Source organism: Myotis yumanensis, unplaced genomic scaffold (genome assembly GCF_028538775.1).
Source record: "Myotis yumanensis isolate MYYU_CA2020_CCGP unplaced genomic scaffold, mMyoYum1.0.hap1 SCAF_10, whole genome shotgun sequence".
NCBI lineage: Eukaryota > Metazoa > Chordata > Mammalia > Chiroptera > Vespertilionidae > Myotis > Myotis yumanensis.
In genome coordinates, this window is record NW_027223761.1 from 12,017,441 (window position 1) to 12,161,619 (window position 144,179).

Consider the following 144,179-nt stretch of genomic DNA (forward strand, 5'->3'; position numbering starts at 1 on the left):
GCTTTCAGCAGGCTGTGGCCACGGAGCTGGAGCCAGCTCTCAGCTCCAGTGACAGCAACAATGTTTCAATTATAGAAGGTAAATAAATCCTAGAATAAAAATGGAAAAAGTAAAAAAGGAGAGGCTGGGAGTTTCAGTTGCCAGCCAGCCTGAAAATGGCCCTCAGCCCCTCACCCAGACTGACCAAGCAGCCCAGTGGGAACCCCACCCTAAAGGGGATGTGGCCAGCCTGAAAACAGCCATCAGCCCCTCACCCAGGCTGGCCAGACACCCTAGTGGGACCCCCACCCTGATCCGGGACACCCTTCAAGGCAAACCAGCTGGCCCCCACTCGTGCACCAGGCCTCTATCCTATATAGTAAAAAGGTAATGTACAAACTGATCCTAACAGCAGAAAGACTGGGAATGTCTGGTCACTATGACACACACTGACCACCAGGGGGCAGACGCTCAATGCAGGAGCTGCCCTCTGGTGGTCAGTGAGCTCCCACATGGGGGAGCTCTGCTCAGCCACAAGCAAGGCTGATGGCTGCCAGTACAGTGGTGGTGGTGGGAGCCTCTCCTGCCTCCTCAGCAGTGCTAAGGATGTCTGACTGCAGTTTAGGTCTGCTCCCCGCTGGCAAATGGACATCCCCCGAGGGCTGCCAGGCTGCCAAAGGGATGTCTGACTGCCAGCTTAGGCCCAATCCCTCGGGGGGCAGGCCTAAGCCAGCAGGTAGTCATCCCCCAAGGGGTCCCAGACCGCGAGAGGGCACAGGCCGGGCTGAGGAGACCCCCGCACCTCCAGTGCACAAATTTTTGTGCACCGGGCCTCTAGTAAATATTATAAAACATGAAAACTACATTCTGATGTCACCCATTACCTTTGGTTCCCACTCTCTTAGCCCCCATCATCCTACCTACCCGTTCTTCCCCTCTTCTAACGAATTCCAACTTCTTCAGACCTTGGATCAAACTATTTTTCAGGACTGTTTCCAGTCCTCATGCCTAGCACTGTTCCACACGCCCTTGTTATATACTCACATAGCACTTTGTATTATTTCTTTATGAATTTTATTACAACTTATATAAAGGACACTCATTTGTGGAATTTTCCTTATTTTTTTTCTCCCTCACTATACAATAGCTGCATGAAAGTAGAGACCACATCCCCTCCCCTCACCCCTTTGTTCTGTTAACTCAGTCTTCACTGCCTAGCCCACCTCAGGCCCATAGTCATAACTCAATAAATATTTGTTGAATGGTCAGTTTTCTGTGGACCTGAACAATGGTATCTTTAGTATTGCTCTGAAATGTAGGGACTCACAAAATGATTTTCACAATGAGACGAGCATGCTGTCTAAAAATTCAGGTAAGATTTAAGCCGAACAGTTCTGGCTGTTCCTCCATAGCATTTAAACTGATTTGATCTGAGTTCCTTTCTAAGTAATGGGAAATATTCAGGCCTATCTAAATGGGAAGGGGCCATCTATCTAAATGCTGTTACATCCAGGGCAATCTCCATGCATCAGGTTTTATTTATCCTGTTTCAGATACGGCTCTTCTCGGGAGGAAACATAAAGCTTATGCATCATCCTAGTTCCTTTTTTATCCAGCTTTCCTCTATTCGGTTTTTATCTACATTTCATATATTTGCTAATATCTGCCAGCTTCTCTTTTCACTGTCAGTTACTCAGCAACATAATCTTTATTGCATTTTAATAAGCTTAATACCATCCATACCTAAACTTCAAGACCTGCTCATAAATTACAGGATTTGTGCCCTTGACATACTTGTATTAATACCATTTTTTCCATCCTGGTTTCTCCATCTGTCTCCATCACCTGTCCTTTCCATATTTTGTCCCTCTATCTTGTCTGCCAGCTGGTGTTTTACTAATGTTTTTCAGCCTTTTCTGTCCCTCAGAATAATCTATATATCTCTTCTTTGCTAGTAAATTGTCCAGCAATGGATTTCTAAATAGCTGAAATTCAGTTGTGGGCATTTTAACTTAAGACCCGAGAGTTAAACTTAGCAATAGGACCATATACCCTTAAAATGTCCTTGGGTACCTTCACAGATACACTGGAACTTCTTAGGCAAGGGTTTCCTTCATTGTTCCAACTTCAGAGGTGAATTTTTTAAAAATAATTTTTATTAGCTATTATAGGAATCTACTTTCTAAAACTACACATAAACAGTGTTTATTTGGAGCCTGTATTTTTGTTACCTCCCTCTCTCTATCTCTCTCTTTTCCTTAAAGACCTGTAAGTTTTCTGCACTAACATATAGTGATCCAAGTAGCATACTATTACTTTCAGAATAGGCTTATGTTTTACATATTCAAGGGAAGAATGAATAGACCCATTCAAATAAATCCTGTCCCCTCTAGGACTAAAGATATCTAATGTTTAAGAATGTTGTGAGGAAATAAATACATTTTCACTCTTAAGAAAAACATCCATTATCACACTTTCTCACCAGATTCTGAATTTGGAATAAGACTGTAAGGTAGGGAAACAAAGATAAAATATGATGCAAATGTAAGCACACAACAATTAAATGGAGCCTGTACCAAATGGATCTAATAATCAGGAAATGTCAAAGATCCAAAGTTTACCACTTCTGTGGGAACTAGACTAAAGTAGAAATTCATGAGAAGTCATAATTGAATTGTGGGTGTCAAGAAAGTTGGTCATTGTGCCTTTAAAACGGGGATAAAAGTTGACCTGTGTTGAGGGAATAGAAGTCACTGAAGGCTTTGGAGGAACAGATAACTTCAACAAAGTCAAAGGCATTGTAAATGTCCTCTCTTCTCTTGCTCTTCCTCCTACCCCTTCTATCTCTCCCCTCCTTCCTCCACTTCTCCTCCTCCTCCTCTTTCCTCTCTCTCCCAATCCCCGTTATTTATACTGAAGATAAGAATTTTGCCAAGTCCCATCTAGTTTTAACTTATGGCAAATATACTTTTCAAAAACCTTTAACCCCAAAGTTTAAGCTGAACATTAGTCTCAAAGAAATCTTCATACCAATAGGGTGGACTTCCTTTGGGTTGAAGGTAATGTTGTGTTACATTTAAAAATACCTATCAGTCAAATGATGTTTTTATAATTTACTAAAATGGCTTAGCATTCTAATGTCACAGGTTTCTCTTGTCTGTTCCTTTTGATATCTGCAGTGTCAGTTGAAAAGGAAGCCAGCTGTGGCAATTAGCCTCATTGCTCTTGAGTGATATCTCAGTTAATAACCTTATATTCTACTTAATATTTAAAGGAATAATTTTTTTTCAGCAATCAATATGTGATTTTTTTATAATCATACTAGAGGCCCGGTACATGGATTCATGCACATTGAAAGGAAATTAATTAGAAGAAATATTTTAGAGGCCGAGGAGGGACCATGGGAGGGCTCCAGGGAGTATCTGGCCTGTCTTACCCAGTCCCGATCAGCTGGACCCCAGCAGCAAGTTAACCTACCAATCGGAGTATCTTCCCCCTGGTGGTCACTGTGCATCATAGCAACCAGTAAAACGGTCAAACGGTTGGATACTTAGCAAATTACGCATATATATTCTGTTATTAAACTGTATCAGATAATATTTTTTCTGAAAAATATATCTTTGTTTTTTCCAATATTTCATGTTAGAAAGACTAAAACACATATTTTAATCTCATTTTCTCAGTAATTACAGTGGATTAAATATTTATTCATTATATTTTTTTTCCATAGGGGCTAAAATAGTAGCTCTGTGGGCAAATGGGCAAGTCTAGAAATAGCCACAGCCCACAAATAACACAGGTTTCTGGTAACGTGGGGTATCCTGAAACTTCAAGCAGCAGAAATTCTGGCTGGAAGACTGTCAGAGAGAAGGAAGGGAATATTCTAGCAGCAGGGTAAAGACAGGGCTTGAAGACATTTTTGATGATGCTGGCATAAAATAACAAAAGCTAAAATGAATAGATTTGAAACAAACTGTATTATATCAAATAATTTAATTTGGTATATAATAAAAATATTTCATATACATATGTATGAAAGAGTAAATGTCTATTTTTAAAAAGTACATACCGAAAACCAATTCTAGATAGAGGTAAATGATAAAAATAAATTCTTTGAAATGTAGATTCTTAGAGCAATTATGAAATCTCTAGAGGAAACTAACCTTGATTTAAAACAAAATTATTTTTTCAAAAACCTTTGACATACGTATGTCAAAAAAGCAGAAACTATTATTAATTAAAGAGAAAAAAAGGTATAATATGAGAACATTTATCAAAAATCATATACTAAATGCAGGCATTTATAATTTCTTGCATATAAGTTATCAAAGGTAAATAACATTTGATATTGGTGTGATAAATCTTGCATCTCTGTGGGAAGGCAAATTAGTCTAACTACTTGGAAAAACAATTTAGCAGCACCTAACTTAGAGATTCAAGCTATTAAATTCTTTACATCAACACTAATCTAATAAAATAGTCCAGATCTAGAAAAAAATCTTTATATTCAGGTTGTGTTTTGAAAGGTAATTTATAATGTTAAAAAAGGAAGCTCCATACTTATCCAATCCTTGGAGAATAGTTAATTATGTTATAATACAGAAGCATACTTCTACATAATTGATCTAAAAATCATTACTTTTATTTTTTTATTCTTTATTGTTGAAAGTATTATATATATCTCCTTTTTCCCCCCATTGACCTCTCCCCGGCCACTCCCATCCCCCAGCACATGCCCTCATGCCCCTAGTGTCTGTGTCCATTGCTTATGCTTATATGCATGCATACAAGTCCTTTGGTTGATCTCTAACCTCCCTCCCCTGCCTTCCCTCTGAAGTCTGATGGTCTGTTCGATGTTTCTCTGTCTCTGGGTCTACTTTTGTTTGTCAGTTTATGTTGTTCATTATATTCTACAAATGAGTGAGATCATGTGATATTTATCTTTCTCTGTTTGGCTTATTCCACTCAGCGTAATGCTCTCCAGGTCCATCCATGATGTTGCAAATGGTAAAAGTTCTTTCTTTTTTTACAGCGGCATAGTATTCCACTGTGTAGATAACCATTGTTTTTTAATCCACTCATCTACTGATGGGTACTTAGGCTGTTTCCAAATCTTAGCTATGGTGAATTGTCCTGCTATGAACATAGGGGAGCATATATCCTTTCTGAGTGGTGTTTCTGATTTCTTGGGGTATATTCCTAGAAGTGGGATTACTGGGTCAAATGGTAATTCCATTTTTAATTTTTTGAGAAAACTCCATACTGTTTTTCATAAAAAAAATCATTACTTTTAAAGATTTGACATGCTTTATTGTTTTAAAAATGAAGGACTTTTAATTTTATATAATGTATGACAAAGGAAAAACTCTAGAATTGTACCAGAATATTAACACTGGTTATTCCTGGGATTTGAAACCATATATATATTTTTCTTTTTTACTGTGCTTTCCAGTCATAATATTGGTATGACTAAATTTAATTTTTTTTTTAATTCTAAAGTTCTTAATTTTTAGGTAACACTTCTGGTCAGCATTTATTCTTGTGTTTATTCTCAGGAACACCTTTGCACTCTGTGAGCGTAGTATGTTATTTTATATTGAGGAGTCTGCCATAAACATCTTAGAGAGCCCACCAACAATATCTTGTTATCTAATGGCTGTATTTTCAAAGTTTATAATTTTGGCACATAATTATAGCTTATGCCATAAGGATGGGGCACATACAATATGCTACTCCTTCTGCTAAAATTTTTGTGTAAATGATAATTTATCTTTTTCATTACAATCAAGGTTAAAAAACACTGGCATTCATTTCCTGAATCCCTGCCAATAGAAACTATTTTACATGTGCTTCTGACTAATGTTCCTGTCACTTAGATTTAGATAATTTTCTTTAAAAAGGAAGTGAGCATTCTAGAACTTAATTAGGGAACTACTTAATTATAAAACATGAATTAATACACCTAATGTTGCTGTCTTATTCAGAGCATACTTCTATTTGTTCTCTCTTTTCATTATTATTATTGCTTTTTCTTTCTTTTATGACTTTTACTTTAGCATATTGTCATTATAGGGGAGAGTGAAAAAGAAACCCACGGTATACCCAATAGCAGTAAAATGATTCTCTCTGTCTATGTGTCAAAATCAAGTGAATATTTGGAGTTACAGCTTTACTCACCACATTTAAACATTCCCAAAAGTTTCCTATAAACTAAGTTATGAAAACCACAAAGGGAAAAGAAGCTGTTTCCTAAGGTTTAAGATTATAGAGAGTGATGGAAAAGTTATTGAAGGACCCAGAAATTAAACTCAAATCAGTGAAAGACCAGGAGAATTAAATGATATGTTTTTTATAGAAGATGCATGTAATAATTATTTAGTGAAAAGGACCTTGGTGTATATAGCTGATGGGTTATTAAAATAAAATATTTTTTTATCTAAATTGAATTGTAAGTTTTTTGGGATTTTTTAGACCATTTAAAAATAAGATCAACTTAAACCTTAGAAAAGAAAATTTAAAATTATGAAAAATATTTTTATATTTTTAATAGCAAAAGGTTGTAATTTTACAAATAAAATAGCAAAGATGAACAGCTCTAGGAATACAATGTGGTGTAAATTTCTAAGATGACTTCCCACCTCCTCCCTCCCATAAATAAGACAACTGATACGTGCTTTAGATTGCTCACTTTTATGCCCATACAAATAACTTTCCAGCTATAAGTTGTACCACAAGCAATAATTTTATAGACCAGAGAAGAGGTATAAAATGGAATTGAGTTGAAGATTTGATAAATAGCAATTTGACACACAATCAAAATAGCTAGATTCTATTTGAGAAGGTAGGAAAGTGCAAAACCTTAACTATTTATAAATAAAGAGTCCTCAGCAAATATACAGATTCCTTATTTAGCCTGAAAAAGTCATATGATAGGGCCCACAAGAATTTGTAGATAGAGTTCAAGAGTTCAAACTCTACATAATCACTTATCAACAACCGAAGGAAATTAACATTAGAAGAGTCCTCTAAATAAGTTCATAGTTCTAAAATTCAACTATTTGAAGTCTCCAAAGTCAGGGAGAGATGTGACTGACAGTACAAATAATGACATGAGAAGAAAGGCTTTGTGCAATGTGGATGTTGTTAGACTTTGATTTAACTGGGGACACAGACTAACCAAAATATATTTTACTTTATTAGAAACTTTATTGTTATTTACAATAGGTGTGCTACAAAAATGATTGAGACTTTTAATGTAATAATGTAAAATATTTCATTTAATGTTTCTTAAAAGTTACATGTGCATAAGTGAAAGGAATTTAAGGTAAACTGTCTACTTATGATTATTTACTTCTGTTTCTTAGGACTTTCTCTATCTGTTCCCTAGTGAAATATAATAAATACTAGAGGCCCAGTGCACAAAATTTGTGCACTCAGACCAGCCTGCATCCTCTTCAATCCGGGACCCCCTGCGGGATGGGATGTCCGACTGCCTCTCACAATCCAGAACCACTGGCTCCTAACCTCTCACCTGCCTGCCTGCCTGACTGCCACTAATCCCTCTGCCTGCCTGATAGCCCCTAACTACCTCTGCCTGCCTGCCTGATCACCCCTAACTGCTCCCCTGCTGGCCTCTGCCTTGCCCTGCACCCGGGACCCAGGATTCCCTCCTCTGGCCAGCCACAAGCACCCGGGACCTGGGCTTCCCTCTCTTTGGCTGGCTGCAGGTACCCAGGACCCAGGCCAGCTTTGCCTGGGCTGGCTGCAGCCACAAGGGACATTAAGTGGGTGGCTTTGCCTGGGCACAATCACAGGCGCTGGCGCCTGGGACCGCGGGGTGGGCAGCTTGTCCCTCTCCTGGGCCGCAGCTGCAGGCACAGTTGCAGGCACCTGGAACCGTGGGGCAGGCAGCTTGTCCCTCTCCTGGGCCACAGCCCCAGTCTCTGGTGCCCGGGACCATGGTCCGGCTTTGCCCAGGTCCGGCTTTGTCAGGAAGGACGTCCTGATGGTTGTCCAGAAGACATCTGGTCTAATTAGCATATTACCCTTTTATTAGTATAGATACTGAGCCCTCCAAAAGGCCCAGTCAGCCGTAACCGGTTTGGCTCAGTGGATAGAGCGTCAGCCTGCGGACAGAAGGGTCCCAGGTTCGATTCCGGTCAAGGGCATGTATCTTGGTTGCGGGCACATCCCCAGTAGGAGGTGTGCAGGAGGCAGCTGATCGACGTTTCTCTCTCATCGATGTTTCTAACTCTCTCTCTCCCTTCCTCTCTGTAAAAAATCAATAAAAATATATTTTAAAAAAAAGGCCCAGTCAATGAAATTCATGGTAGTATATTGTATCATATAACAATCTTAAGAATGACTATAGTAGTATATATGATTTTCAGTTCCATGGCAAAAAGAAAATGTATTATAATTCTACAATAAGCAACCTAAGAAAACTTGTCATGCATTGCAGAAAATAAAATAGAGAAAATAGTCTGAAGATTGCTTCGGGAAAATCCTTTACATGAATGCAGTCAAATTTTAGTTAATGGTAATATTTTATTACAAATGAGATCATTTATTATTTTCCTAATCTTTATTGGATGGAATATTAAGATAAATTGTTATGTCAAAGAAAGAAGTAAGTTAGGACAAATGGGCTCAAACTAATGTGTGTGTGTGTGTGTGTATCTATAATAATAAAAGCATAATATGCTAATTAGACTGGACAGCCAAACGACCTTCCAGAATAAGTTGGGACTGCGAGGGCTGAGCCACTTGCAAGAATTTCATGCATCAGGCCTCTAATATATAACATATATATATATATGTAATAGTATATGATATGGGAAAACTACAATAGATATATGATATGTGAAAACTTTGACTCCTGAGGCCTTAAGTCATGGAAGGAAAGAGTTCAACTCTAAAGAAAGACAGTGTTAGAGAACTATCAAATGACTACTCTGATCATTTTTATCATTTCAAGCATGCTATATAATTAAGAGTTTTGAAACAGGTACAAAGACTAAGAGACTTTGAGACCCATTACATGAAAGTAATGATAAAGGAGTAGAATCAGAGAAATCCAGAAAGCAGTGCCACATAGTTAAAACTAGCAAAACAAAAACAAAACAAAAAATGTTCTCTTTTTTTAGAGAATTTCACTAAATGAGCATCCAGGTTTTCAGAGAAAAGAAGATATGCAATTTCAGGACTGGTCTTAGAAGGATGAACTAAAAGGCGTAATAGTAGAAAGGAAGTTGTGCTACAGTCAGTCAAAATAATACACAACGATCCAATAACTATATTATGACTGTATAAAAATTATTGTAAATATTTTTTACTTTCCAACTTCTGTCTTCTCTCACTACCTCTTGGGGAACAATAATTCGAATACAGTAGCTGGAAGTGACCCTTGAAGCCATCCTGTCCAAATTACACCTTCCACAGAAAAAGTAACTGGTATGCAGTGATGCTAAAGACTATTCTACCAGGAAATTAGAATTGACAAATATAGGTACTGCCATTTTAGAATAAATAGAAATAGTCATTTGTTTGTATTTTTTATTGTTGTTGTTGTTTTAACTTTAAAATCTAAATATATATAGAACATTTTTTATATAAAATGTCAAATAAAAGTAGTTTCACTTTGGAACTCTGCTTACACAGAGCTTTTTCCCAATGACCTTCACCACTAAAATACTCCAAATTATACCTGAAACAACATGCAGGTGAAAAATATCTAATTTTATTGCTTCAGTAACTCGAAAAATGGACACTGGAATGTCACCAAATTTTCAATGAAAATCCTCATTTAAAAATGAGGAGAAAAATTATGATGAATTTCAAGCCAATACATTTTTGAAGGCTTTAAGTGGCTGCAAATAGGACTTATCAAGAAATGCCTCCTCAGCTCCTGCAATAAAGTGATGGCAGAAAGCCGTAATAAGCACAATCAATTTTTATTAAACAAAAATGAAGAAAACCTGTAAGATTTTTTTTGTCAATCACACCATTGCTGGACTCATCCGTAGACATTTAATCCTTTGAGTTGAAGTGATTTTCTCCAGTTTTAATAATATAGATTTCACTTGAGCTTTTTATGCATGAACAAACAAACAAACAACACTTTTAATAAATAGAACCACTGTGAATTTTTAATATTAACTCATTGGTATATGCTAACAGTTTGACAGGACTTTAATCCTTATTTATAATATACATGCTTTTTTGTTACCTCCCTGAAATAATAGACTAGAATCAGCGGTTCTCAACCTGTGGGTCGCGACCCCTTTGGCGGTCGAACGACCCTTTCATAGGGGTCGCCTAAGACCATCCTGCATATCAGATATTTACATTACGATTCATAACAGTAGCAACATTACAGTTATGAAGTAGCAACGAAAATAATTTTATGGTTGGGTCACAACATGAGGAACTGTATTTAAAGGGCCAGAAGGTTGAGAACCACTGGACTAGATAAGGCTAGAGTTTGAACATTTGAGCCTTAAATAGAATATATTTATTTTTATTTTGTATTTTTACCTTTAAGTATCATTGATATTTGTTCTTATTCTAGTGTCAGTATCATCATCATTTATAGAAGCACTTAAGTCATCTTTTACATATTTGCAAAATATTTTTTAAAAAATGTTTCTATTTGGTGTCCAAGAAGAACATTGACATCAAGCTTCCAAATTGTGGATGTCGAGGGAAACCAGTATAAACAGTTTGTTAATTCAATTTACATCTAACAAACAGCAGTTATTTCAAATGTCAAAAATTGCACCAGATCAGGTTAAACAGTTCGGAAAAACTTTATTCAAAACCATTTCAATAGGGTGTAAGACTGTGCAATGGGGACAACAAATTGAAATCAACTCCTCTGAAATGAAAGACAACAGATTTTTAGATGCTGGAGTAGCTAATGGAAAGTATTAGGAAACTTTAGGAAGGTTGGTAGATGTGATTATTCCCTCTGTTTTCTAATTGGTGCTTATGGACATGGGGTTCCCACTTGCACTCAGAGACTAGGAGACAGAGGCCTTATCTTTCCTCCTGATCATGTTGCAAAGAAGGGATGGCTCCCAAGTCCTTGAGAAAGGCATTCCTGGGCTGCAGAAGACTTTTATCTTTAAAAGGTAGAGAAAGAATTATAGTCACAAGTTTTCTAAAGTAAATGCCTGTAAAATATATTCTTAACCTGAAATAATCAATTACGTGCTTATGATTGTTTTGTGTGTTTTAAATAATATAAAGTCCACTATATAACTTTTATTAACTTTTAAGTTAATAAAACTAGTAGGTTATTGTTGTTTACATTGCATTTTTTCATATATAAATATGAGCTCTAATATTATAAATATTAAATCATTCACATAAGTTTCTGTCAAATTCTTTGTTATTTGAGTTTCTACTAAGACAAGGGGATATATGCAATAGCTATATCTTTTACTTGGCAAAAATTAGAAACAAAAATGAGTTTACGGTTTGAATTTTTTATTTTCAACACATTATTTTGTTTAGAGATCTTTTCTTTTTAATACAAACTTCTTGTATTACTAATAATATAACCCATGTTGTATGAGAATTGACTGACTGGAATCAGGATTCTTGAGGTATATTTTTTAAGACTTGCCACTACTTCTACAAGAAAGTGTTATCGGTGAAAGTGGGGGATCCCCTTCCCCACTGAGTGTTGAGGGTTGGCTCCTGACAATATCTCAAGAAAAAGAATTTTCTGAGACTTGCCTGGGAGGATGAGCAATTTTTATTTTCATGGAGTTACATCCTTGAATTTCCAAAGTCCCATTTGCCCTTAATCCAGTCTTAGAAGATCTGTAGCAGGGGATTCAGTAGAACTAGAGGCAAAGCCAGAGTCCAAAGTCTCTGTTTCATGTTGTTGTTGGGTCCAGCACAACATTGGACTAGTTCCAGTCCATCAGTCCATTGTGTGGAGCCCTCATGGTATGAGCCCCTGCAACAAGAGTCCCAAGAGGGCAAGAGAGTGACTCCTTTGTTTAGGAGATTAAACATCTCCTGTCTTCCCTGCTTACAGTTACCACGCCTACTCTGGCCAATGACCTGTTCCCAGGTGTGACTGACAGACAAGTTCCTTCCCTAATGTCACCCAGACTTTACTGGGCCTGCGTCTAAACTGCAGCTTCCTGGCAAAGCTGCACAAATAAATGCCTATAATATTTGGCCTTCCTTTTGCCCCTTTGCTCCTTTTCAGTTATTTATAACTAGATTAAGTCACAGCACTATCAAAAGTGTGAGCCGTTGGGCAAATAGCTTTAAATTTCTCCCGTTAGGAGTCAATTTTCTCACCTGCGACCTGAGGCTATTGAACTAAGTAGTCTTTGTTTATTGCAGATCTATATTTCTGAGACACTAAGGATTCACCCAAGATACATCAGTTGGGGTGAAAAAAATCAAGATGGATGATTAGATCAGCCTAATCAGAAACAAACTAACATCAGTGGTGTGTTGTTTTCACAGTTGTGACATTGCTGCCACAAGCTGCATCTCCTTTTAACAAAACTGATTTCAAGTTCCTGTAAAGACAGCAGTAGTGGATCTGATTGCCAAAGATATTTCAAGTATAAATCCTGAAAGCTGGTGAACAAATATAGAGAGAACACATGTGAGGAAGTGCAGATGGAAATATCAAACAGAAACAACATGCAGAGGCTGTTTCCTACCAGCCATCAAAAGTGACACTTCCAGGTTCTCATCAAAATATTATGAACATGAGTAGACCTTTTGGCAACGTTTTAATGCCATGCATCTCAAACTAGGGCAGCATCCCCAGAAGGAACATTAAATTACAATGGAGCATCAGCTGGGAACATCAGATTTCAATGATTCTGCAATAAAATTTGGGACTTCTGTACCCTGACAATTAAATCCGTAGTTGCAATGGGTCAAGCTTTCGTTTTTGGGGGGAGCAGGTGAAGGTAGGGGGCAGATACCTATATGTGCTATAAATGATGGCAAATGTGGGTACTTTTATGCCTTTGGGAAACCTATTGGTGGAGCTAATGTCCCATAAAGAAGATAATGTTCCTCAACATGTTTCAGAGGCTCATCTAACTTGTCACTTTATAACCTGTGAATTATTAATTTTTATTATACAAAAGTTGCTGCTCCTCAGAAATCAATTTATTTTCTTGCTTAACTAATGCTTGATTAAATTTTGGCTTACCTAAAGATGGCATCAACTCTAGCCCAATGTGAATTTCTGGATAAAACAAAAATATGTAAATTCTGGAACATACTGAAACATAATTTATTATTTTTGTAGCATTCTTCATTTAACCAATTATGGTGTAATGTGTTTTAAATTATAATTTCAGTTAGAAATATTGAAAATTGAGAAGAAGGGAAGTCAGAAACATAGTAGAATAAGGTTGAAACCTTCCCCTGATCGGCCAGTTGCCTCCGGCAGAGGGAGGCCAGACTGTGGCTTAGGCCCACACCCCACGCCATCAGTAGGACACCCTCTGAGGGCTCCTGGACTGTGAGAGGGGGCAGGCTGATTTGAGGGACCCCCTCCAGTGCATGAATTTTCATGCATCGGACCTTTAGTTTTATATAATAACTAGAGGCCCAGTGCACGAGATCCATGCACTTGGGGGGGGGGGGGTCCCCTCAGCCCGGCTTGCGCCCTCTCATAGTCCAGAGCCCTTGGAGGATGTCTGACTGTCGGCTTAGGGAGCAGGCCTAAGCCGACAGTCAGACACCCCTAGTGCTGTTGTGGAGGCAGTAGAACCTCCACCACCACAACTGTGCTCGCCAGCCATGAGCCCGGCTCAGGGCTTCTGGCTGAGCGGCACTCCCCCTGTGGGAGTGCATTGACCACCAGGGGGCAGCTCCTGCATTGAGCGCCTGCCCCCTGGTCATCAGTATATGTCATAGTGATTGGTCGTTCTGCCGTTCAATTGATTTGCATATTAGCCTTTCATTATATAGGATGGCCCCAAAGTACAAGAGTAGTAATGCTGGCAATTAGGATATGCCACAGAGAAGCCCTCAAGTGCATGTTACATATTGTCAGAAGGTCAATAATAGCCTAATGCTATGTCATAACACCTTTGTCATTCACTTCATTTCATCTCATCATGTAGGAATTTTATCACACATCATCACCAAAAAAAAGGTGAGTATAGCTCAAGGTATTTTGACAGAGAGTGAGAGACCATATTTACATAACCTTTATTATAGTATATTGCTCTAGTTATTCTATTTTATTGTTAGTTATTGTTAATATCTTACTGTGCGTAAATTATAGGTTAAACTTTATCATAGACATGTATGTATAGGAAAATACATAGTATATACAGGGTTTTGTACTTTCCAAGGTTTCAGCTATCCACTGGCTTTCTTGAAACATATCCTCCACACAGATAAGGAGGGACAACTATATATGAAATTCAAAAGATCTTGAAATAACTGAGAATTTTGACAGGCATGGCATTGTCCCTGGGGCTTCACACCATGAAACTGACAATGTGATGATGATATCCACCAGAGATAAATGTGTAGTAAGCCCCTGCAGTCATTCTAACTACCTATAAAAAGGGTATACTGTATACTTATTTTAGATTTGGAGTTTATATTTGAGAAGGCAAATTCTTATTAGTTCTCCTACAGTGACTTTTAAAAATCACACACACACTCACACACACACACACACACACACATTTTAAATAAAAAGTATTAGACCTATTTGCAAGTAAAATGAAAGCTCTTGGCTACAGACAAGGCAAAGAGATTTAAACCAACTTATAAGCATTGATGCTATTTTTAGGCATTTTTTGAATTACTTTTAAAGACAAAACTCAAGTTATGAGAGAAATTTTGGTGAATCTTGCTCCCTTATAAATATGCACAAATATCTTTCAACTCAAAATGAGGCATATGTGATTTTAATAAGCTGCACTCATCACAAAACACTATAACTGGTATTTATAATGTGCATAGTCATTTCATACAATTAATGGAAAGCTTCAATTTAACTTATCCTATATTTAAATGAAAGGGAGACATTTTTATTGATCAGAATGAAGAAATCTATGAAGATACGTTCATTTGATAGTATTTCATAGTAAAATAACTGGTGAAGAATTTTTCAAATAGATATGTGAATATTTTGTTATGTACAATGTTATCTAGAAAAACAAATATAGACATCCTATATAATAAAAACCCAGCAACCAAAACTGCAGAATGACCAGAATGACCAGAGACCAGAACAGCTGCCACCCCTCACCCTGGCTGGCCCTGCCCCACATCGGAGACCCTCACCCCAATCGGGGGAATGGTCAGCCTGCAAACCATCCAGCGGCCCTTGTCCTAGCCATCCCTGCCCCCCAGCGGGGACCCCTATCCCAATCTGGGGCCCCCATCAGGGCAGGCCAGCTGGCCCCCACCTGTGCACCAGGCCTCTATCCTATATAATAAAAGGGTAATATGCAAATTGCCCATAATGGCCAAACGACCAGAAGGATTGCTGACCAGTCACTATGAGGCACACTGACCACTTCTTGGTCCCTTTCCCTGGCTGGCAGGCTCTGATCACCCAATGGCAGACGGGGAACTGGGGGTGGGTGGCGGGGGACGTGGGTGGTTCTAGGCCAAGGCCCCTGCCCAACCAGTTGCCCCACACACTGAGGGCAACCCACGGTGGGGGCAGGGCCGGCAAGCAGGTGGAATAGCCGACCTCTCAGTCCCTCCTCCCGGCCAGCAGGTTGCAATCACCCGATGGCGAAAAGGGAGCTGGGCATGTGTGGTGGGGGGGGAGAGGGGGGGGCAGGGTTGGCTGTGAGCCGCCAGGGAAGATGGCCTTGATTGCAGGCCAGACCTAGGGACCATACCTACACATGAATTTTGTGCACTGGGCCTCTAGTATATTATAACATACGAAGTAGTGAAGTAGTAGCCTGAATCAATGGAATGACATAGCTTGAAGAAATGGTCATTCCGTTGTTCATCATTCCTTTTTATTTTCTCAAAGTTATTTATGTATTTATTTAATTAATTTTTTTTCAATGTGTTCCATGGGTGGAAATGTGGATAAAGTTTTTTTAAAAAATCAGGATTTTATGTATTTTTATTTGAGGCTAATTTGTAATAAAATAGGAAGCTCACCCAGTTAACCAAAAGTACCATGACTGAGATTTGGAGAGCAAGATTCAACTGTTAATTTTCTTAAAAGAAGAAAATCACCACAGTAGGTAAACATCTGAATTGGTTAAATGAACACATACTGACATTAATGGCTTACAGAGTCACTGAGAGATATTTCCTCCCAACTCCATTTGGTCTCAAGCCAAATCAACACTGTGAATTGGTAAAATTGGCACACTTTATGGCAAAGAATATATACTAGTATAGTTGAGAGTTGACTAAGGAGCAAATTAATTTATTCACAGCTCAATATGTGCCAGGTTCAAAAATAGGCACAAGAAATAGAATGATTAAGAAGAAATGATGAATATTACCAAAAAAATAGGATTCTCCTACTTAAAAGGAGAAAAATATATTAAAAGTGACAGTTAGATACTAAAATAGAAAAATACATTTACATTTTCAAGACAATACAATCACTATAATGATAAAAATAGTTATCAACCCAAGCAAAACAGAGCTGATTATTGCAAGCTTCTTCTGCGGAGATGATTCAGTAGAAGCTTCACAGCTCTGTTGAGTGGATTTTGCAAGCTCTGTTGACCTTCACCAGGAGGAAAAAGAGGATACCATTTTTGCATAACTAAGTCAATGAAGGCATGGAACAGCTCATATTTTTAGGCAGTAAAAAAATACTTTTTTTGTGAGCTACTGGCCTCAAGAGTAGAATCCACACACTTTTGGGAATTAAGCATGAAAAACTAGGAATGTAGCCTAGGTATCTCTGACTGCCAAGGCAGAGGAATCCTGAATGTGATGGGGAATGGTTACTGCTGGTAAACAAGGAATGACATACTTAGGTTTTTATTTTAATAAAGATAATTTTGTCAGCATTTACAAGAGCTTAAGAAAGGAGCTTGTTCCAATCACCCAGTTGAATCCCCCCTATTGTACCTCCTTAGCCTTGGAGACTTTAAAATGGGCTTATTTATGGCCATCACCAAGGCAATAGACTGGTATCATAAAACATTAACCTAGAGTCTTTAAAGTAGTTAAACTTTACTCCAACGCTCAGTAACCTAAGAATTCTGGGAGGGAATAGGGGCAGGGGGATTGTGCATCACTTGACTCACATTTTACAAGCCTCTGGTAGCCTGTTTAATATATAAATCACACAGCATCAGCTTGGATGAAGTTAATTACAAAATTGCTTTCAAATATTACTAAGGATAAATACTGGGGATTTGGTTGATAAACACAATGTATATCATAGTCTTCCCTTTATTGTTCTGTTTTATAGTTTTGTGTAGGTGCTAAAGGGATCAATGTATAACACAACCCTACACTCCCAAAGTCTTTTCCATCTGCCAATCCAAATGTTAAATTGTAGAAACAACAATAGACTGGCCCTCTTGGTAGCCAAAATATAACAGTGCTTTTTTGTGTGTGTTTTGTTTTTATTTTAGCAAAACACAAGCTATTACTATATAATAAATACATTAGGCATCTGGTATTCATTATGGAAAAGCAGAGCTCTTAAAAAGAAGTGAGAACAAAAAGAGGGGGCGTTCCATAAACACAATAAAAGACACTGATGTTAGAACATCAGATTTAAGTGCTTCTTTTTGAAAATAAAATCACTGTTTACCCAGAGAGTCCTCAGACCAGGAGAGAGTTGGTGATGGATGCATAGAGGCAAGGTGAGACAAGCAATCCATGTTCAAGTCCTTTGAACACTGAATTGAGCTGTAAAGCTGTAACAAATGCTGAAATACCTTTAAGTGGTAGGCAGTGGGAGTGATTAGAGAAGGCAACCTACCCCCCTGGCCCTTGTGGTCACAGCTGTTCCCTGTTCCTCCTGTTTTAAGGACTGACCTACATATTCCCAGAAGATAGAGGTCTGACTTTGCTCAGTAACCTAAGAATTCTGGGAGGGAATGGGGGCAGGGGGGTTGTGCAGCAAGCTGATGGTTCATATAAAAGCAGCTGTGTGCCAGAATCATTTTGAAACATCAATCAAATTATTGACTTTCAATATTTTGGAAATGACAATATATAATGGGGGAAATCAATGAAAAGGCTTGCATTATAGTTCTAAATCTTGCCTGCTACTTTCTCAATTTATATCTATAAGGAGAGAAATTCTTGTACATTATTATAATTTTCGTAGCATAAAAGCTTAATTAAAGATGTTGATTTTAGGTTAATAATTCATGTATGAATGTATATTTTAGAAATTAAGACAGTCAAAAAATGATAATTATAATTAAAAGATAGAATTTTTATATCTTTAATATAATGTTAAAGCTTCATTAAAAATTAATATATTTGCTAATTATTTCTTACTGAGCAAAGGTAGTTTTCATATGTAACATAAAGGACCCACAAGAAAGCACAAAGAGCCTCTAAAGGCATAATTAAAAATATCTTTCAATACCTCACTGAACTTTGAATTTTCCTCAAATTGGTTTCACAATCCATGAAATCTGAGAAGCATTAATTAATTCATTTATATGCTTCTTCATTCACTCAGTCACTTGCCAAATTCTTGAGTGCTCACCGTGTGCTGTGACCATTACAAAACTGAATAATGATCTTTGATGAAAAGCACATTGACAACTCTGACCAAAAATACAGCTGATAGCAAAAAAACAGAGACAAAAAATTAAAATAAGGATTAAGACACAAAGACTACAACAAACTGAGTATTTAGTGCAAGGACAAGAAAGGTATTCATTCACACATCAATATGCTGCATGAATAAACTGTCATATAAAAACACGTTCAAGTGGTTGTAAACTTTGCATTGACTTAATATTAATGTATAAGGGTGGGAGTAACATTTAATTAGAATGTACTAGGTAGCACAGATAACCTACTTTTACCCCACCCTGTATATAGTCCCGATATATTTTTACAGAAGTTTTATTCTTCCTCTAAATGGTAATTTATTTGATAGCCAAGGTGATGTCTACTTTGCACATCATTGTATTGTTAATGCCTTACATAGTGTACACCCTATGATAGATACTAAATATATAACTATAAATACATGAATTCAATTCAGCAATTAAGATGGCTGAATAAAACAATAGATATATATATGAAATATTTCTGATTTTTAATAACAATATAGAATGATAAAATATTAATAAAGTTAACATTTCTAGAATATTCACTATAATATGTACATCTCTATGTGTACAAATAAATGAGGTATAAAACCAATTAAATATGTATTTACCTGACTGTATGTATGAAATAAGATATACTTTTTAATTTCTCATTCTAATCTAGTTCTTGTATCTCTATTCAGTTATTTTTTAGGCAATTATAATGATGACTACCACTAAAATATTATGCCAGTCTTCAAATTACATAGCTACCTTAAATATTTGAGTCTCATTCTTAAATTTTTAGCTCCAAATTCATGGTTTTCTATTTTTATTGGATCCCCCTTTCCAGACACAAGATCTGGAATATAACCAATCATGGTTACTGATCTTGAGCCCTGACATTTCATACTTTGGTTGCTAAACATGCTTTTATGTCCCTGGAAGAAATAGATTTTGAGTGTGTTCCTTGGCTCATCAGACATGGGCATAAAGTGGTGGGAAGCAGAAGGTGACATGGAGAGACAGCGGGTTTGGCATTCGAAGTGGCAGCATCAGGAGTCTCAGCGGGGGCAGTATTACCAGGCATTTCACAAGCATCGTGTTATCAGTCCAACCTGTTCAGGTCTCACCTGCCTGGGTAGGGCTGGTTCTTGATTAACATCAAGTCAAGTGTTTTGTCCTTGTAAGGTTTTACTTCCTTAAGCCTGAGGTTAAAGATAAGTTTTTATTTTATCTGAATATTTTATCTCCTATTTATAGACAGAGGGTCTCCCTGCCCCCAAATCAATTCTAGTATGCTGAATCTCTTGATGTAACAGTTGACTATTTAAAGGATTAGCTAAACAATAAAATACAGAAAGAAATTATAGATGATCAAATAATTTATACTCGGCATCCATGCCTAAGCATTATACTGAGTTCTTCTTTAATGGGTTATTAACATGCACATGATTTTTTATCTTTCACTGGAATCATGTGGAGCATGTCCCTACATTGTGATCTTGATAGTGGTCGTATAAACAGGCAGAGTAGCTGTTGTGCATTATGCATGAGTAGAAGTCCAGAAATCAGGATGTTAGGTTTGTGCTAATGTCACCTCTGACTATGTGACCTTAGCCAAGTCATTCAAATGATTTGAGCCTCAATTGCTTTGGCAATAATCAATTATAATCCCACTGCCAATGACACAGTTTATCTTTGCTGATGGGAGTTTATAATAAGGCTATGTGCTGAAATGTCATGATACTGAAAACTGTTAATCTATATATATAAAAAGCCAGTGACCAGAATGCTATAACGACCTGCAGGACCAGTCGCTATGACACACTGTGGCCAGTGAACCTGCCTGATCGGGGGTGGGGCCGACTGGCCAACCTCCCGCAGCCCCTCCCCCCAGCCAGCCCTGCCCCCGATTGGCCACCCCCACACCAATCAGGAGAGGCGCCGGCCAGCCAACCAGCCAACCACCCACAGTCCTTTCTTCCTGCCACTGGCCCCCAATTGGCTCCCCAATACCATTTGGGGGTGGGGCCAACCTGCCCACCACCCATAGCTCCTCCCCATGGCCAGCCCCACCCCTGATCAGCCCCCACCAACAGATTGGCCCATGGCCCCTCTTCCCAGCCAGCTCCACCCCCGATTGGCCCTTCCCACTCCAATCAGGGGCAAGGCTGGCGGCTACTGCCCATGGCCCCTCACCTTGGCTGGCCCCGCCCCAATCAACCTCAATGGGGGCCGGGTTGGCCGGACCCCACCCATGCACGAATTTGTGCACTGGGCCTCTAGTAATTTTATAATAGCTTGGATCTTAGAGTTTCAGAACTGCAATGATGAAGCTAGAGAACAAACAAAAAATAATTAAATATCTTATATGGTAAAACCAGAAGTGTAGTATTTCACACACTATCCATATGAGGCTATTCTAATAATGTCAAGGCATATCATATGACTAGATAAATTTATCACCATCCAGTATGGACCACCCCAACTAAAAATGGTTGTGCACCAAGCCACCTCAAAGGCAGTTGGTTAGCTTTTGTTACAATCTGTATAATCAAGCTGCCTCTTAATCACAAATCAATTCTTGCTATAATCAATACTGTCTAGGGTAGTAGCTTCAAATTCACTAATTCACTGGATGAACATGATATGTCATTGTAATTTATTCAGAGAAAAAGTATTTGTGGCAATTTCTTCAGAATAGGATTGACTAGATTTGTAGGTTATTTTGATAAAAATACTAAACTCATGTTTCCATGAGCATATATATATATATATATACACACACACACTAGAAGCTCGGTGCATGAATTTGTGCACGGGTTGGGTCCCTCTGGGTGGCCTGCAGGGATTGGGCCGAAACCCACGTTCCAACGCTGCCTGCAGCTCCTACTTTCCGCTCCCACTCATCCCAGCCCCACTGTGCTTGCTGTGGGCTTGTGCCCAATCATTCCTGATCAGGAGAGGCTGCGCTGCCACAGCAGCACTCACCAGCCATGAGCCCTGCATCTGGCACCCTCTCAAGGGGAGTGGCCTGTGGGATCAGTCTGAAACCTGCTCTCCTACATCCCCTGAGGGGCCCCAGATTACTAGAGGGCACAGGCCAGGCTGATGGACCCCACTGGTGCATGATCTGTCCGGGGAGGGAGTGCAGAAGGGCTCCAGAGCGTGTCTGGCCCATCTCACTTAGTCCCCATTGGCCAGACCCCAGCAGCAAGCTAACCTAGTGGTCAGAGCATCTGCCCCCTAGTGGTCAGTGCATGTCATAGTGACTGGTTGACCAGTTGACTGTCTTCCCCCTGGTGGTCAGTGCACATCATAGCAAGTGGTTGAGCAGCCTTAGTATATCATTAGCATATTACACTTTGATTGGTTGGTTGGTTGTTCTGCCATTCAGTCTATTTGCATATTACCCTTTTATTATATAGGATGGTTTCCCCAAAAAATGTATATACATTTTAAATTTTGAAAATGAAATGTATTTTAATAATCACTGCCCTTATAATTATTTAAAGTGTGTATATACATTTTCATCTTTTGGACACCCTATATATACACATCTATCATGCCCATACACTTATTAATTATAAAATATTAGGTAAATTGAGAGTCATTACTATATCATGATAAACAAAATATTTTTAAATAATTGTATGGATTTTCTAATGTATTATCAGCTGTGAGCAAAGACACCTCATTAAACAGATTAAAATATATTCAATTTTAATTATTATTAAGGTCCCAATTAGCCAGTTTTTAAGTGAAAAAGATTTTATGGAAATTGATTTTATGGAAATCAGTTTACTTGACCAATACAGTCAGTCCTCATTATTTGTGGTTTCTGTATTTGCATATTCATTCACCACTTTGTAAAATGTATTTAGAACACCTAAATCAACAGCTGTGATACTTTCAAGTCATTCACAAACATGCTGAGTGTGAGGAAACTTTCAAGTTGCCCTGTTCATGCGTGTCCAGCTGAGGTCCAGCAAGGCAGTAACCTGCCTTCTTATTTCCACTTCATATCTTTTGCAGTTTCTTTTTTACCACATTTTTTTCACTTTTGTGCCTTTTCTTGGTAATTTATTTAAAGGGGTCCCCAGCACATGCTGAAGTGCTGTCTAGCATTCTTAAGCACAAGAAGGCTCTTGGATGCCTTACAGACAAAATATTTGTCTATCTAAACAGAAAAGGTAGAGTAACAGTACAGTTTAGAAAATAAAAATGTGGTACACTCTATAGGGTACTTACTATGAATGGAAATTGCTGGATTGGAAGTTGCTCTGGGTGAGTCAGTGAGTGAATGGTGCATGAAGGCCAAGGACATGACTGTAGACTTTATAAACACCGTACAATTAGACTAAACTAAATTTATTTTTATAATTTTCTTTCTTTAATAATAAATTAACCTTAGCTTACTGTAACATTTTTACTTTATATATGTTTTTTAATTTTTTGAACTTTCAGACTCTTTCATAATAACACTTAATTGTGAAAAATATATTTTATATTCTTATTCTATAAGCTTTTTGTATTTTTAAATAGATTTATTTATTCATTTTTACTTTTTTGTTACAAATTAAGACACAAACACACACCTTAGCCAAGGCCTACAGAGGGTCAGGATCCATCAATATTACTGCCTTTTACTTCACATCTTCACTAGAAAGTCTTTTGGGACAAAAACATGCATGGAGCTATTATTTCCCATGAACACAATGCCTTCTTCTGGAGAATTCCTCCTGAAGGGCCTACCTGAGTCTCTTCTTGAGATGAGACTCTTTTCAGAAATATGTCCATGGCGGTTTGCTTAGTATATTTCTTTTTCTCATGATAGATTTGCTGGTAGTCACCATAAACATTCATCTCTATAAACTAAAACCTTCCAGTCTTGGGTTACATGTTTTTAAACCTTTTAAGGAGCTTATTAACATCTGCAAAAGCTTCTGCTAAACCCTTAAATGAAAAATTTCTTGAAAGTTCTTCTTTTTCTTCTCCTGCAGGGTCCTTTTCTCTTGCCTCTTCTTCGGTTTTGTGATTCTGTTCCAGGTCCAACAACTCCTCATTAGTCAATTCCTCAAGAATGACCTCTAGGACCTACTCAATGTCATCCTCACCCACACGCAGGTTGGCCATCTCTATCACAGCCTGTTGATTTTTGCAGCCTTTTGCTACAACATTATGAGGGGTATGAGGTTAGGATAGTTTTGATGTCACTAAATAATAGAAACTTTTCAGCTTCATTATAATCTAATGGGACCAACATCAACATCATATAAATGCAGACCATAGTTGGCTGGAACATTGTTATGCAAGGCCATACCAAGATATACATAAAATCAGCATCATATTCAAAGTCATTATCCATATTTCAATGGCTTTTATCCTGCCTGCTCAAATAACCCACAAGTATTTCTGAGAATCCTGGTGGATGTGACACCTGAGCTCACTAACACTCCTGGCTCCCTGGAGTTGCCATGCAGCCTAATTTATTTATGGTTGGTTGGTTCAGCTTTGATCTTCTCTCTCTGTGTACCACTCTATTGAACCTGCTAAACTTCATCGATCACAGTGGATTCTGCTGGTTACTGACGTATCTGACACCAATGCTGGTCTGTCTGGACAATGGCTGACAAATTGGCCAAAACACCTACTACTGTCTGTATTGGATACCATTCCTCTGTTTTCCAGCTACTGCTCTCTCCAGCCAGACACCATCTCATAGGAGCCTTCTATGGGTGTCAAGTTAGGTGGCATTCTGTGATGTTGTGGAAGTAGACTTGCGCTCTGATTTAGTGCGTGCATTCCATGACAAGGTGACATAGAAAGGCTTCTTGAATCCCAGCCGTATAAAGTTTTCAGGAAAAAATAAATTCATAATCCGTTTATGCCTCCTGCCATCTTCCTAGAAGTCTATGGGATATTGATAGTGACTAAAAATGATTATGCAACACCAGACTATACAAAGACATTTTTTTTCAGCCCTGGATTATTATAGCATCTTGTTCCCAGTCCAAAATGTACAGTATTATGGTTAAGATTGTAGACACTCAGCCTTTTTTTTTTTTACTATTTGGACACTGACTTTACAACACAATCGATAAGTGATCTTTAGCAAATTATTCTGTCTCCATGGGCCTCAACCGTAGAGGTCCGTGAGATTAAATAGCCAGCATGTACACATGAACAGCATTTAAATACAACTGACATTATTGAATGCTCAGTGAGTTTTAGTTATTGTTTTTCCTTTAAGATGTGCTCTCACTTCATGCAAATGGACGTGGATTAGATTTGCCCCATCAGTTTCCTAGACATGCCCAAATATTTGTTAACAGTAGGTCTGGAGGTATATGTCTTTGATCTTTCAGTACCTAGGCAATAGCACATATTAAATGTTCAGGAGATTTTTGTTGAATAAATGGTAATAAGTACACATAGACGAAGGCATTAAAATGTACAGAAAGAGTATGTGTCGCTAAAGCATAGCACTTTTAGTAAGAGGGACAGGAGAGCTGTCTCCTGCATAGTGATAAGCAAGGTGCCTTGTTAGTGCTCCATAAACATTTCTTAAGTGAAAAATATTATTCTATGCTGAGTAATTATTCACACCATACATCATTTAATATCTTTTACCTTATTTAACTGTCTGATGCAGTACGTTCTTTTTATCATTTCTATTTTGTAAATAAAGAAACTAAAGCAGAGAAAGTAAATAATCAGTCCAAGATGACACAGTTAAAATGGAGCAGGGTGAGGATTTACATATTGACAATCTCAACATGAGAGCATAGGCTCAATTACATTCTTAACAGAGGAAAAGGTGAATGAATGAATGAATGAATGAGATTTAACAAGGTTGTAATGTTAAGTCTGGCTATTGTGTCAGCTTGTCTGAATTTGAATAGAAATCCCCTTGTTAGTTAAATAATTATGGGTGACTACATAATTATTTTGTGCCTCAGTTTCCTAACTTATCAAAAAAAGATAAACTTGGAAACTTCATATATATATATATATATATATATATATATATATATTAGTTTGTTAGGATTAAATGGGAGAGAAATGTAAACTACTTAACCAGTGCCTAAACAGAATATAGTTCTGCATTTATTATTTTACTTGTTCTGGATTTTATTCTAATTTATACTTCTTATTTTAATGTTTTATTTGCTTAAGGACAAGGTGAAAATATTGTTTTTATGGTTCATATTTATTTTAAATATTACCCATTCAAACTAGTTGTAAAATATTTTATAGATAAAAATATAGGCTCCAGTTCTTTGGAATGTTAACTTATCTAAAAACTTTCATTATAGTTATTTTAGAGAAAGGGGGTTGTACTTAACTCTTATGGACACACATAACAGAAAAAATACAGACATACTGCTCATCTACAGTGTGCTTTTAAAAGAGCTAAAAAAAAAAAAATCAGATTATTCTGAGAAATCTTTGTGTGAGAAAAAGACCTAATCCTAAAATGTCATTTGTTAGGGTCATGACTGTTCCTACCATGGCCATGGCATCCTAAACGAAAGAACACATTTCACAAAAACGGGTTAACATAGAAATAATTATACAGAACCAGATAATATTTATCATCTATTGTTGGAACTTTGGTAATTTTTCTGTACAGTACAGACATGAACAAAGATGCCAACCTGCAACAATTTGTTCAAGATTCTTTCCGGTTTGGAGTAGTGAGGCAATTTTCCCAAGATGCTCTGAACATGACCTGGAAAAATAAGCAGTTCTCCCACAGCATGTAGACCATGGTAATTATGCCTGGGCTGCTCTAGTGAAATTGTACCATAATTAATATATTTTGACAATACAAGTTCACATATACTGATAGGCTTTTGTATAAATGAATGTCCTCATTCAAATGCTAAATTATAATTTGAGACCTCTTTCTTCAAACTGCTAGTCCTTTTTAAGCCTGAATTAAGGGTTCTCATTATACCTAATCATTGAGATCTCCACAATCACAGTATTTTGAAATTTGTATGTAAGTGTATGTTTTCTTAGTACTCTGTTCACATCATTGATTGCCAGTAGTATTCAAATATTTTACTTCTACCTCTCTAAGAGCACCTCAGGGAAGGGAACCTGTATTTTTCTTCTAAGACCTATTCTCTTATTTGGCACATTTGAGGTCAGTATCTATTAAAATGAAAACATTGTCACAATCACTCAATGCCATGGCTTTTCTATTTTGCATACAGTGGTCAGGGAAGATCTCCATGAGTTGAGATTTAAGGAGAGCACTCAATGAAGAGAGGAAGGAAAGGCCATCATGTGAAGAAGAAAGAACAACCCTGTGAAGTAGGAATGACAATTGCAACCTTTGAAACAAGAAATGACTAGATGCATTTTAAAGAATTAGGGAAGATCAGTTTGAAGGAGGTGGAAGAGTAAGCATAGCTGAAGCAGGGAGGAGTTTCGGTTGGAAATTAAATAACATGAGATCTTGTAACCTGAGTCAGGATGTTGGGTTCTGTTCTACATATGCACATCACCAGAGAATTTTGAGTCAGAGAATAACGTGATTTTATCTAAGATTTTAAAAGACAATTCTGATGGCTACGTGGAGACTGGACCAGATTAGAAATACACTAGTAATGTTGACATTGAAGTAGTTCATGCCAGAGATGATGGTGGTTTGGACAAGGGTGATGGTGGTAATGATGAGGACAAGTGGTGTCATTCAGTATATGCTTTGAGTTGATTTTCAAAGGCATATGAATTGGGTTCAGGATGAAACTAAAAATAAAAAAGGGATTGAGAATGACTTCTCAGTTTGAGGCCCCAGATAAAATGTGAATGCTGAGATGAGAAAGCTAGTGTTTGTTCACACTAGAAAGTAGCTATACATTGGACATACGGAGATAATTTTTTTTTAAATGTCAACAGATAACTTAGTTGGAAGGTTCCATAGCAGCACATTAGGCTATTACTTTGCAAATCAACTATGTATAATGAGACTGGATGAAGTCATAAAAGTGGAAGTTACAAATATGTATATATAAAAGAGAGGGCAATGTGTTAGAAAACTGAGAATGGCCACTTCAGAAATCCTATATAATAAAAGGCTACTATGCAAATCGACCAAACATTGGAATGACTGGTCACTATGACACACACTGACCACCAGGGGGCAGACACTCAATGCAGAGGCTGCCCCTCTGGTGGTCAGTGTGCCCTCACAGGGAGAGCACTGATCAGCTAGAAGCAGGACTCACATTTGGTCAGTGCAGCGGCGGTGGCAGGAGCCTCTCCAGACTCCGTGACAGTGCTAAGGATGTCCGACTGCCAGATTAGGCCCTCTGTCCACAGGGAATGGGCCTAAGCCATTAGTTGGACATCCCCCAAGGGCTCCCGGACTGCGAGAGGGTGCAGGCCAGGCTGAGGGACCCCCTGAGTGCACGAATTCTGTGCACCAGTCCTCTAGTCAGAAATAAGAAGAGAGATTTTAACAAAAAAAGATGGGATAGTACTGTGGTCAGCAAACTGCGGCTCGTGAGCCAGAATGCGGCTCTTTGGCTCCTTGAGTGTGGCTGTTCCTAAGCCTTAGGAGTACCCTAATTAAGTTAATAACTACGTACCTACCTATATAGTTTAAGTTTAAAAAATTTGGCTCTCAAAAGAAATTTCAATCATTGTACTGTTGATATTTGTCTGTTGACTGTTGAGTTTGCCGACCATTGGGATAGTAGGAGCAAGGAAAGAGGAGAAAAATACATCAGAGAGATGTATGCAATAAGCCAGTAAAACTGAATTTTAAAAAGGATATTTTTAAATTTATCAAATACTATTGAGAGAGACAATAAAATAAGGACTGAGAATTGATTATTGAATTTGATAAATGGCCATTTTGGTGATCTTGACAATAGTGAGTGATGTTGACAGTATTTATGAACCAGTTCCAAGTATTAGGTGATGAAAGAAATACATAAAATATTACATATTCTCTTTGTAAGTTCTACATAAAGGAAAACATGTAAGTGAAACTATACAGGGCACATGGTATCAATAAAGGTGTTTTATTGTGTTGTATTTTGTTTTCCATATTTGTTTTTTACAAAATTGGGATTGCTGGAAATTGGATTTTCTTGCTGCTCTGCATATGTTAGCATCCTTAGAAATAGCTCATTCGGGACTTTGAGTCAATCTGGTAATTCCTCTCAATATCACAGCCTCTCTAAATGCTACGTATATCCACCAAGAATTATGCTTTCATTCCTGACACCTCAGCGAAGCTATCTTTCATCATTAGAGCCATTATAATCTATATGTAAAAACACTTGATTCAGTAGTTTTCTTATCCTCATTACACATGACATTATCATTATGTTTGCTGACATGTTCACAATACCTAGCTCCTTAATTCCATGGTATCCAAAGTCAAATTGCCTGTGTTCAAATTCTAGTTTTGTTATTACCATTTATGACATCTTTGGCAAGTGTCATATCCTTGTTAAGCCTCATTTTCCCACATGCAAAATAATAAAAATAATACTAAGCATATTGCACTAAACTTGTTTAGAAAATTCCACAAGACAGAAACATTGGCACAATGTAAATTTCAAAAAATGTTTATATAGATATACATATCCTATATAATAAAAGGGTAATGTGCAAATTGGCCCTAACAGCAGGATGACTGGGAATGACTGGTCACTATGACACACACTGACCACCAGGGGGCAGACGCTCAATGTAGGAGATGCCCTTTGGTTGTCAGTGAACTCCCACAGGGGGAGCTCTGCTCAGCCACAAGCCAGGCTGATGGCTGCCAGGACAGCGGTGGTGGTGGGAGCCTCTCCTGCCTCCTCAGCAGCACTAAGGATGTCCAACTGCAGCTTAGGCCTGCTCCCCGCTGGCAAGTGGACATCCCCCAAGGGTTCCTGGGCTGCCAGAGGGATGTCTGTCTGCCGGAGGCAGGTCCATCCTTGTTGCTTGACACAGTCACTGCAGGGAAGAAACATGTGCACAGCATATGTTTCAAGGGGCCTGGCATACTATTCTAATATGTTTGCTTCCCTTCTTAGCTCCATGTGTTCTAACCAAGGCCACCTCCCCAAGAAAGGTTGTTTCCCCAGGTGGGGATTTTTCCCTGGAGTTAGGGATTAACAGGACTAAGGAAGGGAATAAATCAGTAAAACCCCTTAACTAAGTGTCAGGCAGGTAGTTAATCACCTTAACTACGAACAATAACACTTAAGCTACATAATCTTTACTTAGGATAATCTCCTTCAGTTATTTCCTTGTAGCTTAACAGAATAGTAGAGTAGTGACCTTGGAATGGAGATAACAAACCCCCTAACCTTTGGAATAGAATGGTAAGGATTAAAATCAACAGAACTAGATAGAGATGGGATTTTTTGGCAAAGGTCAGATAAGGAACTATGGACATGAAACAAGGAACTGTAGAAGGTCAAGGGAGGACTCAAAACATACCATGATGTAACTATAGAGGCATGCTTATAGGATCAAATAGTATAAATACAGATGTAACAGGAGAATAAAAAGAGAACCTGGCTATGCTGATCAACTGAATGCTGTCTCTGTGTCATTCATTCTTTGCTGACGACTCTGTCCACACCTTTGGTAACCCCTGGACCTGCTGGTGCTGGACCCCAACATCTGTCTGCCAGCTTAGGCCTGATCCCCTGGGGAGCGGGCCTAAGCCAGCAGGTTCTCATCCCCTGAGGGGTTCCAGACTGCGAGAGGGCACAGGCCGTTCTGAGGGACCCGCCCGAGTGCATAAATTTTTGTGCACTGGGCCTCTAAAAAATATATTAATATATGCCTAAGCGACCATCCGACCAGTAGCTTTGACACACAATGACCACCAGGGGGCAGACACTCATCACAGGAGCTGCCGAGCAGTGGTGACTTGGCAGCTTTGGTTCTTGGGTGACACAACTGAACCAGAGAGGAGGGGGTTTGATTCTGGTGTGTGTACCCGAGAACCACCCTCGCGCAATCCAGGACCTCTCAGAGGATGTCAGAGAGCCAGTTTTAGCCTGATCCCCGTAGGCCAGGCTGAGGGACCCCCCGGTGCATGGACTCACTGGTGCACGAATCCGTGCACTGGGCCTCTAGTTATTTTATATTTCCACTTCCTTACATTATTATATAGCCTTAGTTCTCCAGATCCCTGAATAGTGCTTTTTACTTAACAAATGGAGCACTGTCTAAACTGTAATTTTGCCATTTCAAATTTAGAAGTTATGGTTGAAGAGCACAAAATGCGTGGTGTGTATTATACATTTTAGAAAGCATTTATAGAAATTTTTCATTATAACAAAATCAGAAAACAATTTATTCTGGACATTGGTTTAGGATTAGACATATAAAACCCAACCATATTCCTTTTCAGAGCCACTTTTTAGAAAATAGATGTTCTTACCACAAAATAAGCATCTGGTATAGAGGGGATTGAACAGAATTTCAGATGGGAAAGATTTACTGCAGAAATTAGAGAACACCCATAGTGACAATGGCTGCTATCCCGACCCAGCCTCAATCTTTATTCACATAACTCAAGTTGGGAAGAAGGTCTTCTTTCTCCTTATGATGCTAAAAAAGAGTTTGCCACCTGCGTCTCGCCGCATATCTGTAAATAACAGATTGCACCAATTATGTGAGTGTTCTGTTGCTGTGCTTTAAAATAACATGCAGTGGGGAAGATGTATAGGCAAATGCGTCCTTTGGAATTCTAAAGTTGATAAGCAGATAAATATGAATTATTAAACTGAATAGAAGCTCTATAGAAAGGCTTGTAATCAAGCTTTGCTTGTACAAATCAAGAAACCTGTGACTAATTTCAAATAATGTGGTTTGCCTTAAAAAAATGGAACATTTAAAGGTCAACTTTGTAATTGAAATCTCATGCCAAGGAAAGAAAACAGTTACTTCAACCTTTTATTTCATTTAGAATAGACCTCCTGTCGAATACAATAAAGCACAGCATCACCACTATAAGTGAACTGATTCTGAAGAGAGTTTGTGATGATTTGATTATATGTTAGGCAGTAACTGAAGAAAACCTGAAGGTTAGAACTTTAAATTGTAAGATATCCAAATTTAGATCAACACCAGGTTTTTAAAATCTTCATTTTGAATTAACAAACACAAACTTCCAAACAATTGTGCTATTACATTAGTATGATTACCTCCCTTTCTGTTCAACTTTCTCCTAGAAAAAAAAGAAATCAAGACACTTAATGAGGCAGATAGGAAAGGAACTCAAAGCAATCTGAAATCATATAGCTTTGAGCACTATATTAAGGGCATTTATTAAAATAATAACTTTCCCCCTTTCCTGTCAATGCTACAACTTAACTCAATCTATGTATGTGGGATAGATAAAATAATTTTTTGAAGTACCACATTAAAAAATAAATAAAAATCTCTACTGCTATGCAGCTTTTTTTTTTTTTAAATCTCACTCACCACAGCATGCCTCACACCATTCAATATCCACAAAATATGATGCATTTTGCTTTTAAGGTGCATCAGTTTAAATTACTTAGACTAATTTAGTTCTCTGAACATCTCTAAAATCTGGCTGAAGTGAAGTGAAAAATTTAGATGCATTAGGGCCAAGTAGGTGGAAGTACTATTGATTCTGAAACCCAAGGACGCTTTTCTTCTTCCTCTTTGAGAAGAGGTGTGGTTCTAACTGACACATCAGAACCCAAACACCATGTGGATTATCTCATTTTGTTTTCTCTGCTTATGACACGGGGTGCATTCATTCCAGTATTTATCCATAGCCTTATAGTTCTTGATTTCAGAAGTTTGTGATATAAAAGTATGGATTTGTTGTGAATACTGAATTCCTAAATGAGCATTGCATTATTATTGACATAAGAGGTTGAAAAACAATTACCTTCAGATCTGGTACTAGAATTCTTGGAATTCTTGTTTTGGAAATCCAGCTGCCATATAGAAAGAGCCTCAAGACAGAGATTCTAGGAGAATATATACCAGAAGCCAATTCCAGCATGTCAGCAGGGCTGAATCATCTAGAAATGGCTAAGGGCATTTCCCCAAACCTGAAAAGGATGCATTAAATGATTGCTTGCTGCCAGACACCTCAGGGCATTTCAATCTACATGTTATTGCCTCCTACTGGCCAAACACCTGAACAACCATAGGCAAATTTCCCCAATCTGACAATGGATTATGTATACGAAACCCTACCCTTTGATGTGTATATCTCCACCTTGCCTTAGACAAATTGTGTTAATAAAAAGCAAGGTGTCCTGAGACAAGGAGAACTTAGTACCTTTAGCTAAGTCTTCTCTGACTCCCTATAATGCCTTTCAAAATTATGTTTCGTCTCTGGACTCTTAATTTATGCACAGCACTTCTCCGGATTCCTGAACCCTTCTTGATGCTGAATCAAGACCCACCGGTGTTTTATATATATATAAAATATATTAAGCTGTGGTGGTTTATTTTGAAGCAATAGATAATTCAGTGATATGCATTTAAGGCAATAAATTACGACATATTTTGATTATTTCCATATACCTTAGACTTACTGTGCAATTTTATTAAATGTTTCTTATGCAGCTAAAATGAATGCATATTCTATAGGTGTGTTGTATATTTTCTATGCACTGCTAAATTTAATGTAGCAAATGGGGTTGTTCAGATATTTTTTGTTCTTTTTTTTTGTCTGCTCATTCATTCTGTTGCTGAAAGAGGTGTGTTCAAGTTCTGCATTTTGATAATGTATTTGCTCCTTCTGCAAGTTCTTGCTTTACAATTATGATACTGTTATTGTCTGCATACAAATTTATGATTGTTACATTTTTTGTAGTATTTTGACCCCTGCACTAGTATGAAGTATTTATCTTTATCTCTAGAAATAATTCATACCTATGGTCTGTTTTATTCTATGTTTGTATGACTCCACTAAAGTCCTTTTTTAAAAACATCTTGGCATGACAAATATTTTTCTAGACTTTTATTTTAAACACTAGAGGCCCAGTGCATGAAATTTGTGCACAGGTGCGGTCCCTAGGCCTGGCTGGCGATCCAAGATCGAAGTGTCTGGTGTGGAAGGGCAGATCTCAGCTGACTCTGAGCCCTGGGCAGTACCTGGGCTCCTGCTCACACCCACCTTGGCCTGGCACCGCCCGCTCTCTTGCTCCACCATCCCGCCGCAGTCCCATTCTTGTCAGGGCTTATCAGGGCCAGCAGTGCCACCAGTACCACATTGCCAATGCCCGCCATGCTCCGTGCCACCCCCTGGTGGTCAGCGCACATCATAGCGAGTGGTCAAATTCCCGGTCCCTTGGTCAAACGACCTCCTGAGGGGACAATTTGCATATTAAGCTTTTATTATATAGGATTTCTATTTCGTTTGATTTGTTGTTCTTCCATACAGAATATGCTTTATATTGAATATTTGGTCTATTTACATTTGATGTAAAATGATGTATTCAGATTTATATTGACACTTTAATTGTTTTATTTTTCCAAATATTCTCTATTATTTCTTTTTTCTCATTTTTTTTATTAGAGAATCATTATTTTTCCATTTTTAATCTACTAAGTTGTTTATTAACAAATATTTTATTATTTGTTTAATGGTAATCCTAGAATTGTACAACATGCATTCTTTTTTTAAAATATATTTTATTGATTTTTTACAGATAGGAAGGGAGAGGGTTAGAGAGTTAGAAACATCGATGAGAGAGAAACATCGATCAGCTGCCTCCTTCACACCCCCAACTGGGGATGTGCCCGCAACCAAGGTACATGCCCTTGATTGGAATCAAACCTGGGGCCCTTGAGTCCACAGGCCGACGCTTTATCCACTGTGCCAAACCGGTTAGGGCAATATACATTCTTGACTTACTAGGTTCTAATATAAAGATGTACTAGTGTCACTTTTATGACCTTTGACCACATTAATTTTTTACTTCATATTGTCATTGGTGCATTTTTTTCTACATTTATTTTGAGCTCCATAACTCATTACAGTTATTGTTTTATATAGCCAATATTCCTTTAGATTTACCATTTGTTACTATTAGTTACCATTAGATTTGCTGTCATTAATATTACTTGCTCTTCTTTTCTACAATTCGATGAGTTAACCTGCCATAATTATTCTTTTGTCTGAAGAATATTCTTTAGTATCATTGTAGTGTGGGATTGTTGGTGATGAGTTTTATCTCTTCATTTCTGTTGAATAGATAGATATGTATTTATCTTTACCTGTGAATAATGTTTTCACTTAGACTAAACTTCTAGGTAGGTAAGTATTTTATATAAGCTTTTCAAAGATGAATTTTTTCCTTTTTTATTATTACTAATGTTATATTCTGCTGGTGCTCATTTGAATATAATGTATCTATTTTTGTCTGATGTTTTTAAAATATATTTTTTATCTTTTATTTTTAGCTGTTTTATGAAAATGTGTATAGGTCTGATTTCTTTGTATTTATCCTCAATAAAGTTTGTTGGTCGTCTTAAATATGTAGCTTGATGTCTTTCATCAACTTTGGAAAATTCTTAGTTTAGCCATTATCTTTTTTTTAATACTACGTTTTCCATCTTTCCCTCCTCTTCTGACAATTCTTTGACTAAGTCATATATATATTTACAATATCCCATATATCTCTTGCAATTCTCTCTTCCCTTATTTTAATCTGAATAGTTTCTACTATCCTATTCTAGTTCACCAGTCAGATCAATTCTCCAGTGTGCTCCTAAACCCATCCATAATTTCTTCGTTATCCTAAAATTCCAATGTGATGTGTTCTGTATGTAATTTAGTAATCTGGTGAACTTCACCATCTTTTCATTCATTTTCCTTGATATACTGATCACATTATAATAAAGTTCATGTCTGAAAACTTCAGTATCTTGGGCCACCTCAAAACTTGTTTTATTCTTTTTCTTAGACCTTCTCTTAGAACATGCCTGATAATATTTCATTGTGTGTTGGCATTGTGCTATGAAATATAGTAGAGGCTTTGGATGATGTTATCTCTCTCCAGAGAACATTCACTCAGTCCTGTCTCAGGTTTCTAGAGTAGGAGAAGTCACCTTAGTCAATAATCAACTAAGAGGCTATTTTTCATATGCTCAATGTTTGGAAATTGGCATGATCAATTTCACGTTCACCCTTCCCAACTTACCAGAATCCAAACTCCTACTTACTTTCAGCATTGTTACATAAAATATTATATTTCCCCTCTGATTTTCTCTCAAATGTTAGCCAGTTATATAAGTATCTGAGAATGACTTTCTTTAATTTCTAAAAACAATACATCATTTTCTTCTTGTGGAGCACACTATCTGCAATTCTTTTTGTTTTTCTTGAATAGAATTACTTGAAGGAATTAGATAATTTCTTGAATGAGTCCAGGTAAAAAGTCAATTTTTAGTTTATTAAGACATGTATATCTGTGAAGGGATACACTAGTTGGCCAATGGAACAAAATGAGTGTGTCTAACAGACTTGAACACATATGGAATGATGGCATGGCTAGTCACTAGCAAAATAAAGGACCGCTTAACAAAAATGGAAATAATCCCAGAGCTCTACCTGATTTATAAAATTTAGAACAAGAAAAAATAAACAAACAAGAGAGTCACAGCAGTAAATCTTCCTATGGGAGGCAATCAGATGTGACAGGAGTGGTTCCGATAAGTATTTATTTGATTTTTGGAACAGTCTAGCTCTTGGTTTGGTTGGTGGATTCAAAAATTGTCTTTATGCCCTGCTGTCATGACTCAGTGGTTGAGTGTCAACCTATGAACCAGGAGGTCATGGTTTGATTTCTGGTCAGGGCACAGGTTGTAGGCTTGATCCCCAGTGGGGGGTCGTGCAGTAGGCAGCCAATCAATGATTCCCTCTCTGAAATCAATGAAAATATTTTTTTTAAATTATCTTTATGTGAATTGAGGAATAAATTTTAATGTGTCATTCACATTCCAATAACAATAGTGTATTGTTTTAAACCCCACCTGAGGATATGTTTTAATTGATTTTAGAGAAAGAGGAGGGGTGAGAGAGAAACATCCATTGGTTGCTTCCCATACCTGGCCCAACCCTTTTAGCCTGACCAAGGGTGGAACCTGAAACCTAAGTATGTGCCCTGACCAGGAATCGAACCCACAACCTTTTGATGTATGGGACCACTCTTAAACCAAATGAGCCACCAAGTCAGGGCAAGTGTATTTTTAATTTATAATTGTGATTAATCTAATCTATGCAACTCAACTTCAAAACAAAATATAAGAACTGAATGAAAACTGTCACCTAATATTCTAACCCAAACTTCTAATTGCAGCAAGCAGGGCTTTGGGGTTTATTTACTGCAATCCTAAAAATCACATGAGACAGCTAATATATATATATGTTGTAAAATGTATAGTCTTAAAATTAAAAGAAGCCTTGATTAGAAGATCTAGAATATATCTTCAATGACCTCCAGAAGCATATGTCAACACAATTTCCCCTTTATTATTGTACTGGTAGTAAGATGTAGCTTCTGTGAGTAGAGTTCTGCAGCTTCAAATAAAATCTGAGTCAACTTCCTATATAAGGGATGTAGTTTGTGTATAAATCTTTGGGGTTCAAGGTTTAATATGGATAGTCTAGTAATTGAAGAATAAGGCTCTCTCTTCTCATTTCCCACCATAAATAAACAATGCAAAAAAGCTTTGGGAAATGATAGTAGGAGAAAGAAACTTGGATGATTGTCTCATGCTCTCATATTTAAGGATTTGTTTACTATAAAACATTCTCAGCTTTCTATACAGATTTCAGTATTTTTAATTTAGAAAAGGCAAAATGACCAAAACTACTATATATTTAATATTACTTTCAAGTAAAACAATTTTTATAATCAGCCTAGCACTTAGATATCTGAAGTCAGACATAAGTTTATTGAATCTAACAATACTTTTGATCAATATATTGATACTCAGAACCCCAATGTATTTTTTTCAAAATCCCTGCCAACTTTTATAACTTGAGTAAATAAAAGTGGTTCTGTGGAGAAGTAATAAATGTCAGTGCAGGGGCATTATTTACTCCTTATATATCAATACTAAGTTTATGAATTTATAATTTTTTACCAACAAGTCAGAAAATTGGAGGAAAAAAGGGAATCATGTCATTCAGGAGGTAATTCAATGGTACCTACAAACACACATGGACATGTAATCAGTAAAAATATATAATTTCATAAGACAAAATATAGAATTATATGTAGCAGTAAAAGAAAAAAGATTCTTAAATTCAAAATACTTAACTTTATGCTTTATTTTATACAAGGAAATTTTAAATGGAATTTCTTAATATATTTTAGGACTTTTTAATCAGAAATATTGTAAACACTTTCAAAATGTTGGACAGAGAATTGTTTAGAGCTTAAAACTGAACAGTAATTGAATATTTAATTTTTCCATGATCATTGGAAATTGTGCATTTATTCTTGGTTTAGAAACAAATACTTCTAACTGTAAGTGAAATAGTATGCTGAAATGGTAAAAAATCTGTCCTTTAAAAAAACAAATGGTGTTTGTTTTAGGTTTAATGCCAAAGCACTTTATTAGGCTTTCTTTTAATGAAGGGCAAAACCTCTCAGATTTCTGAGGCTTTCATTGTAATTTCTAGAGATTTTTAGGGGATGCCCCACTTTTTTTTTTTAAAGCTTTTTGGAAATTAATCAACTGTAATATTATCTGGCTATCAAAATCATAAAATCAACACATTTATTTACTGATTAACTACAAATAATCCATATAATAAAAGCCTAATATGCAAATCGACCGAACGATGGAATGACCGGTTGCTATGACACAGACTGACCACCAGGGGGAAGATGCTCAATGCAGGAGCTGCCCCAGCCCACAGGCCCCAGGCCAGCCAAGGTCTGTACCAGCAGGGGCCCTCCAATTGCCCCACCGGTCGCCCCGCAGAGGGAGGCAACTGTCAGCGGCAGTGGTGGGGGGCAGGCCGGCAAGCAGGTGGTGCCAGGCTGGCTAAGGCGGGTGCCAGTGAGGGTCCCCTGATCATCCCACCAGTCGCCCCACAGATCGGCCTTGATCCCCAGACAAGCCTAGGGACCCTACCCATGCACGAATTTCATGCACCAGGCCTCTAGTAGTAAAAATAAGAACCACATACAAATTATTTCATAAACTGTTATGATTTATAAGCTCTTCCCTTGCATTTTCATTGAATTCTTTTTTATTCAGATTGAAATAAAGTATAATTTCAACCTCCATCTATATGCATTGGATAGAAAACTCCATGAAGGTAGTAACAGTACCTCAGAGCTTTATACAATGTAGATGCTCATTAAACATTTATAGGATTTAATTAATCAATAGTTTTGTTATAATCTAACCTAAAGAAACAAATGATACAATCACCTGGACACAAAAGCATTCCAAATTCCATTGTGAACTAATCCCAAATGATTCTCATCCACACAGATTAATAGAGCACTCTGGAATTCTCAGAGGAAAGGTTTTCTCAGTTTGCACATTTATGTACTTGTCCTTTAAAAGTTCTCCTACATAAGGTCTTAGGTTACTGATTATGGATTTGGCAAGTGAGCTACTACATTTTTGCAAAGTATTATTGAATTCATATGCAAAAACTGTAGACTGAATATTATCTTACCCATATTACTATTTTTATGTATAAAATAAGGAAAAATACATTTATTGAGCCCTTAGTATTGCTATGCAGAGTATTACATGGTTACATAATTAACTAATTTACTGTAAATAAGATGGTATTTTGATTAATAAAATACATGTTCTTTTAACTGTGTTATTTCACAGAGCTTTGGGATGTTTATTTTTTCTTCAGATGAATACTGAAATAATATAAATAGTACTAAATATGCATGATAATAAAAGGAATTCACATATTCAAAATATTGAAAAGTAATAAGACTTTCCCATTGGCTACTATAAATGTGAGGTACAGTACTCTTCCTTTGAAAGAAATTCATTTTCTAAAGCCTAAATCACTATGTGGCAGTTTCTTAGCCCCCCAAAACACCTGGTTAAATGGCATAAAATAAATGAAACAATCACCAAGAAGAAAAACTTTAGTTAGTCGGCACCTCCTAGAACAGACTAGCTTAGCTTTTTTTCTACAATCTAAGAGTTCCAATCAAATATACACCTGCAGGCAATAGTTACCCTAAATAAAAAACTTCAAATTTAGACTCCCTTGGGTGCATCCTGATTTCTTAAGGTAACCACGTATCAATTAAAACGTATCCATCTTCTGAGCAAACTGCTTCAAAGATCCTTACATTTTAAGTAAGGAGTGTATAAATCACTAATTACAAAGCATTGCTCAGCTGTCCTACTTACTTTCATCTTGTGAGATTAATAGCCATCCTTGAGTCACCAGCTGCTTCCTATTTATCAATGAGAAGACAGTGGCTGGCAGCTCTCCTAGAGGAGTAAGAGAACTGAGTACATGCACTTAACTGCATTGTTGGTAACCCAAGTGTGGAGATCAGAGGAGTTAGAAACAGGATTAGACAGACAGAAACAAAGGTGAGAGGAAGGTGACCATTGGAGCCTGCTGAAACTGTGACAGGACTCCAGGGCAGGAGAAATAGGGAAACTGAGACAGGAAAGTTAAAACAAGGCCAAACAGTGTGGGCAATTAGCGGCCAGCTGGTAACGAACAAGCCATTATCTTCCCCCGTCAAGGACAGGGAGCAAATGGTTAAAAAACCTCCCTGATGACAGTAAGCAGAGAAGCCAGCAGTCTCAAGGCTTGACAAGATAAAGTTTCATGAATTCTGGGAAGGCCACAACAAAGTAAAAAAAAAAGGAGGGGGGAGGGGCCGGCCTTGAGAATTAATCTGAACCAAAATAGTCAGCAGAGGAATGTTGAAGCCTATAGACAGGAGGGTACACAACACCTCAGTTCCCCCTCCCCCCGCCACAACTTGCTCTTCAGAGTAACTGAGAGCCCATCTATACTTCATAAACCAGATGTATAGGTTTGCTTGCTTTGCTTTTGCTTCCCCCCTCCCCCCCAATAAAGGTGCAGGCTTTAATTGCTTTAATAAGTTGGCTTTTCACAATGCAGTCAAGGTCTCTTATATAAATTCATTTATATGAGAAGACAAGGATCGAGGTTGGGGACAACTCTCTCCCATTGACCCCGGAGGCTGTCCTGTCCAGTAACACCTCACTGGTGTTGGTGAGAGGTGCCTATACCTGAGACAGAACAAAGACTTCCAGACTGTAATGAGACCCTGAAGGCTACAATGCATTTGGTTTCCCTATGTTTGGTTAACAAAACTATGATATCCTTAATTGTATACTATTTATTTTGTTTTCTGTGTTTATGGTCTACAACTGCACCAATCATATAGACAAACCATGTCTAAGGAGTCTCGGAGCTGATATTTCTTTTTCTTGGCAGTATCTTCCATTTGTCCTCAACATTATGTAGTCGTAAAAACAGTGAACATTAAATAAATAATTAATCCATGTTCTATAATTAACTTTCCGCTTGAAATTTAGTTTTAACGCTTGGGCTGTAATTGCTTCAAAGCGTATTTGTTAGAAAGAAACTCAGAGAGGATTCTGGAAGATGGAGTGAAAGCACCAGGAATCTGTCTTCTCCCCTAGACAACAAGTGGGCTGGGAGACTCTTTCTGATGTAATTATTTTAGAATTCTAAAGTCTGTTGAAGGCTTGCTACTTCTAGGGGAAGACTTGGACAGTAAATTGTGGTTACTCTTGGTCAATTTTAGCATTAGATAGTAGCAGTTACCCATCTCTCACCTCCAGCTACCTGGAAGGCAGTTGTGCATATATTCTTGGAGCACCTTGCTCATAGAGTATGGAAAACTAGAGTTGGCAAAAAGGGCTATGTGGGGATCTGTGTTGTTATCATAGAGGTGCAAACAGGTGGGCAGCCTTATTGTTCAACTTCCCTGCATTGTTGCAAGCACTTACCCCTCTGGCTGAAGTGACTCCAGGGGATTCTAATGGCCAATGTCCTTTTAATTCCTCCTTTTATTTTTACCTTTTTTTGGGGGGAGGGGCGGGGAGCAGCCATTAAAGACTAGAATACTAAACACCTTCCTATACAGGGAAAATTAGTGCATTCCCAGAGTAAGTTTCAGAAAAGACCTAAGAGGACATTGAATTTAGACCACAGGTCAATCATTGTCAGAGAGAGACCCTACAAGAATGCATGAATGAAAGAAAAAGAAAGAAAGAGAGAGAGAGAGAGAGAGAGAGAGAGAGAGAGAGAGAGAGAGAGAAAGAAAGAAAGAAAGAAAGAAAGAAAGAAAGAAAGAAAGAAAGAAAGAAAGAAAGAAAGAAAGAAAGATGGGCAATTATAAAATGTAATCCCTCCAGATAACTGTAAGAAAATGGCTTTCAGAGAGAAGATTCTACATAAAGATAAACATTTTAAACTAATAGATGCAAATATATATATCAAGCAATATTTAGGCTATTTTTCAGTGTCCTATTCCTTGGTTAGTCCTGAATGTGAATAAATAAGGGCAGCCATAGAACACAAACTTCAGGCCATTTGGTTACAAAAGTCATTACTACCCTTCTGCTCCTAAAGCAAAAATGGATTCCCTTCAGCAGCAGAATATCACATAGTCCTAGTATTGAAAAGTTAATTCTGAATTTTCCAAAAAAGATTAAAAATTGTCAATCTCAAAAATAAAATAGCCAGTTATATTACAAGCAAATTGAGTGTATCCAGGAATGGCACAGAAATTGCAATTTGGGACATATAAGCTATAGCAAAACACAGGCAAGTTCAGAGAATAAAGGAAAGGAATGCTACTGTATATATTTTTAAAAAGGTAGTTGAAAGGAGCTGTTATAAACAAAATGTCCATTGGAAGAAACTAGAAGTTTAAAGTGTATTTGCTGAGTCATTGGGTGGCGGGGAGGGGGGAAGGAGGGAGGTCGTTATTGGCTGGTCTGTTGCTAGGCAAAGAGAAAAGAGAAAATCTTCCTTCTTCCTACTAGAGTAATAATATAAGTATCTTCCAGTTAATAAATGTAAGGGTACGTTCTTCAGTTTTGAGTCTGCAAGGTGCAGTGAGTGGTAGTGCATGAAAGCAACCCCTTCAGGGCTTCTTGTCTCCATTTTAAATTAAATTTCCTCGATTGATTTTCACAAAATACAGTAGAAAAGAAAGGCCTCATAAACGCCTTTTATAACTGAAAGATCCAAAGAAAGGTTTGAGCAGGCATATAATTTCAATAGATTTCTTATATGCTGAGTCTAATAAATCAGAGAGTAAGACCTAAGGGAATTGACAGGTACTAGGAGACTACTGGGGCTGTGTAGAACAATGTGAGGTTTAACCATCGCAGGCGGGTACATAAAAATGGAATATGGAAGTTAAGGGTAAGACTTACTAGAACACATAGACAAGAATTTAAAAGCTCTAGATGTGAATTATAATTTGGAGGAAGATATTAAGTTTTAAAGACCTATAGTAGGTGTAGTTTCATACTATCAATCTGACAGTACATAATGCTGTGTGTAGCCTAAAAGCTAAAGGAAAAGTGTAAGAGGATAAAGAGGGAAGCCTTTTCTGTATCTCTTGTCTTTAGAGTGGATGTGTTATCTATTATCCTAAAAACACATTAGAGTAACTTGAGGCTGAAATGATGTCAATGGATCTGCTCCTACAGTAAAAATTAATGACATCTATAATAATAAAAGCATAGTATGCTAATTAGACCGGACAGTCAACTGACCTTCTGGATGAAGCCAGGGCTGTGAGGGCTGAGGCAAGCCTCCATGGCTGCAAAGGCTGAGCCCCTTGTACCAATTTCGTGCATCAGGCCTCTAGTCTATATATATATATATGCCTAAGCTACCGTTATGACCAGTCGACCAGTTGCTATGATGCACACTGGCCACCAGGGAGCAGAGACTCAATGCAGGAGCTGCCCCCTGGTGGTCAGTGCACTTCCACAGCCAACTTCCTACAGCCCCTCCCCCTGGCTGACCAACCTCCCAGGGTCCATCGCCCCAGACAGCCCCCAATAGGCCTCAATCACTGGCCAGGCTTAGGGTCCCCACTCGTGCATGAATTCGTGCACCGGGCCTCTAGTTATTGTATAAATTCTCATCTATGGAGGGTTTGCATAAGAAAGTCAATGGAGACACACCCTCTATGTCATGTATATAATTCCTGGGTATGTGCAAAACACCATTCATGGAAAAGAATATAAAGTAGAAATTTTAATAGTTTCAGATTCTATCAGTTTTATTATATGTTTTTGATGTTGGGTATTTGAAATTTGATTCTACCTGAATGATCTACTATAATAATATATTCAATGTTATTTTAAATTGTGCTTAAAACTAGTAGTAGGATATCAATTTCCTGGTTTGGGAATATAGTTATATTGAAAGATTTTCACAATCAATATGTACAATCTGTTTCTATTAAATAATTTGGGTTGACTTATAAAAAACTTATGTGAAAATAACTCACATCTATAATAATAAAAGTGTAATATGCAAACTGACCGAGTGGCCGAACAGCAGAATGACCATCCAGACGTCCTTCTGGACGAAGCTGGGGCTGCAAAGGCCTACTCTTGCACAAATTTTGTGCATAGGGCCGCTAGTGTTATAATTAATAAGAAAACTCTATCCCCAAATGATTTCAGACCCTGACTGCTTACAGAAATTGGTCCTATATATCCAACTAGCAGCCTTTAACCCCATTGCCTTATTAACTAAGTAGTTAATAAGTAGTGCCTTGAAGTTGGCATCTATTATTGCTGTCGGTTAATGCAGGGTTAGCAAAAAATGGGAATGGCATCACCTTGTGAGAAAGACAGCATTATATTCATTTTAGAGATTAGTAAACAGAGGTTTTCAAAACTTGAGTGAGTTATTTGAAGTGAAATATCTGAGATAATCAGTTTCAGCTTTGAAATAAAATCATTTTATTTTACATTTAGCACTGTGCCCATTATTGTAATGTATTCTCCATGAGAATGCAGTGTACAACGTGGTCAGAAACTTTCTTCTCAGAGCATCACACTGAGAAAATTCTTCCTAGAATTCTTGTTTAGAAATGCAAAGGGTAATGGGTAAGTAAGCAAAAAATAAGTCTCTGAGGATATATATTTTTTTTCAGGTGTCAATTTAAGCTCATCCTACTGAGACTAATTTCATGAGTTAATGGCATGTCATATTTGGAAGTTAACTGGAATTAAGGAAAAATTTCTAAGAGGAACATGTAAGAGTTTCTCCACTTCTTTGTTTCTGAGGAAATAAATTTTGTAAGTAAACATGAAGTTAACCGATCCCTGTCATTTGATTTAGTTTGAGCCCTGTAGTCATGAGCAATGTCTACTGAACTGTAGATTCTCATCAGAGAGCAAGGCCACCGTGAAGACAAACTGTGATGAATAGTGGCATCATTACCCTGTAGAGCTGACCTTGGCATTGGTGGGGCCCAAATTAGTATAAAATCCATAGCTCATCTTTCATTAAATAGCATGCCTCGTGGATCACAACTTTGCCCAATGTTTAGCAAGTAAGGGAAATGCAAACCAATCAAGTATCTTTAGCAAATATGAATTCACCCACATAAAACATATATAAATAGTTAGAGTAGCCCTAACCGGTTTGGCTCAGTGGATAGAGTGTCAGCCTGCAGACTGAAGGGTCCCGGGTTTGATTCCGGTCAAGGGTATGTACCTTGGTTGCGGGTACATCCCCAGTAAGAGGTGTGCAGGAGGCAGCTGATCGATGTTTCTCTCTCATCGATGTTTCTAACTCTCTATCCCTCTCCCTCTCTGTAAAAAATCAATAAAATATATTTAAAAAATAAAAACAAATAAACAGAGTATATAAGGGGGAAAAAGAGCTTAATTTAAGATTCCCCCCCCCTCTTCTTTTCGTATTCAGCTTCTAAATAACTTTACTGAAATATTAGTAATTAAATGACTCATGGTACATGATTTTAACTTTCTTTGTTGTTATACAACAAAAACTTAGTTCTTACAAATACTTTTTTAAATAGCAAATTCTGAGATGAAAACATGTAGCTTCTAGAACAGTGATGGTGAACCTTTTGAGCTCAGCATGTCAGCATTTTGAAAAACCCTAACTTAACTCTGGTGCCGCGTCACATATGGAAATTTTTTGATATTTGCAACCATAGTAAAACAAAGATTTATATTTTTGATACTTATTTTATATATTTAAATGGCATTTAACAAAGAAAAATCAACCAAAAAAATGAGTTCGCGTGTCACCTCTGACACGTGTGTCATAGGTTCGCCATCACTGTTCTAGAAAATTGTCCTGTTGCTCTATCCTAAATGGCACCCTTCTTTATAAAATATTTATTTAAAAAAAATTATTGATTTTAGAGAGAGAGATGAAGGGAGAAGAAGAGAGAAACATTGATGTGAGAGAGAAATATCAATAGGTTACCTCCACTATTCTTCCTGATCAGGAATTGAACCTGTAACCTGCGTATGTTACCTTGACCCGAAATCAGACTGTTGACCTTTTGGTGCATGGGACGATGCACAACCAGTGATGAGGGCCAGGGCAATGGTACCCTCATTTTAAGTAAATCTTAGAGAAATAAACTCAGGACAATTTTATTCTCTCTCTCCCTACACATTCTCAAATTATCTTGTGTTTAGTCCAGTTTTAAAATGTAATTGTAATTCTATAATATTTATGCACAGAGTTCTGCAACACCTTGTATAGTAAATTCATTTATTCAACCATTTGGAACAACACATGCATTTTCCCTTGTTTCAAACAACAAAATAATATAAGTGTGAATACTGTTTCAAATAGAAATACTGGAAGTTATAGAAAAAGTCTCTATGGATATAATTTTGGAGTCTATTATTTATATATTGCTGTTTTTTTCATATATTTTCATTTCATTGTTTCCAATTCTTACCTATTAAAAAAAAAGACTAAATAAAGCAGAGATAGTTAATTAGTAGCGAATCAAAGGAAATGTGCTTCATTCCAAAGTCAGGAAATTAAATTTCATTAACTAAATTCAACTCAGATGACAGACAAATAAAATATGAATAATGATTAATAATGATTTGTTATCCAAATTTTTTCTATCAAGGTATTTTCTCCATTACAAGTCCTATATATTTGAGGTAATTTCTTAATAATGATTCTGAGAGGGAGTTAGGCTCTTAGAAAACACCCTAGAACCTCACAATAGAATAGTGTTTAAAATAATTAATTCTGTAGAGTTTTGATATGGTATATCCAGACTGGATACAAGCACAAGTTTTGGGTCTCAATCTGATTACTGCAAGGCAGACCTGTGCTCTTACAAACATTGAAAAGTAAGTTGGTAGAAAAGGGCTCAAGGCCAGCGTGATGTGACATAGAAAAGACCATTTCTGCAGAGAATTAAGAAAAGAAGTCTGGGAGACGGTTGGCTTCAGATAGAAGTGATCACTCCAAGATTCCTTCTTCAGCCCAGCTGGTGTTGCTCAGTGGTTGAGCATCAACCTATGAACCAGGAGATCATGGTATGATTCCCAGTCAGGTCACATGGCCAGGCTGCGGGCCCAATCCTTGGTGGAGGGCATGCAGGAGGCAGCAGATCAATGATTCTCTCTCATCATTGATGTTTCTATCTCTCTCCCTCTCCCTTCCTAATTGAAATCAATAAAAAACATATTTAAAAATAATAATTACTTAGTCAAAAAGTTGTTCTTTCCTTAAAAAAAGGAAAAAATGTAAATATATACATGGGATGAAAATGTAGCATTTGATCAAGCTTTTTATTTTTTTATTTTTTATTGTTTGAAGTATTACAAATAGTAGTACATATGTCTCCTTTTCCCCCTATTGATCTCCCCCCAGCCTCCTCCACCCGCTGGCATATGCCCTCACCCCCCTGGTGTCTGTGTCCATTGGTTATGCTTATATGCATGCATGTACGTCCTTTGGTTGATCTCTTACCCCCACCACACCCCCTTTGCCTTGCTGCTGAAGTTTGACAGTCTGTTCAACCTTTTCTTTAAATTATAGGTCCGCTTTGAAATGACAGTGCTATTAGTAAACTATGACTTCTTTTCACTTTCTACTGTGTACCCAAGTTATACCCCAGGTACTTTACATTATTCAATCTGTGCAGAAGCATCCCAGGTCGATGTGCTTAGTGTGCCCACTTTGACGATGAAAATAAACTCTGAGTGGTATGGGAAGTTACCTCTTGGTCATGCAAGTAGTTTTTGAGTGACAGCACAGATTTGATGTTAGGCTCTATTATTCCCACACTGCAGCTCTAAACTATCACATTGCTTTAACTCTCAGCAAGTATAATGATATCTGACTAGAGAACATTCTTTAGTAAATTCATACATATGATTTATTGTAATACAGTGTCTTTCAGGTGTGAAGAAACTGTAGACAATGCAAGTGTCGTCATCTAAGGCATCTGACAGTGACTAGATAATCTACCCCGAGCTTCTGATAGGTTTTCCAGGTCAGTTCAAATTAAGCATCAATCAGACCGTCAAACCTCAGAGGGAAGGTAGGGGAGAGTGGGGGTAAGGGGGGGGAGATCAACCAAAGGACTTATATGCAGGCATATAGGCCTAACCAATGGACACAGACATGGGGGGCGGGGGGGGGGGGGAGGACTTGAGTGCGGGGGATGGGGGGTAATGTGGGGATAAGGACACATATGTAATAACTTAATCAAGAAAGAAATTTTAAAAAAAATTAAGGTGAACTCTCTGGTTGTGATCCAGTGATCCAAAATGCATAATGCAAGGAATGAAAGACAATTGCCTTGGACTTTAGCCACACACCTTCCTCTACCCATCCTGATTCTGCTTAGCCTTACTTTTCTCCAGATGGATCTCTGGTTATGATTTCCATCTCTTTGGGCATCAAATGCTAAAACCTCCAGACATCACAATGCAGATGTGCAATAAGACAGTCTTAGCTACAGCCTCGTGCATAAGTGCAGCTCAATTCTTATTTAAAAAAAGTGTAGAAGCCCTAACCGGTTTGGCTCAGCGGATAGAGCTTCGGCCTGCGGACTGAAGGGTCCCAGGTTCTATTCTGGTCAAGGGCATGTACCTGGGTTGCAGGCACATCCCCAGTAGGGGGCGTGCAAAAGGCAGCTGAATCGATGTTTCTCTCTCATCGATGTTTCTAACTCTGTATCCCTCTCCCTCTCCCTTCTCTCTGTAAAAAATCAATAATATATATATATATATATATATATATATATATATATATATATATATATATATAAAATAAATAAATAAAGTGTAGAAGAAACAGACTGCAATGTCTGTGCATTTACATATTAATGGGAGATAGGTCTGGGGCTGGGCTATATTTTCTATTATATGGAACTAGTTTCTTAGCAAAGTATTGTGAATCCTGCTGACATTGTGCCTTAGTGCCTCTTGATCATTTAAATATAACTTTTGGGCTTACATAATCTTCCAACATATTTCATTCTGTTCTGAAGCTCACAAAATTAGCCCCTAGAGTATAAGTGCAACATGTAAATAAGTGTTTTACAAAATGCCAGAACAAAGGGATCAATGCCAATAGAATGGGAGAAGGAGTTTAAGAATTTTTACAACTGTTTACAGAGCAGTTTGTAAAGAGCAGCCTGAAGGCAACCCAGCCATTTCTCTTGCATTATGGTCCTTGAATCTGGAGGGATGTAACACAATGATGTCTCTGACATTTTTCAATGCGTTCCATCCACTCCGGTTAGAGCCTTCGTTTTTTTCTTCAGAGTGAATAACTGTTAAAATCCTCTTTCATCCCTTCATATAGCTAACATACATTTTTAAAAATAATGTATGCAATATGCATGTTATAACTTTCCCAAAACAGTTGAAGTCTCACTTTTTTCATTATTTCTTTCTCCCACCTTTCAGAGAAATTCACTATATGTTCTTATATATGTATCACTTTGAATGTTCTAATATTATTCTTAAATTATATAGTATTTTATATATACATATATTCATATATATATATACATATATAGTTTTATAACTTAGTATTTCAAGCAATGAATTCCTAGGGTTTATTTATTTGAAGCATATACCTTTAATTAATTTATTTTACTTGCTATATATCACTGCAAGAATATTTCTGTTATTTATGAGTTGTTCTCTTTTTGATGAGCATTACATTTTTTTCTAGTTTTTGGTAATGCAAATGCCACTCTTGCACATATCTCCTTATTCATATATGTAGAACTTTAGTGAATAAACAAAGAAGTGTAAGTGCTCCATTGAAAAACGTGTTAATATCCAAATTGGTTAGCTATTGTTTTATTTCTCTCCAATGTAAATATGCCAATTTACTTAGCCACAATCAGTGGATGCATATACTTAGTTTCTCCTTCATGTCCAATGACATTTCCTAATTGGGTTCTTTGGGATAGCAGGCATTTAGCCCTATCCAAAGCATCCAGAGACACTTGGTCCATACCCAAAAGGCCCTTGATATTTGTTCCTCCTGCACCAAAATGTCCACAAAAACATTTGTGCACACCGAAAGGTCTTTGGTGTTTAGTCCTGTACCATAATGTCTAGAGACCTTTGATCTATGCCAAAAGGTTCTTGATATTTGGTCCAGTAAAACAAAGTCCATGGAAGTATTTGGCCTGCACCAAAACATCTACAGAAATATTTGGACCATGCCAACCCATCTTCCTAACCCCATGTGCCATTGCCAGGAAAGCTGCTGTGGAAAGAAGGGGGTTATTGGCAATACAGGAACAACACAATTATTGGGCCAAGAAAACATGATATTTGTTATGTATTAATCCCGTGCACCAAAAGTACAAATAAACCGTACGGGCTATTTGAACCCAGAGATGTATTATTAAATATCAACAGTGTGAACAGGAAGGCTTGAGTAAGCTGTGTGTCCTAAGGCCAAGGAAAAATTCTAAAAAAATGGGGAGTGGGGCTGTCTACATAGTTAGAGTATGCAAGGAAATTCAAGCAAGATAGCATGTTAAAGTTATAACTATCAAAAGAAGAAAAGGAGAACAATCTTTGTTGATGTAAACAAATTACACATCACTTCTCTGCACTTTGTAAGTTTGCTGATAAATTGAGAACCAGTTTTGGTTGACTGGTTAGTTTGAAAAATAAGTAGGCATGAATACATGAGATCAGCTGGATTGTAAAGAGATGGCAATGAAACAAGAACATCCTATCTAATAAAAGAGTGATATGTAAATTAACCATCACTCAGTGACAAAGATGACGGCGCCCATAGTGGCTGGGGCAGGACGCTGGTGGCATCGCCTCAGCAACGTGAGCCCAGTGTCCGCACCCCGCTATGCAGAGGAAGGGGAGGGGAGGGGTCCCAGATGCGCAGAAGGAGGGGAGGGGCCCGGGTCGCGTGGAGGGAGGGAAGAGGAGGGGACTTGGGCTGGAAGCGAAAGCCAAGAGCATGGGGAGCACCAGGAATGCTGGGAATCGTAGTTCTGGTGACAGCCCCTGGACCAGAAGCGGAAGCCCAGAGCATGGGGAGCACCAGGAATGCTGGAAATCGTGGTTCTGGTGGCGGACGCATTGTGCAATCTCCTAGACCAGGGGTGAGTGCGTGCCAAAACCAGCAAAATCTCTGACTCAAAACTCTTCTGCGTGCCAACCCTAATTTTTTGAGAACATGTTACACCTACTTGATATCTCTTAAGGTGTACATATGTGAAGAACCTTGAAGAAATAATAAAATTCATTCGAGCAACAAAAACACAGTATATAATGATGAAAAATACATTTTTTAATGTATACATGTACACTGATAGTCCGACAGAAAACTTTATGACTCCGTTTGATATTATCAGTGGGACTTTTGCTGCTGCATCACTGATGACAGAGATTTTACATCAGGTTTATATTTCGTGACCTTCAGAGATATGCATGAGCTACTACTTTCATCTGTCAGGCTACTCCTATTATGAGACCTAACAAAATTCATCACTGAGAACAAAGATTCACAAGCGTATGTGGATGAAACCAAAACACTGGTTGAATCTAGGAAGGCAGGGAGAGTTAAAGCAAGCAGTTAGGAGTCAGCAGTCCCAGATTGTTAGTGGTGCAAGCAGGGCTGAAGGACTCCCCACCCCCCATGCGCAAATTTTGTGCACCAGGCCTCTAGTAAAAGGTATAATAGAGAATATAGGACTAAGAAAAAGCACTTAGAATTCATTTTGGAAATCATTCACTTTTTAAAAATATATATTTAAAAGTTGCCACAAATACTTTTACTTAAACTTTGTATACTCAAGTAAAAATATAGAACATAATTCTTTTAAAATTAGCCACTTATATATAAATCAAATAAAACTATGCTTTCTTTAGAGGAAAATGAAGATATGTTATATTAATAAGGTGAATATTGGTATTATGAATTCTATATAAATTTAATCAGGGAAAAGGGATTAGATAATAAAGGTTTTTACTGCAACCTCATTCATGTTATTTTCTAGAGACTGTACCAATTAAGTGAAATACATGTAAGATCAGTGGATCAATATAAACAAACCTAAGAACTGAGAGGTGGGGAAAATCATTTCTAAAAATTGAAGCAAGATACATAACAACATAGTTTGCCTTTGAGACTTAGCTGAACTCTATCTCTGATTCACACACTCTCCCACTACAACCTCAATATTAATCTAATAATAAAAATTTCAGCTAAAACAAATAACAAATCATTGTTGTTATTAAATTATTCAAGGTAGAAATCTAACAAGCTATTGAATTATATCAGGCTTTAAACACCTGTTTATCAGGTTACTATTGAATGAGTTAGATGGTGTGTATACTGTCCATCATGAAACAGCCAATGGCCTTCAAACAGTAAGATATCAATCTTCACATTGTACAATGAGGCAGGAAAGGCTCAAAAAGATTAATGGGTTCAAACCTTCCAGCCTATGCTGCTTGAATTACATAGTTTTCCTCACTACAGTGATCAGGTTAGTCAAACAAATTTCTCAAAGCATGGCAGCATGAGGTCAAAGAATTAAATAGACATAGATAAAATAAAATAATGTGTGATTTTTTTTCTTAATTCACTAAGGTTTATTCTCAATTTTGATAAGATTAAACCAATCAAAAGGAAATCCTACTGCAACAGAATTTATGGGTCATTGTCAGGAATTGCTTCAAGTTAGAAGATGATTCCATTTCTCAAGTGGTGTGCCCTTATTTCATATTTAAGGAAATTTTGCTACAGATAAATAGAAGCAAACGTTAATATTGAACATGTCTGCCCAGCACTGCAAGTACATCTTGTTTCCTTAGGACAAGCACTTCATAAACAGCATAGAATTGGGGTTACTGTCACCTATCCTTGATTAGATAAGTTTTTCCTTGAAATAGAGGAAACTCCTATATGAGACAAAACATTCATGTAAATATTAGAGGCCTGGTGCATGAAATTCATGCACAGGGGGGTGGTCCCCTCAGCCCAGCCTGCACCCTCTCCAATCTGGGACCCCTCGGGGATGTCCGACTGTCCCAGGATCGGGCCTAAACTGGCAGTCAGATGTCCCTCTCACAATCCAGGACTGCTGGCTCCTAACTGCTCACCTGCCTGCCTGCCTGATCGCCCCCTGCGAGCCTGATCACCTCTAACTGCTTCTGCCTGCTGGCCTGATTGCCTGTAACTGCCCCCCCTGCCAGCCTGGTCACCCACAACTGCCCCCCCTGCCAATCTGGTTGCCCCTAACTGCCCCCTCCCACTGGCCTGGTCACCTGCTAGCCTGGTCACCCCCAACTGCCCGCCCCTGCTGGACTGGTCACCCCTCACTGCCACCTCTGCTGGCCTGGTCGCCCCCCCCCCCCCCCCACTGTCCCCCTGCCAGCCTGGTCGCCCCACATAGCCTGCTATTTGGTCATTTGTCTGGTTGTTCCAGTCGTGACAGCCCCTGGCTTTTTATATATATTAGAATGGCTTAAAACATCCAAGTATTATTTACATTTGAATGGACAAAAAAAGATTTGGCAAAGAAAAAAAGTAAGATAGATAAACAGACTGAAAACAATATAGAGAGAACACAATTTAGGGATATAGAAGAAAGGAAGAGGAGGAAGAGAAGAATAAAGAGGAAGAATGTACAAAGAAGAGATATGAAATGCAAAAGGAAAAAGAAAAAGGAATAAGAGGCTGAGAACATAGGGAGGGAGAAATAGCAAAAGAGAGAAATACACAATAGAGGTAGAGTCAGAAATAGAATTTGAAGAATATTTTAAGAAACTCAGATTGGAGAATTAGTTTCAAAATCTGTGGGGCACAGTGTCCCCTAAAACTGAAGTTCACGAAGGAGCATGTAAAGAAGCTCAAGTTTCTGATTTCCAACTCCTTAATTAATAATAATAAGATATAGTAAAAATAATGTCTCAATTAGTCATGACTAAATTTAATATTGAGATTGAATGAGGTAATCCAAGCAAACTACTCAGAGGGGTGTCTGGCACCTAGTAAGTGCTCAATAATTGCTTGTTATTCATGTTATTTATTATCTAGCCAGACTGAAGAACCAAGGCAGAATATACTTGAGTTTCCATACATATTAGGCAATCATCTGCATGCCGAATGATACTGTAAATACTCTTATAACCTCTGATTCATTTCAACTCTATTATTTTTCACACACACACAAATCTTATAGTCACGAGATTGTAGCAAAATTCTTAATTTACATTTACCTGTTGATTTTATTTATTATTATGTAATGTAAAGAATAATATACTATCTTTCAACAAACTTAAATTTCTAGACTAATTTTAGTTGTAATTTGGAGGGGCAGGGGAAAAATCATCAAAATCTCTGGACAGGCCTAAAATGCTCCATACATATTTCTGAAGAAAAGGTGTTCCTTATATTTTAAAGATTTCTTCAAGGAAATGGAATATTTTTATCTTACGTATTTCTTGATGGGGCTAATGCTTGAGTTGTTTTTCCCATGTAGTTGAAGGAATGACTTTAGAGTTAGGAAGTATGCAGGTATCCTAATGACTTATTTTCAGCAGTATCATTTCCGTTTTAAATGTATCAATTCCAAGACACAGGTGCAAACATTTACTTGTCAGTTTTTAACAATCAGTGAGAGGCTTCTTCAGGCCCATTTCCTTAAAGAATTTTTTTAAATGGAAAAGGGAAGAAAGCACTAAAGAGAATTTTTTGGGGGGTTACACGAGTAATTCCAGGATAATAAAATACATGATAAAATACAGTGATTAATATTGAAATAGTCAGCCAGGAAAGTTGGGACCTTTTTGCAAAGGAGAATTCACACTGATTGGACTTAAATGCAATGTATTACTTTTCCCACAAGGGTTCATTGAAACCCATAACTCTCATGTCTTGGTCACTCTACTTCTTGTGATAGCCTAAAATCTCAAAAGGTTATGACTTTTGTTTAACTAAACAGACTCTCTGTGGGGCCAAGCACTGTATTAAACCCCACCCCACTGATACCTAATTATTGCAACAATCTTCAAGGGGGGAGAATTTCAACCCATGTGACAAGTGAGTAAACTGAGTCTGAGAGTCAGTGAGTTTCCCAAGGTCATTTCTCAAGATTAGTCTACGGTCTTGCTGATTCCGGAATTCTGATGCTTCTAATAATAGGACATGGCTTCATAAGCAGCAGACAAGATTATGAATTAGCACAGAGTTTTAAATTTAAGATTCAAGTTTCTTAGTCTTTGATATGCTGCAACTTGTTAATGAGCCTTTTTATCTTGGCCTTATTACCATCAATTACAGTCTCTCTGATTAAAATTGGAGAACATTTTTGTAGTGTCTATAATTTACTGATTTATTTTTATAAACTTTTATTGTTGAGAATATTGTAGATGTCCCCATTGCTTCCCCCCAATTACCCTCCTCCAGGGCGAGCTGCTGCTAGTGCTAGGCCTGGAGCCACTTACTGAGAAGAATGGGGCACGCTGATGCAGGTGCTGCTTGCCTGAGAGATTTAGCATGAGGCAACAGAGCCCAGTTGTGTGGGGGAAGCCACTAGAAATGGCCTGGATGAGCCTGCAAGGAGGGAAGGGAGGGGTGTTGGGGAATCACTAGGGTGGGGCAAAAATCCTGAGCCAGGTTGATGGAGATTCAGCTATGGCACAGCCTGTCAGCTCTGTTGCAGAAAGGGCTCAGCAAAGGGACATTATCCTCGCCAGTACTTCTATCACGGAGAAAGTTGCCTTTCCGGCTCTTGCCTTGATTCCAGACAACTTATTCCCCTCTCAAATGTCCCAGGTTCCTTTCAAGCTGTTGCCCCAGTGCTGGAGCTCAGAGGGAGTGAGTCTGAGTAAATCCATGCATGGGCCCTTTAAGAGGAACTGCCTGGCACTCCCTGTCACTCAGCCATACTCCCTACCCCACCCCTCCCCCCAGCCTTTACAGCCAGAAGTTATGGGGACTTCTCTTCCTGGTGTTGGACTGAGGGCCTGGTGTGTGGCAGGGACCACTAACTCCTCAGGGAAACCTCCACAGCCCAGATATCCCTCCCGATTTTAAACCACATTTTAATTTTTTTTTAAATATATTTTATTGATTTTTTACAGAGAGGAAGGGAGCGAGATAGAGAGCGAGAAACATCGATGAGAGAGAAACATCAATCAGCTGCCTCCTGCACACACCCTACTGGGGGTGTGCCTGCAACCAAGGTACATGCCCTTGACCGGAATCGAACCTGGGACCCTTCAGTCCGCAGGCCGATGCTCTAACCACTGAGCCAAACCGGTTAGGGCTAAACCACATTTTAAACCAAACACGTAGGTGTGGGATCAGCTGGTTCAGCAATTCTGCATCTCTGTCCCTCCTACCAGTCTCAATGTGCTTCAATTCCCTAGTTGTAGGTCTTTCATTCCACTAGATTTCAGGTGTTTCTGAATGATGGTTGTTCTGTATTTTAGTTGTAAATTTTGATGAGGTGGTGGGAGGCAGCAAGTACTGCATTTATCTGTGCTGCCATCTTGCCTGGAAGCCAGATATTTTCCCTATGATTTCTTACTACCTTCTGAAATGTGACATATGTGTAACTTAGGTTAAGGGATGATCTGGGTGAGCCAACATGCTATCAACAAAGCACAATGCACAGGCAGTATTACCCATTTCTCAATGAAATTCCACGGCTTTGTTATTCAGTATAATTCATGTTCAAAATTGGTTTTTGTTGTATGGCTGTCATAAATGTTAGAGGTGGAATGTTTCTGGTAAAATGAAAGGTATGCAGGTTATTTTGGAAGTACCCCCCTCACCCCCTTCCCTGTTTTGTACAGACAGACAGCATAAGAATCCAGTGAGGCCTCGAGGTTTCCCTCAGATATGAACCAGAAGCTTTGATCCTGAAACAGTCCTGGTGTCCAGTGTGGAAGGTTCCTCAGGGCTAGATGTCGACTCTAAGGCACAGGCCCTTGCCTATGGAAATGTGTTGTATGTGCCACAAGTAAACTTTTATGTAAGGTAGGATCGGAGCTCCTAAAAGCACACAGTGTGGAGACATTGCCCGAATGTGTTTCAGAAGCATTTGCTTGAGTGAGAAGTTTTGTTCTTAAGGGTTCCATTTTAACCAGAGGTAGGGTCGTGGGGACATAGCTAAACTTCATTCATCTCAAAAAATTTTGGAAGCTTCTATTTATCTCTCAAAAATATAAACATCAGAGAGGTACAGGATCAAATTGCCTTAGTACAGTTAGCAACATTTTGTTCCGTGATCCATAAGGTGCTTTGAATATATACTGAACCAGGAATCTACACTAAAAAGTCTTTTGGACTTGGAGAGAAATTCAGGTGCAATTTTGTTTTTAGGGTATAAAGCACCACAAAGTTTACTATTTAACTATCAACTTTTTATTTTATTTTATCCAACCCTTTGTTTTTTCATAGTATTTTATTGGCATAATTTCCTATTATACAGACATACTTATACCTCATAAAGCAATTTACTGACTAAAGGATTCCTTATCATTTCTACTTCCTTAGAGCAGAGCTGGGGATTTCTAATTATGACAACATAGAGAGGAAAAGCATCTTGGTTGTCAACGCTGAACAGCAGCGGCTCTCAGAAAATGAAAAAAAAGAGCTTGAAGATACTTTAAATATTTGAGAGATTAAGTGAAAGTTTGCTATTGATGTCTCCTTAAGTAGTCCTTTGGCAGGCCTGAGAGAGAGTCTGGGTGTGTGTAACAAAATAAATGGAATTTACACACACACACAAAAATAGAATAAAAGAGGCATCTATTGTACAATGAATCTTAATTGCAGATTACAACCTCCATATAAGCTTTAATAATTGGTAGTAGAAACACCAAGACACCTTTTTATTATATCCTATAGGCTCAGCTATTGATTCATAAGGGTGTTACAAAGTGCATTAGCATTGCCCTAGCCAGTGTGGCATAGTTGGTTGGGCATAGTCCCATTCACCAAGAGGTTGCAGGTTCAATTCCCAGTCAGGGCATATGACTGGGTTGCAGGCTCAATCCCCAGTAGAGGGTGTTTCAAAATATTTTAAACAGAAAAAAACAAACAAAATGCATTAGCATAATCTCAGACCAGTGGATCAACTCACACCATTCTTAACTTGGCTGTGGCAATACAACTCTTAATCAACAATATTCTCAACGCATGAATGCCTCAATTGTCCCCTATATCACTTTAGAACAATCCTAATTTTTTAGCATGATAATCATAACCTTTAATGATTAGACTGGTTTCACATTCAGTTTATTTATCACCACCTCCATATCTGAAAACTTTCCTCTGTTTCTAGCTGGAGACTGAACTTCCTAGCAACTGTCTGTACTGAATTCTCAGTCACCAAGTCAGATTGCATGGAACCCTGGGCATAGTGACGACTGGTAAAGAGACACTACTGCTGACCAAGTGGCCAGATTAGATTTCTACATTCTGAGCCACTGTACTTTACTATGTCTAATGAGAAAGTATGTCCATAAGCAAATGAGCAGGTGAATAGTAAGACCATCAAAGTTCTTTGAAAGCTTGGCATTCACAATTGCAAAAAATAGTCCAGGTCAGGTGCACTCTTGCATCCCCAAAATAAAAATAACATTGATGTATACTAATTTATCTCTACAGCCTTTACCAGTGACACCAATCATTAAACTGATTAGTTGTTGAAGTACTACAGTCATCCTATTTGCAATGGCTTCTAGAGCTTGATCTATAAGTGAGAGACAAGTTTATCATTATGATAGAGTTTGACCATCTTTTTCAAAACTTTTACCGAATACTGTACTTGTTCTCACATACCCATTCCTACATACCAAATTCACAAAATCCAAAAATACAGTTCTATGGTTTATTCTTAGTTATTTGACACTTCCCCACATCAAAATACATTTGCTGCAAGTGTAGAAATTTCTCAGTAAAATAGTTTTATCCAGATTGCATACAAGAAAAATTTAAATGAGACTGTTCATATTGCTTAATCTAAAATCTACAAGTTTTACATTTGAAGATATTTTCTGAGCATAAGTAAAGCAATGCTACCAATAAAAAACACACACACATATAAAATGGACATGAAAAAGTTAAAGTATTATTCTAATGCAAAGTATGTTCATTGTAATTGTGGTTATATTTAATCTCTACATATTCTTTAATCCAGGTCTATGCATGTAGTAAAATTGACCCAATTTTTCAAAGCTCTGTATTTTCAAGACATGGTGGAAATAAGGACATTACATTCATTGGACTTTGCTTGTACACACTCATATTGACTTTTGATTTATCAAGCAAGAACTCTCAGGCTGCTCAAGCTCCTTCTCTTTATCTGTACATATGTGAAGTGCAGATCTTTTCTGAGCTCTTTCACATAAGAGTCTATTTTTTAGATAATTATTCCCCTTAGAAAGCTTTGCAGATTGTTGAGCTAAACTCTGACCTAGTCGCTTTAAACTACCTTCTGTTCGGCTATCGCACTCAAACAACTTCCTAGTAATACATCTTCTAGAAGAAGGCCTTCCAATTATTTTAAACAATTATTCACTTTCTGCCTTCCTTCCCCAACAGTCTTCTTCAAAACACATTCCTCATATAATTCTTGGAATAAGCACTTCCTGGATGGGCAATATGTCACAGGCTCCATGTTAGACATGGAGACGCAAGTCTTAAAACAAGAGGGTGTGTGTGTGTGTGTGTGTGTGTGTGTGTGTGTGTGTCTGTCTGTCTATCTGTCTCCCTGTATGCATGCATGTTCATGCTTTGCACCTCCATAGGTGCACTGAGGCGACTGGCCGGACTGATGTCAGGGGTAGAGAGAGTAGAATGTTCAGGGAGAGAGAAGAAGTTTAAAGTCTATGAGGCAGGGAGGTGTGTGAAAAGCAGAGAGATGGCCTTGTGGCACACCAATGAGATGTCAGCCTCTATTGACTGGTATTAAGTAGGTGACATGGTTCTAAGTCACCTGTCTGTCCTGTTTTCATCCTGTAAAAGCTCCTCCAATTGTCAATAATCCTCTTTAAATGTAATCTAAGTCTGGATGCAGTGGTGCCGGTCCTTTTTCTGGACACAGCAGAGCAGAATGTGATTCGCACCATCTTCCATTTACAATGTTGGAACTGTGAGATAAATCCTTTTTCTATTTAATTTCTACTAGTTTGCCATACCAGACACTTGAGATCTTTGAGATTCTGATCCTTTTATCTCTTTCAACCAAAACATTCATAACCCCATCAGCTTCCCACCGCCTGCTGATGTCTTTTCATGTGTTCAAGTCATTGATTAAAAAAATAAATGCTGAGTGGGATACAGTTAAAGATGAGGTCTTCGATGTCACTTAAAAGTTTTCAGTCTGCTAACCTTGATCAATAATTCAATATTTTTGGGTCAAGGCTATTCAAAAAGTTGTAAATTAATCAATTTACACTACAACAGTCATTCATCTTCCTCTTTTTTTTTCAAAGACATCATAAGAAGACTTCATAGAACTTACCATATTGGATAATTATATTATTTATTTTTTGAACGCTTTTGTCCTGTCCTTTCCACTAACATTCAAGTCTAATGGAAAATTTTAAAAGTTTGTGATATGCTTTATTCTAGGAAGGAAAATGTGCTATCTCAGGGAACAATTCCAAAAGAAACCTCCCTGAAACTATTAAATCCGAAGGCACTGGGACTGAGTGTTGACCTGTGACAGTCATTGTGAGAGACCTTGAAGCAAGGTCTTTTCAAGCCATGCTTCTGCAAGGATTTACGCTAAAGTTGATATTTCTTGGTACCTTCCACACACTGAGAGGATGTTTCCACCCATTAACTAAGTCTAAGAGGGACTAGAACTGCATTATTTCTGCTTAAGATAGGACTCCTCTAATGGGTAATCTTTACTTCCCGTTTCCCTATTGTTATGTCCACATTTTTTTTCAGCTGTGGCTCTTTCAACAATACATCCCTTCTTTCTATCATTTATTTCACAGGCTGGGCAAACATTAAGGACTAAAGATTCTCCCTTGCCTACTAATATCCTTCTGGCCTCTTTATCCTCCATAGGCATTCCCTCAAAATAATTCTCTTTCAGCTGTAAGTCTGTTCTCTGTATCTATGAGTCTGTTTCTATTTTGTTTGTTAGTTTTTGTTTATTAGATTCCCCATGTACTCCTCGACAAACCACAGAGTAGCTTCTGTTGCCTCCAATAAAACAAAATGGCTCTTCATTTCACAGATAGCCTCTAGGCTTTCAAGGTCAGGCATTAAGGCGAGAATACTGCATATACACACAAGTGTGGTAGCAGATACATCTGCTTCGCCTGGATAAGTGTAATGGAGTTTTTTTGTTTCCTCACCCTAGTGCCATAGATGTCATATTTAGTGTGATGACAACTACAGTACATCAAGATGAGTCTGGGCATTTTCTCTGGTTAATATCTTTAGGGCTGCTATACTGTTATCATCCCAAAGATACTATAAACCACATAATATATTTTTTAAAAACCCTTTAGCTTAGGCAAGCTAGAGGAAATTTACTTATCTTTAACTGAGACCCCCTACTCATTATAGTTTCCATGATGTCACACTCCCTTGAGAGTTTTCCTGTAAATATAGTCACATTTGGCCTCCTTTCCAATCTCCTCCTCCCCCCACCAGAAATATAACTGGAATGCCCCAGTGTATGTTCATATGTCTTTCTCTTTTTTTCTTTGTACATGACTTTTCTAGGTGACTTTGGCCTTCGCTATGGTTCTAAATCCCATCTAGATATAGTCCAGTAACGGCGAACCTCTGACACGAGAACTTATTTTTTTGGTTTATTTTTCTTTGTTAAATGGCATTTAAATATATAAAATAAATATCAAAAATATAAATATTTGTTTTACTATGGTTGCAAATATCAAAAAATTTCTATATGTGACACGGCACCAGAGTTAAGTTAGGGTTTTTCAAAATACTGACACGCTGAGCTCAAAAGGTTCGCCATCACTGATATAGTCTGAATATTTAGACCAAACTCCTTTGAGGTCCAGGCTGATGTAACAACATTTTGTCTCAGAACTCTACTGAAGCCCCAAAGTTAGACAAGTGGACAATACATGTCTCTATAATATAAAGATATATTAAATAATAGCTTGCAAGTTTCATGACCTACTGCCAGACTCTATATAAAACAGGGATTAATTGAAGAAGGAAAGACTGAGTTATGATTGCAGGCACAGGAGACGAGTGTCAAAACTTTTCCCTCTCCCCTGGTGCAGAGAAAAATAAAAGGGATTCTCTCTTTTCATGACAAGCACTTATCAAAAAGGGAGACTGGCTTTGCCCTCTGGGCTGGCTACATGCTAAACTATGGAATCGTGCAGAATCAATGTCATTGTAATAGTAGGGAGCTTTTGAGAGATGGTTATGTAGCTGATGGACTTTGGCAGTAGATTGAACATAGAATTGCAGACTGCTTCTCTTCTGGGCCATTATGTAGAAAGGAAAAAGACATAAAAGCAAGGGGGCAGGGCAGAGAGAGAGAGAGAGCTCAGCAATTGGCAAGCTGTCTATATACTCTGGAGGAACAAGGATGACTGAATCTCTCGAGACACTTATGTTGAGAATATTCATGATTTTGTCTTTATCAAAGCTGATGATGAGCACTGGAAGCTTTTGGTGCCGTCCTTTCTTAAAGGGTACAATTGCTAGAAAAAATTTCCAACATCTAACTACCATTCATCAGGTCTCATTTAGAATCATTCTTCAGGGCATTAAAGATTAATGTGAAAAATCTGTCGGTGTGGGAGACTGAGAATAACCACATGTTTGGCCTTTGTCCCATTGGGAGGTGGGGTCTAATTTTCTATCCTTTGACCTCTGTAAGAGTTTTCTGTTTGAACAAACAGGGTAAGTGGGAAGGGGTGCTGTGCCAGAGTTCTGGAATGAGCCATAGAGCTTTGACAGCTTCTACTTCCTGTTTTTTGTTTGTTTGTTTGTTTGTTTTGTTTTTTTAAACACTTGCTCTTAGAACTAGTTACCAAGTAAGAAGTCTAACTGTTTTGAGACCTCCACACTGTGAAAGTATATACCCACGCCATGAAGAGACGCCCTGGGCCTGTAGGACGCGCTGCCTCCCGGGGAGAAGGAAAAGCCAAAGAGGCTAAACATTACACCACACGGCGAAGAAGCCAGTTTTGAAGGGGCACCTCCATTCTTGACTGATATAGCTGACACTATGTCAATCAGAGACCAACTGGCTAGATGAGTTCTGAAATTCCTCACCCTAAAAATTATGAAAGAAATGAAGTGATTCTTCTGAGACACTAAAAATCGTTTTTTGCTTTTTTTCCCTTACATAGCAATAGATAGCATAATAATTAGGAAAAGAACACTAGGGATAATTTCCCAGAGTGAAAACTTTTATCTCTCCTAGATTTTTTTTTTTTTTTTACTCTATAGCTGTCCTCATAAATAACTTCAGTTGTGAATAGTTGGCCTGCAGATATCTTCATTGTAAATGCTTCCATTTCCATAATATGGTGATTATTTAGTTTGCTAATGCAAATTGAACAGTTGATTGTAAAATGAAGATAAAGAGAATGAATGCTTTAGAGTTGTTTTATGACTTTTAGATGTGGAAAAGGAAGATAACGTGATAAATAGACTCACATGGTATTTGGGTGTGAATTTTAAACAAAGCTAATTTTACACATAACAGTTGCTTCAGAAAGATTCTATTTACAGAGTTTCTGTGGTTAGCAACAAACTCTCACCTCTACTAACTCACCCAATAAAAATATGCAGTTAGAGTCATGCCAAAACAGTCATACCTACTAATATTATCAGTAACACAAGTGTGTTATATTTGTCAAATAAATGAAAATTCTTCCTTTTGAATTTGAATTTTGAGAGTGGCTTAAGTGGGCAGTCAGTATAAGTGAGGACTGCTGAAAATCAATAATTTGCATTCCTAAATGTGTCTGTCAATTAAAACCTTAGTGAGAACAGAGACTTTGAATGGATGTAGGAATTTTAGTAAAATTGCTTTGCACAGTGTTCTGCTGTGTCCTATTTTCTTGAGATAAGCCTTCCGTGATGCAAGTTAAGAATAGAGATGAGTTGCCTGGATGCAAAGAAGAATAAGAACAACAGTAACAACCACTGAAATATAAGACTGCTGATAGCACAGTCAGGTGGTGTATAGAAATGGCTCAAGAGGAGGTGGGGCCGAAACTGGTTTGGCTCAGTGGATGGAGTGTCGGCCTGTGGACTGAAGGGTCCCAGGTTCGATTCCAGTCAAGGGCATGTACCTGGGTTGCGGGCACGTCCCCAGTGGGAGATGTGCAGGAGGCAGCTGATCGATGATGTTTCTCTCTCATCGATGTTTCTAACTCTCTCTCTCCCTTCCTCTCTGTAAAAAATCAATAAAATATTTTTTTTTTTTTTAAAAAAAGAGGAGGTGGGTAATCAGTATGCTAGGCTTTTCTCTAGTGTTCAGAATATTCTTCTGTGTTGGTAGCATCTTCTGGATGACCACTGCATAGCTTAGGTGGTCATGTTATCAGACAAATGCATGGATGGTTTTTCTCCGTTGCTAGTAGCAGTGGGATTCTTGGGGTGACACTGGAATAAGCATTTCCAGAGGCCCCCACTGGAGGATGAGACATGGTAGAAAGCTTTATTATCAATAGAATTATGTTCCTCAGTTTCCAAAGTCCCATTTCCCTTAATCCAGTCCTGGAAGATGTACAGCTGGGGATTCAGCAGAGCTAGAAGCAAAGGCTGTGTCCAGAGTTTCCATTCCATGTTGGAATCAGGTCTGGTACAGCATCAGGCTGGTTGTAATCCATTGGTCCACTGTGGGGTCCACAAGGCCGTGAGCCATATGGGCAAATGCAGGGGTATGACAGTCCCACAGCCAGGAGCACACGAGGCAAGAGCACAGGAGTGGGAACCAAGAGAGCAAACTCCATTAGGAGATTAAATATCTTAATCCTTTCTGAGCTTGTAGTGGCCCCACCTACTCTGGTTTGTAGTGGCCACGCCTTCTCTGGACAGTCCCAGGTGTGACTGACAGACAAGTACCTTCCCTATTTCACCCAGACTTTACAGGGCATGTGTCTAAACTGCAGCTCTCTGGCAAAGCTGCACAAATAAATGCCTATAATACTTGGCCTCCCCTTCGCTCCTTTACAGTTATCCAAAACTAGGTTAAATTACAATGATATCAGTAACCGTATTATCCAAATCCATACTTTTGGGGCTGGAGTTTTGCCATCACTACAGATGTGCGAATATGAGGAGAAAAATCTTTAATGGATAAAAGTAGATTATTTTTAGATTTTTTATTCATCCATGAAAAAACTTTAATAAGGATACAGGTACCTCAAAGTTGAGACTCTCCCATAAGTAACTTCAATACTGTCCTCACTTAAACTAGGAATGACTGTAACATTATTGAATAAATCATATTCTGCCCAGAAGCAAAACATTTCAAGTGCTATTACAGGAGGTTCCAGGTACTCCATGGCAAGGAAAAGATCAGCAAGACTATGTAAACTGTATTTATAAAATATGATTCATACACCAAGCCTGGAAAAAATTCTCAACTTCACACTTTGGAAAATACAGTTGGATTCTTTTTTTATTGCCAGATAGGGGCATAGCTATTCACTAGGAGGTGCTAGGTCTGCAGTTTTGAAAACTCTCCAAAGGTAGGACACAGCATTTTTAATGTCAGAGGGGATTTAGTGGGAGATTTTTGATGAGCGAGGAGTAACCCCCCTCAAGATCTCTTTGTGGGCGGTCACCTTGGTAAACAGCAATCAGAAGTACCACCTCTCAGCAGATGTTAGGTCACGGATGTGGCATGAATCATTCATGCAAGGTCTCCTTGCCTCCCTGGGATTGCAGGACCTCACGGTGAGTAGGAAATGAATTAAGGCTCATGCCCGATTCTTCCTTTAATGCCCTATCAAGCTTTTCTTAAAGAGGTTTAAGCAATCTTGGCTGAGTGCTTAACACTGTGGAAGCCAAACAGAAACTGTTACTGCTCATATGATGCTTTTCTCCACGAATAAAGAGAACCTATTTTCCCCTGTCAATGTTATATCTTTCAAAAGCATAATAATGATATATACAAAAATACTTTTCCTTGTACAATAAGGGAAAAGATAATAAAATACAACTAGTAAAAGGGGAAACAGCAGATTTTGGATACTTTGTTGACTCTTTTTGATAAAAGAGTCCATTTTTAAACACATGACATCACTTCAATTCAAATCAATGACTTGGACAAGCTGAGTTCAAGCTCTCCAATGGGTGTAGGTTACAGATTATAGAGGGCAAAATCACAGGCCACTGTGAGTTAGGGGTTCGGGTCATGCTGGGGACTGATTGGTGGGGGATGAGGTAAATAAAGGTCATAAGTCATTTCTTCAAGTATTGAGGACAGCTGTGAGGGCTGTGCTGGTGTCCCTCTGTCTGGTTTCATAAAAAAGTAGCCAGCGGATCATTCCACCTTAGGGCTTAGGAGATGAAACAGAACTTGGGTCAAGATGTTATCTTTAGCTTAACAGAAATCCATACCGTATGACCCTTAGGCAAGGCACGGCTATTGTTTCTGGCTACTTCAAGGGGATAATGACTAGTAAGGAAAAGGGTTAAAGAAACTGAATAGAGTACCATGGCTACATACAGAATCAAAATCCTACATTAAATCAGGACCCTAGGTTTCATTGCCAGTATGGGGCACTTGGAGATAGCCATTATCTTTAGGTAAACTGATTTGCATGGAATCGCCAGTGGAGTTAAAAGTATAGGGAGCCCAGAAATCAACCCAAACCACTATGATCAATTAATATTTGACAAAGAAGGCAAGAACATACAATGGAGTCAAGACAGTCTCTTCAATAAATGGTGTTGGGAAAATTGGACAGATACATGCCCAAACAAATAAAACTAGACCACCAACTTACACCATACACATAAATAAACTCAAAGTGGATAAAGGACTTAAACATAGGACAGGAAACTATAAAGAGGAATCCACAGGCAGCTAAATCTCAGACATATGGTGAAGCAATATCTTCACCGATATAGCTCCTAGGGCAATGGAAACTAAAGAGAAAATAAACAATTGGGGCTACATCAAAATAAAAAGCTTTTGCACAGCAAAGGAAACCATCAACAAAACAACAAGAAAGCCCACTGAATGGGAGAACATATTTGCAAACGTTATCACTGATAAGGGTTTAATCTCCAACATTTACAGGGAACTCATACAACTTAACAAAAGGAAGATAAACAACCCAATAAAAAAATGGGCAATGGACCTAAATAGATACTTTTTGAAAGAGGACAGAAGGAAGGCCAAGAGACATATGAAAACATGCTCAAAGTCACTAATCATCCGAGAGATGCAAATCAAAAGACAATGCGGTGCCATCTCACACCTGTCAGAATGGCTATCATCAACAAATCAACAATTGACAAGTGCTGGCGAGGATGTGGAAAAAAAGGAACCCTCATGCACTGCTGGTGGGAACGCAGACTGGCGCAGCCACTGTGGAGAACAGTATGGAGTTTCCTCAAAAACTAAAAATGGAACTCCCATTTGACCCAGTGACCCCACTTCTAAGAATATATCCCAAGAAACTAGAAACACCATCAGAAAGGATATATGCACTCCTATGTTCATAGCAGCACAATTCATGATAGCTAAGATTTGGAAACAGCCTAAGTACCCATCAGTAGATGAATGGATTAAAAAACTGTGGTACATCTACACGATGGAATACTATGCTGCTGTAAAAAAAAAAAAGAGTTCTTACCATTTGCAACAGCATGGATGGAACTGGAGAGCATTATGCTAAGTGAAATAAGCCGGTCAGAGAAAGATAAATATCACATGATTTCACTCATTTATGGAATATAATGAACAACATAAACTGATGAACAAAAACAGATGCAGAGACAGAGAATCATCAATCAGACCATCAAACCTCAGAGGGAAGGTAAGGGAGGGTGGGGTAAGGGGGAGAGAGCAACCAAAGGATTTATATGCAAGCATATAGGCCTAACCAATGGACACAGACAACAGGGGGGTGAGGGCATGAGTGGGGGGGATGGGGGTATTGTGGGGATAAGGACACATATGTAATAACTTAATCAATAAAGAAATTTAAACAAAAAAAAGTATATCACTTTGGGTTAAGTTCCCCCTTGGATTAGCAGAGCCTCAGTGGGAGGAGTTAGAAATAGGATTAGGCAGACAGGAAAAGGGGTGAAAGGAAGGAGGAAATATGGATATGACCGTTGGAGCCAGCTAAAACTGTTACAGGACTCCAGGGCACGAGAAATAGGGAAACAGACAGGAAAGTTAAAACCAGGTCAAACAGTGTGAGCAGTTTGCAGCCACCTTGTAACTACTAGTAACAAGCCGTTATCTTCCCCAGCCAAGGACACGGGGCAAATGGTGAAAAAACCTCCCTAATGAGAGAATGCAGAAAGGGAGAGGAAAAGAGGAAAGGAAAAAAGGGCCATTTTCCTCCCTAAGCAGAGAAGCCAGCACCCCCAAGGCTTGGCAAGATAAAGTTGCCAGGTGCTTTTCATGAATTCTGGGAGGGCCACAACAAAGTAAAAGAAGGGACCTTGAGAACTAATCTGAACCTAAATAGTCAGCAGAGGAGTTTTGAAGCTTATGGACAGGAGGGTATAGAACGCCTCAGACCCCCACACAACTTGCTCTTCAGATTAGCTGAGACCCTGTCTGTGCTTCATAACCCAGATGCATAGGTTTGCTTGCTTTGTTTTTGTTTTCAATAAAGATGCATGCTTTAATTGCTTTAATAAATTGGCTTGTCACAACACAGTCAAGGTCTCTCATATAAATTCATTCATATGAGAAGACAAGGATCGAGGTTGGGGACAGCCCTCCCCCACTGGCTCAGGGGGCTGTCCTATCTGGTAACACCTCTCTGGTGTCGGTGAGAGGTGCCTGTAACATAAGGATCAGATGGTCTTTTTGGTTCCTGGACCCAATGCCAATGCTTGTGTGTTTGTGGGGAGGAGAAGACTCCTACACCATTAACAATTCTCAGGACACCAGCTGGGTGTCCTACAATACAACTCAATTCTGACACTCTCTTTCAGGAGATAGCAACAGATTCCACAGGTTAAGAACTGGGTTCTACGAGACTGCCCTTCACACCCCCTATCAGATGCAAGTCGATACCTGTTCTTCTAGTCAACCAGCTACCAATTGGAGGTTTCAAGGACACCCTCCAATGCAGGATCCCAGTCTCAAATCTAGGTTGTTACCTGTATTTCTGACCCAGTGGCTTTAAACAGAAGTTCACATGACCTCCTCTGTAGGCTTGTTTAATTTGCCAAAGCAGCTCAAATAACTCAGAGAAGCATTTACCCACCGGATTACTGGTTTATTTATGAAAGAGTATAACACAGGAACAGGAACCAGGAACGGCCAGATGAAAGAGATGCATACAAAGGCCAAGGAATGAGAAAAGGACACAGAGCTTCCATGCCTCCTCCAGGCATGCCAGGCTCTCGCAATGGAGAAAAAGCATCCATGCATTTCTCTAAAACACCATGGCTGATGATTAAATTTAGTTTTAACATCTTATCTCTATAAAATCTCTTTCTCTCAGATACCTAGCCTTTTCCCTGAATAATCAGCCACCTCAGAGGCAGCAGAAGACAGTAGCCCAGACTTGACTAATGGTCACACGGTCTGGAGCTCTGGCAGGCTAAAGGTCACATCTTTATCTAACTTAAGTTTCAGCTCCTGAGCTCTAAGATAGAATGACCTCCTGGCTACTTTCACATGAGAAAGGACAGAGGGACACCAGAAAAGACCTCAGAGGTGTCCTCAAGATCTGAAGAAATGATTTATTACCTTTACCTCACCTCTAACCAATTGGCCCCCAGCATCATGACCCCAAACCCTTAGCTCAAGATGTCTTGAGAATTTTCCCTATATAATCTGTAACCTACAAGCCATCAGAGAGTCAGGTCTTTAGCATTAGTTGGATTGGCTAATTCAATGTTAAACCATGTTCTCTTCTGTACTGCAAACTGCTGCTCTTGCATTTCTTTGGGCCAGTGCTTGCAGGCATGAGGGCACAAGGAACACTGTGGTTCCAGTAACAGGTTCCCAGAAGACTTGCCCTTCTTTCGATTTATCCATGGCTTTGGACGTGTGAGTCATGCAACATGAGCAACATTCCTGAAAACTTAGCACCAATTATCTCATATAATAAAAGGCTAATATGCAAATAGACTGAACTGTGGAACAACCGGAACAACCGAACAACTGGTTGCTATGACGTGCACTGATCACCAGGAGGCATGTGTGGAATATGGCAGGCGTTGGCTGTGGTGGGATGGTGGAGCAGGTGAGTGGGGGTGTCAGACCAAGGTGGGGCGCTGGTTGCTTTCATTGGGGCGAATCTCTGGTGGTTACTGAAAATTCTTTGCTCCCTCACGCCACAGTCCTGCCCAGCACTTGCACCTGCTGCCAGTGCCCACCCAACTCGCACCCACTGTTGGGGCCTGGCACTGGCCCCAATCACTCAGCGCCGTCAGCAGGTGTGAGCAACGGCTGCCAGCCGTGATCGCTCCTCAGGGCTTTTCCACCTCCCCCTGCTCCTGAGGGGCAATCAGGGCAGCAGCTGCCACCCACACCCACTGATGGCGCTGGCCCTGCTTACACCCACTGATGGCGCTGGCTCCAAGGCAGACAGGGGACTGGGGGCCGCAGAGGGAGGGCCTGGGCAGGGGCATGGAGGATGGGCCGAGACCCACTCCTATGCCTACGGCAGCCTCGTGGCCCACAGTTCCTTTCACGGTGCACGAATTTGCGCACTGGGCCCCTGGTATCTTATAACTACTAATCTAGCACATCAGAGCAATGCACATTTAACAAGTGGGAAAGCAAAAATTTGCCAAGAAAAGCAGATGTTAGGTTGCAACATTTATTACAACTAATGTATTGATTATGCCTAATATGGTAATTTGTAAGTGAATAACATCTCTTTCATTAACATCACCTCTCATATTCCTTTTATCCATATTTCAACAGTCTAGCCTTTCCTCTGTATTTTAAACTTTTACGTGGGATCAACATCCTTCATAAAATGACCACATTTCCAACTTATTAAAACGAATCTAAGTTTAGACAAATGAAGCCAATATGCCAACTCCTACTGAATCAATGTGGGATTAACATATTTGTGAAAAGCAGATTGGGGAAGTAGTGTTCTAAGTTCAACAAGTATCCCAGATTCAACTAGTGTCTCAGATTAAAAATATACATTTATTTAATGGATTGGTTTGGGATCTGTTTTAAAAGACGTGAGAATATTGTCATGATGATAATTATTACATATTGTAGAACAGTGAGCACTGGCTAAACAAACATTTTGGCTACTTTCCCAAAGTACTCCAAAACAGCATGAAAAAGGCTTAGGTGGTTTCACTCCTTTAACAACTTGAGGATTCCATTTAAAGATTCTCACTTTCAAAGTTAGAATTAAATGCCTGTTAAATAACAAAATTCAACTGAGTAAAATTTGAAGCTCTTGTTGGCTTTAATGAAGGATTCGTGAATCTAATGAGTAGGAAGGAGCTCTGAGGAGTTGTACAAAGAGGAAGCTTGTAAAGGCAGAAGAAGGCCCTAGTTGATTTTGCTCAGTGGATAGAGCATCGGCCTGCGGACTGAAGGGCCCCAGGTTTGATTCCAGTGAAGAGCACATGCCTGGGTTGCAGGCTCGATCCCCAGTAGAGGACATGCAGGAGGCAGCCAATCAATTATCCTCTCTCATCATTGGTTTTTCTATCCCTCTCTCCCTCTCCCTTCCTCTCTGAAATCAATAAAAAAATATATATATATATATTTTAAAGGCAGAAGAGGGATGGGGGAGAGTGGATTGTGTCAGGGTAACCTACCTATGAGCATGGAAGGGGGGCTTTTATCAGGCATATTCCACATTGATTGCTTAAAATTCCACTCCTGAGAGAGGCTGAAACTGCAATGAGGTTACATACTAACTCTGGGTTTGGTACTATGGTCTTAGCACAGATGCATTGGCATTTGCATTTATTTCACTGCCAGAAGTGAGTTGTAATGGCAAGTCCTCACCTACAGTGCTGAGGGTGGAAAGAACATATGCATGGATCTTCCTGGAGACTGAGAGGTTGGGTCAGCCAACATGTCCTGCACATGGCATTACAGTCCTGGGAAGGCACTTACAGCAGTGTCCTTTTCAACTCTCAATCAACTGTGCAGAGCATTCATGGTAAAAGAGGAGGCATGCCCTCTGTTTGGCCAAACTTCACATGAAGATCAAGGTCCTTAATTCAGAACAGAACACCAGTTCTTATTCCTTCTTAAAAACAGCTTTTATGAAACTATGTTGTCCTTAGTGTGAAAGTTTAAATTGACAAAGGGCTCTTAAAAGTATTTCAAAGGTGTGCTTTCATCACAATGTGGTGGGCAGTCATCAGAATATTAATGCTAGAAATGTCTCTTCCTCAAAAGTAATTTTTTTTCAACGTGAAGGAAATGGCTTTAGCATTCAGTGACTGTCTTCATTCAAAGCTTCTACTTCAATCTCCAGATTTTTTTTCTCTTTGCAATTCATCTGCTCCCTCCCTTCTCTTCATATTCCCACCTCACTTCTTTATGTAGCATGAATATATTCTCTGTTTTTACTCTTAACTGTCTTTGCTCTTCCTCTCCTCTGTGATTACCAAGATTCACAAACAGGACTGAAATGTGAGTGAAAATGACTTAATAAGGATTTACCTATTCAGAAAAATTTGTTTTCAGTGATGTTTGATGACTTCTCCTGAGAAAAAGGTATTCAAAGTGTTGCCCTAGTCATCTCTGAGCAAAGCATTTCAAATTGGCTAAGCAGCTGCTTAAAGGAGAGCTAGAAACTGACATGAACAATAAGATTTCCTGCAGCGGTAAACACAGCGATGCTTTTATCTTGTAAAACTCTGAGAGCAATTCCTGCATTTCCAGCAAAGGCCATTCAGAGTGCAGGTTAGCAAGGAGACCTCTAGCCCTTTTAAGACAGCATGCGTGAACAATATGTTGGTTTCCATTCATCAGTTGGCTTTTAGATGTTTCTACTTTGTAGAGTAGAACTGTGTAACTGTGCCATTTGAAATTCCTATGCGTTATAATAAATCTTCTTGAAAAGAGTTGACTGTTCTTTCAAGGGAATCAAGTTTTATTTCTTACAAGGAGTTTTAATTGATGTATTAGAGAGAACAAATGCCCTAAAAATACTGCTCGAAATGTTTTACCCACCACTAGCCTCGTCAGAGGAAAAAGACTATCTAACCCTCTTGTGATCTGGCCAGGTAAAAACAAATTTCTTTGCATTAACCTTAAAGATGTATGTAAATTTGCAGTTTCTTCCTTAGTACTATCCATATTTAATTTAGAAGTTATGTGTTTTTAAATAATGCAGCTTAATATCCCCTCTAATTTTTCAGGGGAAAAAATCTGCTTTAAAAAGTATCAGCTTATCATTTGGTTGTACGCATGCTCCGGGGCTGTACTACCAGTCCAAGACGCACAGGCCAAAGAAGGTGCTGGTTCAGGCAATTTCTTATTTGGGAGAGATATAGTCTATCCTCCTTCATATGTTAGGTTACTGAATGCACCTTAAAAGATACTCTTTACTTCCAATTATTTATTGAGTTCCTGCTCTGCGTGCATTCTGTGGATGAGGCTAGTCCAGGAGACAATTAAGGAAGTTGCCCTGACAGTGGTTGTATTTTATGAAAACTGCAGACAGTTAACAATGTAGATAAAGAAACAAACTAACAAGCTAGTTGCCGATCGCAACAGACCCTGGAGGAAACACACAAGGTGATGCGATAAAAATCTAGGAAGAAGCATCTTTAGATAATTAACCCCAAGAAAACCTTTTTGGGAAGGCAATGGTTGTGGGAACACGTGAAAGACAGGAAAAGGAACTCTGTAAAGCCAGTGAATCCTGATCACACTTTTATGGGTGAAAAAGAAAGATTTAAAACCAGAGACACTTCATAGGAAATTGATTATTGGGTCTCTTTCACTGCTTCATTTAGAGATCAGCCAGAAGTTATTCTCAGTTATGAGTGATCTATTCCTGGTTTCTATGTGCAAAGCTGGGCTTTCTAATACTTTCGTGTCATAGCTATATCACACTTCCTGGCAGAATGCACCTTGAGATAACATTCCTGTTATTAGTACACTCTAATATTAATTTCGTCAGCACAGGCTTTATTGGAGAGTTCATATTTGAGAATCTCTCTGGCTTTGGTACATACAAATCATTTTGTATGTTTTCTCCAGGAAAATATGGAAAGAAGCAACGTTGTTTTACCATCTAAATCAGCGGTCCTCAACCTGTGGGTCGCGACCCCTTTGGGGGTCGAACGACCCTTTTATGGGGGTCGCCTAAATACATCCTGCATATCAGATATTTACATTACGATTCATAACAGTAGCAACATTACAGTTATGAAGTAGCAAAGAACATAATTTAATGGTGGGGGTCACCACAACATGAGGAACTATACTAAAGGGTCGCGGCATTAGGAAGGTTGAGAACCACTGCTCGAAATAAAAGAATCCCTTTTCACTCCTTTCATCAAAAAGTTAAGCGTACACAACACACACACCAGAATACGTTCAACTTCTGACAATTTTCTTCAAACGGAATTTCAAATGGAAAACAAATGCTACCAACATGTAGTAACAGAAAAATTCTGGTCGAACACAAATTTGGAGGCCAGGTTGTTCCCCAAAAGGGCCTTTTCCTGCCATGCTTCATGTTCTGCATCTCCTTTCTCCGGCAGCAAACCCTGAGCAGCTTGACAATTGTAATCGTCCACTGAGGCTCCTCAGAGCATGAAATGAAAACAATTTCTTAGAGGGCTGCAAAAGCCTGCAACATCCTTTCCAGCCTTGCCCTTATTATTTTGAAAACAAGGAGAGTGTCTATGAACTGTTATCGGCTCCAACCACATGGATACCTTGATGGGAATTGAGACTATTAAATATTAGCAATATTTGTTTTATTTCTGTATATTGTCTGAAATGGTCCTTAGTCGGAGGTTTAGCTTATCAACACCTCGTATGGTGTTCAATTAGAACACTGTGGTGGTCACTTGCCAGTATCTAAGGCAGCACACTGCATTGGTATCAAGCATCTCCAGGTGCCCGTAAAGCACATGCAGAATTCAGAGCAGCTGACCTAAACTGTGGAATGGTTCATTGCAGTCAATCTTACAGAGAAAAATTATAGAAGATGAATGGTACAAATACTTCCCCGTATTATGTCCTTCCAAGTATTTCGTTTGAAATTTTAGCCTTCCTGTATGACTTAGGAAGAAAAAGTATAATTTTGAACTGATCTATGTTAACAGATAAAAATTTAAATTTATTTGAATAAACATTGAAACTGGTTAGGAGCACTTTGAAGGCAAACAAAAGGCTTTTATAGAGTAGATGCAGAATCAAAGCAAGAAAATTATTTGACTGTAGCTTAAGCAGTGGCCTTATTTTAGGAATGTCTTGTTGGGTGTTTGTTGATTGGCTGTTCTTTTTTATTATTTAAAATATTACAAATAGTGGTACATGTGTCTCCTTTTTCCCCTATTGACCTCCCCCCGGCTTTCCCCCACCCCCAGGCACATGCGCTCACCCCCCTAAATGTCTGTGCCCACTGATTATGCTTACAGGCATGCGTACAAGTCCTTTGGTTGATCACTTACCCTCACCCCCCAACCCTCCCCTTTTTTCAAATAAATATGAATGCATTTACAATTGATTTTGGCTTAGATTTCAAGTTTTATGTAGACAACCAAAGCAGCAGAGCCACCTCAGTTTAATGATGTTCTTTTTCATTACTTTTGCTACTTCTCCCTTTCATTATCCTCTTATATATGAGCAATTGACCAGAAATTTATTATTAGTGCTATTCTCAGTCATGATCAGGGTTAACTTGTTCTTACTTCATTGTAAAATTCATAGGTTTTGATATCAGGTTCATGGAAATGTTTTTTTCTGTTTATCTTGTCTACCTTGTTTCTGTTTCTCCTAGTGAGAAACAACATCTGATGCAGTGAGAACAACATCTGATGCACTGTTGATGGTCGTGAACAGGTATTTAAAGCCCTTGAGAGAACACAGTGCACTGGGTAGACCACAATGGTGAGGATCAGGTGTACAAGAGACTGAAGTATCTATGCTCCTTAGCCAAGGCCCCCATGAATCAAACACTTGGTATCAAGTAAATCAAAGCATGCACCTGAAGAGACATCAACCTGTTTCGGCCAAGTGGTTTGTTAGCTAATTTCATGTATTTGAGTCAACGTAATACCCATGGTGTTGATTCATATACAGCCGGAGATATTTGCTATGGAACAGATTTCACCTTACGCGGTCCACAAGTAATCTAAGCAGTTCTATTACCTAAAACCACCTCAGCAAGAGAGCATAGGCACTTTTGTTGGTGTTGCCACTGTTCCAAATTTTGAACATTCTAATAAGTGTCTAGTACTATCTCATTTCTTATAATTTGCATCCTCCTTACATTATATGATGTGGAGCATCTTTTCATATTGACATCTGTATATCTTTCTTGCCTACTTTTTTGATTATCATGGAAAACTGGACCAATGTCCAATGGAAAAATCTTATCACGATTGTTGGGTAAAATTTCTGAACTATAATCAATAACTCATAGCTTATTGTGTTAAGGGAAAACAAAATGCAAGAATCCTGTGCCTGAAGTCTATCAGAGAGTGTCTTGAAGATGTATTGAACCTGCAAAAATTCTTCCCTACATCCACAGCATCCACTCAACATTGTCTTCTAAGAGAAACTTCTGGTTTATATACTTGTTTAATAAAGCAATGAAAATTTCTGCAGTTTAGTCTCTATTTCCCTTTCTCCTAAGACTTACCCCCAGTGGTAGGCAGAATAATGGAGCCCAGAGATGTCCACAGACTAATTCTCACCGACCTTGTGAATATATTGCCTTCTAAGGCTAAAGAGACTTTGCAGATAAAATCAAGGTTGAACACTCTGACATGAAGAGATTATACTGTAATATTTAGGTGGGTCCAATTTAATTACATAAGACCTTAAAAGAAGAGACCATTTCTGGCTGCAAACATTCAGAGAGATGGAAGCACACAAAGGGTTTAACTGATTCTGGCTGCCTTTGAGGCAAGAGGAAGGTTGCTATGAGCCAAAGAATGAGGAAGACCTCGCAGAACCAGAAAAGTCAAATAAATGTCCTCCACTAAAGCCTCTGGAAAAGAATGTAGCCCTGTTGAGATCTTGATTTTAGCTCACTAAGACCCATGTCAGACTTTTGACCTACAGAACTAGAAGATAATTAACTTGTATTGTTTAATCTACCACACCTGTGGTAATTTATTATGAGAGCAATAAAAAATAATACTTTTAGAACCTTCACAAATGTAACACAATTCACATACTTCTTTATTCTCACAGACCATAATCTAAAATTGTCTAGATATAAATAGAAACTAAAATCTAAGGCAGACAATAGAGTTGTTTGACATTAGACAAAATGCCTACTTTTTAAAAAATAAAGCAAATTTTTAAAGAAACAGCATTTAATCTGTTTTCATTACCTCTTTGTCTTTGGAAAAATAATTTATGAGGTAAAGTAATACATTTTAAGAAAGAAACACTAATCGATAGTTTTAATCATTTTCTTTTACTCAAATACTTTTAAATAGTGGAAGGACAAACATTTTGCAAAATATTGTAATTGTTTTTGTGATTTTTGTACTTGGGGAATCCAAAAATCGATGGGAACATTTACACATTACTAAAATATTTGATTCTTTGTAAGAGAGAAAATGGTCAGGTATTGACAGTTAAGCCAGTTTAGTTTTAAATCAAAGATGACTTAGATAAGGATGATTAAATCTCTGAACTGAAAGTGTTTGGCCTTCAGAGGAAATGGAAGCCTTTTGAGAAATAGTAAATAACTGCACTTAGCAAACATGCCCAAATATTCATGTACGCATGTGCATGCATTACCTGCCTGTCCCAGCTACATGTGTACTTGGTTTGCCTGCTTCTGTTATAACCAAAACTTTTTTTTTATGTCATTGTATTATGTGTGTGGGTTTTTTCTTGAGCCCTCCAGCTGCTGATGGTAAACTAGTCTTTAATGGAACAGAGCCAATTCTCCTTATTTCTGTTTTGTTCCTCCATACAATAAACCCTCAATATGTTGTTGACTAACTTCTCAAGGTAACAAAAGTAGAAACCACCTGCTCAGGGACCAAAATTTTTCTTGAAACCTCATATACATTATTACTGCATCTACACTACATTCATGTAGTACCTTTATTTCCAGATTTAAAGCCAAACTGCAAGGACTACAAATCACCTTTATACCTGTCTATATACACGCAGGCAGAATGTGTGGTATACAATATCAACCTGTTTGCCTTACTCAAGAACTGAAATAAAACATACTTGTGCAAAATAAAAAGATCCTTCAAGTAGGGCCAGGCAGTGGCTCCCCATCTTGACTGTACATCATAATCACATGGACTATTCAGTCTCCATATTGGGAATATGGTAGTTCTACTACAATTGGTCAGGGAATTACACTTAATGCCCAAACAACGAGAGTAGGTCTGACCTACTTGGAAAAAAAAAATAGTTGACTCAGGTGGAAAATTTTTTCTAGAATTAAGAGGTAGTTTCAGATAAATCTTATCCTGGGTAAAAGTTTAATCACTGAGGGCTGTTCTCTTGTCCTACTGTGTTAAAAACACCACCAAAACACGCTAAGATGTCTTTAATTTCATCCAGGGAAAACCATGAGTTCACCATGATGCCTCTCTATTTAGACTAGGTTGAACTCAGCCATGACAAGTTTTAAGCCATGAGCATAGTTGAGAGAGACAAACCCCAATTGGGCAGCTATGAGCCCTGGGGCGGGGGGACTAACCCACTACAGAGGCTGATCTGGGAAGGGTAGCCACATACTCCAAGACAAGGAGACCATTAACCCCTGGAATAAGGGAGGAACAGAAATCTCTAGTGTTTTCCTGGGTGGGCACAAACATATGTGTGTATTTCTGAAAATGGCATGGCAGACCAGAGTATACCAGCAGAGAAGACCATGTGTGACACCAAAAAACACTACCACTGTGTGTGTCCAGAGTGAAGGTGAGTTTATAGACATCAGTGGTCGTCTTTCCTGAACCAACTGCTTTCTGGCAACAAAGTGTGTGACCATTAACAAATTGTTTTAAGCATAAGTTTTCTTATTGTAAAAATGAAGTTAATAATAAACATAAAGTAACTTATCTGGATATCTAAACCCTGGAAGCAACACCAAAATGAAATTGCCCTAAAAAGCTTTGTATAAAAATAGCCTCATACAAATAACCTTAAAGGTAATAGAGTGAGGGGTTTTTTTCCCCTTTCATATGCCTCACAAAGTTTATTTTTATTTTTAATATGTCTTATTGATGTTTTACAGAGAGGAAGGGAGAGGGATAGAGAGTTAGAAACTGATCAGCTGCCTCCTGCACGCCCACTACTGGAGATGTGCCCGCAACCAAGGTACATCCCCGTAACCGGAATGGAACCTGTGACCCTTCAGTCCTCAGGCTGACGCTGAGCCAAACCAGTTAGGGCAAAAAGTTTATTAATACAAGAGTAATTTTCAGTATGTGGGCATATGTATAATGTATTAAATTAGAGCAAGGTTTCTCCTTTAATGGTGCTGATTTCATCTGAGTGCATAGTTACTGCTCATTATGTGCAGCATCTGCTTTATTGAATAAATCAATAAATCAATTAGGACCACAGAGCATGAGCTAGCAAAAGAACACACATTTCAAAGGTGGGGGGTGTGTACATGAATCCTTCGGGTTAATTCTAATGAAATGTAGTAGAAAGAGTACTAAATTTTTAATCAAGGGTCTTGGGCGCTTTAGCCTACCACCTGTAATGGATTTGTTTGGCAAGGCACTTTTGACTAAAATATGGAAAAGCAGATATATACAAATGATTTCCATTATTATTAATTTTGCAACAGTGTCTCTCTTTTTCCCCCCAAGGGAAATCAAACTTACCTCAGCTATATGTAGGGATCTCAGTCAATGCAAGTCCCCTTCCTTATGTAAGTTAGGGTCCAGGAAAGTGCTGCCTGGTTGTATCCCTCTTACTTTATCTCCTATTCCTCCATAAAACTCCACTGCCAAATCCAAGAAACATCTAAGGCAAACCATGAATTCCTAAACATTAAATATATTTTTAAAACCACTCTTAATGTCCCAGACACTGTCCACAGCTAGCTTTGAAAATTCTTTAAACATTTAAGCTAAAATATTTGTTCCCTCCCCCGCTCTCTCTCCCCCCACCTCTTTCTTCCTTATTAACAGCACCCCACATTGGAAGACAGAAGGCATATAGAATGTTCAGTTTAAGCCTACATTTCCTGCACAGCTTTATACATATGGCTAGCAAGGAAATGGAAACAAAGCTCATAATTGACCCTGGGGAAGTTTTTTTAAAGAGTCTGAGCTCACCCCATTGTCTCGCCCCAATAACATGAAGTGGAAACAATGGCCAGAGGTCTAGTGTACCTCTTGGAAACATGGAGCAACCTTAAAGATGGAAGTCAAGCATTAGGGGAGGTTGAGCAACAGGGGAGAGACCAGGCCCTATTGAAGGTTAAGCAGGCAAACCTCTTATCAGCATCAGAGAGACGACCACTAGACTTCTTTTATTTGAAACATAAATAAAACATGACCTGTTTAAGCCACTGATACTAGAAATGCCCTGATGGTTCTTAACCTGTTCTAGACCAAATATAGAGAAGTATAGAATTACAATTTCTACGTCTACCTCTCCTTTTATTTGAAACACCCTACACTACTTCAGAAAGAGGCTCATAACTTTTTAAAAAAATGACTCTTAGAAAATTGATGTCCACGCATAAAAGCAACAAACATTTTGGGCAAATGAGGAATAGTCTATGAACTCCATAGAATAGTGAACAGACACACTGACAAAGAAGGTAGGCAGAAACCTAGGTCACCACTTGAACTGTGTTTTTATATTTTTAGAGGGAATAAAGAAGACACGTAGGTTTGAAAGTTCACTGGACCACGTAGCCAATCTCCCTGTTAGACATGCACAGAACCACTGTGATTCTCAATTTTCTCATCTGTAACATGGAGATTTCGTCATTACTCACAGAATCACAATGCAATTCAATGACATAATTCTGCACAGAACATTTTAACACAACAATATAGTAAGTGCTCAATAAATTAAAGCCACTTTTGTTCTTTATCATCAGCACACTTCCTTCCATTACTTATCAGCAGACTGTTTCAGTTTACGGGTTGAATGAAAGGTGGAAACAAATGACTTCAAATGTTTCCTCACAAATCAAACACTCTTTGGCCCAAGGCACATATAAATGACTTTCATGGTAGCAGCCTAGACTACATCACTTTCCCTGTGCCTGCTTATACGTTTTCTACTTCAATTTTTACAATCTTTAAAAGTCTAATAATTTGAGATATGCTGTGCTCTTGATTGACAATAAAGGCAAAGCAGGTGTTAAGGAGTGGTATATTCCACAATGCGGGGGCACCAGATTGCTTTATTCTAAACCCTACTTGCTCTGTGGACTTTGGTGTAGTGGGATAAATATAGGTCATCAGAAGGAGAGTACGGGGTTTCAGTGAATGGAGTTCTTTGCAGGGGGGGCGGTCAGCATGAGCAGGTCTGCCCTGGAATAGAGCCCACTAAGTAGAAATAACTATAATAAAGCGTTTAGGAGAAATAGAAAGGTATAAGCTCAAACTGTACTGATCTGAGTTAGGATCAAAGAGACAAAATACCTCACTGGATCAAAATCTCCCTGAAGACTGAGATTATTTCTGTACGGTTGCCCCAGCAAATTGCCAGGGACTGACAGGTAGCAGATCATCAGGAAATATTTCTTAAATGTTCAACAGCTTGCCAATTTTCTCAATACAACGTGTAAGTGCCAGGGAGAACCAAGGTCTTCTGATTCTAACTCTGGTGCCTATTCTTTTTGTTGTTGTTGTTGTTTAGTCTTGTTTTCCCCCATCATTTGCACATGTTTTAGCTCCCCTGCCTACCACAGTGAATATCGGTGAATGAGTGAACAAATGAACAAAGTCGTGAATACTTACTCTGCTTCTGTGAATATGCCATGGTACAGACAGAAGCAGAAAAAGAAAAGAAAAATGAGAACCGTCTCAGCTCCTTTCCCGCCCCTCCCCTCCTTTTTCTCTGCCTCCACCCACTCCAACACCCACCCACCATTCAAACCCAATCCAACAAAATCCTAAATCAGAGCACGGTCTGGGGGAACAAGAATGAGGCGTTTGGCCTTGGTATTTTTATTTTAATATGTGTACTTGCAAAGGACAAAAGAAAGGTCGGGAAGCAAACAATGCAGGGAGCAGTTGAAAAAAAAATCGTAATTGTAGGAGAAAGCAGGGCTCTCTCTGACAGGAGTGACTAAGGATGAGCAAACCCGGAGCAGCTGCTGTGAAGGGATTCGTCTGAGCCACAGTTTAGAGGAGAGCACCAAAGCTGTTTTGCTGCTTAACACATTAAATATGCACAAAAAGGGATGCGAGTAAATCATGCCTCATTGCAGGAGTCCTAATATGTGCCAGCAGGTGCTGCCTGAGTCAGACGTCTTCCAAAAAACATCTAGGCTAGAAAATGTGGCAGGAAGTCAAACAAGTTGGACCATTCCCTGTCTGCTTGGGTGGGAGCCATTTGCTAGGGGAACAGGCTTCTTTTTTATCTGAAACGCATCGATGTGGGAGTTCTGTGCAAAATGGTCTTGCAAAGGAGAGAAAAAAAATGCAGAAAAGAAAAGGACAGCCTTTGGAGAGGAGACAAACTAACTCAGAACAAAGATGAAGCCGTTTCTCCCAGGAATAGCTCTCCTCTCCGACTGAGATGTGTTCAGTCTCCAGCAGGTCCCCAGTCCACTGCAGTGGCTCACCAAATGTTTGAAGCTTTACTTTAAAAGACTATGTTAAAAAAAAAAGAAAGTGGGGCTGGAGGAAGATTTCGGGAACTCCAGCTCAGCTTCTTTCACTCTCTTATTGTTAATAAACTCTAGTTGCCCTTGTTTTGCTATAGCTTTATCTCTCATTTAAATAACTAGAGGCCAGGTGCATGAAATTCATGCACAGATAGGGTCCCTAGGCCTGGCTGGCAATCAGGGCCAATTGAGGCCTTCTGGCTGCCGCTCGGGGCCTTCCTTCATTCCCCGCCATCCTCTGGTGGTCAGCACACATCATAGTGAGCAATAGAAATCTCGGTCTCCTGGTTGAACTCCCGTGGGGATACTTTGCATATTAGCCTTTTATATATCTAGATGTAAATAATACTGTTTCTATTACTACTGAAACAATGAATGTTGACAGGAAGGGAAAATAGCAAAGTACCAAAAGCCAGTCTGCATAAATTACTGTTGTGATTGTGAGATTTAATATTGAGGTGACTTTGAGCATATCATCTAACCTCTCTTGGCCTCAGTTTCTTCAACTGTAAACTAAGGATATTAATAGAGCCTAACTCACAGGATTTTATGAGAACTAAATGAGTTAATTTATGAAAAGAACTTACAACAGTGACCTGGAACATATTAAATGCCTTGCAAGTACACATATTAAATTATTGCACAAAATGCAAAAAACTCTTTAATAATATTAATACAACAACAGAAATAAGCAGAAAATAATTATTATCCATAATCCCACTCCTAGGAGTGATAGTCATTGTAGAATTTTGATATTTTGCCTTACATATTTTGTAAGTTCTCTTTTTCAACACTGATATGACTAATATTATTAATTATAATAACCATCACACAAATATCATATTTTTGACCTGAAGTTTGCAGTTCAAATTTTTATCTTATCTAATTGTTATATAATTCCAATTAAGTTGGTGAGTTATTAGCTCAGTTTTAGAAATAAACACATCTAGCATTAGTGTGTTTGGTAGGCAATCTTTTGAGAGGATTCCCAATGCCTCATACTGTCTTTATCACCCCTTCCTTTGAGTGTGAGCAGAAATATGATAGTATTTTACTCCTGTGATTAGGGTACTTTCAATGGCAAAGGTAGGGGGATTTTGCAGACATAACCAGCACTCCAAATCACTTGATTTTGCGTTAGTCAAAGGTAGATTATCCTGGGTGAGCCTAACTATACAACTAAGACACTCTTGTTGGTCTTGGAGAAGCAAAATGGCATGCAGTAGAGAGGCTCACATGTCAGGGATTGATGGGTAGCCTCCAGTGGTGGTGGGCCTCAACTGAATTCCGGCAACTAAAAATGACCTTAAAAGAGGACCTCAAGCCTCAGGTGAGTTCACAACCTTGTGAGACACTGCACAAACTCAGCTAAGCTGCACATGAAACTATAATAATAAAAGCATAATATGCTAAGTAGACTGGAAGTCCTTCCAGACGATCTTCCAGATGAAGCCAGGGTCGTGAGGGAAGCCTGGGTCCCGGGTGCCAGAGGGAAGCTGGTGCTGGCAGCTCGGGGAAGGAAGGCCTACTCTTGCACAAATTTCATGCATCAGGCCTCTAGTAAGGTAATAAGATATGTGTTATTTGGAACCACTATGTCAATGATACACAACATATGAACAATCAGGAAAAATAATACAGGGTGGTAAAAGTATAATTAAATAGCTTAATATGAATAAATAACAGAACCAATTATTGAATCCAGGTCTTAGTGATGTCTAAGAAAGTGTGTTTAATCTATACTGTAGGCTTTCATTCAGACAGATGTAATGTACATTTTTAAAAATACCACGTAAATATTATCTGTTGAGTTTATTCCACTGCTTGGTATACAATCCAATAACCTAATGTTGGCTATTTAGCTTGTTTGCTATTAAGAAACAGGGCTACAAAAAATATACTTCAAACTAAATCTTTCATTGAATTTCCTTAGTAAATTCTCTAGGATCCAAAGCTGAATTAAAAAGCATGTGCATTTTTAAAACATTTACCCTCTTCCTAATATTGATATGGCCAACAACCCCACTGGGATACACATGAGTATCGAGTTTATTTCCTCTCCAGAATATGTTAGGTATTAAAATGTATGTTATATCCAAACTCTTAAAATCTGTAACTGTAAGAAAAAATGTTATGCAATTCAGGAAAATATAACTATGATTAACTCTGCACAAAAAAAGTGCTTTAAAACCTTTCTATGTCAAGTAATGCAAAACAAAAACATATTACCTTACTCCCTAAGGGGCATATACCAATCCCAGAAAAAGTGTGACAGCCAATTAATGACCATTGGTAACTGTTGGAATAATACCACAGATTGTCACTGCTTGGATATGCCAAGATCAGCTGTGGCCCAGAGCACCAGGACCACAGATTTGCCTGACACAGGCCAAATGGAAATTCTGTGACACAATTTCAAATTCCCAAGAGTATTAAACTAATGTGCTTTAAGCCAAAAATCTACTTCCATTCTTACAGGACTGGGCAGGGGACTGAAGGTCATAATTCAGCTTTCACCAGGTCAGAGAGAAGTAGAGACAAGTTATCCATTGATTCACAATTACAATTAATATTTCCTTGAAGAAACTTATATACTCTGAATTTGGGGGTTTTAAAATGTTTCTTTAAAGAAAGATAAAATGATTTTGTAAAAACTTTTCATTTTAAAATAAGTATAGATTCATAGGAGGTTGAAAAAAAATGTGCAATGCAGTCCTGTGTACACTTGTCCCAGCCCTACCCCCGAATGTCAACAATTTATACGGTAGTATCAAAAGCAAACATTTGGTATTTGTAAAATTCATAGCTTATTCAAGATCCATCAATTATACATAAACTCATTTGTGTTTGTTTATGTCTTTGTACAGCTCTATAAAATTTTAATATCTGAGTAGCCTTCTATAACAACCACCACAATTTTATCCAACTGTACTGTCACTGCAGAATTCACTCTGGCTACCCCTTTTAGACACACTGATCTCCAGCCACCTAACCTCCTGCCACCACTAATATTGTCTTCATCATTATAGTTAAGATTATAATGAGTGTTTTAAAAATAAAATAATGCAGTACATATCATTTTGAAATAGGAATGTTTTTTAAAAATTCAGCATAATTTCCATAGGATTAGTTGTGTGTATCAATGTTTGGTGTTTAATATTGCTGAGTGGTAGTTCACAGTATGACAGTATGGATGTACCAATCTATGTTTACCCATTCACCTATTGAAGGACATTTGAGTATTTTCCAATTTGGGGTATTATGAATAAAGTTGCTGTATATATTCATGTGTAAGTTCTTGCATGAAAATAAGTCTTAGTTTCTGTGAAATAAATGCCCCAGTGCAATTTCTGTGTCATACTGTAAGATTATTTTTAAAATTAATTTCCAAACTAGTTTCTCAAGTAGTTGTACCATTTTACATTATCATCAGCAATGCAGGAGTGAACCAATACTTCCACACCCTTGCCAGCATTTGGTATTATAAAAAATTTTCATTTTATCAATTCTGATATGTGTATAGTAGTATCTAATTATAGTTAATTTGTATTTTCCTAATGAGTATTTATTTCCCATCTGTCTAACCTCTTTGATGGATGTCTGTGCATGCATTTGCCCATATTATAATTGAATTGTACTTTTATTGAGCTTTTCATTTTATATGTATTCTAAATATGTTTAATATGTGCTTTGTAATATATTTCTCCAAGTCTATAGCTTGTCGTTGCACCCCTTGAACATAAGGCATGTCACAGATGCAAGTTTTTATTTTTGACGAGGCACTCTGTAATCTTTGGCCAATTATTAAACTTCTTTGAGGAATAAACTTCAGTTTCCTCATTTAAAAAAATGGGAATATAATACCTAACTCACCTAATACTTGTGAGGGTTCATGAGATGTATAAAAAGCTAGCACAGGTTGGTGCTCAATGAATGCTAGTTATAGGTGTAGGGAATCCAAAGGAAATCTTTTAAAATCTCTTGCCATCAAGAACCTATTAAGAAGTTACCATAGGGCTGATTTTAATTGTCACTTTTTTTCCCTTTACTTGCCTTGCGGCTGAGTGCTAATTACCCACATGCCTACAACAAGTCTAATTTCCCGACTGAAATTTCTCTCTCTGCTGCTCAAGGTGTAAACACTGATACATTCCTGACCTCCCCTTGGCCATCATAATTCCCTGAGGCATTTTCAGCTGCCCTGAAATTAACATATACCTACCAGCTTCGCAAAGCACTGGAGTGAAGGCTTTCAAAAAACTTTGTTCTAATTACCACAAAGTGCCAGCTCCCATGGACAGTGTGGCATCCTCTCCTTCATGCCAATGCTAGTCACTTCCTAAAAATTATCTTTTTAAAGAGAAGAACTCAATCCTGACATATCCTTTGACATATCACTTGACCCATAAAACTGACATTTTAAGTTATTTATTTGAAGTAATGAATCCATCTGCTTAGTCAAGAAGTTGAAAAACATGGGCCTCTTTTAAGTTTATTTCCTTTATTCAGGCCCCTCTTCACATGATTTGTAAAATGTGATTTGCATAGATGAGAGAAGAGGGCAGAGAGAAAGTGTGTACCTGTTTCATTTATTTATTCAATAAATATTGAAAGTCAACATTTATCCAGATATTGGCTCTACCTAAGGTCTCTGGTTTCTCAAAGTGTGTATTACTTACCTATTTTTATGTCACAATAATTCCACAAACAGCCACTTAAAACAACACAGTTTTATCCTAGTTGGTGTGGGTAAGAGGTGTGGCCATGGCTTTGCTCTGCTTCAGGGTATCATCTGAAAACAGATGCTAAGTCCTGGTTGTAGTCTCTGCTCAACGCTTCCATGGCAAAGGTCCACAGCTATGCTCTAATGCTGACCTGGATATTGACAGAATTCAGTCCCTCACACAGGCTATTGGACTGATGGCTTTAGTTTCTTGTTGGCTATTGACAGTGTCCACTCACAGTTCATTGTCACATAGGTAACTCCATAAGGAAACTCACAATGTTGCAGCTTATTTCATCTAACCCAGTGAGAGAAATACTGCTGACAAGACAAAAGCCATAATTTTATTGAGCCTAATCACAAAAGTGACAGCCATCCCCTCTGCCATATTGGATAGAAGCAAGTCAGGAGTCCTGCCAACATTCAAAGGGAGAGAATTATATAAGATGAAACTACCAGGAGACACAAAAAATTGAGGGCCATTTTAGAATCTGCACACCACTGAGTCTAAAATCCAATAGAGATTTATAAATATAGATAAGCCATTACAATATAGTTTTAACCTATTTGATAATTTCAATTATCCTGACAGCTAGATATTATATATCACATGACACATGAGGATATTGAGCCTCAATATTACATCTAAAGCACTCAGCAGCCAATAAAGATGGTATTTGAACTTAGGGTTAAGTTTATTAGAGCATAACTATACTTCAAAAATAATGATAATAGAAGAATCTATCTCTAGAAATCATATGGGTATTATAAAGATAATCCTATATAATAAAAGCCTAATATGCAAATTGATCAAACAGCAGAAAGACGGGTGGAACGACTGGTCACTATGATGCACATTGACCACCAGGGGGCAGATGCTCACCAGGGGGCAGATTCTCAGTGCAGGAGCTTCCCCAAGCCAGCAGACCCCAGGCCAGCCAAGGCAGGTGCCAGTGGGGGACCCCCAGTCATCCTGCTGGTCACCCCACAAAGAGAGGCAACCGGCAGTGGTGGTGAGGGGGCGGGGCCAGTGAGGAGGCGGGGCCAGGCTGGCCAAGGAAGGTGCCAGTGAGCCCTCCTCCCCCATCACCCTGCTGGTTGCCCACAGATCGGCCCTGATCGCTGGCCAGGCCTAGGGACCCTATCAATACAGAATTTTGAGCATTGGGCCTCTAGTAGCAAATAATATAAAATATTTTACCACAATAAATTCAACAAGTTACACAAAATTGGAACATATTTTGAAAACAAAATTTACCAGTTTGTTGGCTTATCAATTACACAAATAATAGATAACTAATACATGTAGGAAGTTAAATATACACCTATCCTTTATTTTTTGTTTTAAATGAGTGGTCACTCCTTGGAGCACTAAAGAGTTCCTGAATCAAGGCTGTCCCTGCAAATCTAAAAATGACTCATGGGAAGACCTGATATAGAAGGCTTTACTCAGCAAATTTATGGTAACTAGATAAACTGATCATATTTCTCTGGAATCTGAACTGAAGACTAGAGACGTAATGGAATAGTATTGAGATAGTATAGAGTACTATGAAAAAAAATAAACAAAAACTGAGATGTTATGACAGAGGACATCCAATCTAGTTTTCCTTAATATTAATGCCATACCTGTCACCTTGGGAATCTTTTTAAATGAAGATTTGGAAATAGTAGGATCAGAGTAGGGCCTGAGATTCTGCATTTATAACAAGTTTCCAAATGAAGTCAGTGTTGCTTGTCCAATGACCAAGTTTGATAAACAAGGGTGTGGCCCATAAAAGTTGTCAGTCTTTAGAACTTTCTCTGATCCTCAGGGCTTTCAAATTCCAGTTCTAATCTATGTACAACCGGCCCCTGTTTTTCAGGTTTTCTGCTTATCATAGAAAATCAACAAATAATAAATTTTATAAAATGGTTTTCTGACACCATGGAAGATCTAATAATATATTTTTAGAGCAAGTTGCTTTGGGTACTACCCCTTGCTAAATATTTTAAAGTGAATTCTCATGGATTTTAATCTTGAAAAATATATGGCAGATGCAACGAAGTTTCGGAACTTCTGAGCTCTACGTTTAGACTCCTATTTCTGCTTGTATTGCCTGGTATTTCTCTTCAGCTAAGGTGTTTCCCATGTGATAGTCACCATAGCAGTAGTTAGAGAACTAAGCAATTCTAAAGGAATGTCTAGCCAGATATGTGTATCACAAATATTGCACGACACAAAGCTATGCCAAAAAATTATATATATTGTATAATGAAATCCACATTTATCATGATACTAGAGGCCCGATGCATAAAATTCATGCAAGAGTAGGTCTTCCTTCTCCCAGCTGCCAGCAACAGCTTCCCTCTGGCACCTGGGAACCCGGGCTTCCCTCACAGCCCTGGCTTCGTCCGGAAGGTTGTCTGGTCTAATTAGCATATTATGCTTTTATTATTATAGATTTTATCCTTTTATTAGTTAAACCTGACATCCATACCCTTATGGGATTTAGGGGCATGGAGAACCAACACCAACAAACGTGAAGCTCAACCTAGATTTGACCCCAAAAAACTTGCTCTCCTTCTGTGACCCTATGCAGTATACCTAAGAGGACAACAGGATGAGCAAAATGATTCAGTCTAAATTCCACAGATTTTTTTCTACCCCAAGCAAGTAGAAACTCATCACAGCATAGACTACATAGATGAAACAAATCCAAAAAAGACAGGAGAGTGTAGCATGAGATAGTACTAAATCCATCTTCACTATGCCCCATTATCCAATGATCCAGAGCAGTGGCTCCCAAGCAGTGGAGGTAAGACAGGCAGAATTGTTTCAAGGCTACTGTGAATTCCTGTGAGCGTGAAACACCGCTGCAAAGAGCCTAGGGGTTCTGTGTTAATGAATATTACACATATGTTTTAATTTTTATATAAATGTAATGAATGCATTATAAAATCATTAAAACTTATTACTGAATTCACAAGAGATTTCCCTGTTCTTTGAGGTTAGTTCAGAAATTATTATATCATTCATCTACTCAATTTGTTCATTTTCTCCAGAGCCTCTGATCACCGAATAAGAAACATTTGCTTGAAGTTATTCAAAGAGGTAAATATCTATGTTCAACTTTGTAAATATCACCTTTTAGGGTTTAGGTCCAACCAAGACATTGACTGTCTAGGAAAATGAGAAAAGTAAGGATTCCTCTGCACTACTGAGAAATGACACGTCATAAAGTGATATTTGTTTCCAAAAGAACATTAAACAGCCACTTAAGCATGGGAGGCACAGGATGGCACTGCATCTGTTTCCCATTGCTCTTTCCTTTATAAGATGTGCCCGTTGCAGCAAACAGAATGGGCAAGGCAAAGGAAGAAGCAGAGGGCGGTTGGCCAGCTACCCTCTCACTTTAAAAAAGAAAGAAGGAACAGGGTCACACAGCAGTCATTGTAAACACATTTGAAAAAGAGTAGGGACCTAAGAGACTTGGCATATTAAGGCATTCCTAAGTTGTTAGCTTCCTGTGGCTGAATCAACAAATTTAATATAGTTGAGTGATTGGAGATAGAAAACTGAAGAGGGAGGGGGGAAGAGATCCTGCATATGTCCGGAGATCTGGAAATCTGAGCATCTCAGGGGTGAGCTCAAATCAGGGGGAAGAGCGCCATCTATTGAATATCTGCTACTACTTGCTACAAGCTGTCTGAATCCTTGACTTCGTTTCCAAGTAGTCTGACCTTCCTAATTTTCTACAAGCCTAACCGCTGAAACTGACAGTAAGCATCTTACTTCCGTTGTTCTTCATGGACCATATTTATGTGGCTGTTGTGCAAACTTCCTCTTAACAATGGCATGGAAAACTCCTCCACAGGTTTCACACCAATAGATTTTTTTTTTTCTTTTGACGATGCCACAACATTCCTGTCTACAAAAAATGTGGGTATTTTGTCAAGTGCCTGCTCACTTTGTAAGTGGGCTCGGGGTTGAACTCGTAAACCTCCTTGAGACATCACACTTCCCTTGTAGCGTTCACGCATGCTTGCTATCATGGCAAAGTCCTTTGGGGTTAATTCTCATCACTCAGTTTTGAAAGTAAGAATACCTTGTAGTACCTCAATTCTTTCCATGAGAGGTTTGGAGGGATTTTTTTTTCACTATAATCAGAAACCTTAGGCAGTATTTTTTACCCTCTCACCTTCTCAGAGCTCGAAACCCTCTACCACAGTAAGGATAGCCGTTGTACATAAATTCAACCTGATTTCGGTTGGCATTCCAGCAGTATTTCTCGCTGTTTGCCATATATTTCTGTTTTATGGCCCCTGGAATTCAAGTTGAAACACATTTTTGTATAACAATATTTATTAGAAATACTTAGGGGGAAAATGAAGCTGCCATTATTATTATTAGTAGTAGTAGTAGTAGTATCATTGTCATTATCATAGGGGTAGTGGTAATAATTATTATGGATAGTCTCTGGTAGTGTTTGAGGAGATATCTCCACACATTCTGATGGATGAATGCACTCAGGAGAAATGTAACGATGTGGAAAGTCACAACCAAGCTCTTATCAATTTGTCACTGCTATGCACAGATTTCTGCTGGACAGTCTGGAAGCAGTCACCTAAACAAAAGGACACATCTGACAGATTAAAAGAAACATAATGCTCTTCTCAACCGCCTCCTTTAAAGGAAAGTAAAATTGTTTTGTGCTGTTCTGAAAGCATGAAAAGAAACAGTCAATAGAGTGTTCTTCTGAGAGTTGGGAAATGATCAGGGCTCATTCTTTATGAAAGCACTTGAACACTTGATTCTGAGATTTTTATTCTTCTGAATTTCAAAGCTTGTCGATGAATTACCCTTTGACGGTGATTTGCCCAAATAAAACAGCCACTGAAAATTTAGGAGACTCAAGGAAGAAAGTCTTTTTTTCTCTAAACTTTTAAAATTACCTCAAAAATTTTATATACTTGGCTTATTATTATGATCTCCTTACTACCTACAGAACAAAGGCTGAGATTTTTAGCAAACTGCTTAAGCAACTCCACTAGCACCTGAATAATATTAACCATCAGTTCATCCAGTTTCTGGTGACTCATCTCTGTGAACCCACAAGTCTGATCAGGATGGTGTTTACCTTATTATGTTCACTCTTATTTCTGTTTCTCTCGTACTATCTAAACTGGTATTCTTCCATACTTCTCTAATTGTGTCAATCTTTGCTCCATCCATCCATCCATCTATCTGATATGCCCATGAAAGTCTTATCTTCTCTTTGAATCTTTTTTATTGCCCACTCAGAGGTAATCATTTCTCTCTGAATATCATATAATTTATTGTTGATTTTCTATTGATTCCTATCTATACACCTTCATTCAATAGTTCAAAGCTAATAATAATAAGTTAACTTCCAAAGGAATATAAATGAAACATCTATGAATGGTGCTTTTGTCCTTGAGGGCAGTATCCTGAGGATAATAATCATTTCTTATAGTGCACTAGAGACCTGGTGCACGAATTCATGCACAGGTGGGGTTCCTTGGCCTGGCCAGCGATCAAGGCCTATTGGGGGGCCAGCCGGCAGGGGGGAGGGGCCGGCAGGAGGTTGGGGGTGGGGAGAGGGGCTGCAGGATGTTGGCTGGCTGGCGGGGGTAGGGTGGGGAGGAGCTGGGGGAGGTTGGCTGGCAGGGGGGAGAGGGACGCGGGAGGTTGGCTGGCCGGACTCCTGATTGGGGGGGCCTGCTGGCTGGGGGGAGAGGCCACAGGAGGTTGGCTGTGGGAGTGCACTGACCACCAGGGGCAGCTCCTGTGTTGAGTGTCTGCCCCCTGGTGGTCAGGGCACGTCATAGTAACCAGGCGTTCAGTCATTCGGTTGCTTAGGCTTTTATATATATAGATACTTAATATGGTATGTATCCCAAAACCTTGTGCATATTAAACAGCTAATATTTATTATGTCAAACAAAAAGAACTATTTTCCTTTTTATTTTATAGTCTATGTTGAAATTTGAATGTGTTAAAACTTGCGAAGTAATATTGCATGATGAAATTCACCAGTTCTTCTCTCATACAGGCCAATCTACTCCTTACCAAGATAGCACTTATGGCATGCTATGCTATAACAACAAAACAAAAATAGCAAACCCAAAATATATTATAGTTCAAGGTCAGTTGGAGTTTATTCTTCAACTTATGTAACATTCCAAGTTAGTACTCCTGGTCAAGAAGAGTAGAGGGTAGAAGATAATGTGTACAGTTCAGGTCCAAGAGCACAATTAAGGATTTAGTCTGATTGAGGGTCTGACATTTCATCACACGGTTACCTTGGTGGTAGCCTTCATCTTACCCGAAAGGGAGAAGAACAACGAGGAGCTCAAGTGGGAAGGTTGTAAGAGCTAGGCCCAAAAGTAGCACATAGTATTTCCATTCATAATTCCTTGTTCAGAACTGAATCCCATGGCTACATGCAATTGCAAGGGTGGGTGGGAAATATCATCGGTTTGTGTGCTCAGGAAAAAAAGACAACTCATTTAGAAAGAACAGTTAAATGTGCTTTAAGGATTACAGAAATTATCTATTATAATCCATTGGTAATATAATGCTTTATATTATACTAGAGGCCCAATGCACGAAATTTGTGCACTCGGTGGGGGGGGGGGATCCCTCAGCCCGAATTTCGAGAGGGCACAGGCCAGGCTGAGGGACCCCACCAGTGCATGATCAGGGCCGGGGAGGGACATGGGAGGTTGGCCAGCCAGGGAGGGACCTCGGGAGGCTTCCAGGGTGTCCAGCCCCTCTGCTCAGTCTCGAGCAGCAAGCTAACCTACCAGTTGGAGTTTCTGCCCCCTGGTGGTTAATGCATGTCATAGCAACTGGTCAACTGGTCAACTGTGTGCCCCCTGATGGTCAGCGCATGCAATAGCGAGCGATTGAGTAGTCTTAGCATATCATTAGCATATTACGCTTTGATTGGTTGAACGGCGACCGGAAGACTGGACACTTGGCATATTAGGCTTTTATTATATAGGATTCTATACTACTTATATGCCATTATTATTACACAAGAGGCCTGGTGCAAGAATTCGTGCACAGGTAGGGTCCGGCTTGCCCCAATGGCAGCCAATCAGGCCAGGCCGACTGAAGGGAGGGACCATGGGCGGTTGGCCAGCTGGCCCCGCCCCCAAATGGGTGAGGGGGCCAATCAGGGGCAGGAATGGCCAGGAGGAGAGCCAGCAGGAGGTTGTGGGGGGCTGATCGGGCCACCGCAGTGCGTGTCATAGCAACCGTGGTTGTTCTGGTCATTCTGGTCGTTCCATCATGCCAGTTGCTTGGCTTTTATATATATAGATGACTCTATTATAGTCTACTTACATATAATTTAAGGACTCATAGGAAGTAAATTAGGGCCAAGCAGGGAAGATGCAGGAGGAGGGAAACAGTGAGGTCTGTTATAACAGAGGTCAACTGAAGCAGTGACTTCAGTGAGAAACAAATGTATCCAAATCAGTCTATGGCAAAATTCCCAATTCTTATATTCTCTGGAGTATAGATTCTGGAATGGGAAGAGAGATGCTGTCTTCTCCAGGAAGCTTTATTACTGTTCCAGTAAGTAGAAGGAAAAGGATAAGGAAACAAATTGAGGGCATAAACCTGGTCTGTCCAATGTCTCTGACTACTGAAAATATGAAAAAGTCTTAAGAATTCCAGAAAGAAGGGACCAAATAAGGAGAGTGTTTTCCTCTACCAACTCTGCTCTTTACAAAATGGTGAAATATTTAGAAATTAAACTCCTTTTCGTAATATCCACGTTGGCTGTGCTCCATTTTCCCCCTAGAAATTGGCTGGTCATGCATGCAACATGCAGTTGGATTAATCATGCAGTTACATTATTGCAATACCTGTGGAACAGGTAGAACTAGTTGGAAGACTAACAGAGATTGTTTACCTTTAATTTGCCATGCTAGACATAGAATATGCCCCAATAGCTGCCTACTGAGTTAATTTGTAATTGCTTTGAAGAAATGAATTTCTTATTCCAAAGAGAAGAAATTGCTAGATTAACCATGTCTGGAGCTAGATGTACCTTATTTATGATATAGATGCACATTTTACTGTTATAATAGAAAATATCAGCTTCTATGCATAGCAACACAAAACTGCTAGGTGACATTGTCAAATGAATGCACATATAACTTGATTTCCTAAAAGAAACAGCTTTCTGTATTTAGAATTAGATATTAACAGATGTGTATCAGAACTCTGGTGAGACAGTCTCTTTGAATATGTACAATATTTATCTATTGTTGACATTTTATATCTATGTTTCTTGCAAAATCCATTACCAGAGAAAAAAGTAGTCTTTCAACATTAAAAAATTGCAATATTAAGATAAACATCATTGTAGTAGGAAATAAAAAATGAAGAATTACAGTAGAGAAGATTACCTACTAGAGACAGATTATTTGAAGATTTTATACTCTGGGTGCATAAATATTTGAATAGTTCTCTAGTGATGTGAAATATATATCTCATATTATCTATAATACATATATTTTATACCCCATCTTCTCCATATTACGGTTATAGTCTCCAAGATAAAGATACTCATCATTATGTATTTCTTTGGTGAACTTAAATCTTATGAAAGATGATCTTCATGAATATCTCTTGTTTCTTAGCATAAAATATAAATATCAGATTTTCCTCCAATTCCCAGGCTTTCTTGTTTGCAAGATGATTTCCCACCACTTTCAATATATAGAGGTGTTTTCTTTAGATGTTTGAAATATAAAAATTAAAGAAATCTTCAGTGTTATCTATTGGTAAATTCATTCTGTAAGCTAGTCTAAGATGTAATATGGAGACACAACCACAGGTAAGTAAGATCTACATCTAAGGATCATATAACACAAGTAAGGATTGGCCATTCTATCCTGACCACTGACCTTGCAGTGTAGGCATATTAATCCTCATTTTACAAAAAAAGAATACTTTAGCCAACATTCTATGCAAAAATTATTAAGGATGTGATTTTAAAACCAAGGCTCATCCACTTTTACCAGATCCAAATACTTCCATCAAACTGTTGATTGTCACTAACTACACACCTAACAAGGGGATATGGACTGACAGTCTTTAATCAGAATATATATTTTTGATGTTGCTAATTACCGGGGTTTAAAAAATAATATTTAAAGAATTATTTGAGTAAACCATGCAGTATATTGAACATGTTAGTGAATTTACACAAATGTTAACTTACATAATTTGGACTTCTGAGCAACCCACATGCTCACAAAAAATTTCTGGAGCCATTGTTTCACTCTTGCAGTGTGGAGTATTCTAGTTGAGAGCTGTATCAATGATTTTCACTTTAAAATATGATATTTTTAAATTTATTTTTCCATGTCTGTCTCATAAAACCTTATATCCCACCTTTTTCCATATGCATACAGACTTCTCCCTGTGTGTCACAGGTATTCATTATGTCACGGATATATGTTACAGTGAGTACATTTTGCTCTGCCTAGATTTAATTGACCTAAATTTTAATTCCAGCCTTACCATTTACTAGCCATGTGACCTTGAACACGTTTCTTAATTTTGTAAGCCCAATTTCCCTTTCTGTGTTTAATATAAATGCTAATTAGTACTCTAGCCAATTTAATAGAAATGTTGTGAGGACCAAGTGGAGTAATTGTGTGAAATTACATTGAAGTTACATTAATGTTATCATCTTGGCCAGGTAGTAAAAAGCTGAGAATTGAAAACCAGACAGAGAGTCCTAGTCTGGCTGGAATGTTCTAACCAAGGGTGTGTATGACCACAAATGAGGTTGAATATAGTCTGAGTCTTAATTCCGAGAGTCACTGTCCATAATAACATTTAAATGTGATAATAAAATTCATTATTCATTTATAAACCTATTGATTAAGAAATTTCTGCTTGTTTTTAAAAATAACTAAAGATTTAAAAATTTACCAAGGAATAATGTTAATTTCTTAAACTCAAATACTTTCTGGTATAGAGGTTATCTTGAATTCACTTTTAGCTAAAACATATGATAATGAAAATAGTGCCACAAGTTCTCATACAGTTTTCAAAGAATCTGGAAGATGCAGTCAGGCAAACTGGGAAAGATGATGTGAGATGAATTCAGAATGAATAATTTTCCTGTTGTGCAAAGACTCATAGGCTTCTTGGGGGCCAATGGAGAGACTAAATTACTTTCTCCATAATATCCTTTCTTAATAGGAAAAAATCAATGTATTTTTAAATCTAGAATGACATACATTGAAATGAATAAAAAATTCATAATTTGCTCTGAGTTTAAAAAGACTGTAATAATAATAGTCGTAGAATTAGTGTTGTCTTGCAATGTGCAAGACACTTTGCTAAGTTGGTTTGAATGAATTAGGTCATTTAATCTTCACAAGAATCATATGAATGATATACTATTAATATACTTATTTTATAAAGGATAAAAACTGAGACTTGGAGAGTTCAAGGCTGTGTAGCTGTAACAAACACAGAAAGAACAGCAATCCTGATTTGAAACCAGATATGTCTGAGTCTACAACTTAAACTTGTAAACTCTATGCAATATTTCTTCCTTGAGAAACCAAAATGCTGACTAGGAAGTGTATAGTTATACTACATGTCAGTTAATACTTTTATATGATACTAAAAGCTGCTTTCTTAAGATGTACAATCTTGAGATATGTGGTCCCACAGTACATCATGCCTCTAAGGAAAGTTTTTTGAGCCATATCATAAGATCTTGTGGCTCACTTGCTACACATGGGCTAATCCCATTCTCATTTTCCTCTTTATCTGAGTCATTGCCAGGAGCCAAATTACCTCCATTATCAAACAACTCAGTCACTTATCCCATATTATTCTATACATCTTGTACTCAGATCCAATTTCCTACCATCTCAAACCCTTCTACTGGGACATTGTGGCCATCTACTTAGGATAGCAATTTTATTAATATTTCCTGAGAATGTGTGCCATTTACTCCCTTTGCTTTATGGAAATGTGGCTGACTCCCCAAAACACTTTTTCTATTGCGCTCTCAATGTGAGGTTTGTGCAATTCTTCAACTCTATACCTCAGAGTTAGAAGATTGCGTTTGGTCACTTTCAAAGCATCACATTTCAGAGAAGGCAAAACTTTGGGCACAATCAAAACTATGAGCTCATGGAATAGTGAGAATTAAATAGATTAAATATAGTGCATGCTACCATAAAACCATTCTGTGTGGTATTTTAATGGTGAATGCATGACAATAAATCTTAGCCAAAAACCACATGACTAAACAGCACAAATAGTGAACTTTAACGTGTGAATATTTAAAAATAGTCATTTAGGAGGTCAGGAAACCTGAGGAAGGAATGCAGATTGGTTAATAATATCTTATTGTGAAACAACCTTATTGAATGGTGTGTGTGGGGGGAAGTATTGACTTCAGAAAATGCGTAAGACTAAAGGCAAAAGAAATAAACATAAGCACAGTACCCTAGTTGAAAAATTATTTCCCATGAGGAAAGAGATGAACAATTTTGATACTGCTATACATGTATAAAGGAACTCAACAATTAAGTAAACAGATGGCACATGTAGAAGTCAGATTTCTCAAGTTATAGTGTTAATTTGCAGATAAACAATCGGAGGAGGCTAGAATAATCTACATGATAGTAGACTAGAGTTAGAGACATCAGTGTAAACTCATGTTTGGATTAATATTGATACAAATGGTTAAATACATAAATATGTGTGTGGCTCTTTACTCTATTAGCTGAGAAGTTATCCCTAGCACCATATCTTGATTGATTTACTATTTTCCAATAAAAGAAACCAGATTTCCTTGGAGAAGTGGTTGATAGTAGCACTGGACTGGAACTATACAAAATATGCCGCCATTACAGAAACTAAGAAATTGCTACAAGCAAGTAATTTTTTTAAAAACCCACATTGATGGGACTATGTCACAGGAACACAGAGACCAATGAAAATAGCTCCTAAAGGCAAAGTTGGAACAATTTGAATAACCTAGTAAATAAGTAGTGTTAGATTATAACTCAAAATATAAAATATATATCCATATATCCAGACTATATTAATAAATAATTGAGTGCACTAGAATCTTGATATGGGACAAATATTCTATGAAGAAAAATTCAAAATAGTTAAGGAGATAACAACTTGACCTCTGGGAGAAGGTACAAAAATCCCATAGTATGAGATGTGTATAGTGACTTTCTGACAAAGGCTATGATATTGAAGAGGCAGTGTGGAGGGATTAACTTTATAGTGGAGAAAACTGACAAACATGTTGGTCAAGTCATTGGGTCAACATCAACAGTGAAAAGTATGTTAATAGTATGTAACCTTGATAGAATGAGATGAAAATTGTACTTTAATCTTGTGGTTTTCCTCCCCTCCCGCACACACACACAAAAAGCACATACAAAAAATAAACAAACATAAAAACCCAGTTTAATTATGAGGAAAACAGACAACTTCCAATAGAAAGGCATCCTGCAAAATAGCTCACGAGTGGTACTCAAAACTGTCAAGGTCATCAAAACAAAAGTCTGAGAAACTATCACAGTCAAGAATAGCCTAAAAAATATGACTACTTAAAGTAATGTGGGAATAAGAAACATAAAAAGAACAATAGGTTTAAACTAAGGAAATATGAATAAAGTATATACTTAAAATAATATTATAACAAATGTACCATACTAATGTTAGATGTTAATAATAAGTAAAATCGGTATATGGGAATTTTTGGTACTGTCTTCTAAATTATTTTCTGTGAATTTGTAACTATTCTGAAAATAGTCTACTTTTTAAAACAATCCAGTGCACTATTATTCATGTTTTCCAGGAATTCCTAAGCCCTTTCCTCCTGGCTAGAGCTAATTGGAGAAAAAGGGAGATTAATCAGATTGTTTCCCAGAAATTTAAAGCCAGGCCTGAGATAAAGTTAGCTAATCCCTTTGTATAAACTCACTTGTATACTAAGGAGTCTGAAGAAAGAATATCCAGCCATGTGAACCTGAAGAGCAGATCCCCCCAAAAATCTATTGACCCAATCTATACTAATAATAGAAGAATATGCAAATTATCCTGGACACAGTCATGTCACAACCGCTCAGCAGGCAGCATGCAGAGCAGGAGTGGGTGGGCAGGGACTGGTATCACTAGGAAGGCCGCCCCATAGCCTGGCTCAGGGGCTTGCGGAGGGTCGCCATGCAGCCCGGCCTGGGGGGTGCCCCCCATGGAGGCATGCGGAGGGCTGCCCAGTGCTAACGTGATGCTGCCTATGTGTATCCCCTTCCAGTACTGACGTGATGCTGGGGGGAGGGGGAGGTTTAAAGGGTGTGCGGTCGGCCAGGTCTGGGTCTTGCCCAGTGGGGGTGAGGCTGGCCGGGTCTGGGTCTCAAGTGATTTCTCAGAGTTCACAGGTGTGGGGGGACTTGACTCTGGGTCCCACGGTGCACCCCAGACTCTGACAGGAGGGAGATTTTCATATACATCTTACTAATTTTCTTTCATCTCTGACACTTCTATGATAGAGAAGGGGCAAATAGCAATATTAAAATATTTCCTCTATTTAATTCCCTTTTAATGTGCATGCATTTCATGCACCAGGCCACTAGTAAGAAGAGAATGAGAAATAGTACTAGTGGCTTTTTAATGTTATCATTCCAGTGCCATACTGCAATAATTTGCATTTTTTGCTCTTGAGTTCCACAAGATACCCTTTTATCCTCTCTTAAAAAAAAAAAAAACTTTCAGGAATTAATTAGCCAGTGAGGATACTAGTAGTGTCTGTAAACCCAACAGACAAAAATATCTTCCCTCAAGGATCTTCAATCCCAGTGTACTACTCTACTACCTTCTAATCATTCTGATCATCACAGCTTTCTCCCTGGTTTCTTTAGTGTAAAAACTTCCCTCTAGCTTCAGAACTTGACTCTTTTTTTGTCCCTTAGCTTAGGATACTTCAATAACTCTAACCATATTCTGACAATACACTTTCTCCAGATAAAGCACACTCTGAGGCAGAGATTTCTTTGAGTCAATACCTACGGAAGGACAGGAAAGCAGAGAAGGAAACAGTATTGTGTAGAAGGGGGAACTGAGTTGCAATGCAGTCTAACAAAGACCTCAGCTGAGAGGAAGACACCGTGGCTGGGTCTGTGGCAACCACGACTGCTTGGCCGGGAACCAGAGCCAAACAGTCATGGTCAGAACGTCAGGCAAAGACCGAATTGAAATCTTTCTCCCACAAATGGCACAGACCATCACGAAGGCTCGATTAAAAGGAGCGCAGATGGCTTGAAACCTCCTGAATAATAAACCTGATGCCTTAGCTCTTCGATTTCAACAGATCCTAAAGAAGATCGTAGAGACTGAAATGTTGACGGGTGAAGTGATGAGAGAAGCTGCCTTTTCACTTGCTGAGGCCAAGTTCACAGCAGGGGACCTCAGCACCACAGTTATCCAAAATGTGAATAAAGCCCAAGTGAAGATCCCAGCAAAGAAAGATAATGTAGCAGGTGTTACCTTGCCAGTATTTGAACATTACCATGAAGGAACTGACAGTTATGAACAGACTGGCATATTTTTTCATCTCATGGTTGCTTTCTTTCTCTTCTCTGTAAAAATACAAAAGTAAAGACCATCTCTTCCTCTTAAATCTCTTCCAGAATTTATTTGTGGGTATCCAACTTTACCAAGATTGGGGACAGCAGTAACTGTTGCAGAAAAGTTAATAATAACAGTACTGGGTACACTGTTCAAGTCCCAAGTAGAAAAGTAGAAGTGTATTGACATCTGGTCTTCATTCATTGTCCTACCTAACTGTTCAGCACCATGGTTAGAGAAAGACAGCTTTCCATCTCCCCTTCCCCTGCCCTCAACCTGGCCTTTTATAGCCTGAACTGTAAAATATCAACAATTTTTAAAAGAAAGGACAATTTTTGATACTTGACATTTTTCCAGATGATATCTTTTTTCTCCCCTTAAATTAGTGATTAACATATGCTTCCAGAAACCCCTGGGCTTCTAAATTTTATATTAAGCATTTTATATGCTTCAGCAATAAATTTCTAATGGCCGTGTTCTTCCTATCAATTAAGATTTATCCCTTAGAAGGATAAAATACAAGTGTGTCTCTTTTAAATCAGGCTGCCTTCACTAAAGAGGGCTGCATATTTCTAGATTTTCCAAGGACTCAGATGAAGGTGGCTCCAACCCTACGCTTTAAGTCCTATACAGTTCCTCATGAACACAACCCTATTATGATTAATACAAATGTAAGAGAGAGGCACATCTGCACCTGTCAGGAAATTTAGTAGTGTGTCTAGATAAAGAAATGTCTAAATCCTTAACACTCAAACCGGCTGCATAATGCCATCATAAATCCCCAAGGAGCATTATAGAATCATTCCCGTTAATAATTACGAGTGGTCACTGGGCTGTAAATCTTCAAGCAGAAGTTATATTTCTATGCAAGACATATAATGGACCTCTAAGACTTTTTGTATAGATCTCAGTCTTAAAGAATAGACTAAGATACAATCTAAAGCTCTGTCCACTCTTTTTTTTAAAACAATATATTTTATTGATTTTTTAATTTTAATTTTTATTTTTTTGCAGAGAAGAAGGGAGAGGGATAGAGAGTTAGAAACATCAATGAGAAACATCGATCAGCTGCCTCCTGCACACCCACTACTGGCGATGTGCCCGCAACCAAGATACATGCCCTTGACCGGAATTGAACCCAGGTCCCTTGAGTTCACAAGAGAGAGACAGTGGCTCTATCCACTGAGCCAAACTGGTTAGGTGCTCTGTCCACTCTTAATGTTTCCCAAGGAAAGTCCCATTTCTAGCTACCATATCAAAGCAAAGTTTAGTGAAATAAACCATGCAAGCCATCAAGGTATCCTTGTTTTTAAACTCCGAATAGTCTACAAAAATCACTACTACCCCTCACCCCAAACTGGGCCCAACTCATTGAATGTGATCCTGTTCTTTCAAACAAGAAATCATCATTGAGCTTTATGCTAGGTCCCTGGAACTGTAGAAAGTCTGCAATTTAAATATATGTGTGTGCATGTATGTTTGTATGTACGTATATGTAGTTCTCTCATTCATAGATGTTTGTGAGTGATCACACACAAGTTGAGGGGAATTATATTATTCTACTCTTTAGAGATATTTCTAAAGTCAAGGTCTCAGTTTCCTTGAGTCTAATGCTATGACTCAGCCTGCTTCCATTTTTCTCCTTGAAAATTGCAACTAAAAACCTTTCTCTAAATAGCCTATGAAATATAATTTAGTTTTAGCAGGAAGTTCAGAATATACCAGTACTAGGTACGGAACATGGAGTCTGGTGGTTTTCAAATACTGTATTTCATTAATTCTAATTTTTCGCCTACATCTTAACCTTTCAGAAGTCAGAATGAAATTACTTAATTCATTTTTTGTGCTGTCTCTGAAATAATCACTAACATGTTTTGGTTCTAGCTTTTATTTTCACTTTTTTAATTTAAAACCTTTTACTGATAATCACTTGGGAGAAAATTAATGATTTTAAAAGATAATTTTTAAAAGCTAAAAATTCTTTTAAATCCTATCTTCACAATTTTGTCTCTTAGATGCCCTTGATACTTAATAGTTATCTAGTTTCTATTTTTTTGATCCAGAGTATGAAGTTTTAAAAAATAGTCTTTTATAAGAGTAACCACCTCCACTCAAATATGCTAGGTTTATCAATAGGTGATACACTTAAGGCAGTATTTTTCATTTCTGAAAGCCTCACACAGGGTGACACTGAATTTATACAGCTCCTGCCCAAGTAGATTCTCTGCCTTTATAATTGCCCTCTTTCATTTTTAAATTTGCAGCAATTATGTTTGACCAGATTTCCTTCTTTACTATTTTAGAATTTCTGCAGTATTTACTTTTGTAGTTTTTTTCCCTTTCTATTGAATTTATTGGGATAAAACTGGTTAACAAAATTATACAGATTTCAGGTGCACAGTTCTAGCACACATTATCTGTATATTGCACTGTGTGTTTGCCTCCCCAAATCAAGAATTTGTCCATCGACATTTATTCCCACCTCCACCTCTGCACACCTCCTCAGCCCTGCAATCACTACACTGTGTCTCTCTTGATGTTTTTTTTCTGACATTTTATAGGATTAAAATGATCACTGAAAGCATTTTGTATGTACTTTAAATCTAGGAATCCTAGCTTTTCAACAACCTCTCTGGTTCTTCCGTCCCATGAATCTTAAAATCCTCTTTCTAAAGTAACCTGAGAATTTTAATTTTTTTGCAACCTGAAGGAACCTTAATAACATGCATAGCCTCCTCAGTCTGTTTCTCTATTGTAGGATTCTCAGGCTTAAGTGGTTAATTCTAATTCTAAGTGAAATATTTCTATCATTAAGTTTAACACTTACTTTTGCCAATTCATGTAGAGTGGAAAATGTGTACTGGGTCCTTCTTCACACAATTCTTCATGTAAGCTAATAGAATAATTAATGTTTTTTGGCCCAAGGCTCAATCACATATTATTTTAGTTTTGTTAAACTCATTTCCCAACCTTTTAGATAGGTTATCTACTTATATAAAAATCCTGGGTGGTGTTCATTATGACCAGAACCATGACCAAGTGGAAGGAAGTCAGTCCTACAGGGATTGTCTTGGCAACGGCTGCAACCTCCCCCGAGCTGTTTCCTGGAGCTGTTTCCTGTGAGGGTGGGGTTTGAGGCAGGAACCTGCCCTAGGAACGTGGAGGCATATCTTTATAAAGTGTGCTGTGCCAGCACAGCCGAGGGTGAACCTGAGTGGGGGCGGCTGAAAGGCTTAGAAAAGACATACAAGAGAATGAAAGCCGGGTCTCAGTGGGATGCTAATTCTCTGAGACAGCGACCACGCCCACAGCCATGCCTTTATTTTATAGCAGATGCTATGAGGCAAAGTAAGGGTGCGACCAAGATGTTTACAACATTCTCCTGGGTTTCAATCCTATTCAACTACATGTACCTGAACTCTATCAAGACTACATCACTCAGGCACATGGGGCCACGTGTTTGGACCATAGGTTCAAGTTTACAACTACAGCTGTTGGCTATAATTGTGCTGGGAGGGCCCTGCCCTCCAAGCTGGGACTTGCACGTGACAATGAGAGGACTGTGCCCTGTCATCAGTCCAAGGCTTGAACCTGTCCAAAACACTGTGGCAGCTCCCCACAATAAAGTTTTAATTCTGTTTCTTTATTATTAATGTTGTGGCCCACCCCAGAACAAAGAAACAATTTCCAGAGGATGAGGCCCAGGAATCAGGATTTTAAAAAGATTCCCAGGTGATTCTAATGTGCAGCCAAGGTTGAGAACCAATGCTATAGATAATATTAAAAAATATATATAAATGTGCAATTCTTTGTCCAAAAAATGAGCATGTTCAAAAATTCAATGAAAAAAATTTGGATATACTCGATGGAGATTTTCACACATACTTAAGTGATGATTCCATTGATTCCACAGATGATGCTGAAAAGGAAAATTTTCCCATCTAATTTCTTAATAGTATTACTTCTTTGGGAATGCCGTGTCATAAATTAGAATGAAAAGTGGGTGCAATCATCATGCTATTGAGAAATCTCAATAGTAAATGGGTTCTTTGTAATGGTACCAGATTTATTACCAAAAGATTACAATCTAACATTATCAAAACTGAAGTATTAAGAGGATCTACAGAGGGAGAGGCTGTTCTGATTCCAAGAATTAATTTGTCCCCATCTGACACTGGCCTCCCATTTAAACTTATTTGATGACGGTTTCCCGTGATGCCAGCATTTGTGATGACTATTAATAAGTCACAAGGACAAACTCTAGACAAAGTAGGCATATTCCTATCTGAACCTGTTTTTGCACATGGTCAGTTATATGTTGCTTTCTCTCGAGTTTGAAGAGCATGGGATGTTACAGTTAAAGTTCTAAGTACTTCATCACAAGGGAAATTAGTCAAGCACTCTGAAAGTGTTTTCACTCTTAATGTGGTGTACAGGGAGATATTAGAATAAGTTTAATCACTTTATCAGTCATTGTTTGCATCACTGTTGTTTTTATATCATGTTTTTGTTGTATTCATATCATGTTTTTGTGTTTTTTATATCATGCCTCTGTTGTTGTTATATCTATCCTTTTGTTACTGTTTATTTATTAATAAATTTATATATTATTTTCACATACATTTTACTAATTTCCTTTCATCTCTCACACTTCTATTATAGAGAAAGGGCAAATAGTAATAGTAAAATATCTCTGCTAATTAATTCCCTTTTTAAAAAAATATATTTTATTGATTTTTTACAGAGAGGAAGGGAAAGGGATAGAGAATTAGAAACATCAATGAGAGAGAAACATCGATCAGCTGCCTCCTGCACACTCCCCAGTGGGGATGTGCCCGCAACCAAGGTACATGCCCTTGACTGGAATTGAACCTGGGACCCTTGAGTCCGCAGGCTGATGCTCTATCTACTGAGCCAAACCGATTAGGGCAATTAAGTCCCTTTTAATGTGCACAAATTTCATGCACCAGGCTACTGAGTATTACCTCTAAACTCCCTTTAATTTCTCCCTATCACTCTCAGCTTGATTCTTTTTTTTTCTAGATCCTAAAACATAGAAGGAAACTTAAGTTTAACCATTACCACTGGTAAAGAAAAAAAATTCTCTGTAGATACCAACCTTATAACCCACACCCAGTCTGAAACTATTTATATAAAAGTCCTTAGGAAGTCATTTGTGTAACGCAGTGGTTCTCAACCTGTGGGTCGCGACCCCTTTGGTGGTTGAATGAACCTTTCACAGGGGTCGCCTAAGACCATCCTACATATCAGATATTTACATTACGATTCATAACAGTAGCAACATTACAGTTATGAAGTAGATGAAAATAATTTTATGGTTGGGTCACAACATGAGGAACTGTATTTAAAGGGCCAGAAGGCTGAGAACCACTGTAATGGGTCCATAAGAATGTGAGAGCTGCTCCCACTAAAACTGAATACGGTGAATCTACCGCTCATTGGAAAAAAACCTTAAGAAATAAAGGCATATTTTCTGAATAATCAAAAACATATAAATAACAATACATGCAACTTAGTAACAATAAAAGCTAACTATTTATCTAGTATATTTTCCAGTATTTCAGTTTTCTTTCTGGTTTAAGTGACCAATTTAAATTCTGTAGGTGGTTGGAATAGTCTTTCATTTGTTTTCCTAATCCTATTGCATGCTTTATCATATATTTTGATGGAGTACATGCATGTGTGAGAAAGTATGTGTGAGAATGTGTGTATGTGTACATTTGTGTGAGTTCAAGAGAGACCGTTTTAGCCATAAACACTTTTCACTCATTAAGTGCCCTATAATTATATAGAAATGCTTTTGTTACAAGCATATTTTTGATACTCAAAGTGGGTTTCTTGGACCAGTCAAATTGGCTTCAAGTGGAAATTGTTAGAAATATAGGATTTTGGTGTCTGAACACAATGTGCTGCATAAGAGTCTCCATTTTAACATGATCCTCAGGTTATTTCTGTGCACATTACATTTTTAGTAGTACTGCTCTAGAGCATGCTGCTACCGCTGTATCTTGGGTTATTATCACTGTTATAAATCTTTCTCTTTCTCTTTCATCATCTGGCATTTTGAACAGCGTCATACTATATTGTCCTGTCTGGGTTTTCTTTAGACAGTGATATCTATGTTAGCAATCCCAGTATTCCTGCTTAATCTTGTTTCCATTATCACTGTCACAAATAGCACTTCTCTTGGGCACCTTCCCTTATCAAGTGAAGTTTCAGGTTTCAAAGACTCTTTATTAATATTACCAGGTATTGAGTTCATTTATCCTGATCCTATTGATTAAAATCAAACTCATATAATCCTGTGTCTTAGAACAGGCTGTTTATCTACAGGTACTTAGCCTTTTTAGTTAATTCCTCTAAACAATTATCCCTCTTTGACAAGAAATAAATTAGTATTCTTCCTATCTGGTTTACTATTTCTATTTTTAACATTTTAGTTCATATTTCTCCTCCTTTTAAGCTAAAGAGTCTTTTTAAAAATATATATTTATTGATTTCAGAGAGGAAAGGAGAGGGAGAGAGAGATAGAAATATCAATGATGAGAGAGAATCATTGATTAGCTGCCTCCTGCACACCCCCTACTGGGAACTCAGGCAGGTGCCCTGGACGGGGATGGAACCCAGGACCCTTCAGTCTGAAGGCCGACACTATCCACTGAGCCAAACCAGCTAGGGCTAAGCTAAACAGTCTTTGGCAAATTACAGAACTTCTCTTTGTGCCATGCCTTCATATTTGGCCTGGCCATACATTTTGCTGTGAGGGGGCAATGAACTCTGCCAAGCACCCAGAAAAGCACTTTCCACACAGCTGGCTCTCAAATATGCCAGCGCCCCCTCCCTCTTCCCAGGTAGAGATGGAACAAGAAACAGCATGTCTGTTTCTCACGCTCTCAGCTCATCCTGAACCGCTGCCTCCTAGGAGACAAGCCTCTGCAGCTCAGCTTCATCCTGGCTGCCCCGTCCAGGTTCTGTAAGCGGTTTAGGACCCGAGGACCTTTAATCACTGAGGTGGTCCCTAGCTTTCCCGAGTTCTGAAAGGTGGCACTTATGTAGGCTTAAATTTTGTTTTTCTTCCAAGATTTCATAAAAATAGGGGGATATGACCAAGATCTGCCGAAGAGTGTCACGAGAAAATTACACATTTTTACATTTCCTTTTCTAATATGTGCCATCAGTTCCTATTTGACTCTTTTGTGCAGAAAATTGCTTTTCTGAGGCAAGGGTGTTTGTTCTTTAACTTACTGATCAAAGAACAATAGACGTTGAGAAAGATTGGGATGATGGTGAGTTCGGGCGTCTATTTTATCACTAATATATTTTAATTATGCCTTAGATACTGTACATATAGAGATGATAAGTCAAATAGCACTCTTCTCCTCATGGAGCTGAAATTCATGTGAGGAAAAAAGATAATTAACAAATTAAAAGACAAAAGCTATCACTTTAGGGAGTGATGAATGTTATGAGAAAAATAAGATAAGGTAATGTAATGAATTTTATGCGAAAATTGCCCCAATTCTTTAGCTCTTCCTATATCAGTGTTCTCTGTGATGTGGCTTTGTAGTTCCTCCCAGCAGTAATTATGGTCTATTTGTCTACCTTTTGACTCTGGGTTGTCTTTGTGACTTGTTCTGGCAGGAAATATGACAGAAATGACCAGTGTCAGTTCTGTTGATGGGCCTCAAAAGCTCTCTAGTGCTTTCAATAGCTCTTTTGGAACAAGTCTTAACTTACCTGCTATATAATGAGAGACATATGGCCCAGACACCAGCATTAACCATGCATCAGTCAGCCAACCACCGGATATGTGAGGGAAGTCCCCTTAGACTCGTCAGTCCCCCAGCCAACACACCAGCTGATGCAGGAAAGAACCTCGCCAAGATCAGCTGAGCCTGCCTGGCCCAGACCCTCAAACCCACAGAATTGTCCAGAGACCTGTGGGAAATAATGGATAATTTCTGGTTTAATCTTCTGAATTTTTGGGTGGTCTGTTAGGCATCGACTGATAACAGATAGAGATGATATACTAGAAATAACTGGGAGAGAGTATGGATATTAGACAGGGTCTAACAGAGAAGGGCTGCTATTTGAATCGAGAAAGAAATGACAGGAAGATGTCCGCCATGGAGACATTTGAGAGGGGTTCAGACAATGTCCAGCAAGGACCACGGCACTAAGGAGGTAGCAGAGAAAGTATGTTAAAGAACAGGGGAGGCCAGGTGGCTTCAGAAGCACAATCAAGGAGGAGCTCAATAAAAGATGCCACTGTTGAGATAAGCAGATATCTACTCACGTGAGTTACTTAGGCTTTTTCTGAGGAGTTTGACTAGTCCAGGTATAAGGAACATAAATTAAGGAGGACGCATATACTTAAGACCAAATCATTTTCTTGGAGTTAATGGCAGCTACTTGTGAGTCTGACTTAGCGATTGTGAATCTATCAATAAGATGGAGAACATATTCCTTTGCAGTATTACAGAGACATAAAACTTCAAGAGCACATTTAATTCCAGAGATAAAAATCTCTATGGAGTTATAATTTGTTTAGATTAAAAAGACAGCAATTTGCAGAGGCATGCTGTGCACGGCTCCCTCTCCCTGACTTAAAGTTTGGCATCATTAACATGATCTGGGTGATGTGATTATGGCTGATGATGCAGTTGTTGGGAGTCATGTCAGGCAGCCCCGCTGAGAGCTGCACAGTCTTATTTCGGGAGGTTGCCTCACTAAACTCAGCTACCTACATATTAATCCTCAGCAATTAGAAAAGAATAACGAATGCTCTCCAAATTTGGCCTGCAATCATACATCCTGCATGGCTGAAAGGCCGTATTTAACCAATGTATATCCATAGGAAATCTCCGTGCAGGACCACAGCTGGGAAGTCTGACTGAAATATCAATGTGGGGAGATACCAAAGCAATGCGACTGCTTTATGGCAATGGATCGTGTTGTTTTATAGTCACAGGACTACTCGGAGATGGAGTGCACGGATAACTATGAAAATTACAATCCCACCTTCTAAGTTTCACTTCTACAGCCTGAGGGAAGCTTTCTGGTCACGAATTCAACAAATACTCATCTGATCTCTACTAGGGGGCAGGCACCAGAGGAAAGAAAAACAGAAGTTTTGTCTCTTCAGAATCTATTTGGTGGAAGCATGTAAACAGGTCATTTTTTTTTAAATATGCTAATAGCATTCATATAGATGCAGGTTGCTACCAGTCTAGGGAAAAATCATTTTTATTCAATTTGCTCCATCTTTAATGCATAACGGAATACAGGTATATTTTAAATTTGTATTACCATATACTATTTCTGAATTCTTTTAGTATAATAGGAATATTAGATGTACTTCTTAAGTTTGGCAAGAGACTATCATCCTTGCTGCCAGTTTTTAAAAGAATATTTAATCTTTAATCAGTCGTTTTTCAGATCCTTGACAGAAATTAATCTTCAATTATGCACTCCTCAGTTCTTATCAAATGCCCAGCTGAGAAAAATTACAATGAGGTAAGATAGTTTAAGGGACATGAAATATATGCCCTAATATAAATGGCCAACATCCTTTGAGTTATTATCTAGTTGGCTTCTATAAGACATTATTATTCATTATTACGATGCCTCTGAATAATAATCATCATTTCTCTTTGGAAAAGTATGGAGCTCATGAATATTTCAATGATTTAATTATTAAGCATTAGCAAATAAGTTGTCAACAGCTTAGGAATGAAATACTTTAAAAAATGTAGTTACTCATTTGCTAAAGCTTAACCTTTTTTCATAGATTTCAAAATGAATGTCGTTAAGTGACTAACTAGAAGAACCCTTCTAGTAAAACTGGTTTCAGTAAAAATACAGAAATTTCCCACTTGCCTTGAATACTATTATATTCAAAGCCAAATGATGACTAGAAACACTATTACTTTTGCACTGAGGCACTGGTTTCATGTTAGTGTGAATGCATTTGACTTGGTGCCGGTGTCTTCAAGCAGTGGGTCTTAATGTGTAGCTTCAGGTCAATAGCATCAGTCACCAAGGAGTGTTAGGTCTATTTCTGGCCTCCATCTGATTGATACTGATGAATCAGTATACTTGATTGAATCTGATATGTTGGGATGGATCCCAGTATTATGTGTTTCACAGACCCTCCCCGTGATGTTGATGCACACTGACATTTGAGGACCCTCTGCTGATTCAGCTGAAGAGCATCAATGCATGTGGGCATCTTAGGAGATTATAGAGATGAACAACAGACAGAAAACAGTGAGAGGTGCAATCCATCTTAATTTCAGGAAAGCTTTCCATATTTTTCTGAATTACAATCCAAAAGTAAGATCATCACTCAATAGAAGATAGATGAATAAATATTTGCCTTCAAGGACATAGCTAGGATCTACTCCAATGACTTACCCCCAGTTTTCCTTTCTCAGAATATGTATGCTACTTAATATGCCCCCCACTCTATGCTTAACCCTGTACTAGGCTAAATTTTAGAATTGGCTTTTGTCCTAGATATAAAAGTCAATCTAATAATTTTACTACCAGAGCAAGTACCTTATTCCCCTTCTCTCTCGACTTTGTTCCATATTTCAAAATATTTTCCTGAGAAATTCTTATACCTCATTCTTTTAAAAAATATATATTTTCTTTTTTTTAAAATATATTTTATTGAATTTTTACAGAGAGGAAGGGTGAGAGATAGAGAGTTAGAAACATCGATGAGAGAGAAACATCAATCAACTGCCTCCTGCACATCTCCCACTGGGGATGTGCCAGCAACCCGGGTACATGCCCTTGACCGGAATCGAACCCGGGACCCTTGAGTCCGCAGGCCGACGCTCCATCCACTGAGCCAAACCGGTTTCGGCTAAAAAATATATATTTTCTTATTGATTTCAGAGAGGAAGGGAGAGGGAGAGAAAGATAGAAACATCAAAGAGAATGAATCATTGATTGGCTGCCTCCTACATGTCCCACACTGGGGATCTAGCCCACATCCCGGGCATGTGCCTTGACCAGGAATCGAACTGTGATCTCCTGGTTCATAGGTCGATGCTCAACCACTGAGCCACGCCAGCTGGCTATACCTCATTCTTGATGATGTGCCTGGAAAGAGACTGGCTATCTCCAGATTCCTGTGTTTACCTTTAACGTACTTCCTTGACGTAATTTATTTATATCCACATAGCAGCCATTTCTGAAATGCTCATCCTATATAATAAAAGCCTAATATGCAAATTATCCCCTCGACCAGGAGTTCAACTGGGAGTTTGACCAAGGGCTGGGGCTGGCAGCGACAGGGGGCCGGGGGAAGGGAGGCCCCCCGGCCGGCAGTCGGCAATGCTAGGGACCATACCCGTGCATGAATTACGTGCACTGGGCCTCTAGTTTTAAATAAATATCCAGGATAATTTTAAAATCTTAATATCTAAAACCTTAATTATGTCTGCAAATTTCCTTTTCATGAAACATAGCATATTTGTAGGCTTAATGTCAAGAGGCAAAGTGCAAGGGGGTCAAAATTCAGCCTACTACATACCCATGGAATGCCAAGTGCCATCTAGAGCAGAGAATTGGTCATGGTGCTATGTGAGCCTGGGTGAGCCTGAGAGAGAGGAAGGCTATGTCTAAAAAGAAGGTAGAAGCAGGCTCTAACAATGGGGAAACAGCCACTGAAGCATTCTGAAGACAATTTCTGCTTTCCATGGAAAGCCAGCAAGGAGCCATCTTTTATAAAACGTCACAGGCACAGTCCTAGAAATTGCTATACACTCCAAATTTAAGGGGCAAGATATCTTGACATCTCTGGGATGACATGGAAAGCCAGCAAATAATATAAATAAATTCATAAGAGGACCATCCCTCTACCTGCCTTATAATTTTGCTATTTTTTTTGTCTTACCAACTCCACATATTAAAGCTTCTCAAACAGAAATTGGAGTGGGAGAGTGAGGAATATGCTATTTAGTTTGCAAAAAGTCTCTGAAGAAAGAAATCATGCCACATCCTTATTAACTTCCTTAGTAGCTTTTGCAATACAATAATTGCCCTTATCTATATTTTTTTTGCCTCCTGGTAGAATTTAATCCTCTATTGGGTTTTGGGTCAGTCTATGATTAATATAACTGAAGCCAAATGAAGTTCAGGATAACTAGATACGTCAAAAAAAGTTATATTTTATTCTTTAACCAGATCCACTGAAAACAAGAGTACATGCATGTCTTCTTTTTGGGCACACGGCCATTACTATGATTTGAGTACAGACATGTGAAAAGAAGACACCTACACCCTTTAGTTTGTAGGCATATGGGGAGATGTGATGCACACTATTCCTAAAGAATAGAATCTGTACATACAACGGTTGAACACAAATTTCTTGAAAATACTTAATAAATTTGGTGCTATTAAATAGACCTTTCAGCTACTAAAGAAAAGGGAACAAAAGGAGAGTTTTCAGAAATTAGAAATAATAAAATCAAAAGCTCTTCACTTCACTTTTAACTAATGTAGCCATGCAAATTTAAAAGCATCAAAATGCAGTGGCATTTGTTGTTGAGATACTAGAAGTCAGCTAGAGAGAGGTTCACTGCTGGAGATGGCGTTGGACTGAAAAATATTCAGATAAAAAATTGGATATAGCAGCAGGAACACTTTATTAAACAGAAAGATGTATCTCCTTCAGTTTCTTTGGTGCCATAAATTGTGAATGCTGTGTCAGGTTCTGATGGCTGAGAGAGATGACCCACCTCCCCATGTGGGCCAGACTGTAGCATTCAGTGATAGATGGAGGAGGTGGTCATTAATTAAATGTTTTACAGACGAGAGAGCATTATAATGTATATAACCACTTCCTCTGTTGACTATTATAATCTAAATACCCAAGTATCCAAATTAGGTAGTGAATTTTCAAAAAAGAGAAGGGGGAATTTAACCTAACAGTGAAACACACGCGCCGCCCCCCCCCCCCCCACACACACACACATTTAAAACTCTTTGCAGAGATCTCTTCCTCTTGGCAATGATACAACTGGGATATAGAGGCCATACTGAGCTGAAGGTAGAGGAGTCCAGGCTTTGGGGCACATTAGATTCACATTTAAGAAGTCCAATGCCCAGACTGAATTTTAATCAGCAGCAACAAACACCATTTCTGACCACTTCCCTCTACCATGGAACTGGCTTCTTCCATGGATCTCTATCAGTACATATAATATTTATATTAATAGCACATGCTAATATCATATATATGTAATACATGTGCTAATAACAAATACTGTTAATTTTTTTGATGAAGACTTCATTTGCATTCTTAGAGGTTATAAAAGTTATAGGAGATTCCTTTGTTTTAATTCTGTGAATTGAAAACTGGAAAGAAAGAGGTACTGGCATACTCATCTATTAACAGTAAGATTCTGGCCCTAGCTGGTTTAGCTCAGTGGATAGAGCATCGGCCTGTGGACTGAAGGGTCCCGGGTTTGATTCCAGTCAAGGGCACATGCCCAAGTTGTGGGCTTGATCCCCAGTAGGGGGTGTGCAAGAGGCAGACAACTAATGATTCCTCTCATCATTGATGATTCTATCTCTCTCTACCTCTACCTTCCTCTCTGAAATCAATAAAAAATATTTAAAGTAAATAACAGTAAGATTCTGTACCCATCCTTTAACCTCAATGAGCCTCATCTCTTAATTATGAAGTATATTTAATATTAATATTAAAAATATGCACTCCATAAGCATTGTTGAGAGCAATAAACAATATATAAAATAGAAAGTAAGCATATTATATACTGTGCAGATATAATATTTGGTGTTTTTAAAGGAGGAAATGGCTGTTGTTGAATGCATCAAGACAAAAAGTCTTTAGAGTAGAAGAGCACAAGAAAGATGGAATAAATAAATCATTTAATTATGGGGTTCTAAATCATGTGAGGAATGTCTATTCAAACTATGATTTAAGTTCAGGTTGTTTATAAATTTCCTGAAATTGTGTGCAAAATTACACTTTTTATGTATTGATGGAAAATCAAGTAAATGTGAGTAGATTACCATGCATTTTTCAAGGGAGAATGGATATTATTTTCATTAAATTTGTTTTATGTGGTCATAAACCAAAGAATTCTAAGAAATCCCTTTTTTAAAAACTTCCTATCTAATAAGTAATTAATATCCAAAATATATAAAGAATTTACACAACTCAACCCATAAAAACAAACAACCTGATTTTAAAAAATGGGCAGAGGATCTGAATAGACACTTTTCAAAGAAAACATACAGATGGCCAATAGGCAAATGAAAGATGTTCAACATCACTAATTACCAGAGAAATGCAAATTGAAACCACAATAAGATATTGCCTCACACCTGTTAGAATGACTATTATCAGAAAATCAGTAAATAACAAATACATAAATATTGTATATTCATGTCATGGGGTACTATTTGGGAATGAAAATTGATCAAACCGGGTCTTTGAAATAATATGCTAATAGTGGGGTTACGGTTAATTTATCTTGATTTTTTTATTCTTCAAAATTATAATATAAAGTTCTTATATTATACTATCCATTCAAAACAATCCCTGAAGAATATTATCCAGTATATATTTCTTCCTGGACTAATTACCCTAGCATGTAAGAATTACCTACCCAGAACTCTAAAGGGCTTGGATAGGGTGTTAGGTTCAATGAATATCTTGGGGAATACAAATCAGTTCACAGGACCACCTTAAGATTAGTTAGCTTCCCAACATGCAAATGAAATACGTGTAAAACAATAAAAATTCATTGGAAATAGTGCAGCACAAGATGTGGATGCTGAAAAATTTTGATAAAAGTAATTTAAACCATCTAATATAACCAATTTCTTGAACATCTAATATGTAACTATGTACCAAGCAAGGTGGCAATGACAGGAAGGAGTAAATATGGAGGAGGTGGGAAATTTGGGATTTGAAAAGACTAGTTGACTAGAGGTTTGGCACAAGGGAGCAGCAGCATGAATGAATGCTTGTAAACAAAGACAGTCCAGAGATCCAGGACAAATGGCTGCTACGGATCTCTTCCAGGTTTTAGTCTTCTAGCCTGGACCAAAGCCAATGTCACTTAGTCTTCCAGTCAGTCATTCCTGTATCTCTAGCATTATCATCATCATCATCATCATCATCATCATCATCATCATCAATTATTTTGAGCACTACCATTTCATGTCCCTCTAATGGTCTTCAGAACTATAAGTAAATACTTATCTGGCACCCACCCAAATTGTGGTCCCACAAATTTTCTTTCCTTAGACCCATTTCTGGTCTAAATTTCATCTCTGAACATCCCAGCTCTTTCTAGAAACAGGGCTTTATTTTAACTGATTATTAGCCAACATTGATTTGTCTGCAATCTCTGCCTTTGCCAGTACTACCATTTCTTCAACCTCAGTTTAAATGCCACCTATTTTAAGAGGCCCTCCAAAATTGTTAGACTACAGGTACACTTCTCCTAGTCTTAGTGGTGTTCAACTGGAACTCTTGAAAAGCCAAGATATTTTTGTTCTTTTACACCCCTATAAAAGTATCTGTTGAATGAATCAAGTCAATTTGAATAGAATCAGATCAAATCAAACGGAATTGAATTGAACTGAAATGGATGACATTTTTCATGCTTGAGTGCCAGATAGAGAAAAACTAATATATGCATCTTTAATAGAAGAGCTACACAAAATACTGTACACATAATCAGTTGCAAAGTTTGAGATGATTCAGACTTAATAGCCACATTTATGTACAGATAGTAACACTGTCAAGTGAGTGTCATCTTTGACTAAGAAACAGTAGAATTACATAATTCTACTCTAGAAAATAGGATATATTTAAAACTAGGATAAACAGGCTCTGTTTTTAATGGGCCAACTTTTATTCAAAGTTAATTGGATATGGAAAATCCCAGCTTATGCTTACTATGAATCATTTTTCAGAAATCCCAAGACAAGGTTTCTAAGTACAAAAAAAAAAAAATAGACAAAACTATACATTGCCTGAGCCAGGGATTTTAGCAATCCTCATCCCAGTACAAGGACCAAAACCCTCTTTTGAAAATGTTCTTTCTTATTTAGATTACAGACAATACTGTTCTTTTTATGCAATCTGCTTAAGCTTACCACTGGTCATTAGAGGGTAAGGAATATTCACAGAAACATTTTAAATACAAAATGATAAGACAGGCAGTTGGATTGAAAAGTGTTGCTCAGATCCATTCCAACTCAAAGGTATTATGACATATTGGATTATTTGTAAAGAAAAGCAAAACAATAAAATCTTTTAGGCCACACACATCACTAACACACTCTGATTTTTTCTGGCCCAGCTTTCATTTATAATCTTTAACTTGCAACAACAGAGTGAAAATAAGTTCTGTTACAATTATAAACAGTAGTAGATGTAAATCAATAGAGCAGACAATATTTGCTCAGCATATTTACTACTGATTTCTTCCTAAAACCAGGTTCCTTTCCTCACCTTCCTTTGCCTCCTTGAAAACACACTCACAGGCATACATGTGCATACACACAATAGCCTTTGGACATATTTTTAAAAAATAAAGAAAACCTAGTATTTTAATAGAAGGAATGGCAGTATTCTAAGAGCCTTAGTCTGATCTCTTGATTTTATAGGATGAATTCAAAGGCTGGTCACGTAACTCATTTGTTTGGTTTATTAGCTATGCTTTGTTGAGCATTTATTATGTTGCATATCTTTGTCTGGGGCTTTCCTCACATTATCTGAATTAATTCTCACAAAACTTCTGAGTTTATCTCCCTCATTGATTAGATTACAAAAATGAGGTTTAGGAAGTTAATTGGTTTGCCCTAGATCTTAAAGTTTGTGATGGCTCTCACACTGTAACACCGAGGCCAAGGTTCTTTCCTCTTATTTATTAGCAGAATTAGAATAAAATTCTAAATTTTATTAACTACATACCCTGAGCTTTTGCACAACACTCAGAATCTTTTTATAAAGTTTTTGCTTTGTTTTCAGAAATACTCATACAGTTACTTTTTGGCTAAATTTATAATATCTAGTATTTCAGATTTCATGATGTGGACTTTATTGCATCTATCTGTCTATCATCTATCTATCATCTATCTATCTATCATCTATCTATCTATCTATCTATCTATCTATCTATCTATCATCTATCTATCATCTATCATCTTACTCAAAAATTGCCACTCTCACCATATTCTAATTTACTGTTAGATCTTTACAAGTCACTTAATTAGATCATTTTAAAGGTTCAGCTGCCTCATTTTAGCCAAGTGAGGCACTGAAGATTTTTTTTTCTTTTTCACTTTTTAAAAGTCATAGAGAAAAACTAAACTTGACTGTTTTATTTATGTCCTTTTTCTACAACTGGGATTATGCAATGATGCCTACGGGAGTCCTGTATTCATTACATTTAATCTTCTTTAAATGCATTTCTTACTATGAATGTTTGCTTCTAAATGTCATTAAACATGGTGAAACTCTAACAGGATAGTTTGTACCATCATTTATTTCTCTTTAACTCTAAATACTATATATACTTTAAAAGTGCAGCCTCTGTGTGTATACCCATATGCACATGCATGTGTTTAGTGTTTATCCTGTTTTAAAGGTAATTTCAAATGTTTACAATTGTATAGCTCAAAACTCTTTCAATTAAATAATGTATGTTACTTTATGGTCTTTTGTCAGTAGAGTAGGGGACAACCAAGAAGTTTAGAAATGTTAACCTGAAACCTGTGTTCCTCCGAACACAGTAGCCTCGCATAATCTGTGAACCACCACAGCCACACAAAGACATGGGTGTACTTCTATCGCTTCCTGCACTCTCAACTATTTGACACCGTCATTGAGAGCTCACTGGTGACTCATTATTTTGGTTATTGCCAGTTCTCCCTAATTTGTTTGGGTTATTTATGCTCAATTGTTCTTTGCTGTCTGCTAAAGTGAAATATGAGAGAGGAACTACCAATGCCCAGCATAGGCACCGCTATCCCCGATGGAGACAGTCAGTGTCTGGGTGAAGTGCAGTGACTCCTGTCCAGAGAGTTCACGCCTTCACTGAGGATGCATTCTCCCCCTGCCATGAGTGCTGGCACAGTCACCGGGGCATACACTCCCTTTTCTAATGTGTTACCACACCTTTAAGTTAGAAACATTCATAGAGGAAAAGAAAAAAAAAAAGCACTAAAGACTAAAAAACAATAGCAACAAATGGGCAAAAGAACTCTGGCATTTTTGTAGGTTTTTGAAACCGTTTCAATATAAAATATCTGGGGGTCATTGGGATTGGTGGATGAAGGTGAATTGAGAGGGAGATAGCTAAATGAAACTGGTAAGCCTAAGTTTTTCTTAGAAATTCTTCTCCAGAAGGCCCCCATAATCTTCATGCTAACACCTCCCTGGCATGCTTGCCACATTGGACTGTCAAGTATAACCAGTTTCCTAGGTTAAATGAAATTTAGGTCAGTGCAATACAAATAAATATATTATAAGTGAAGGCAGTCAGTGGGAAAGATAGAATGTTAAAACTGTGGGCAATGTGAAAAACTATTTTAAGGTCCATATAAAACAAAATACTTTCTAGTTTGTAAATTACTTTTGAAATAAAAATTCAATAGCTAACTTCTTACTCAATGTAAAAATGAAAAGAATCTTGATAAAATAAGTATATAACACAACCTGATATTAAAGTAGAACACAAACAATTTTCATTGTTCCAGAAATGCTAAAATGATTCAATATTTGTAAACTGGCACTTAACCCAATGTCTAGTTAATATTAAGCACTTAATAAAAACCAAGCTTCCTTTGATGTTATTACCATCTTTGAATATAATGTATCCTATAAATAAGTCAAAGGAGGAGATTCACAGGAGTATCACAGTAAATACTAAGCCATTTTCATAAAAATCTAACATTCTTTTCATAAGCAAAGGAAACCACATACATATAGATGGTAGCTCAATTTTTTATCTCTTTAGTAATTATGTTTGTCTCCCCAGCAATCCATTCCTATGGTTATACTACACACACACACACACACACACACACACACACACACACACACAGTTTCATTTCAACTATAGCCCTCTATGATCATAAAGTTTTTCCCTCCAGATCACTTATTCTCATTGCAAACCTTCTTCCTGGCATGTTTCTTGCCTACATTTCCCCTTCTTTGCAAAGTCCAGTTAGTGCTGTGGAATACCCATCACTCCCCTTTGTTTCCTGGCACTGTTGCAGTTGGATTGCACATGTTACTGCATTCTAGCAAACAGAACTATGAACAGGTATTAGGCAGTACTTCCTGTCTGATGCACTTCTGAGCTTGGTCATGGCAAATTTAGAGCCAGGTGATGAGATAGCAATAAGCCCATATCTTTGCTAATTCATCAAATCAAGACATTTTCCCACTTTACCTCTCCCTTGAAGGAGAAATCAACTTTGTTTGATGTGTTAAGCCACCTAAATTGTATAGTTTGTTACTAACACAAATCTAGGGTTAATTTTTCTAAGGTAATACAATTCCACCCATGCTCCACAGAGGCAGGCAGAAGAATCATTCAAAAATGTCAATAGCATCTGCCACTCACTCCTCTTTTTAAAAAATACTCATTTGCTTTCCATTCAACTTGGATAAAATTCAAATCCCTTAGTATGTCTTATGAGGCTCACACCATCTGGCCTCTACCAACCACTCAGAACTCATCTCCTTCCATTCATTCACTTGCTTTTATTCTCTTCCTATATTATGCCATTCCTTTGTATTTTCAGTGCCTTCTGCTTGGAGTGCTTATTCCCAAGATTATCCCAAATTCAGATCCAAGTTCAAACACAATCTCCTCAAGAGGTTGTATGCTACTTAGTTAAATGAACACCCTCAGTTACCACATACTCAAGTGTTAAAGTTAGGGTTGATGTTTGTCATATCATTGTCAATTTCTACAATTATTTATTTGTTTACATGTTATCATGTATGTGCAATTAGAGTTCCTTGATGGCAGAGACACCATTATTTTTTCATCTTTCCATTTTGGAAACATGGAATTCTACCTGATGCATAGTAGTCACTCAATATCTCTGTATTGACCGATAATAAATTAGTAAGATAATTTTGCAAAGAGATTAATATATGACAAAAGTCTAGAGGAGGTAACATTTGAAATGATAATTAAATAGCAAGTTGTTACTAACTTTCAATGTTCTGGAAGTAGAACATTCTAGGAAGCGGAGACAGCAATTGCAAAATTCTGAAGGCAGAAATAAGCACTGTGTTTCTGGAAGAGAAATTAGGACAGTGATATCAGAGAATAAGACAGAGCTTGGATACTTTACCCAATGTTGTGCTTTGCCTGGGAGAAAAGAGCTGGTCCTCCCTAGAGAGCAAATTGGAATCATATGATTAATACTCACACATGGACAGCATACATGTATTCCCTGTCCATGGCTTTCTTGCAAACAATATCTGACCTGGCCCTAGGCTCAGAACCCAGCAACTTGTATACAATGTCTTAGCAAGAGAGAGTCTCAGATATATTATTGTCTTAAAATACAGATTTATAAAAAATAACAGCAAAGATGTCCTTCAAAATTTAAACAAGACTTTTAAATATATTTTTAAAGGCTAGTTTCAGGACTGATCTAAGACGAGATTCATCTCAGGAAGAAAATGGAAATTCCACTTACTTCATGCCCTACTTTTCCAATCGAGGTAGGTAATACCAAAAAATTAATCACTGGGTGCCAGAGAAGTTAAATATTTCACACAAATCACATTTGAAAATGGAAAGTTAAGGAAAAAAGCTGTAGTCTGAGATGGTATTTTTGTCAACACATTTGGGTAATATAGCAAATGGGGAACAACACCTCTTATACCTACAATGTCAACACTAGCAAAGCACACAAAGGTTGTCTATACAAACAAATTTCTCTTTACTAAGGTACCATGGGCCCAATTGTAACACAGAGGTGGCTATTTCCAGGATGTGAAATCTGCACTTTTTTTCAGGCCACCAGGAAAACTATTTAGAGCCAGCCTCAATTATGCAGCCCCAAATAGCCTCATTGGCTTCCCCTTTCTCTTCACTCTTGCTATGGACAAAGTAAGGGAGGCCAAAATCAACTTTAGGATTAAAGCCCTAAGATATTACCCTTGGATATGTCTTAAATGATCTAAGATCCCATTTTTGTTTTTGTTTTTTTGTTATGGCAGTTTCAGGATCTTTATCTAATTTGGGAGTAATTAAACTCTGGCCTAATGATTTGTAGTAAGTAATCTCTCAAAAGACAGTTTTCCACTAGAATGGCAGATGATTCATTATCACTTGGAAATCAGCCAACTGGACCACAATGCCCTATCTGCTTGTTGTCTAATAAGAAGAAAAGGCAATGAGAGATACAAAATGAAAGTAAAAAAAAAAATGGATAAAATGTTTGGGAAAGAATAACAAAGATCAGAAGAGATTTTTGTCATCAATTTCAGAATCTACATCTTCTAGAGACATAACTTTGCCAAGTTGACAAAAATCTTTTTGAATTCTTAGGATCAAATGCTCCAGGCAGGCAGTTCTCGAAGTCAAACAGTCAAATTTATATTCTCCAATTTTTTTCTAACACTCACAGTAATCATTGCCACTGCCTTCTTACTCATTAGTTTGGGAACTCTTATTTGAAATATGACTAAACTAACAAAAATTGATATAGCTTTTTTATTTGTATAATTATTAAGTTAATAGGAGGGACGCTGCTCACTGATTTGAAAGGCATCTTAATTTAATAGCAAGCCACGCATGAGCTATTTAGAGGACTCTGTTTTGTAGATTATAACACTAGTCCAACAGTGTGGAATCTTTCCAATTTCAATAATAAAGGATACTATTTGGAGACTATCAACATAGAACAGTCTCTATTTGGCATGTATTGATTAATTCAATAAGCAGTCATTTATTGTCTGTCACTATTTGCCAGGCTCTGGTAGAGTTAGAACTTAATTAATCTAAAAAATTACACTATTGAGAATTAAACCAGGAAAACAGATAAACCAGTATGGTCCATAAAAAAACCAGGAGGAAAAACTACCCTAAGCTCTAGGAACACAAAGATTAATACAAGCTGAAGAAAATTTAGAGTATGCAAGGTTGAATCTTATGTCACCCTTTCCCTCATGACCCAGCAAAGTGGTACAAGGGGGACATTTGTAGATATCATACATGTTTGCCTTTAGTTTTGTGCCATATTGCCATATTTTAATGTATTAAGTGGGTTTTTCCACTAACCATTAGGCCCCAGAATAAACTGTATACATAAATCCATTTTCTATTCTAGTATAAAAAATAGACAATATAAATTCAATGATGGGAAAATTCATATTAATATTAATGATAAAAAATGTTCTTGGATTTTAATTTGAAATTTATTTGCTGAAGAATAAAAATTAAAGAAAGATCATATTTGATTGTTAGAATTTTGGGGCTATGATGATTGCTACACTCATTTTCATTGGAAAGTTTGAGCCCCAAATTATGCTGTAAAGCTTCCTGAAATTATATATATGGAGCTACGCATCTGGGGAGTCACAGCCTTAGTATGTCTGCAAGTAATCACCTCATTGATGTTGGTTTTTTGTTTTCTTTTTGTTTTTATTTTACAGAAGACAAGCCTTCATTGTCTAGTTTGTGGTTCGTAGTTTGTCAATAAGAAACAATCTTGGTTAAGTCCTTTTGATTTTATTGGAATTAACCAATTATGTGTATCAGAACTTAACACAGCCTTACACAAAATAGGTACTTATTGAGAATTTACTGACTCTACCCCCTCTTTAGAACACAAATAAATTCTTTACCTAGACTCTCCACAATTCTTGGTTTACCCAGAATTGACAGGCTTTATGCCTCTTATTCCAGTGTCTAACTCAGACAGCAACCTTTTTCATTCTCAAAAGAGTTCTGGTTTGAAGCATCAACTAGGTCATCCAATCTTAGGACTTCCATGTCTATCTAGCTAATGTCTTTGCCTTTCATATACTTCAAATATTTCAGCTCTATATGGCCTAAAGTTAGGAGTGTCCTTATTTCCTCCCTTCCATTAACATCCAATTGATCATACTGGATGCTAAATTAATCATTCTTTCATTCAAACATCATACATATCTGTGCACTATGTTAGATCCTAGGGGTATAAAGGTGAGCAAGACCCCTAAGACTCTGCCCTCATAAAACATGTAGATGTGTCTAGTGGCTAAGGCTAAGAAAGGTTAGGACCAGAAAAAATCTAAGAAGGCCATACTGATAGCTACAGGAAGCAACTAACCAGCTTCAGTCAAGTTCTCAGTCAAGCAAAGGAAAAAAGCTCTGGCCCTCTGAAGCCTTAGCAGAAAAGCTAAACCTTTCATGTTCTAATGAGATCAAAGGAGCTCATATCCTACATCTTCCACTGCGGAATTTCATTATACACACTCATAGATGGATTAGAGAGTCCTGGACTTCAGTACCATAACATAGCTTCAGCAATATGGGAAAGAAAGCATTTCATTTTTCAATCCAGATAAGGTAGAAATTGAAAATTAGTTTAGTGGTTTCCTTTTTGCTCTTTTAAATTCTTTCCTGAACAATCACTATAAAGGGGCTGTAAGTAACTACCTGGTTCTGTGAGACCCTCTTAGCTTTCATCTTTTTGTGAGTCAATCATATAAAGCTTTTGGAGAGTCATAGTATGTTGACATAGGAAGCAGGATGGAGAACAGTGCAGTGTTAGGGGAAGCATAACCACCCAGAAAAGACACCTTTCTTATCAATAATTAAAATGTTGACTTTTACCTTTCTGTTGGTTTAACAAGGGGAAATATTTTATCATTTTCTAGTTCTCACTCAATCAGATTTGTAGAATCTGTCCAAACATATGTTCTTATTTAAATCCAAATAAATATTTCCTTCTTTCATTCATTTTTTAAAAGTTGTTACTGGATCCACAGTGGATTCATCCAACGATGATAAAATATGGACTAGGGTATATTTTGGGTTTCAGAAATAAATGCTTCCTCTGATTTTGCTTATTATAAGAATTTCAAATGAATTGTAGTAATAGTACTACAGTGGAAATAACATTTGGCCACTGGAAAAAGTCAAGTAGAGGTTAGAATATAATTTGTTTTAAAAATGCTTAACATATAGTAAATGATTAATAAGTGTTATAAACAAATTCTGCAATTTCCTATACTGACTGGAAAGGTAGACTAAATGAACTTCCATGACATTCCAAATATAAGGGACTTTAAAATAAATTAATGGTAAAACAATACTCCATTTTAAGACACACACACACACACACACACACACACACACACACAGAAACTATTAGAATCTAACAGACCAAACAGTGAAGTCTAGAAACAAATCTAAAGAATTTTCTCTCATAGAGGCTAAGTAATCAATCCATATAGCAGATCTGATAGTCTAAATATAATTAAAGAATTTGAATGCTGATATAAACAATATTTTCAGACTTGACTATTATAGTCCATATATTTTAATGCTGATGTCAATACTTGTTTGCTTATAGGATGACTAATTATTTTTACTTTATATTTATAAAACTTTGTCATAATCCAGTCATTTCTGATATTCCAAGTCATAATGCTACCAATATTTGTATTATTTTCACAGTCTCATATATATATATATATTTATTTTTTTTTTAGCTATACTGTGTTACATGGTGGTCACAAACCCAGTGAATCAGGTGGGACTTTTTATTATCTTTATTTTACAGATGAGAAAACTGAGTCTTAGCGACATTGTGTGACTATATCCAAAGTTATAATTTATTGAATATGCAGGTAGACTTTAGCATTTGGTCTTATTCCTGAGGACAATAATAACAGTTTTTTTTTCATCATTAAATATATGCATCCTGTCTTTTTTAAAGAATTCTTCTTCAGGGTAGTGGAAAGAGAACCATAGATTGAAAGTGACAATCATAATAATAATGATTAATCATGACTGACATTTTGAGTGCTGTTGTCTTAAAATATAACTACATCAACAAGATTTCCTGCCGTTTAATGTCTGCTGTTGAAGGGAAATACCCTCATTTGTAATTCCTGCAGGCAAAAGCTTTCTGAGGACTGCCTGAGAACCCCAGCCCCTAGGCACTGCTGTGGCCTAGCTGGGCTTCCATGCAAATGTCTCATTATCCTCCACCAAAGCTACAAATTGATTACAAGTCACATAAACAGGGATCATCTTAGTCATCACAGAGGTTTAGCTGCCTCTGAGCTGAAACATGGCAGCTGTTTAATTGCAAAACAGTGTACCCTTCAACAGTGCAGGGCTGTGTGAGAAATGGTCTGATTAACAAATACCGCATTGGATTGCAGCTGTTCAAAATCAAAACAATGTGAATATGTTAGGGACAACCCATGATAAGATTAACAAGTAGTAATGTAAGGAATTAGTAAACTGATACACAGAAATTAAAATTCAAATGCAATGGGCTCAGGGTCCGAACTAAAATATAGCAGTCTAGTTGGACAACATCATGACTTTCTTGTATCCACATGAGCCTGGGCAAAGCCACCCGTACATTGTGAAGCTCAACTTTCTCATTTGGGAAGGCATTGAGACTACATTTTTCTGACATGCTTTCCATAACTAGAGTTCTCTTCTATAATTTTTTTCCCATGTAATTTTTTTAAAATTTTTAAAGAATGAGACCAAAATAGAACAAAGACCAATAGATTCAAACAGTGACTCCACAAAAGTTTTACAATCTATTTCACAAATTACTGATCCACATATTTGTTATCCTCTCTCATTTTTAAAGATGAGGAAGTCATTTCCTATTGTTTTATAACCTAAATGTCTACCTTACTAAGCAGGTCTGCCTGCCATTGTGGAGTAAAAAGGGTGGTTATGTAAATGGGTTAAGCAACATTTCAAGGTGACCACTTTTTGTCCCCACTTTTTAAAAATAAATAAACTGCTAAATAAAAATTTTCTTTCATTTAATAAAAGTAAACTGTGTTTTAAAAGCCAGTATATGAGCTGAAATGTAAGTAGGGCTTTTAAGAAAAGATAATATTTATGCTCAGACAATTTTAAAATTATTAACATGACTCAGCTTCTGTTTTATTCCTGATAGTTATAAATAGAATTGCCCTGATTTTTTAAATGAGCAACTACTTGGCTTCCTTCCATATTTCAGAGCTGTCAAGCATACAGGCTCAAGCTGCCCAAAGAGGATGCCTTTCTATGCTGGTGATAATCCATCACAACGAAGCGGGCATTTTTTTCTGTGAAAATTATATCAACCTTGGGAAAAAGGAGTCCATTTTCTGAAGAAACTGCTAAATTGGAAGGTTGGGAGTATAATGCAAAAATTGCTCACTATTGTTACTATGTGAAGAAAAACTGTATTGAAGAAGACTGTTTAAACAAAATTCTTTACTGACAAAATAGTATTATAATAATATTGTTGTCAATGTCAACCTATTTTTAATATACTTTTTAAATTTACTTTAAAGAGTGAGGAAAGGAGAGGGAGAGGGAGAGGGAGAGGGAGAGGGAGAGGGAGAGGGAGAGGGAGAGGGAGAGGGAGGAAGAGAGAGGAAGAGAGAGAGAAACATTGACGAGAGAGAAACCTCTATCAGCTGTCTCCTGCATGTCCCCTACTGGAGATAGAGCCCACCATCTGGGCATGTGCTCTGATCAGAATTGAACCGGCCATTTTTTTATTTTATTTTTTTTGGTGCATGGAACTACACTCAACCAACTGAGCCACACAGGCCAGGTCAAGCTTTTTTTTTTTTTTAAATGGCAATATAGTTCAAATATGCTTTTAGCTAATTTTATAGAATGGCAGTGGGATTAGGATGATAAAATAGATAGGTCCAAGTAAAAGCCATTATGGGCAAACCAACAAGACAGAGATATTTCACAGAGCGCTATTTTGTGAATGGGCATATAGAGGTTAAGGGGGAAACACTATTCCTGTGTTGAAGAACATCTCCCCTTATAGTGGTTGCAGAAAACCTAAAAAGCCCTCCAAAATTACCTGGATATTTTTGAGCAGACAATCTACAAAGATGTCAGAAAGAAGCAGAATAAAAAAAAAAATCAGTTTCACCCAAAGTTAGATTACATTTCCTTTTTTGTTATGCTTCAAATGGCTTCAGAGTTTTTCATTTTATTCTAATTGCCGTCTTTAAAAAAAAACCCACAAAACATCAACAAAACAACTCTAATGAAATTGCTAAAAGCTTTAGAAAAATGTACCGAGAGAAGCAAGGTGTTACAATCATCCATTATGATGAGACTGTGAACTGTAAACATCAGACAGGGCAGCCAACACTGCAGAGGCAAATGGAAAGCTGAAAGAGTTTTGCTTTAGTGTCTCTCTGATTTCAAATTGATTGAAATGCAGATATAAATGGAAAAGCTGTCAGAAACTGTGGTATGTTGATAGCTCATGTTTTCCTTCTGACCAAAAGCTTTAATAGAATTCCTTTCAGGGAGGGAAGGAAGCAGGTAGCCATTGAACCCGTCATGCAGAAGTGTGAACTCAGACCTGGGCACTGGAGGCAACTGTTCTTGGTTATCCCTGGCTGATCACACGGGTGGTGAGCACAGTAAGTATACTCGCCCGAGTGGATGAAATCAGGGCATTGCCTGCATTGTGTAGCATTTTTTGTTGTTGTTCACACAAAACAGAATGTCCTCAAGTCTGAAGGGCATCCGAATGTCATGTGAAAATAGGCGGAAAGTTTTAAAAATGATGAATCTAGGAGAACATCTCTATTTTACTTCTTTTATTTGTGCCAGCACCCTAGTCAGGACATTGGCATCTCACTTCTGACCTAGTTTCTCTTTTTGAATCAACACTGCTACCTAAAATGTATTACTTTTTCTAAACAAATGAATATTTAGAAGGGATGATTTTATACTTATCAGTTCTGCACCACAAATCTTATAAGGGGTCTCAACAGCCAATATCCTTACCGATAATTAAAATCTGAACACCTCCAGGCAGGCATTCAAAGTTCCCAGTTACCCAGCACCACTTTATCCCTCCATCCTTAGGACTTACTGGTATTAGCCCCTTAAAGATTCCATCATAGACGGGCTTGTCACCTCCACCACTCCTTCACCCTGAGACACTGTGTATCCAACACAACATGCTCAAATATATATCTGAAGGCTTTCATGAAGTCCAGATTCTCTCTGTATTCACAAATTGTACCCATTCTTCAGATTTTCATTCAAGTCTTAATGTCTTAATGCTTACTATGTCCCAGGGAAGATTCAATTGTTTCTGGTGAAATAAGTTCTCAGCATAGAAAAAACGTTTTATAATAACAAGAACAGGAAAGATGAAAGTTGGTTGTAGCCACTTTAAATAAGCAATTCAGTGCTTTATATTTTGTAGTGTTTCTTGTTTTATGCATGTACATGTATTCACATACATCCTCACATATGGTCATTTCTGGTCTGGTAAAATAATTACTCTTAAAATTAGAAATAGTTCTATACGTAAAAACAGAAAACAATAAAGAAAAATACTATTTATATGGTGATATTTAATCAGACTCAGAGTGCAATTTCAAATATTAGTACAAACCAAACCCTAAAAAATGTCAACCACCCATGAAACTTTAATTTGAAGGCTAAGAATATTTGAAATCTGCACACTTAAGGCAGAAGTTCCAGATGTTGCTATTCTCTTCATTTTCAGATCATTACTTAAACAATAATTATAAAAGTGATTTTTAGAAACAGCCTTTTAACGTATTTGCATTTAAAAATATTCTATCAAGTAAGGTGTCAAAAATGTGATATCTGCATTGAGAATTTAAAAACAGTATAGAACCAAATATCTGAGACATTTTAATGTGTAAGCTATCATTATATGTTTCATAGACAATAGCACTGGTTAAGAAAACTTGCTGGAAAACACTGTTATATAATATCACTGCTAATTGCATTTTATTTAAATTTTAGGGCAGAATATTTTTTTAAGGCAGAAGATTTTAATTGCATTTTGTTCAGAGTTATTTATAATCCTAGTTGAATTGAGTTAAAATCTTTTTTGTACTAGAAACTGTTATATGTTTCTATGAAACTTTACAACATGATAATTTCAAATGACATTTTAGATGTTGTATAGTTAAGCTCTACGTTGTTGAAATAGCTTGCATATTTTCCTCCTAATAAAAATAATATAATGAGTCCAAATCACATTCATAATTACTCACTTCTAAGTGTAGACTGTCAGCATTAGAATTGAGGCTTAATGTTTTATTTCAACATGCAAAAAATATATTTGACTATCTTGAAATATTGAGTGATTTTTTAATAGATGAAGCCAACTTATCTAGTTGTATGATGTTTTAAAGAATCCCAAATTACCAGATACATTTGAATATTTTTTCTCAGACAATGAACATTTCAGTTGGCAAAGTAACTTTTTAGATTCAATTAAAGGAAACAAGTACTAGTTAAATATTGGTAAGGTAGTGATTTAATTTTGAAAAAAAAAATAATCACTGCTTCTTTGTCAAGCTTCCAGAACAATTTAATTGGAAACTCTAGCAAGATACCACCTAGAACTATTTAAAATCCATTTGCAACTATTTATCTATGTAAATCAAGGATTTCTCAACACTATGCCATGAAAATTAAAACTGATAAATTGGAAACTGAAACTGAATTGAATATGAAATAGTTTAGACCAATAAAACACTTTTTGGTTCTACTTTATGGATTAGAGTTTTGTATAAGATTCCATTTGATAAAAATGGATCTGTTGGTGAAACTGGAAAACCATCATGTTCTCTGAGCACTATAAACAAGTCCTGAGCTGGCATGTCCTTTTGCTAAAGAGATCTTACCAGCTTTTCTTTTTCTTCCAGGCACACAGAAGGATTACAATATTTTATTTCTTTTATGGTTTGGTGGGGTCAAGCTACTATTGCTGTGTTTTGAGCAGATGTGACCAATGTGAGTCACTTTCTGACTGATGCATTTACCTGCAAGACCTGCTGGTGTTCTCTCCCTTGCCATATTGGCCTAGGAGACAACACATTCCAGGTAGAGTTACAAGGCTGTGTAACCACCATCAACCTGGAACAAAAGTTTTCTGCTTGGAGAATGGTTATTTCAGAAAGTTAATCCACTCCACAATGGACTTTGTGTGAACAAGAAATAAACCTTCAATGCGTTCAGCATGATTGGAAAACAGGCTGTCCTGGTGGCAGACTAGTTACTCTTTTTCTACAATTTTCTCACTTCAAAAACTATAGTTCCAGCCCTTTATTTATACTGAGACTGCGCACATGGATCTAGTGAATTCTCTTCTTGGGGGTGTTTGTCAAGACCATATGGATTTTGTTTGGTCTCTTAGGCTTTTTATCATCATTCAGTTAAGAAAGAGAAATTGTATCATGTCCCTATAGGAGAAAGACTTGTTTAAAAAAAAACAACACACAAAGCACCTACTGAAGGAACACATATTCATTTTCAAACTGTTTGCTCAAATCTTGATGTTGGCCTGAATAACATTATTGCTAATTCAAGACCATGTAACTCCTTTGGTCTGCCAATCAGGGAATGGCTAATAGTAAAAGTTTACTGTAGCTCTGAATATTTCCACATGTAAGTAAGAACAGCTTATTTTACAAGGGTAATTTTTTTAAAATTACTGGTTCCAAAAAGCAAAACTAGAATAAATAATTTAGCCTCTAAATACAGATCAAATCCTTTAAAGCCAAAAAATGAATACACTCAGCGTATTAATGTTTTTCAGATTTTGCTCTGTGAGATGTTTAGCAATTTTAGATGAATTCATACTGCTTTTTAAAAAATATATTTTATTGATTTTTTACAGAGAGGAAGGGAGAGGGATAGAGAGTTAGAAACATTAATGAGAGAGAAACATCGACCAGCTGCCTCCTGCACATCTCCTACTGGGGATGTGCCTGCAACCAAGGTACATGCCCTTGACCAGAATCGAAACTGGGACCCTTCAGTCCGCAGGCCAACGCTCTATCCACTGAGCCAAACCGGTTTGGCCATACTGCTTTTATTTGAGAACTTTGGGCATTACATTTTTAAGCATGGATGAAATACAGGACATGAATACAGATGTTGATTTTTGAGCAACTAATATTATATATTTTAATAATGTTTTCAGGGCTCTAGAAATATCTGGATCAAATTCCTCTGAGGGCTTTCTGTTCAAATTTGAAATAGTCACACACTATTTTGGAATTCAGATTCCTGATTTATAAAATGTGGCTGAATTAAAAAATATGGTGATTTTTGTAAATAATATAGGGTAAAAACACAAAACAGCAATCATACTGAATGCTGTGCACGTACTGCTGTAGACAGGTGAATCAAAGATCATTTCTTAGTGCCTATTATGGTTGACACTATGCTGATATCTCTTATTATATTTGTACTTCTTTTTTATTGAGATATAATTCATGCATAACCTTATATTAGTTACAGGTGTGCCACATAATGATTCAATATTTGTATATATTTCAAAATGATCTTCACAGTAAGTCTAGTTAACATCCATTACCATAGTTACCATTTTTTTTTCCCTTGTGGTAAGAATTTTAAGATCTACTCTCTTAGCAACTTTCAAATATGCAATTGGCATTGTTAACTAAAATCATGATGCAGTACATTACATTCTCAGAACTTCTTTATTTTATAAATGGAAGTTTCTACCTTTTGACCCCTTCACCCATTTCACTAACTGTCAATCCTCTCATCTCTTGCATCTACCAATCTGTTTTTTTATATTTGTACTTCTTCAGCAAAATAAAATATTTACACCTAAAATAATGAAGGGTTCACCCAACTTCTCTCATGTGTCATCAAACTGTGTCCATTAAATGAACAGATGCTCCTGGTGAAACAACCTTGCGAAAAGGGAGTCAGTGAAGAGCAGGCTCCACATATGATGCAGAGGTGTAAGTTAGTATCTCTGAGTCCTCTTCCAGCTGTGGAGCTACCTTGTTGGTCACACACATTGTATATGGATGATGCCCTGAAGCTCAATCTTCCTTGGTTCCTTTACAGCATCTGCTCAAAATCTTGGCAGGGGGCCAACACAGCTATGACGTGGTGGAGGCAGAGTCACTTCTAATTTATTATCTCTTGTCTATTTTAAGTGGCAGAGTCACTTCTAATTTATTCTCAGTCTTGTCTATTTTAACTGAAGGAAGAGGTTATGAAATACTGAGATGAGGTCATGAAATACTCAGAAATGAGGTGGGGAAAATATGAGCAAAAGCCACTCTCCTACTCTCTCCCTTTGTATCAATGACATTACATGTGCTCAATTACATAGTTTACATAAGTGTGTGATTTCCCATTCTTTTTTTCTAGCTAAGAGACAATCCAAGGTGTGCAGAAAGATTGGAGGTAAGAATGGAGCCACTGGGGCTAGGTCAGAGTCCCTAACATATTCTCTATAGAGAAAGCTGACAGGGCAAATTTATTCTTGAGCTGATAAGTATAAAGATAGAAGTGGAGATATAAGATCCAAACAAAAATACATGAAGGTAGAAATTAGACGATTTAATATTTATTTATAGCTCGGTTCAATTTCTACCTCTTTCATAAATTTTCCCATATAACTCCTTCAAAACAAAAAGCAAAACAAAACAAAACAGCAACTCCTTACACAATCTCACAATCTTCTTATGTTTTTTATTTTTTTATCACAATTAAAAATGCATCCAGACTTGGAAAATAAAGAAAAAAATAGAGTATGTGAGAAAATTCATATGACAAGTAATGGTGCATTTTGATAACTCATTTCTAATACCTGGAGCTTGAGATGTGGGTAAATCAAGGCTGATATGGACCTAACCTTTGTATGGTAGTTTGCTGTCTATGACAAATGCAGCCTGGAGCTGAGATGATGCTCTTGCTATATAATGAGTCAACCAGTGAACCGGATAATGAATCAGTGTTGGACCTGATTACATTTTAAATGCATATTACCCATTGAACCTCAATGGGAAGTAGTATTGGTAAAGCATTCCAAATGTTTATAAGTTTGATTGAATAGTAATCAGAAATCTTTAAAATCTAACCAAAAGGAAATCACTCATGCAAAACACCAAGCCAACTGACACACAGTAGGTATTAAATAGATGTTCTTGCCCTGCTATTAATTCTTGGGCAAATCTGAGCTTCTGCCAACTAATAAGGTCATATACACAAGATTGCTGACTGACTTTTGCTTACAAATGACCCAAATGTATGGCTCTGAAATAACAGAGAATATTTTATTTCTAAACTGCTTTATTAATCTATAATTGATCTATAAAGTACAGTAATTTTAAGGCATACAAGTTGATGAGTTTGGGTATATGCAAACACCTTTATTAAGCTCACCAAAATCAAGATAATATTCAAGTGTGGTAAGAACACTTCACATGAAATTTATCCTTTCAACAAATTTTGAAGCACATGTTACTGTAGTGTTAACTGTAGGCACTATGATTTACAGCAGGTCTCTAGAAATTATTTATAAAGCATAAATGAAAATATTCACCCATTGAATAACAACTCTTCATTTTCCCATCTCCCAGCCCCTGGTAACAACTATTGAATTCTCTGCTTCTATGATTATTTTTCATATCTCAGAAAAGCATGAAAGGTTTTATCACCTATGTTTTTAGCAAGTTATCATGTAATGAAGCTGATCTTACTCATTCCACATTTTTATGAAACAAATGTAATATTCAATTTACTTTCATTCAAATAATCAACAATCTGTTGATAAGACAAAGCTGAGTCTACTGAATACCACCAGAGAGTGAAACCACCACCTCTGCAGAATTTTGGCAGTGTCTCAGAGAAAAAAGAAGGGACACAATTTATTGAGAAATGGAGATTTGATTTTGCACAAATCTTTTAATGGGTACTTGATTAGAAAAGGAAAAAGATCATTATACTTTTCTTGGTGGAAACAAGGTAAAGATTTTAAGAAAATTATTTCAAGCAATTTTAGGGTATCAACTATCTATTGATGAGAACTGCAGTAAGTTTTTGAAATGAACATTTAAGCCCTTTGCCAGGGCTCTCAAGATAAAGTCATGCTAATAATGAGAGTGTAATAACGAAATCAGGTTGATATAGATAATACATAAGTAAGAAGTTTCAGTTCTCAGTGTTCACACTGTGTGCAGAGACAGTTTTCTTTCTCCATCAAAGTCTTAAACCCCTCAAAGTCCTGTTAATGTTGAACTTTTGACCTCATTCAATGAATCATATCTAAATGACATATGGAATGGTGAATTCCTAGAACATTTCAATTTACTTTGCCCAGATCAAACAGATAGATGAATTAGTATCTAGCTCAACAAAATGTAGTTCCTAAAGAATAAAATTTGAAAGCCAAAATTGCTCCTTTAGTCATGGTCTGCAGAATGGATTTCTGGTTTAATGTTATTTTGGCATGATTTTCAGTAGCATATACTTTCACTCTTAGAACCATCCCCATTAAGATAATTAATTTTATGTTGCCCTAGTTATTTAGATTGAAGTCTTTAGGCAATAAGAGACTGGGTTTTGGAATGGGCCACCATATTAACATTGATGTCACCAAACATGATGGCAGGGCTTGGAATAGGAAAAGAACCATGAAATAGGTCACAAAGTTTTCCAAACATTGAAAGAGTGATCAAATTAACAGTAGATGACAGGCCTTGAAGCCAATAAAATTGTCTAAGTCTATAGCAATAGTTCCATAGAAGTGGAGTCTTTCACAGCTATCCTCTTTCAACACAAGGACACAGAACTTTAGATCATTTAAATAACAGATGCGATTCAAAACAACGCACTGCTTGAAAAATGTAAAAGCTAATTGACTAAGTCTCCAGGTGCTACTTTGGGAAATTTAGGAGTTAATATTCCCTGGGGAAATTTCATCCAGATGCTTTTTGATTAGGGAATAGAGCAGTCAACTTGCAAATTTTCTGAAAAGAATGCATGCCTCCTGACTGGTGAGTAATTGGTCAATTTGGTTTTTGATGGCTGGTGTCCAGTAACTAACTGTGGAGAACAAGGAAGGACAAAGAACATAGGCAGGCAAAGATGGGCTCTTTTCTATCAAATACATGGCTGTAAACTATTTTCTGCTTGTACCAATCTTGAACATATTACAGAAAAATTTCTCTGAGCTACATCTTACTTGGTGTGATTTTTGAATACTTTCAATAATTTACTACAACATTTAGAATGACCTAAAATGAAAAATTTCATGCACAAATAAGAGTTGCAGCAGACAGGATACTCAGATTAAGTCATAAACCAAGTCTGCTTCTATGTCCATTCTTTTCTTTCAGAACAACTGTTAATTCTTCTGCATGGTGAGATGATCTTTTTTTCCAATAATAATTAATTGTTAAGTGTAGACTAAATTTTTTAATAGCTGAGTTTAGCTGAATTAGATTATTATTTAAAATCACTTATTCCTTATTAGCTAAGTACTATTGGAAATGAGGTTAACAATTCAGGTGATGGAAATATATTTTAATTTATTCAATCTCCCCATGTATGTACCTAGTAATTATTCAAATCCTTTATTTAGAGCTCACCCTTTTGATCCTCTATGGTATGTATAACACATCAACATGCAAATAATGATTCTTAATTTACTTTGGAGTATTCGATAGATAATGATATAACTCATATGTCCTTAAGGGAAGTCAGTACTCAGAGAAGACTAACTGTAAGTAATAAAATAAGAGAGCTATATAAAAGCTGAATGATAGATATGAGTTTCATTACAAAACTTTATTTTTTCCTATCTTAACCATTTTTTATTACCTCTACCTTCTTTTTTTATTAGTAAAACAAAATAATCAGTTGATTATTCAATCTTCAAATTAATTATGTGCATATCTTTTGGCTTAATATTCCACTACTAGCAATTTTTTCAACAGAAATGATGCAGACCTATATAAGATGGAAGATTGTTTGCAACAGTAAAAAGTAGGGAACTACCTAAAATGTCCATTTATAGGTTCAAATTAAAAAATAGAAGGATCATCTATAAAATAGAGCATTATGAAATCATTATAAAGAAAAATAAATAAATCAACTAACACAGAAGGCTGGTTAAAACTACTACTCAGTGAACAAAAAAGAAAAAAGTATGTGACATAAATATACATACATACACAAAATATTTAAATTACAATTTCATATTTGTTTAATAAACATGTTCATTGTGCTTATCTCTGTAAAAAGGTAGGTTTTCAGGACTTTTCATTCTGCTCTCTATGTTTCTGTATTTGAAAAAACATACCTATCCTCTCCCTAATCAAATGATAAAGACAAAAGAAAAATAATGTTGAAAATACATTTTAAGCTATGTGCCTTAATAAAAATTATTTTAAACATGTATATATATATATAATGGATTCTTGGTTATCTTTATAAAATGTAGCCATTTTTATTTCTCTCTTAGAGCCCGTGAAACAAACTGACACATATTGGATTAAAATATTTTTCCCTAAAGAAAGTATTCTCACTGTTACAAAGAAAAGAAGTATAGACACATAGATATGAATATATATGCATATTTGTGTGCAGGTATATCTACATATAGGATATGTGCTTATAGGTAGATGGATAGATACAGGCTGTCTACATCAGAAGTCATTTCTACAGTCTCCTCTAAACCTGTCATTTACCTGACCCACTTTCTCTGTGAGGCCACAGATGCATACTTAGCCACTTAAAACAATGGGAACAATTCCACGTAGGCTGCTTGATGGCATGTGGGGCATTGCACGTGCCATTCAATAGAAACCTATCATGATTTACAGTCTGATTACTCTTCTGATTTCAAAAGTTACAACTCAAATCTTTCTAGACATTAAAAGTATTTTGAATCATCTAATCATTTTGTTGCTGGTGTGTCCTGAAAAACGCCACCTATGAGTGAGCCTGGATTTAAAATCTTTATGTGTGGGGGAAGAATACTCTCCATGTTGAAGTTTCACTGGGCTCCGCTAACAGCCACAGGCAGGCCAGAGAATTTCAGCAACGCAAATAATTCATTAGTGCAACTACCAATTAATTTGCAGCCCATTTATCAGAAAAGCTTAATGACTCTGACATGAGCCCATATCTCATTTCACAACCTGCTCTACCACCCCTGCTCCCTGCAGCTGTTTCTTTTTGTTCTGCAGAACAACCAACCTGCTTCAAAATGCTTGCCCGAGCCCCTGTGCCTGGGTTTTGTGCACCTCTGGGGCGGGGGCCTGGTGGAGACAGGGGCCAGCTGATGTGGCCAGGATGCCAGACTTTTCCTCTCCTGCTCAGTCCTTTTGGCCTGTTTACATGATAGTAGCAGATGGTTCCCTAGTCTCAGATGTTTTGCAAATCTCAAAAGGAAAAGAAAAAGTGTTTTATTGCTGCCGTTCCATTTTTCATGTTGAAGAAAGGTGAGACCCAGTGTGAGAGGTCCAGAAAAAGACGCGTGTACCTCAGTGAAAGATGATGAGATATTAATCCTTACTTCCATGGAAGAAACAGGAATTATATACTAGGTAGTTCCCACATGTCATTCATTTCCATATGTCATTTTAATAGCTTACTGCATCCTGCTTATCTTAAAAACATACAGATAGGTGCAACATAAAATATATTTCATGGAAAAAGACAATGTTCTAGGTCTTTTGTAAATATATATATATATATATATATATATATATATATATATATATATATATACTAGAGGCCCAATGCACAAAATTTGTGTAAGGGTAGGCCCTTGCAGCTCCACCTTTGTCCAGAAGGTCATCCAGACAGTCATTCTGCTGTTTGGTCTAATTAGCATATTAGCTCTTTATTATATAGGATTATATAATAGATATAGATATAGATAGATATAGATATAGATATAGATATAGATATAGATATAGATATAGATACACTAAGTGGCCAGATTATTATGACCACCTGATGTTTGTAGGCAAATGAGCTATAATTTTGCGCTGAAGTTGCTAGAGGGCCAGACCATTATAAATAGGGAAGCAGGTTGTTCACAACGACAGTAGAAGTGAATTTTCTAAAGATATGGGTAAACAATGCAATTTAACAGCTTTTGAACATGGGAGATATATATATATATTCATATTCTACCAAAGGCCCTTCTCCAATCCAACTGGCTTCATGGATTTTATGTGCAAATTGCACAGAATACAAACATGGATTTTATGTGCAAACTAGAGGCCTTGTGCATGAAATTCGTGCATGGGGAGGGGGGGCATCCCTCAGCCCAGCCTGCACCCTCTCCAATCCGGGACCCCTCGGAGGATGTCTGATTGTCCCTGTGGGATCGGGCCTAAACCAGCAGTCGGACATCCCTCTCGTAATCCAGGATCGCTGGTAACTAACTACTCACCTGTATGCCTGCCTGATCACCCCTAACCACTCTGCATGCTGTTCTGATTGCCTCTAATTGCTCTCCCTTGCTGACCTGATTGTTTCTAACTGCTCTCCCCTGCCAGCCTGATCGCCCTTTACTGCCTCTACCTCGGCCCCCACCACCGTGGTTTTTCGGGAAGGACATCCAGAAGGATATTTGGAAGATATCTGGTCTAATTAGCATATTACCCTTTTATTAGTATAGATTGCAACCTGGAATCTCTAAATATAAAATTGGCACTAGTTTACACTCTGTTTTCATCTTAAAGTTTTAGGTAACAGTGACATTTGTGTCAAAAGAATAGCAAAACTGTTAACCAATAATTATAACTAACATGAGCTTCTACAAAAGTTGCTTGGAAAGTGAAAGTTATGTGTATGTTAAGGAATTCTTTTTGATTTGGGCTTTTGCTGGTTTATCTGACCCAAGACAAAGAAGACAAATTTCATTCCTTATCTATTATGTATGCAAAAAATGGACAAGACAATAAAGGCAATATAACAAAGATTAAGAATTCAGATAATTTAAAAGAAATGACTCTGCATGCTTGTGTGTGAGAGAGAGAGATAAATTGTCGATTATTACTGGTAGACTAAAGAAACTCACAGGTAGCTAATAGATCAAACTGGGTGAAAGAGTCCACAAGTTTAGGCAATATGAATCAGAAAATGAGATAAAATTGTCATGAAAACTAATAAGAAAATGTGGGAAAACATGGGTAGAAGCGAATAGAAAAAAGCACATAATAATTGCATGCAAATCTATACCCACTAACCAAATCCACAGAAATATTGGTAGAGCCTTATTTCTTCCTGATCATGAATCCTGGGTTGGAATTCTTTCAACACTGGGTTCCTCAAAGCTATAACAAATAATGTGGGCCCATGAGATACAACTTAAATTAGTTCGCATCTAGATCTAATGCCTGTGTCACCTGTCAGGAATAAATAACAAACAAAACAAAAATCTAGGGTTCAATACTAAATCAACTCCCTTCAGTTTAAGAGGAGCATTATGAACTTTATCCTAAGTATGAGATATTGTATAAATCCACTTAACATACAATGATTATCATCTGTTTTTTCAAAAGCACTGTTGGATTAAAAAACAAAACAAACAATCCAGATTGAGTTAAGGAGAGACTTACTAGAAAATATTACTGCAAGAGGTGAGAAGGGGTTACTGCAATGTGCGAGGGGGACTATGTCAATAAGGAGAATACTGTGACCATGCAAACTACAAGCATCTCAAAGGTTAGTACAAACAGGGCTTTTCTTTTATAGGGAGTAGTACACAAGGCTAGAAAGAACTGGGTACCAGTGAATAGGATGAAAAGACCAGAGACTATTTTAATTGAGGCCAGTCTATTCCCAGGAAGGTCCTTCAGGGGGGCTTATAGGCTGGCTCAGGCTGAGAGGGTAGTGGGTGCATTCTAAGTTCTGGGGCCTGGGGTAAAGAGAAAAGCTTATCTAAAGTTTGGTCAAGTAAATATATAGCAGGTATTTGGTCCAGATTGGTCAGTGAGTACAAGCAGTTCAGCTGACATTTAGGAAGCAATGGATGGGAATCTCGGGGACTTGTGTCTGTCCTTGTCATAGATTAGCAAGGAGACAGGAAGGGACGACTACAGTGGTGGAAGGAGGACATGCATTGTAAATCGTACACAAGTCATATGGGAATGAATTGTGCCTTGTGATAGCCCTTTCTAGAACACAAAAGAGTCTGAGGATTTCTTTATCATTGCTGTTTTCCAAGGGCACCAGGCTGACCTACAATATAATAATGTCAGTGCCCTACTTTTAGGAATTTTGTCTGTTTTGTTTACTATTCTATGACCAGTACCTATGGCAGCATCCAACTCATCATTAGTTTTAAGTACGTATTTTTGAGTACAGAATAAATAAACTAAATTAAATAAGATTATCTAGGATAGAGAAGGAGACAAGTGATCAAACAATTCTAGATAACACAATATCTCAGCGTTCAAGGAGAATGTGTGTGATTTAAGGAATGGGGGGTAATGCATAGGACTTGAGAAATTAGAACTGGTGATTTTATGGAAAGAGAAAGTTACTTCCTTGGCTGTTTTCCTAAGCTGAAAAACAAGCAACCTTATTTTAAAATACATCCAGTAATATTCTTAAATCCCTGAAAGAGAAAGTTGTCACTACCATCATCTATTTTACAAATGAGTTTTCATTTACAAAACGGATTTTGAACTGTCCCAAATAGTAAATTATTTTTTCATTAACAACTGTATTCTATTAGCTATTATGGCCAATGTCAATAATATCTGATAATCATAGCAGTTTGTACACTTCAAAGTATTTGCACAGACATTGTTCCATTTGGTCTTCACCACAATGCTGCGAGGTAGGGAAGAATGTTTTCATTACACCTGACTTAACAAAAACTAGAAATGAAACCTAGAGGTAGAAGTAATATTTCCATGGTTTTATAGGCATTTAGAGGAGAAAATTGGATTATGGCTTAGGTCTGTGTTTCTCAGCACTATTTTTTAACCACACCAGATAGTCATTCAAACAATTTTCCTAGTTACTTATTTTCTAATCATGAATTATTATTACACATAAACTATATATCATTTTATATATTAGATGTATAATTGTACATTACTCATAGGATAGAATTTTTTTACCCCAAAGAACCAAATTTTGTCTAGTCAGGGATGATATCATCATATTGAGAACACATGGCTTAGGCTGACAATCTTCATTATTCGATGTCATCTCACATAGCCTGGGTGTCTACAAATACTCTTATTTTATAGATAGGAAAACCTAAGCCTATACAGTTTATTTTTATTTCTTTATTTTTTTTTTTTGTTAATCCTCACCCAAGGATATTTTTCCATTGATTTTTTTATGGAGTGTGGAAGAGAGAGGGAAAGACAGAGAGAAACATCAATGTGAGAGAAACG